The sequence below is a fragment of the Chlorocebus sabaeus genome, chromosome 20 (genome assembly GCF_047675955.1).
Source record: "Chlorocebus sabaeus isolate Y175 chromosome 20, mChlSab1.0.hap1, whole genome shotgun sequence".
Classification (NCBI taxonomy): domain Eukaryota; kingdom Metazoa; phylum Chordata; class Mammalia; order Primates; family Cercopithecidae; genus Chlorocebus; species Chlorocebus sabaeus.
The window spans coordinates 109,243,505-109,387,199 of NC_132923.1; the positions used below are offsets into that span (position 1 = coordinate 109,243,505).

General features: G+C 43.4%; 3 protein-coding genes, 1 non-coding gene and 3 pseudogenes across 6 annotated transcripts; all 7 read right to left on the reverse strand.

Annotated features, from left to right (window-relative positions):
- Positions 1-200: 200 nt before the first annotated feature.
- Positions 201-21,011, reverse strand: PPP1R8 (protein phosphatase 1 regulatory subunit 8). 2 transcript variants are annotated; one of them, XM_007979806.3, is made up of 7 exons: positions 20,890-21,011; positions 18,972-19,032; positions 13,138-13,291; positions 10,149-10,369; positions 8,024-8,168; positions 4,317-4,381; positions 201-1,633 (listed from the first exon to the last, which is right to left on the reverse strand). In XM_007979806.3, exons 1-7 carry the CDS (start codon positions 20,943-20,945, stop codon positions 1,280-1,282), a joined length of 1,056 nt encoding a protein of 351 aa, XP_007977997.1. In that variant the 5' UTR covers positions 20,946-21,011; the 3' UTR covers positions 201-1,279. The 2 variants fall into 2 exon arrangements, with proteins under 2 accessions (XP_007977997.1, XP_007977998.1); XM_007979807.3 differs by lacking the exon at positions 10,149-10,369 and having other exon boundaries at positions 20,890-20,940.
- On the reverse strand, positions 17,213-17,378 carry LOC119626478 (small Cajal body-specific RNA 1). Its single transcript, XR_005242636.1, has one exon.
- A 5,364-nt stretch (positions 21,012-26,375) lies between the features above and the next one.
- LOC119626302 (U6 spliceosomal RNA) lies at positions 26,376-26,476 on the reverse strand (annotated as a pseudogene).
- A 95-nt stretch (positions 26,477-26,571) lies between these two features.
- On the reverse strand, positions 26,572-77,243 carry STX12 (syntaxin 12). Its single transcript, XM_007979809.3, has 9 exons — positions 77,019-77,243; positions 60,660-60,729; positions 56,739-56,838; positions 48,467-48,604; positions 40,562-40,605; positions 38,549-38,654; positions 32,535-32,607; positions 30,725-30,807; positions 26,572-28,768 (listed from the first exon to the last, which is right to left on the reverse strand). Exons 1-9 carry the CDS (start codon positions 77,134-77,136, stop codon positions 28,670-28,672), a joined length of 831 nt encoding a protein of 276 aa, XP_007978000.1. The 5' UTR covers positions 77,137-77,243; the 3' UTR covers positions 26,572-28,669.
- A 10,901-nt stretch (positions 77,244-88,144) lies between these two features.
- On the reverse strand, positions 88,145-126,060 carry FAM76A (family with sequence similarity 76 member A). Of its 2 annotated transcripts, XM_007979810.3 has the most exons (9): positions 125,860-126,060; positions 124,475-124,539; positions 119,406-119,460; positions 117,881-118,033; positions 106,921-107,078; positions 103,179-103,265; positions 95,991-96,126; positions 91,615-91,716; positions 88,145-90,755 (listed from the first exon to the last, which is right to left on the reverse strand). In XM_007979810.3, exons 1-9 carry the CDS (start codon positions 125,938-125,940, stop codon positions 90,669-90,671), a joined length of 924 nt encoding a protein of 307 aa, XP_007978001.1. In that variant the 5' UTR covers positions 125,941-126,060; the 3' UTR covers positions 88,145-90,668. The 2 variants fall into 2 exon arrangements, with proteins under 2 accessions (XP_007978001.1, XP_007978002.1); XM_007979811.3 differs by lacking the exon at positions 103,179-103,265.
- Positions 110,818-111,702, reverse strand: LOC103225279 (ribulose-phosphate 3-epimerase-like; annotated as a pseudogene).
- LOC103225855 (thioredoxin domain-containing protein 17 pseudogene) lies at positions 112,085-113,094 on the reverse strand (annotated as a pseudogene).
- Positions 126,061-143,695: the final 17,635 nt, after the last annotated feature.

Below are 143,695 nucleotides of genomic sequence, written 5' to 3' on the forward strand. Positions count from 1 at the left end.
CGATGCTGCTTTGTGATGCTTCAGTCTGGGGACTAGATTCTCTCATTAGAATTTCCACACTCATTTAGGGGCATCTTTATTTGTAATAAAATGGGGATGGAGCATTGCCTCCCAAGCTCAGTGACCGTGCCTTTAGCAAACATTCCCCGACAGCAGTGGCAATCAGTGACTGAGAGACAAATTCACAGACTGCACCCAAATGACAAAAGTTACGTTTAATTTACAATGTAATAAAGGTTACAGGTAAAAAGCTACACATAAAGCATGAAAAGGCCTATTACACAAATGTACAAATCTCTGTACAAAGCTTGTATCAATGTTTCCTAACTTTGTCTCCTATGTTTGTTAGCCAGGTCTAGTCTCAGAGCTCTCAATAACAAGAGCTCTCAATTGGGGGGGAAAGAGCCTCCAAACTGACATCTAAAAATTCCTCTTAGAGACACCAGTTACTTGCAAAAAAACCTTTTCCTTTTTATTTTGAATTACCCCAACTGGTTATATCCTTTGAAAATTGCCTTCATAATACACTTAAAAGTAATGCCTTAGAGTAGAGGACAGTACTCTGGAATTAAATAAGAAACTTCAGCAAGTGGAGTGCTCAGGGTTGACAAGAAAAACAGGTAGAGTTCAAACAATACTGTAAGTTAAAACTATAAACCTGTGTCTATGGCACCAGTCACAGACGAAGGATAATTGAAATGTTTTCACTCCAAAAGAGGAAGGACAAAAGAGAAAAGCCTAACTATTGGACCTCAAAACCACGGACCCAAGGAAACATTTTTTAGTTTAAACCTCAACTTAACTGCAGACTTCTAAGTCTTCTTTTTGATCAATTTGAGACCCATGGCAACCCTTCTGCTACCTGGGACTTGCAAAGGTAGTGAATATAAATTAGGCTGCTGGCCCCCCAAGGCTGGTGATGCTACTGTAACCTCGACAGCTCTGGATTCAACCTGAGGGCCTGGGATATGTGACTTTACATAAAAATGATCCTGGAAAGTGGGAGAAAGGAGGTAGTGGAAGGCCTAGGAAAGAGCCAGGGCAGTCTATTGAAAAGGATATAAGGAGCCTTTCTTACACTGCGAGTGGTGTGAAGACAGGTCTTTATGGGCTATTTCAACCCCACCCCCAATTTTCATATTACATGGTTAGGATGCCAGGAGACATTCTGAAAGACGATACCGCACACATGGAAAGTTTTTCTCCCTAGTTCATTAGCTCCCCATCACCCTTCCACCCCATTCCCACCCAATCCCACCCCTCTCCATGACCAAAAATATCAAATCAGTAAGGAAGGTGTGGGCTTCTTGCCTGGCCAAGCCTCTTTTGCATACTTCTTCTTCTTGGGTTCATTTACAGCTTCAGGGTTATAGACTGCAGGGTTTGGTGCAGGGTTCATGTTCACTGCTGATGGCACAACAGGCGTCAAGTCCACATCAGGGGCAAGGTTTGGGTATGGCATCGGCAAGCCACCGATAAGTGCTGTCCCGTGGATGCCATGCGGCTGGGAGCCTGCTTCACTGTGTGTGGGGGGCAGGCCCCCGTAGAGTCCTCCACTGAAGGCAAAGTTCTGCATGCGCCTGCTCCCTGATTCCTCCAGGCCCAGGGAGCCTGGGCCCTCCACACGCTTCTTCTACAGTTCACGATGAGGAGAGGGGAGAGATTGGAGAGAGAAGACAAGCAGTGAGGTCCATGAGTGGTCAGCTTTTTCTATTCCAGCCTTAGAAAAATGGCTTTGGGAAAGGTTCCTAACTTCTAGCCTGGTCTCCTTTACAGACAACCTATTTCATGGTGTTAAAATCTCATGGTTTGAAGAGACCTTCCCAGTCATCTATGATGGTTCCCAACACTGCTACATAACAAAGTTTTCACCACCCTTTATCAGCCAAGAAGGATGGTGCTGTAAGTTTTACATAAAGTAAAACAACAATTTTAATGACTATTCTTTACCCTAAAGTCACATAGCTCACTTTCTTATTTTCATATTAAAATGCCCTTTTACGAGGAACACATGAGATCAGGAGTTCGAGACCAGCCTGGCCAACATGGAAAACCCTATCTCTACTAAAAATACAAAAATTAGCCAGGCGTGGTGGCAGGTTCCTGTAATCACAGCTACTCGGGAGGCTGAGGCACGAGAATCACTTGAGGCAGAGGTTGCAGTGAGCTGAGATGGTGCCACTGCACTCCAGCCTCGGTGACAGAGTGAGACTGTCTCAAAAATAAAAAACATTTTTAAAAAAATCCCTTTTAGGAAATGGAAACGATAAAAGATGGCAATAGATATTTTTCCTTTTTTTGAGGGGGAAAAATTTGGTATCTTCATGTTTGATGTCCAATGTTTTTTTTGGAGATGGAGTTTCAGTCTTGTTGCCGAGGCTGGAGTGTAATGGTGCCATCTCAGCTCACAGTAACCTCCACCTCCCGGGTTCAAGCCGTTCTCCTGCCTCAGCCTCTGGAGTAGCTGGGATTACAGGCATGCGCCAACATGCCTGGCTAATTTTGTATTTTTAGTAGAGACAGGGTTTCTCCATGTTGGTCAGGCTGGTCTCAAACTCCCTACCTCAGGTGATCTGCCCGCCTCGGCCTCCCAAAGTGCTGGGATTACAGGCATGAGCCACCATGCCTGGCCTGGTGTCCAATTTTTAAACATTAATCTGAGAGCAAAACCAATCTACAGTGAAGAAAATATTTACTGGCTGCCTGGGCCTAGGAGTGGACTGCTGCAAAGGGCCACGAGGCAACTTTTTGAGTGAGGAAAATCTCTATCTTGATTATGGTGGCAGTTACACATATATTTGCCAAAACTACACACTTAAATGTGTAGCCTTTATTATATGTAAATTATACTGCAATAAAATTGACATAAAACTATGTACCTGATGATTTTATACTTTAATGACAAGAAAATATTCCAAAGGAATAAAAACAACAACAAAAAGAGCTCAAGGGGCATTATGGAGTCCCACAGAAAAACATCTACTTTTCCACACTAGACTAAAGCTCATGAAACATCCTCCTCACTCCTATACTCCTTCTGGATTAAACAAAGTCTAAGCAGGAACTCTGACAGATCTTATTTAGTCTAATATATTCTACAGATTTTTTTTTTTTAATAAAAAGTAAACAATTTCTATATCATCTCTAACCAGCATCTTCTAATCACCTTAACAGGGATCTCACTACTCTAAGGGGAAGTGTGTTGCCGTTTGGACAGTTCTGGCTATCTGGTAGTTCTTCCACATGTAGAATGATCAGAGCATCTCCGTAACTTCTACCTCTTGGTTCTTCAACATACTTGATCTTTAAACTTAATCCACATCTGGGCTGACATTCCTATCTGTGCCATTGCCACTCATAAAATAAAGGCATGACAAACCGTGTGGTATTGCAATAATGCATCTCCTCTACCTAACAGCTTACTTTGAGGCCAAAGAGAAAGGACAAAAGAAGGTGGGCTTCTCTCTGCACCCCTCTGGAAAATGAATTTACAGATTCACATTGCATGTGATTTACATGAAACATCAAGCTGGCTAGTTACCTACAGCCTTTCTGTGGTACTCCAGGATTCCCTAAACATAGATTTCATTTTCACAGAATGAGAAATGGGAGAGGAGCATGGTATGTATTTTAAAATTAAGCACTCACTCAATAGCACATAAAGAGCAGGTTATTATTTTTTTTTGAGACACAGTCTCCCTTGGTTGCCAGGGTGGAGTGCAGTGGCGCGATCTCAGTTCACTGCAACTTCTGCCTCCCAGGTTCCAGCGATTCTCCCGCCTCAACCTCTCAAGTAGCTGAGACTACAGGAACGTGCCACCACACCCAGCTAATTTTTGTATTTTTAGTAGAGACAGGGTTTCACCACGTTGGCTAGGATGGCCTCGATCTCTTTTTTTTTTTGAGACGGAGTCTTGATCTGTTGCCTAGGCTGGAATGCAACGGTGTGATCTCGGCTCACTGCAACCTCACCTCTCAGGTTCAAGCAATTCTCCTGCCTTAGCCTTCCGAGTAGCTGGGATTACAGAGGCCCACCACCACGCCCGGCCAATTTTTGTATTTTTCGTAGAGACAAGGTTTCACTATGTTGGCCAGGCTGGTCTCGACCTCCTGACCTCAGGTGATCCACCTGCCTTGGCCTCCCAAAGTGCTGGGATTACAAGTGTGAGCCACTGTGTCCAGCCTCTATCTCTTGACTTCTTGATCTGCCTGCCTCGGCCTCCCAAACTGCTCGGATTACAGGCATGAGCCAACGCGCCTGGCCTAAAGAGCAGGTTTTCAAACACAGACTGTATGGCATTTCATGTGCTTCCTACCTTGACTGGGACCACTGCAGTTTGCACCATGTTCCTGAATCGACCAACTGAGGGATCCACATCCTCTGCAAAAAGAGAAGAGGGCAGGGTTGGGTTGGTACTTTACCGGGAGGAATAAGGGCACAGGGGTCACTGCAAACAAACCATCACAACAACTCATGTTAAAATTGTAAAACACGGAGAGTGCTTCCTGGGTGCTGGGCATTGTGCTAAATCCTCACAAAGACCCTGCGACGTAGGTACTACCACAATCAACATTCAGTAGATGAGAAAGCAAACTGAGGCTTGGAGGAGTAAAGTGACTGCCCCAGTCACTGTGGTGGAGAGGACAGGAGCCAGGACTTGAGTCCAAGTACTTCGAATCAGGCCTGTGATCTACACCACTGTGCTGTGCTGCCTTCCCCCAAGTTCTTTCCCATTCTTTATACTTCCCTCTTTTGAGGGGAAAGAAAAAAAGAGTAGACATTATCAGTTCCATATCAGTGACAAAACAATGACATATCAAGAGGTTACGTATCAAATGCCTTGCTAATACCTGCTTATTAGCAAAAAAAAAAAAAAAAAAGATTTTGGATTCAAAGCCAGGGCTTCAAACTGAACCTGGCCTTTTGACTGGCCTGAACTGTATATAAGCAAGACTTATACTAAAGGCTCTGATAGCCCTGTCTACACAGGAAATAAAGAGCAAGATGCTGTCCCATCCTTGATGAACTCACAGTTACAGAGCCAGAGGTGCTTCAAGAGAAGTACACAACAGTGTTTCTGGAGCAGAGGGGATGACTAGGCTGGATCGCCAAGGATGGTGGAGTTTTCTCACTGAAGGGTGAATGTGTGTTAACAGGCAGAGGCACCAACTTATGTACCACTACTAGAGAAAACTACTCCAAGCCCCAGTTAACTTAATATAGCGATAGAGAAGGAATCGCTTCCCTAATAGATATTGTAACCTTATTTTCAATGAGGTTGCTTGTTATTGAAAGAAACACTCCCAGCCGGGTGCGGTGGCTCACGCCTGTAATCCCAGCACTTTGGGAGGCTGAGGCAGGCGGATCATGAGGTCAGGAGATTGAAACCATCCTGGCTAACATGGTGAAACTCCGTCTCTACTAAAAAATACTAAAAATTAGCCAGGCATGGTGGCGGGCACCTGTAGTCCCAGCTACTTGGGAGGCTGATGCAGGAGAATGGCGTGAACCCAGGAGGTGGAGCTTGCAGTGAGCTGAGATTGCGCCACTGCACTCCAGCCTGGGCGACAGAGCGAGACTCCATCTCAAAAAAAAAGGAAAGAAAGAAAGAAACACTTTCAGAAATCCCCTTGGAAGACAAAAGAATCGTTATTTGAGTAATTATAATTAGCCCCTGGTTTATTTGCTTTAAGTCTGGATTTTCACGTATTAGGATCCATGATTTTAAAGAGGACACTCTGGTAGTATGTTCACTATCAATCTCTGCTCTATGAACAAATGGCTTCTACATAGAAGAGAAAGGAAAAAAATATCCAAGCTCATTAAGAAAGAGACAATGTCCGCGGTGGCTCATGCCTATAATCCCAGCACTTTGGGAGGCTGAGGCGGGCGGATCACAAAGTCAGGAGATCAAGACCATCCTGGCTAACACGGTGAAACCCCCGTCTCTACTAAAAATACAAAAAATTAGCTGGGCACGGTGGCGGGTGCCTGTAGTCCCAGCTACTCGGGAGGCTGAGGCAGGAGAATGGCATGAACCCAGGAGGCGGAGCTTGCAGTGAGCCGAGATCACGCCACCGCACTCCAGCCTGGGCGACAGAGCGAGACTCCGTCTCAAAAAAAAAAAAAAAAAAAAAAAAAAAAAGAAAGAGACAACGTCTCTAAAAAGGTATCCCAATCTTCTCTCATGGTCCCTCTGGTTTCAGAGCCTGTGCTCTTTTTTTTTTTTTTTTCTTTTTTTTTTTTTTTTGTTGAGACGGAGTCTCGCTCTGTCGCCCAGGCTGGAGTGCGGTGCCGCGATCTCGGCTCACTGCAAGCTCCGCCTCCCGGGTTCACGCCATTCTCCTGTCTCAGCCTCCGGAGCAGCTGGGACTACAGGCGCCCGCCACCGCGCCCGGCTAATTTTTTTTTGTATTTTTAGTAGAGACGGGGTTTCACCGTGTTAGCCAGGATGGTCTCGATCTCCTCACCTCGTGATCCACCCGCCTCAGCCTCCCAAAGTGCTGGGATTACAGGTGTGAGCCACCGCGCCCGGCCGAGCCTGTGCTCTTAACCACTATGCTATATTGACTGAACACACTTCCCTAAGAAAGCTTGAGGGCACTAATTTTCAATGAGAAAAACAGTAGATCAGATCCTCACTCCTGAAAGAGACTTAAGAAATTTGTCTAGTCCAGTGGTTCCCAAATTGCTGGCTGTTGTACAAACAGGCGCTCATTAAAAAGTATCAATTTTGGGCTGGGCACGGTGGCTCAGGCCTGTAATCCTAGCACTTTGGGAGGTCAAGGGCGGATCACTTGAGGTCAAGAGTTCAAAACCAGCCTGGCCAACATGGTGAAACCCTGTCTCTACTAAAAACACAAAAAAATTAGCCAGGCGTGGTGGCAGGCGCCTATAATCCCAGCTACTTGGGAGGCTGAGGCAGAAGAATCGCTTGAACCCAGGAGGCGGAGGTTGCAGTGAGCCGAGGTTGCGCCACTGCACTCCAGCCTAGGTGACAGAATGAGACTCCGTCTCGAAAAATAAATACATAAAAATAAAAAATAAAAATTTCAACCAGGCACGGGGGCTCATGCCTATAATACCAGTACTTTGGGAGACTGAAGCAGGAGTATCACTTAAGCTCAGGAGTTCAAGACCAGCCAGGGCAACATGATGAAACCCCATTTCTACAAAACATATCACAATTAGCTGAGCGTGGTGGCGTGCACCTGTTGTCCCAGATACTCAGGAGGTTGAGGTGGGAGGATCATCTGTGCCTGGGTGGTCAAGGCTGTAGTGAGCCGTGACTGTGCCACTGCACTCTAGCCTGGGCGACAAAATGAGATCTTGTCTCTTACACACACACCAAAGAAAAACTAAAAAATACATACATTTCTAGGTCCAACCCTGGAAACTCTTTTTTGGAGACAGCCTCACTCTGTCACCCAGGTGGAAGTGCAGTGGCACAATCTTGGCTCATTGCAACCTCCGCCTCCCAGGTTCAAGCAATTCTCCCACCTCAGCTTCCCGAGTAGCTTAGACTACAGGTACGTGCCATCATGCCTGGCTGATTTTTGTATTTTTGTAGAGACAGGGTTCTGCCACGTTGGCCACCCTGGTCTCGAAATCCTGGCCTCAAGCAATTCACCAACTTAGCCTCCTAAAGTGCTGGGATTATGGGCGTGAACCACTACGCCTGACCAACCACAGCTTTTTCTTTTTCTTTTTGTCACCTAGGCTGGAGTGCAATGGTGCAATCCCAGCTCACTGCAGCTTCTGTCTCCTGGGTTCAAGCAATTCTCTTGCCTTAACCTCCCAAGTAGCTGGGACTACAGGCGAGCACCACCAAGCCCAGCTAATTTTTGTATTTTTTTTAAGTAGAGATGGGGTTTCACCTTGTTGGCCAGGCTAGTCTTGAACTCCTGGCCTTAAGTGATCCACCCTCCTCGGCATCCCAAAGTGCTGGGATTACAGGCATGAGCTACCGCGCCCGGGCCAACCACAGCTTTTTCATCAGAATAAACTAGGAAGATACCTCACCTGGATTGATGATCTCATCATCCTCACTGAATGTCACCCGTGAGTTCTTCCTCTTCCTCTTTGGTCTTTGAATGTCCAGATTTCCCTCCTCAATGGTAAGGGTAGAAATCCGCTTGTTGTGGGCAGTGTTGAACTCTGTCAGGTTCTAAGCCAGGGTTCATACAGGAAAGAGAGCGGTCAGTACAAAGGGAATCTGATGGAGAAAATCATACTAAATAAAGGTCAGGAAGATGTGAGGGGCTAATCTTGGCCTCCAAAGGGAGTTGAGACTCTTCTGCATTTAGAGAAGATTATACTGTCCTGAGACTACTAATACTAACAAGTCTCAAGTCTCATTAGAAAGAATGTGGGACATCCTCATTGACTAGTGGGGCACTGACATTAAAAAGGAGGTAAAGGGCCTTGAGCTGAGAACAGGTCATCTGTGCAAATACCCTTGAGTTGTGTTTTGTTGTTGTTGTTGAAGAAAGGCTATCATGTCTTCATGCCCACAAGAAGCTGAGAATTAAAAGGAAATGTGGCTGGGAAGAACGCCAATAATTGTTTTTAAGTAACAAAATTGAGATGAAAAAGGACAATTGGCTGTTTCTTTTTTAGTAGCTTTCTCCTTTAAAATTAAGGACACTGCTAGTGCACTTAATTTTTGGCGTTAATATTTTGTCATTCCCCATCCTGTGTCTGGCCCCAGTTCTATAAATAACTATCTCAATAATTAACTTGACCTTAGCTCTGTTGCTTGCCTCTTCCCAATCCACTGAAATTATTCCTTTCTGGTACAAACCACCAGTTTGAGATATTCTAAATGTCTTAAGAATGAAGATCCAGGGAGTACCTAACATACTGAACTAAAAGCCATGGAAGCACAGCAGCAGCCTGGATAGAGGCGGCCTCAAGGGGAAACGGGCAACAGCGACTGCCAGCAAGGTCCCTGGCTATGAAGCCACTTCTTCAAAACAAAACGACTTCTTAATTGTACAATTTCTTTCTTTCTTTCTTTCTTTTTTTTTTTTTTTTTTTTTGGAGATGGAGTATCACTCTTGTTGCCCAGGCTGGAATGCAATGGCGCAATCTTGGCTCACCACAACCTCCACCTCCCAGGTTCAAGCGATTCTCCTCCTCAGCCTCCTGAGTAGCTGGGATTACAGGCATGCGCCACCACACCCAGTTACTTTTTTGTATTTTTAGTGGAGACAGGGTTTCTCCATGTCGGTCAGGCTGGTCTCGAACTCCTGACCTCAGGTGATCCACCCACCTCAGCCTCCCAAAGTGCTGGGATTATAGGCGTGAGCCACTGTGCCCGGCCTAAATTGTAGAATTTCTATTGTGCTTTTCTTCCTAAGAGCTAGGAAACTGCCTTGGTGTACAGGAATAGTAAATGCGGGTCGGTGGTTAAGGACATGATTGCATTTGGTCTATCTGAACAGACCAATCACACCAGTGCAGTGACAGACATGTAAAGGACTATAGCCACACCAAACTACTGGGGTCAGCCTCAAAAAAGGAAAACTTCCAGCACCTTAAAATTAAATCTTATAAAATTCATGGCCCTCAGCACAGCGAGGCCCATAAGAACAAAAGCAGTCTGGTTCTATTCAGAAGATTCCTGAGCTGTTCAGATAGCACCAAAAAAAGCTATATAAATGAATGAAAATGTCAGTCTCTCCAAGCCAGTGCTGTCTGACAGAACTTTTTGTGAGGATGAAAACATTCTCTCTTTACACTATGCAACACCGCAGCCACTAGCCTTATGTGACTACATAATACTTGAAATATTGTTAGTGGCTACCACCTTGGTCAGCATTAGCTCTAAGCAGTCAAGGGACAGAGAAATGTAGCTTCTAGTCTTAGCTTGTAACAGCCAGTGAAAGTGCACAAAACAGCTCAAGAGGTCTAGTGGCTGTGACCCAGCCTCCTTGTTAGGCCTGGTGATACACAACCAAATCCATACAATGTGGCTCTCTGAGAGGTGTCAAAGCTGGCCACATCAGACTGCCAAAGGCCCATTACTGGACTCAAAAGAACCCCCTGCTGCTAAGTCAATGGCATTTCCAGCTACACAGAACAGCTACATACTCCAAAAACCAGGGTCCCCAAAGACAAAACAATGACATAAACAGGGAATTACATCAAGCTCAGTTTCCTCCTCTGGAAGCCCCAGTAAGCCCTTGAGTTCATCATCCTCTCCACCCATCTTCTCATCTCCTTTCACAGCCGATGGCAATGTCTGAGGCTTCTCGCGCAGAGTGTATGCCCTTGTGGATGCGCCAAATGAGACCGTGGAATCGATGGGAATTTGCTGAGGCTTGTGAGGTTCCAACCGAATGTGACCCAAGAAAGTGCCGTGTGCTGGGAACAACCAAATCAGAAACGTAAGGGGGAAAACAAAAACAACCCAAGTTTTAGAAGGGAGAGTATGATCGCCAACTCTCTTATGAGGTCAGCTTCCCCCCAGCACATCAGTTTTGCTTTTTTGTCTGTTTTTAATTTATTTAAAAAATGCCATAGTCAGGATCGTGGTCAGAAAACTCCAGCTTTTTAAAAAACGAAAATGGCACCGGGTCCACGACATCCATCATGTGTTACAGTGAGAAGGAAACTCCTTCACTGAGCCTTGAATCTCCTCAGTGGGTTTCTTATATCCTCAGACCTGTTGTTCCCCCAAATAACAAATACTACTGCCCGTTCTCTGCTGCCACACAGGCTTGGCTCCATTCCAGGTCAAACAAGAATGGCTCCAACCCAGCAGAAGCCATGCCTCCCAAAGCAGGAGCTGGGCTTCACTGTAGTTTTCCCTCTCCAGCCCCAAGTCAAAGGAATAGAGAAACTGCTGGCCTGGTGGCAGTTATGCTTAGGTTTTCCCCAGGACAAGAAAGAGCTTGGCTGAAACAGATGCAATATCAATGCCAAAGCAAACCAAAATCCTACTATAGATTCTGAATATTTTCCCCTGTTGGCATTCTGCATGTTATAAAATGGGAGAGAAAAGATAAGTATTTGCGAGACAAAGCTCTCCAAGACCGTTACACAAGCAGATGAGGGTGATGTGTGAGTGTATGTTTGTGTGTGTCTGGTAGTAGGAGAGTGGTGGAATCCAACATGATATTCCCAGGAAGCAGGACCCTTTACATTTTACACTGTATTCACACATGGGCAAAATGAACAAATTTCAGGGCCCCATGCAGTTAAATCTCAATTGCATTTCTGTGGATTATCTTACGCGAAGTTTAAACTCTTATTAATTGGGGTATGCTTATGGATACTCCAATTAATTAATACTTATGGATTATTTTTATTTTTTGAGGCAGGGCTTGCTCTGTCACCCAGACTGGAGTACAGTCGTGCTACAATGGCTCACTGCAAACTCCACCTTCTGGGCTCAAACAATCCTCCCACTTAAGCCTCCCAAGCAGCTGGGACCATAAGCGCACTCCACAATACAGGGCTAATTTTTTGTATTTTTTGTAGAGACGGGGGTCTCGTTACATTGCTCATGCTGGTCTTGAACTCCTGGGCTTGAGAGATTCACTGACATCAGCCTCCCAAAGTGCTGGGATTACAGGTGTGAGTCACCATGCCTGGCCTTGCTTATGGAATTAAAACTGGTATTATTCATATTCAAAACAAAACAGAGATGGAATAAAGAACCAGAATAATGAAATTTTCCTCAAGATAAGCATTCTTAAAATGCCCTATATTGCTGCTCTATTACATTAATGGAGCTAATCATAGCTTCTGCTTAAATGGAATCACAATTTATTATGGTTCTATGAACACTCGAACATGCATGGTCGATAGTTCCTGGGTGCCTTTTTCCTTTTTTTTTTTTTTTTTTTTTTGAGATGGAGTCTTGCTCTGTCGCCCAGGCTGGAGTGCAGTGGCCGGATCTCAGCTCACTGCAAGCTCCGCCTCCCAGGTTTATGCCATTCTCCTGCCTCAGCCTCCCAAGTAGCTGGGACTACAGGCGCCCGCCACCTTGCCCGGCTAGTTTTTTGTACTTTTTAGTAGAGACGGGGTTTCACCGTGTTAGCCAGGATGGTCTTGATCTCCTGACCTCGTGATCCGCCCATCTCGGCCTCCCAAAGTGCTAGGATTACAGGCTTGAGCCACCGCGCCCGGCCGCCTTTTTCCTTTTCTTTTTTTTTTTTTTTTTTTTTTTTGAGACAGAATGCCCAGGCCAGAGTGTAGTGGTGCGATCTCGGCTCATTGAAACCTTCACCCCCTGGGTTCAAGCGATTCTCCTGCCTCAGCCTCCTGAGAAGCTGGAATTACAGGCACCCGCCGCCACTCCCAGCTAATTTTTGTATTTTTGGTAGAGGCGAGGTTTCACCATATTGGCCAGGCTGGTCTCAAACTCCTGGCCTTAGGTGATCCGCCCACCTCGGCCTCCCAAAGTGCTGGGATTATAGGAGTGAGCCACTGCACCCAGCTCTTTGTTTGTTTGTTTTTGGAGACAGAGTCTCGCTCTGTCACCTAGGCTGGAGTGCAGTGGCGCAATCTTGGCTCACTGCAAGCTCCGCCTCCTGGGTTCACGCCATTCTCCTGACTCAGCCTCCCAAGCAGCTGGGACTACAGGCGCCCGCCACCAAGTCCAGCTAATTTTTTTGTATTTTTAGTAGAGATGGGGTTTCACCGTGTTAGCCAGGATGGTTTCGATCTCCTGACCTCATGATACGCCCACCTCGGCCTCCCAAAGTGCTAGGATTACAGGCGTGAGCCACCGCGCCCAGCCTGTTTGTTTGTTTTCAAGAGATGGGGTCTTGTTCTGTCACCCGGACTGGAGTGCAGTGGTGTGATCACAGCTTACTGCAGTCTTGAACTCCTGGGTTCTAGTGATCCTCCCGCCTCAGCTTCCTGAGTAGCTACAGGTGTGCACCCCCACACCCAGCTCATATTTGCTTATTGATTCCCCCAGGACAACTCCTCAAACCCCTCTTCTCTCCACAGTCAGTTATCAATTATCTCAGGAAAACAGAAAAATCACAGAAATAGAGAAGGGTGGATTTAAAAACCAAACATTAACTTTTTCCATAAAACATAATTTCCAAACTAAAGAACCCAAAGAGCATTTTCATATTGCCCAAAGATAACATGTGAATTGGGAGGGAGTTACTTACTACTGTTGAGATCTATCAGGAAAACTCTCTTCAGATGCTTGTGGTAGACAAGTGCAGCATGGACCCGAGAGCAAGACTGGTGGTCAATGGTAAAGTCACACAAATCAGGGTTTCTCCCAAATAAGTAATACTTCTTCTCATCAATAATCAGTTTCTAAATAAATATTAAATTAAATATTACTTAAATCTTGTTTCAACAGCATTTACCAAAAACTCTTCCAATCAAATAGAGAATCTTGATAAAATTCCTTTCCATTAGATTGATTTGAGTAATAACTCCATCTCCTTGTATCAAAAAAAGAAAAATCCATTCCAAGGAGAAAAAAATATCTCCTGTTATTCTTCAACATAAAGCACTCAGTAAAATTTACTAAAATAACATTTTTTTGGAGAATGGATGATAATTCATCTCCTCAATATAGTGTTTAATTGTCTAGTGTTGGTATGAAAATAACTTCTCTTTCTCTTTTTTGTTTCTGAGATGGAGTCTCACTCTGTTGCCCAGGATGGAGTGCAGTCGCACGATCTCGGCTCACTGCAACCTCTGCTTCCTGGGTTCAAACAATTCTCCTGCCTTAGCCTCCCAAATAGCCGGGACTACAGGCGTGCACCACCAAGTTCAGCTAATTTTTTTTTTGAGACAGAGTCTCACCCTGTCACCCAGGCTGGAGTACAATGGTGTAATCTCGGCTCACTGCAACCTCCACCTTCTGGGTTCAAGCGATTCTCCTGCCTCAGCCTCCCAAGCAGCTGGGATTACAGGTGCATGACACCATGCTCGGCTAATTTTTTGTATTTTTAGTAGAGACGGGGTTTTACCATGTTGGCCAGGCTGGTCTCGAACTCCTAACCTTATGATCTGCCCATCTCGGCCTCCCAAAGGGCTGGGATTACAGGCGTGAGCCACCGAGCCCGGCCTAATTTTTGTATTTTTAGTACAGACGGGGTTTCATCATACTGGCCAGGTTGGTCTTGAACTCCTGACCTCGTGATCTGCCCACCTCAGCCTCCTAAAGTGCTGGGATTACAGGTGTAAGCCACCGTGGTGGGCCAACTTTATTTTTTTTGAGACAAAATCTCGCTCTGTCGCCCAGTCTGGAGTGCAATGGCGTGACCTTGGCTCACTGCAACCTCCGCCTCCCAGGTTTAGGCGATTCTCCTGCCTCAGCCTCCCAAGTAGCTGGGACTACAGGCACGTACCACCACGCCCAGCTAATTTTTTGTATTTTTAGTAAAGACAGGGTTTCATTGTGTTAGCCAGAATGGTATTGATCTCCTGACCTCATGATCCACCCGCCTCAGCCTCCCAAAGTGCTGGGATTACAGGGGTGAGCCACCGCACCCGGCCTGAGATCAACAATGGAATTGTGCCCAGCCTGAGATCGACAACTGAATTAAGAGTGGCTGGCTTCTGAAAAACGGTTCTGTTGGATCTTAATTTTAGATCAATTAGGAAACAAGAAGCAGAATGCATGTCTATAAAGTAACAAGATTGCTTTTAGCCTAGTGAAACTGAAAAAAATGTAATAAGATTGCTTCTGAGAAAATATTCAAATGTGTATTTGGGAAAGGAATGAAGCGTAAACACCTATTTCTTTTCTAATCATGCTGCTATAGCCCCAAAGTATTTTTGTTTGTTTTTGAGACAGTCTTGTTCTGTCATCCAAGCTGGAGTGCACTGGTGCAATCTCAGCTCACTACAGCCTCCACCTCCCAGGTTCAAGTGGTTCTCCTACCTCAGCCTCCTGAGTAGCTGAGATTAATGGCGCCCACCACCACACCCAACTAATTTTTGCATTTTTAGTAGAGATGGGGTTTTACCATGTTGGCCAGGCTGGTCTCGAACTCCTGACCTCAGGTGAACTGCCAGCCCCAACCTCCCAAAGTGTTGGGATTACAGGTGTTAGCCACTGTGCTACACCTGAGCTGAATTTAGCTTTATAAAAAACTTGCTGGCCGCGCGCGGTGGCTCACGTCTGCAATCCCAGCACTTTGGGAGGCCGAGGCGGGCGGATCACGAGCTCAGGAGATCAAAACAATCCTGGCTAACACAGTGAAACCCCATCTCTACTAAAAATACAAAGAAAAAAAAAAAATTAGGCATGGTAGTCCCAGCTACTTGGGAGGCTGAGGCAGGAGAATGGCATGACCCCGGGAGGCGGAGCTTGCAGAGAGTCAAGATCTGCACTCCAGCCTGGGCGACAGAGCGAGACCCTGTCTCACAAACAAAAACAAGCAAACAAAAAAATAAAAATAAAAAACTTGCTATACCTGTCCTTATATTTCTTTTAATCCTGGATCCGTAAAGCCTTTGTCACAGATCGGTTATAAACTGGACTGTTACAGATGAAGGACTCTAGATGAATTATTGCTAACGCTTCTTCCACTGCTAGTGGTTTGGTAATCTAGTATGAGCACTTGAGGAATAACTGTCATTTGGGTACGCTGTGTTTTTCCTTTAAATATGAGGTCTCATTAAACTCTAGTTCACATTTCACACTGTACTCCTAAAATTCCTGAGAAAATATAGCACAAAGCTAAGTAGAGTATAGTCAAGTTAGTACCAGGCTGGGAATCAAGAAGCTTGTATTTCATTCCTGGCTAAGTCCTTTAACTCACAATGGGCTACTATTCTCCCCTTATAAAACCAAAAGATACACCTCATGCAAGCACACTTTCAACACTGATTACAGTAACAACTGCTAGGCGCTTCTATGCCACATACTATGCTATGAGTTTTACGTTATATCATTTCATCCTCACAACCACCCTATGAGGTGGGTAACACTATTCTCTTCCTATTTTTATAAATGACAAAATTGAAGCATAAAGAAATTAACATACTCAAGTTCACACAGTTAGATACTTGTGGGCTGGGTTAGAAATTCAGATTTGTCTGGCTTCAGAGTCTAAGCTGTTTTAACCACTACATTATATATTTTCTTCATTCTGCTTACATCAAAAAATGCACCATATGGCAAGGAATATTTTAAGAAGAGAATAAGTACTGTGGGTCACACTCTTTTCCTTAAACAATCACTTAGCCAGTTTCTTTCAAGTTCAGCCTTAAGGTTCAATTAATTCAGGCTAGCTTGGATATGTGGGTCACCTCTGGGAAACCCTATCTGGCAGTGCCCATCTGCTGCTGGAAGAGCTTGTTCTGGGCCCATACTACTATGGGGAACCAAGATTCAACAACAGCCTGACAGGAGATCAGTCAGTCCCCTTCGTCTCTGCTTTGACCCAAGGTTTTTAAGACTTGAGTTAAAAATAGGACATTATTTCAGGATTAAGAGAGCGCCCAGAAATTTCAACAACTTGTTCTAATAGCTATTCGAGCTGAATCTCATTGCACTTCTCATTCATATTTATATGCACATGGATTATGCTGTCACAAACTTAAATTTGCTAACCACAGTGCTCACAGATTGGGCTGAAGGAACATGAAAGACCACCAGCTCTTGGGCTCTAAAATAACAATGACTAAATTTCTATGAATCTAGGGTGCCAATAGACATACTAGAGATTTAGGGATTTGAGAGGAAAAAAGAGAGGGCCTCCAAATTAAATGTACACATTCAGTATTAAAGGCATCCCAATTACAGAAATGTTAAAATGAATTTTTTTTTTTTTTTCCTGAGATGGAGTCTTGCTTTGTCACCCAGGCTCAAGGCAGTGGTGCAATCTCCATTCACTGCAACCTCTGCCTCCTGGGTTCAAGTGATTCTCCTGCCTCAGCCTCCCAAGTAGCTGGTATTATAGGTGCGTGCCACTGCACCAGGCTAATTTTTTTATTTTTAGTAGAGACGGGGTTTTGCCACGCTGGCCAGGCTGGTCTTGAACTCCTGACCTCAGGTGATCTGCCCGCCTCGGCCTCCCAAAGTGCTGGGAGGCGTGAGCGCCTGGCCAAAATGAACGGAACTTTAACAGAAAACAGTATGTCTCAGAACCAAGGAAATGTGTCAGACGTTGAACAATGTGCTGCTTCTGTCCAAGTGAGTGAAATAATGCACTGGCTTTCAACAGTCACTAAAGCCATAGCTTCTTGACTAGCTATGGCCAGTAACCGCTATCCAGTTGTGCCTCTGAGTTATAACTCAGAGTGTATCTTTACACACTGGGCTTAAAAGACTCATGGCTTTTGTTTTAATGTTGCACTTCTTAAACCCAGCTATCACAACACATCACAAGCCTTTGATACAAAGCTAGGATATAGACAGCTAGGTTAGTATCAAGTGCTGATTAAGTTTAAATCTAAAAATAAGCACACCTCAGGTCTACACCTCTCAAGAATACAGTGATGTCTGAGGATTGTAACTTGACAAGTTTGTGGCAACTCAGCACACTTAACAACACCGAAAGAGAACGTTATCAGCTAATAGAAACCAATGATCAGAGGACTGTCTAGCAAGTTAGAGTGTTTCGAAAATATAATACCAATTATTCCACAAAGGAATGTGATGTTATCATTAAGACTAGGCAACCCTATCTGTTTCTTCCTGTTGCAAACTAAAGATTTGCTAAATTCTGGTAATAAAACAAATCTCTATATGTCTTCAAGCTTTGTGCTATTTAGCAACAAATATTTTGTAACTGTGGAACAATTTATAGTCAAAAAAATTTGACAGATATTTTAGCTAAATTATTTCTTTGAATAATCTTGAAGTTTTAAATCTTTAAGATTGAAGAACCCATGACAAAGGGGCTCTCTGTGACTGGCTGAGTCCATGATGTATTCATAACAGGAGAAATCATTAAAACTCATGCATGCTTTAATACTTTGCAAAATACCTGGTCATCTCTACAACATCCCAAAAGTGACAACAATATATTTACAGAGTAACCTTCAAAAGATCTCAGATAGCTTTTCAATCTAGCAACCATGGAACTGCAACATTTTTATTAAATACCAAAAAACCACAAGGAAAAAATTGCATTCAATAATGGGGCCTTGAACCTAAATTCTAGCTGAGCAAGCAAATATAAAATTGGTCTAATACAGGGAGACTCACAGCTACATGGTCATGGTGGGCTTAATATCCATCTCTTGGTAAATAAATAATACCATAAGGATTATAAAAAAGTTACGCAAACTAATAGCTAATAAAAACCCATGTTCTCTTGAACTCCTATGTGGTGTTCTCTCTAGAGGCTTGTATAAAAGCTGGAATTCTGCTAAACTTTTATAGTACTTAATTCAAATATAACTATGTAATTTTTTGGTGTGATTCTGTCTCTTCCACTGGACGATGACGACTTGAGGAGAGAAATCATGTTGGTTTTGCTTACTGCTGCAACCTGTAAGCCAAGCACTGTAACTGGCACATAGTATAACACTCAATACATGTTTTCAAACAATCAATTAATGAATTTCACCACAATTCCATTATCTTTTTGAGTAAGTGTCTTCTTAGTTTACCATATTTCTTATAAGGAGTTGGGCCTGAATCTCTTAAAATTAACTTAAAAGTTAAACTCAACATGTATCATTCACTTTCTTCAGTTACTGCATACCTTGCACGGTTTACACAACTCCATGTACTCAGGGAGAGGGAATTAACCAAGCTAACAGGGCTTCCAGTTTGACTGGGGCCCACAGGACCCATGACCTATTAGTAAAACCATTCATTTGAGAGAAGTCACAAAAAAGTGTCTGTGGTAGATACAAGCTTTAAGTGTGTGATGTCACCATGTGCTTTTAACAGAAAAAAAAATCAGGATGAAAGAAAGTAGCATTGCTGGAAAACAAAGCACAGGAGAGGGGGTGGAAAAGTGAGTCACTGGCAAAAATCTTTAGTGTGGTGGGCAAAAAAGGAAGACATGTATTTCCATACCTCAATTAGTTTGTCTCCTTTGACTACATCCAGATGTAAACCGGGAGGGGGCTTACCTGCCCTGAAAAATAAAAATAGAAAAAAGCATTTTCAGGATGAGTTTATAAATGCAATTTACAATCATTGTCCCATTCAACATTGCAGCTCTCCTACCAGCCAGCCTATAATTAGTTCATGTTCAAGCAGAAATGTCATCCACTTCACTGTTATTACAGCTCCATTCTACGTTTGACACTTACATCCCTAGTGATTCAACTGCTCTGAAACAGATTTTAGTGGATCTGTATTTAGAGCAGCACCAAGAAACCTATATTTTAACACTGGATCTTCACCTCAGAGAAAGAGCTGCATAGAGAGTGCAAGTACGATAGCTGGAGTGGTCTGGTCACCTGGAGTTTGAATCTGAAATTTACCCCTACTCCAATATCATATAAAGATCGAATAAATTAGTTGCTGTTTGGGGCTGATCAAGATTAGTCTCATCACAGAGTAAGCAAAGAGTACTGTCCGGAGCTTTGAGACCAAATCAGAGGTGCATAATTAGGGAACTAGGGCAATTCAAAATCATGCCCCATGAAACCAGGTACCAAATGAATATGTTACCCTTGAACAGGTCTTTCTACAACAGCATGATTAAGGGAAGTTTCCTCTATACTCCTACAGCCATATCATTCAAGGGAGACTCACATATGTCAAAGCACCTAACAGTGCCTGGTACCTACCAGACCCTAAGGAAAGGGTAGGTGATCTCAAAACAGTGCTTTCTAACTATGTTTGCTGTATTGGTCCAAGTTTGAAATCAATACAGCGAGGGATCAAAACGGATATAGAATTTGTAGACTGAAGCAACCATTACAAAAGTGCAAAGCGATCCAGAAAATAGCCACACATTTGCTTGCTTTTTGGGTTTGCTAATTTGAAGTTAGAAAAAAGAACCACCTCACTAGAACCTCTAGATTTGCACACGAAAAAAACGTATCCTTGTCTAGCTAACTGAAGATGCAACACAGTCATCTCAAACAATCCTGCCCCAACCCCTCCTCTATGGAAAGGACAGTGCACCAGACAAAAGGCCATTTTGTCCAAGAAAAAGGAGGAATGCTACATCCAAAATATACTTTCTGTATGTGCCTGACTCAGGCCTTGGAGCTGGGAATACAAAGATGCAGTCTTTGCCCTTGAGGATGGCAATATAACGGGAGACAGAGACAAGTAACAAACAATACACTGCGATGAGCTACAGCAGAAAAAAACCTCTTAATTCAGAAGCGTTTCCTTGTAAGGTAATTCATATTTATTCAACTTGTACCCTACTCAAAGGCGAAATTATTTCATTATTCCCAAGAACTTTCGAAGGGATAAAAAGGGTTCATGCCAGCCATTACTAATGCCTACTCGTGCCACAGACTGGGAGCTCCCTGAGGGCAGGGAGGGCGCTAACCTACCCTCGTGTTCTCTGTGGCAGACAGAAAAGTGCCGCACGAGGGATGCAGCAACCAAAGAGGGATGCGGGGCTCGGAGGTAGGGTTGGGGCCGGGGCTGGCTCGAGAGCGCTCGGGACGTACAGGAAGGGGCCAGGTACGATGCTCCATGAGAGCACCAGGCACTCAGTCAGGAGTTGGGCGTAAGTTCGGGAAAAGGCCTCAAAGCGCTCCAGCGACTGGCTAATCGCTTAAAGGGGCTGCCTAAGTGAGCGCCTTTGAGCCCCCAACCCCGTTTCTTCAGTTCCTGGGCCTGGGCTCCAGGCTCTCGGTTCTTCAACACGTCGCCCGGCCCGGTGCAGCGAACAGTTTTTCCTCAACCATTCCAGGGTTTCTGAGCCGTTCGGCTCGCAGCAGAAAAGTAAAAAAAGAGCCGCCCTTCCAGCCCAGGCTAGCTCCGGCCAGGCCACTCTAGCCCTGGCCGCCCCGCCACTCACCAGGTTGGGCAGTCGAACAGCGGGAGGCTGGAGCCGGAGTTCGCGGCTGCCGCCATCTTGCGTCTCCCCCTCCCATTTGGCGGGCCCGAAGCACGCCGGGAAACTGGAAGACCGAAAAGGGAAAAGCGGCATCCCAGCAGCCTGTGCGTACGCACGCTCACGCACGCACGCGCGTACGGAGGGCGGTGCTTCTAGTGGGGACAGAGTAGGTTTTGGGATTTTTTTTTTTTCCACCGTTTGTGCGAGTTGGCCGTCTCTGGAAGTCTCCAGTGTATGGTTTTCCTTGGCCAGGAGGTATCAAAGGAAAAGCGACTTTGTAGGGAGGGGACTCAGTCTCTCCCTGCGTCCTCCTGCAAACGCTTCTGGGCTCTAAAATCTTGGGACTAAGCCGGGCGCGATGGCTCACGCCTGTAACCCCAGCACTTTCGGAGACTGAGGCGGGCAGATCACTTGAGGTCAGGGGTTCGAGACCAGCCTTGCCAACATGATGAAACCCCGTCTCTACTAAAAATACAAAAATTAGTCGGGGGTAGTGGCACATGCCTGTAATCCCAGCTACTTGGGAGACTGAGGCAGGAGAATCGCTTGCACCCAGGAGGCGGAGGTTGCAGTGAGCCGAGATCGCGCCATTGTACTCCAGCCAGGGCAACAGAGCGAAACTCCGTCTCAAAAAAAAAAAAAAAGAAAGAAAAAGAAAAAAAGAGAAGGAAAAAATCTGGGGACTGCATCCTCCTCCAACGTTTAGGTTAAGACCGTCAGCTTCTTGCCCTCAAAGCAGAGAAGCTAAAGGGCAAAACTTGGAGATTGGAGTGATTTTTGTTTCTCCTTATCCAGCCCTTCTCCAAAAAGTGGCACTTTACTCACTTTTTTTCTAATCCACATCTAGGCCTGTAGATTATCAGGGAATCTGCATTAGGGGTCACCTGGTCTGTTTATGAAAATTCTGGACAAGCTGGAGCCAGGAGCAGGTCCAGTCAGAAAGCAGGGGTCCAAATCATCACTGTGCTTGGCTCAAATGGTTAATTTTTTTAAAAAGGATTTTTTGCTTTTGGTTATAGTGCAAGGAAGCATTAGGATTGCTGGCTTGCCCTAGATCACCAGCTGACTGAAAGAGACCATTAGCAGGGCCTCTGGTTGTAATGGCATTGTCTGTTGAGCACTTACCTTGGCAAGTATGTATTTTATATGGATCATCTCATTTAATCCTGACAAGGCTCTTGAGTTAGGTATTATTAATTCCAGAGGAGAGGCTCAGAGAGATTGAGTTGCCCAGCCTCACCCTAGAACAAGTGGTGAGTGGGATAAAAAAACCCTAAACCTATATGATGCCAAAGGCCATGCTCATGAATCACTATTCTCTCTCACACTTTGATGTTGGTATAATTATATTTATTATTAGCATGCAACTGATGCCCCTCTTTTTCACTTTTGTAGATGCCTTGGGAGGATTATCTGACTGGTTTTTCCTTTTTTAAATAAATCAATTGCTAAGTTCCTGTCATCCAGAAAGAGGCACTGCTCAGCAAGTTAAGGAATCTATGATGAAAGTAGTTCTTTTCTTGCTTCCATGCCACTGGTTCTGTAGAAAATCAGCCTGTTCAAAAGATTTTTTGCCCTTGATGAAGTCTCCAGCCCTCAAAAGGTAACTGCAATATAACTTAGAAGGAGCAAGATGATCCAAAAAGTAACAGCAATATAACATTAACTTGGATTTGAAGATGATCACCTCTTAGGTAGATTGGAGAAACCCCTTTTCCTCTGGCCTTTAAAGCACGATAAACTTATCCAGCAAGGATGGCGACTAATCAGATCACTTATCAAATGGCCTGTTTATATCCTCCTTTTCAGCCTTGTGATTCCAAAGTAAGACTAGGCTGACTGGAAAAATTCAAATTCTAAACTTGGTTTCAAGAAAACAGAAATAATCCTATGTCCCCCTCTTTTGAATACAGGGCATGATTTTTGAGAAGGAACTAGTCCCAAAAGCTTTTGAGTCTAACAGAAAAGAACAAGATACTTTTATCTACAGAAATTGTGTGAGCCTTTTGAGGTTCTATGCTCCTTTTAGGCATAACATGGTATTGAAGCCATTCCTAGTTAGCAGTGACCTGATAGCATCTTATGGCAACTTTGTCTTTCAACTTCTCAGCTTGTGTGATCCTTCTATTGCTGACTATAGACCCAGGAAACCTAAAAGCTACATCTTACCCTTCTAGTTCTTTACTCCTTGGCCATGTTCTGTTTCTAGCACAGTAGATATTCACACATGGCACCTTATGCTTACCTAGGCCCTCATAAAGCAAAATGCTCTTTGTTTGGGCACCAGTGATGTCAGTATAGACCAGCAAACTAGAGGACAGCAATCTAGGTCCTTAACCTTTTAAAATAGACTGACACACTAGCTGCCTTTGGATTTTGGTATCTCAATAAAGAGATTAGTATCTTGGCCTTTGATAGATTTCCTTAGAATAAGATCTAAAGACATTAGGAGCATATTGAGGTCAGAAAACTTTTTAAAATTTTTTGATTATTATGTTTTGAGATGTCACCTAGGCTGGAGTGCAGTGGCAGGATTTCAGCTCACTGCAACCTCCTCCTCCCAGGTCCAAGTAATTCTCCTGTCTCACCTTCCCAAGTAGCTGGGATTATAGGCATGTGCCACCACACACCTGGGGTTGCACCATGTTGATGAGGCTGGTCTCGAACTCCCAACTTCAGGTGATCCACCTGCCTCAGCTTCCCAAAGTGCTGGGATTACAGGTGTGAGGTACCATGCCCTGCCAGAAAACTTTTTAAAAACTTTTTTTTTTTGAGATGGAGTCTTGCTTTCATCTCCCAGGCTGGAGTGCAATGGTGTGATCTCAGCTCAATGCAACCTCCATCCCCCAGGTTCAGGTGATTCTCCTGCCTCAGCCTCCTGAGTAGCTGGGATTACAGGGACACACCACCACACCTAATTTTTGTATTCTTATTTATTATTATTATTATTTTTTCTTTTTGAGATGGAGTTTTGCTTTTGTCGCCCAGGCTGGAGTGCAATGGCACAAACTTGGCTCACTGCAACCTCCACCTCTCAGGTTTAAGCGATTCTCCTGCCTCAGCCTCCTGAGAAGCTGGGATTACAGGTGCCTGCTACCATGCCCAGCTAATTTTTGTATTTTTAGTAGAGACGGGGTTTCACCATGTTGGCCAGGTTGGTCTCGGACTCCTGACCTCAGGTGATCCATCCACCTCAGCCTCCCAAAGTGCTGGCATTATGCTGGGATTATAGGCACGAACCACCAAACCCGGCCTAGTTTTTGTATTGTTAGTAGAGACAGGGTTTCACCACATTGGCCAGGCTGGTCTCGAACTCCTGACCTCAGGTGATCCACCCGCCTCAGTCTCCCCAAGTGCTGGGATTACAGGCATGAGTCACTGTGCCCGGCCCTAACTATGCTTTGAAAAGTAGGGAAGCAGCAGGTGATTCCCGGCCTTAGGGAACAGGATGGACTGAGATCTGAGTTGGGTTCTGGTCTGCAATCAGTGACCAAAAGCAAAAGCTGCATTCCCATGACTGAGGACAGTTTCTGAATAGAAAAAAAATATTGAATAGAGGCAGCTCAGAATGTTTTACTTTGCATAGACTGAACGGTAATTTCATTTTGATATTTTGCACTGCAGTGGGTGAACACTCCCATCCTTATCCCTTAGCAAAACGAATGCGCACACGCACGCGCACACACACACAAGAGCATGCACGCACATGTACACGCTCCCCTGGGAGTATCTATCTAGCATTTAGCAAGTTGTTATTCTGGACCGTTCCCAGATTAAGTAGCCACGGTCACATTTCTACTTTACCTTATACCTTATACAGTACCATAGTTTTTTTTCTTTTTTTTGTTTGAGACAGAGTCTTGCTGTTGCCCAGGCTGGAGTGCAGTGATGCGATCGTGGCTCAATGCAACCTCCACCTTCCAGGTTCAAGCAAAGCTCATGCCTCAGCTTCCCAAGTAGCTGAGATTACAGGCATGCGCCACCATGCCTGGCTAATTTTTGTAATTTTAGTAGAGGCAGAGTTTCACCATGTTGTCCAGGCTGGTCTTGAACTCCTGGCCTCAAGTGATCCACCCACCTCGACCTCCCAAAGTGCTGGGATTACAGCCGTGAGCCACTGTGCCCAGCCCATAGTTTTTTTTTTTGTTTTTTTTTTTGTTTTTTTTTTTGTTGAGACGGAGTCTTGCTCTGTTGCCCAGGCTGGAGTGCTGTGGCTGGATCTCAGCTCACTGCAAGCTCTGCCTCCCCGGTTCACACCATTCTCCTGCCTCAGCCTCCCAAGTAGCTGGGACTACAGGCGCCCGCCACCTCGCCCGGCTAGTTTTTTGTGTTTTCTTAGTAGAGGCAGGGTTTCACTGTGTTCGCCAGGTTGGTCTCGATCTCCTGACCTCGTGATCCCCCCGTCTCGGCCTCCCAAAGTGCTGGGATTACAAGCTTGAGCCACCGTGCCCGGCCCATAGTTTTATTAATAATTCATTGGAAGAGAGAATGCTAGATCTACTCAGTACTCCTGGGATATTCCATAAAAGAAGTAGAAAAGGGGGTGAGAAAATGAAAGGAAGATAGAGGCAAAAATACAATTTGTATGTTCACACTAAACTGCCTTGGGTCCTTATAATCAGATACTTTTGTAGCTGGAAAAGAGCTACCGAGAAAACTTGGGGCCTAAAGGTTAAGTTACTTTTTCTTTTTTCTTTCTTTTTTTTTCCCCCTGAGATGGAGTCTTGCTTTGTTGGCCAGAGCTGGAGTTCAATGGCACGATCTTGGCTCACTGCAAGCTCTGCCTCCTGGGTTCACGCCATTCTCCTGCCTCAGCCTCCCGAGTAGCTGGGACTACAGGTGCCTGCCACCACGCCCAGCTAATTTTTTTATATTTTTAGTAGAGATGGGGTTTCACCATGTTAGCCAGAGATGGTCTCGATCTCCTGACCTTGTGATCCACCCGCCTCGGCCTCCCAAGGTGCTGGGATTACAGGCGTGAGCCACCGCACCCGGCCGTGAATCTTTTTTTTTTAAATATAGAGCACTTTGGCCAGGCACCAGTGGCTCACACCTGTAACTACAGCACTTTGGGAGGCCGAGGTTGGCGGATCATTTGAGGTCAGGAGTTCCAGACCAGCCTGGCCAACATGGGGAAACCCCATCTCTACTAAAAAAAAAAAAAAAAAAAAAAGAGTCAGGCATCGTGGTGAGCACCTGTAATCCCAGATACTCGGGAGGCTGAGGCATGAAAATTGCTTAAACCCAGGAGGTGGAGGTTGCAGTGAGCTGAGATTGTGTCACTGCACTCCAGCCTGGGCGACAGAGTGAGACCTTGTCTCAAAAAAAAAAAAGTTAAAAAAAAAGTGTGTGTATATATATATATATATATACACACACACACACACACACATACACATACACACACAGAGAGAGAGAGAGAGAGAGAGAGAGAGAGAGAGAGAGAGAGAGACAGAGAGAGAGAATTTGCATGTCATCCTGGTGCAGGGGCCATACTAATCTTCTCTGTATTGTTCCCAGTTTATATATGTGCTGCCAAAGTGGGCACTATATATTTTTTAGTTTCTAATGTGAAGCCATGTTAAGAACTGCTGTCCTAGATCATGATGCTCCCAATGATAATCAAGGCACAGATAAGGAGAATTCTGTGAATAGGTTTATTAGGACCACGTAGGAGAACCTCTTTGGCAACTACCACAAATTCTAGGGCATTTAAAATCTAGGCCAAGTTCATATTTGCTCTCCATGATCACCATTACAACAACCACGGATCACATAGTATTACAGAACAGAAGCATGGTCACTTTATTTTACCCAAATGCAATAGTTTTTCACAACCAAGACTTTTTTCTTTCCTATAATGTTACAAATGATATGTCCAAGTCCGACTGTAATTTGGAGTTAAAAAGTGATCATAGAACCAAGGAATTATCTCTGAAGCTGCTCTTTGGGCCACTGTGCCACCCCAACAGCTCTATCCTGTACTTTTTTAAAATTAAAAAATCATTAAAAAAAAAATGGAGATGGGGTCTTGCTATATTGCCCAGGCTGGTCTTGAACTCTTGGGCTCAGACATACCGATATACTGACCCTCCCGCCTCAGCCTTCCAAAGTGTTGGGATTACAAGTGTGAGCCATTGCGCCCAGCCATCTCTACACTGTTTTTCAAGGAAAGGCAGCTACACCTATTCCATCCCCAAACCAACCCACACTTGGGTCTCCAGTTTTCTTGGAAGTCTCAATTTTTCTCATGACAGCACATTACTTAATACCTACCTCATTAGGATGTTAACTCATAAAAACATACTACAAAAGCTTTAAAAAATATTTATTTGTATTAAGTAAGTGCAAGAGTGCAAAGAAACTTATGCATTTGGGCCCTTGTTTCCCTACTGTTCACATTAGTTTAGTTTAGAAGATTAAGTATAATAACAGAAGGAGAATGGAAGAAATGAATATAAATATACTCAGGGTAGCCAAATCCTCTAATTCACTACAGGGTGAACCAAAGTTGTTGGCCAGATTCACATTTATGTGGGAGCCTAAACAAACTATGTTCCCTTTAACTGTTCTAGGCCTGTGGAAAAGGGAAGTGGACAACATTTATATTACAAGACAGTAATTTTATTGAAACACCTTTTTTTGTCTAAAACTATGCATGGAGATATTAATCTCGTTTATAAATTAGGTTAAGTCTAACATCACTATTTGAAACCAGTATTATTTACAAAAATGAACCTCTTATTTGCTTTATTGTTGGTTCACAGGAATAATTTTAAACCAACCTCAATCTATCTTTAAAAATCTTCCTGCCTTCAAATGCCCAGCAACCCTTATAAGGTAGGGGGCAGCCCTTTGACAGCAACATTCATCATTCACCAGGAATGTAGAACCACAAGTGAACAACAACAACAACAAGATTAAATCATTCCCAACCATTCCTATTTGCTTTTCCAAAGCATGCTATGTCTAATTCTGCCTTTCTATGCAGACAGATGGGAGAGGGAGCCCATAGAGTATATTAATGTTAATTAAATTAATTTCTTTTAAAAGCTAACAAGATGGCTTAGTGTGGATGAGGATGAACTGCTGTGGATGACACTAGCAGATAATGAAGTAAACTTTAAACCCAGATTAGTAACATGTACTCCAGTAACTGACCAGCTCAGATAGAGACTTCTCATTTACTCTGGATCACATGTACAATTTTTTTAACTTCCAATTAAATATAGTGCCAGAATCTTTCCAAATAGAGAATAGGCTTCTTAGAAATTCAAATTAAAACGTTAAATAATAAAAACTGGTGGCCTATTACACAGTTTCTGACAGACTCCAATATACTGGGTGCCGGAAAGTAACTCTATCTCAGTTGCTAGTAAAAAGGTAAATTTTGTATATACATAAAAGACAATATTACGAGACTGTAGTGTCATTTGTCAAAACAAGAATATCTAGAATGGAATTTTCAGTAAACACTTGGGATGAAGGGCAATCAGAATACAAGAGGAAGCAAAATCCACATAAGTTAATTCCTAATTTGAGAAATCAATAGAATCAATAAATTGATAAATACTGTCTCCATAGGTCACTAATTCCAAAGACTAGTTAGTAGTTAGTTTCTAACTAAATGATTACAGGACGTTCTGGTGTATGCTGTCTTCTTGTGATCAGTTTGTTCTGGCAAGACTTCATCAAGCACTTGCCCTTGAAAACAGCTCAGCGGGAGAACAATCGGAGGCAATCACTTCGTTCTATAAACTAGCCAGATAATAAGTCCCAAGATTACAATAACCACTGACAGGACAAGCACCAGGATACACATCTTCTTGCGAGATTTTTTCTGAGGAAAGAAATATGTAAACAAGACACTCGTGAAACAAAATTTTTATGTGTAAGACTCCAAGAATGCTTCATAAATCTGTCTCCTTGTAATTAAATATTAACTCTATCCATGCAAAATTATGCAGAGGCTTTCCCAGAAATCTTACGTCAGCAGCATTAGGTAGTAGTGCAAGTGTTTTTTGTTTGTTTGGTGTTTTTTTTTTTTTTTTTTTTTTGAGAGAGTCTCACTCCGTCACCCAGGCTGGAGTCACCCAGGCTGGAGTGCTGTGGTGTAATCTTGGCTAACTGAAACCTCCGCCTTCCAGGTTCAAGTGATTCTCATGTCTCAGCCTCCTGAGCAGCTGGAATTACAGCATGTGCCACTATGCCCAGCTAGTTTTTGTATTTTTAGTAGAGACAGGGTTTCGCCAGTGTTGGCCAGGCTGATCTCGAACTCCTGACCGCAAGTGATCCACCTGCCCTGGCTTCCCAAAGGGCTGGGATTACAGGTGTGAGCCACCGCACCCAGCTGAGTAGTGCAGGTTTTGAAGTTTTAATTCCAAGTCCCCACATACAATTTTGCAAAGGAGCTATACCTGTGCTGCCAGGCATTATTTGCAATAAAATAAGTTATTTGTACATGTGTATTTTAATAACATTTTATAATATGTATAAAACTGTCATGTTCATTGTAAAAAAAAAATACATCAAGCAGAGGGAGAAAAAAATCACCCACAGATAACACTGTCAACACTTTGATTGTATTTCTTTCTGATTTGTTATCTATGTATATTATTTGACCTAACTGGGATCACACTGTATGATGTTTGATGTTTTTCCCCACTTAATGTTTAGCATAAACATTTTTCTGTTATAAACTCTTCATAACATCTCTTAATTCTCATATGCAACGAGTGGATATATATAATTTACTTAATTATTCCTTTACTGTTGGACACTAAATTAATCACATAGTTTTTTGTTTTTTTTTTTTTTGAGACGGAGTCTCGCTCTGTCGCCCAGGCTAGAGTGCAGTGGCCTGATCTCGGCTCACTGCAAGCTCCGCCTCCCGGGTTCACGCCATTCTCCTGCCTCAGCCTCCTGAATAGCTGGGACTACAGGCGGCCGCCACCATGCCTGGCTAATTTTTTGTATTTTTAATAGAGACGGGGTTTCACCGTGTTTGTCAGGATGGTCTCGATCTCCTGACCTCGTGATCTGCCCGCCTCCGCCTCCCAAAGTGCTGGGATTACAGGCGTGAGCCACCGCGCCCGGCCCAATCACATAGTTTTTAAAGGAAACACTGTTATTAAATACAAATTTCTTTACGAGCACTCCCAGGTAAAACACAGCTATCCCAGGAACACGGACAATAACTGAAATGCTATTTATTTCTAAAAAGCCATGCGACACCAAATTGAAGGTGAGTAAGAAGGACTTCATTCACACTATTTGTACACTGAGATAAAGATCTGGATAAGTAAAAAAAAACAGAGTTTCGACTAACATATAGAAGGATTTCACTTTACAGGAATAGTTCCAGAATGATTACCCCTATTTATTCATATATAAATAGCAGTCGAAGTTGATTCTATGTCCATGCTCTATGGCAACAGTCAACATAAAGTATCTATGAAGTCTTCTACTTGAACTGCACTTCTTACTATCCTAATTGAAATACATTCAGCTGTTCGGGATATAAAATCGCCTCATAGCAGATTTAGGTATCATATTAGTTTATAGGGTTAGCTTTGCAGTTACTAGGCTTCTGGTAAGTTTATTCAAGCTGTGATTTTCTCTTGTAGATCTATCTGCAAAGGAAAATACTAAAAATAGAACTGGAACTGCAATTACGACTACTTTCCTTTAGCTTAAACCTAAGCAAAAGGCTATAGCTATTCTCAATATGTCAATGTACTCTGATGGCCTAAAAAGTCTGCAACACAGAGTGACTTTCTTTGGTACCCACTTTTACCTGATAGTAAGCAGCTCGCTGTAACTGTTCAGTGGCTCTTTCAACGTGCACCTCTGAGCTTTCCACATTGGCTTCTATGCTATCTGCAAAAGAACGGACAGAGGTTTTAACACAACCAGATGTTTCAAGACTGCAAATTGAACAGATTTCTGATGTTATGGATTCTGGTTTCACTACCACTATCCAAACTATCCAGCCATGAAATCGAGTTACTACCTTGATAAGAGACTAGCCCTATTCTTTGGGGAAAAAACAATAAATTTTGGGGGGTTATAAAGTATTTAACTTACCCATAAATGATTCATAAAAAATTATGTATATACACATAAAGAGAGAAACAATACATAATAAAGCAAATGGGGTAGAATGTTAACAAGAGGTAAATCTGGGTAAAGGGTATAAAGAAGGTCCTTGTGATATTTTTATTTTTGCTACTTTTTTTTTTTTTTAAAGACAAAATCTCACTCTGTCACGTAGGCTAGAGTGCAGTGGCACAGTAATAGCTCACTGTAGCCTCCAACTCCTGGGCTCAAGTGATCTTCCCACCTCAGCCTCCTGAGTAGCTACAACTACAGGTGCATGTTACTATTCCTGGCTAATTTTTTTTGCAAAGACAGGGTCTCACTATGTTGCCCAGGCTAGTCTTGAACTCCTGGCTTCAAGTGATCCTCCCACCTCAGACTCCCAAAGTGCTGGGATTACAGGTGTGAGCGACCATGCCCAGCCTATTTTTGCAACTTTTAATAAACTTGAAATTATTTCCATATAGAAAGCTTTAAAAAAAGAGTTGCTGGCCGGGCGTGGTGGCTCATGCCTGTAATCCCAGCACCTGGGAGGCCAAGGTGGGCAGATCACCTGAGGTCAAGAGTTCAAGACCAGCCTGACCAACATGGAAAAACCCCGTCTACTAAAAATACAAAATTAACCAGGTGTGGTGGCGCATGCGTGTAATCCCAGCTACTTGGGAGGCTGAGGCAGCAGAATCATTTGAACCCAAGAGGCAGAGGTTGTGGTGAGCCGAGATCGCACCATTGCATTCCAGCCTGGGCAACAACAGCAAAACTCTGTCTCAAAAAAAAAAAAAAAAAAAAAAGAGTTACTAACCCCATAATTTTGCAAGTTGATAGCGATAAGAGCTGGGAAGCTGAGAGTTATTTCTCTAAACAAAGACTTACAGAGAAGTCAGTGGGACTGAGTATTCATGAGGCCTCATTTAATTTCTATATTTGATAACATAAGAATATTGCTAAGAAAAATAAATTTGGTAATTTTTAAAATGGCATTCCTAAATGTACTTTAATTCTATAGCTGATATGACTAACGCCTTTTTTTTTTTTTATTGAGACAATGTCTCACTCTGTCACCCAGGCTGGAGTACAGTGGCGCAATCTCGGCTCACTGCAACCTCCGCCTCCCAGGTTCAAGCAATTCTCTTGCCTTAGCCTCCCGAGTAGCTGGGACTACAGGTGCGTGCCACCAGGCCCAGCTAATTTTTTATATTTTAAGTAGAGACGGGCTTCACCAAGTGTTAGTCAGGATGGTCTCAATCTCCTGACCTCGTGATCCGCCCGCCTTGGCCTCCCAAAGTGATGGGATTACAGGTGTGAGCCACCATGCCCAGCCTAACTCCTTTCTCTTTCTTTTCTTTTCTTTTTTTTTTTTAAAAGAGACAAATTCTCATTATGTTGCCCAGGTTGGCCTCAAACTCCTAGATGGTGCTTGAGCCTCAGCGTTCTGAGTAGCTGGGATTACAGATGCATGCCAAATACTATCCACTCACCTTGAGGTTAAAGGTATCAATAATACATACCAATCAGATCACCCTGGTCATGGATCATCATGGCCAAATCTTTAAATATCTGATTGACATCCAAAATGTCAGCCTAAGGAAGACAAAAAACAATTAACTAACATTAAGCAACATGTTAGAAGATGTGTTTCCCTTACGTACCTAGTTTTATCTATTAACATGTGTGTTTTTAAGGCTGTATAAAGCATGCTTTCTCCATAAACAAAAAGTAATCTATTGCTGCCTACCCAATATTGTAAAACAGAAGGCACATAAACTCACCCTTCAAGCAACATTAATTAGACATGCTACATGGGAACCAGTAAGAGTGCCCAAGTCGAAACAGTACAGCAGAAGGCTGGAGTGCTGATATGGACAAATTCTTGGTGTGACAGCCCTATGCGGAGACTGCTAGGCCTTGTGACAAAAGCCTGTGAGTGCCTCCTGATGACAACCACTGGGACTTTGGACTACAGAATTTAAATGTTTATACAAGATCATGCTATCTGAGGAATGCAAGGAGCCTCTTTTCCCCTGGGATTGTCTCTGGAACTGTGTGAGGAGCTGCTGGATTCTGTCATCACTGGACAATGCCCTATAGTAACTCCCAGCTGACTGACAAAAAGCTGATGGTTTGTGGATAGCATTTCCAAAGTGAATGGACTACATCCTATTTACTACTGTGATCAAAGAAGGGAAAAATAAATCAGCTCGGTGGGCTGAACTGCAGCTTATTTTCCTAACAGCAGTGAAAGAATTTAACATTGGCAAAATCCCCTATATTTGGGTCTTTCTCCCTCCCTCCTTCCTTCTTTCCCTCCCTCTCTCCCTCCCTTCCTTTTTTCTTCCTCTTCTTTTCTTCCTTCCTCCCTCCCTCTTTCCTTCCTTCTCTCCCTCTCCCTTCCCTTTCCTTCCCTCCCTCCTTCCCTTCCTTCCTTTTTTCCCTCCCTCCTTCCCTTCCTTCTTTCTCCTCTTTCCTTCCTTCCTCTCTTTCCTTCCTTCTTTCCTTTTCTTTCTCTCTTTTTTTTTTTTGAGGCGGAGTTTTACTCTGTCACCCAGGCTGCAGTGCAGTAGCGCAATCTCATCTCACTGCAATTCACCTGCCTCAGCCTCCTGAGTAGCTGGGATTATAGGCGCGTGCCACCACGCCCAGATAAGTTTTGTATTTTTAGTAGAGACAGGGTTTCACCATGTTGGCCAGGCTGGTCTCCTGACATTGTGATCCACCACCCTGGCCTCCCAAAGTGCTGTGATTACAGGCGTGATCCACCATGCCCAGCTTCCCTCCCTCCCTCCCTTCCTCCATTCCTTCCTTATCTCCCACCTCAGCCTCCCAAAGTGCTGGGATTATAGGCATGAGCCACTGCGTGAGGCCTCCTCCCTCCCCTCCCTTCTCTATCTCTCCCTTCCTCCTTTCCTTCCTCCCTCCCTCCCTCCCTCCCTTTCTTCCTTCCTCCCTCCCTCCCTCGTTCCCTCCCTCCCTCTTTCCTTCCTTCTTTTTCTTTTCTTAATTTATTTTTATTTTTTACTTGTTTTTTTGAGATAGAGTCTTACTCTGTCATCCAGGCTGGAATGCAGTGGCACAACCTCAGCTTCCTGCAACCTCCAACTCCTGGGTTTGAGTGATTCTCCTGCCTCAGCCTCCCCAGTAGCTGGGATTACAGGCGTGCACCACCACGCCCAGCTATTTTTTTTTGTTTTTGAGGTGGAGTTTCATTCTTGTTGCTAGGCTGGAGTACAATGGTGCAATCTCGGCTCACTGCAACTTCCGCCTCCTGGGTTCAAGCAATTCTCCTGCCTCAGCCTCCCAGGTACCTGGGATTACAGGATGCAGCACCATGCCTGGCTAAGTTTTTATATTTAATAGAGATGGGGTTTCACCATGTTGGTCAGGCTGGTCTCGAACTCCTGACCTCAAGTGATGCACCTGCTTTGGCCTCCCAAAGTGCTGGGATTACAGGCATAAGCCACTGTGCCCAGCCCTAATTTTTGTATTTTTAGTAGAGACGGGGTTTCACCATGTTGGCCAGGCTGGTCTCGAACTCCTGACCTCAACTGATCTGCCTGCCTTAGCCTCCCAAAGTGCTGGGATTACAGGTGTGAGCCACCACGTCCGGCCTATATTTGAGTTTTTCTGACTCATGATCAGGCAGAAGAAAGACAATGGAAACCTGTCTTATTAAAAGGATGGTCATATGGGGCATGACCCTATGGAAATTTGAGGGCAATTCCCTTCCAAGTTTGAAGGGTAATTGGAATCATAACTTGGCAAGCATTTCAATCACTTGCTAAGAGTCTACTATAGTGGACTATCTGCTAAAGCAAGTCTTGTCAGCATTTCAGTCACTTGCTAAGAGTCTACCATAGTTGAGGCAGTCTACTAGTTGCTGTGAATACAGCTAACTGGGGTGGAGGTGGGGAATAAGTGCACAATAAAATAAGAAGAAAGAGTACTGTATAGGAAATTACTGAATTAATGGCATAGAAAGGTGTGGAGTAAAGGAAGACTTTGCAGAAGAGGTAGGACATGAGTCGTGCCGTGAAGCAAAGGAGAGGTCATATAAACAGAAAGGCAACTCAGTTAAAGAGAAATAACCTAGCTTTGCCATAACGTAGAATTTGTATGTCAGAGTTTGGAAATTACTAGATATGAAAATTGAACCTAGGCTAAGAAATTTGGACTTTCCTCTGTTGAATATGAAGTGATCCGTTACACGCTGGCATCCATTACATTTCTTTCCTTAGCTCCATATGTCTCACTCCACTCTGCTATAACAGTACATTCGTCCGTTGGTATTCACAGGGGATTAGTTCCAGGACTCCCTCCCTCTAAGTCCCTGATACAAAATGGCATAATATTTGCATATAACTTATGCCCATTCTCCCCTATATTCTAAATCATCTCTATATTACTTACATGTTACATTACTATATTATACTACTATTTTACATAGCGCTTACATTGTATTAGTAATGTGCTGAACTAACACAATGTGTTATGTAAAATATTGTTACACTGTATTGCTTTTTATATTTGTATTATTTTTTGTTGTATTGTTATTATTATTTTTTTTTTTTGAAACGGAGTCTCGCTCTGTCGCCCTGGCTGGAGTGCAATAGCCCGATCTCAGCTCACTGCAAGCTCCGCCTCCCAGGTTTATGCCATTCTCCTGCCTCAGCCTCCCGAGTAGCTGGGACTACAGGCGCCCGCCATCTCGCCCAGCTAGTTTTTGTATTTTTTTAGTAGAGACGGGGTTTCACTGTGTTAGCCAGGATGGTCTCGATCTCCTGACCTCATGATCCGCCCGTCTCGGCCTCCCAAAGTGCTGGGATTACAGGCTTGAGCCATCGCGCCCGGCCTGTATTGTTATTTTTTAGTTTGCTTTTTTTAAAAAATATTTTCAATCCAAGGCTGCTTGAGTCTGAGGATGCAAAACCTGCATATATCGAGGGGCTGACTGTATTTTTTTTTTTTTTTTGAGATAGAGTCTCGCTCTGTTGCCAGGCTGGAGTGCAATTGCTCACTGCAACCTCTGCCTCCTGTGTTCAAGCGATTCTCCTGCCTCAGCCTCCCAAGTAGTTGGGATTACAGGCATGCACCATTACACCCGGCTAATTTTTTGTATTTTTAGTAGAGATAGGGTTTCACCATGTTGGTCAGGCTGGTCTTGAACTCCTGACCTCAGGTGATCCACCCACCTCAGCCTCCCAAAGTGCTGGGATTACAGGCATGAGCCACTGCGCCTGGCCAGTAATTTTTTTTTAAAGGAAGGATTATTATTATTATTATTTGAGACAGAGTCTTGCTCTGTTGCCCAGGCTGGATTGCAGTGGCATGATCATGGCTCACTGCAGCCTTGATCTCCTGGGCTCAAGTGATCCTTCTACCTCAGGCTCCTGAGTAGCTGGGACCACAGATACATGTTACAGCACCCAGTTAGTTTTTTATTTTATGTAGCGGTAAGGTCTTGCTACATTGCCCAGGCTGGTCTTGAATTCCTGGGCTCAAGCAATCATCCTGCCTCAGCCTCCAACTTGCTGGGATTACAGGCATGAGCCATTGCACTTAGCCATATTTCTAATGTTAGACAATTAATTCAATTAGTAGTAGCAGTAGGTGAAAAAGAGTAAAGATATGACATTTTTGAAGGCAATAAAATAATCATAACTTAAGGATAAACTATCCCATCTAAAAACAGACACGACCAACCCGGCCAAAATGGCAAAACCCCATCTCTACTAAAAATACAAAAATTAGCCAGGCGTGGTGGCGGGCACTTATAATCCCTGCTACTTGGGAGGCTGAGGCAGGAGAATTGCTTGAACCCAGGAGGCAGAGGTTGCAGTGAGCCAAGAATGCACCACTGTACTCTAGCCTGGGCGACAGAGTAAGACTCTGACTCAAAAAATAAATAATAAATAAATTAAAACAGACATTGATGGCCTCTAGGACAGTGGGTCTCAACCCTGGCTGCACATTATAATCACCTGGGGGAACTTTTTAAAAAAACACCCATGCCCAGGGCCTCATGCCCAGAAATTATGATTTATTAGTTTGAACCATATAAAATAATGGATATTTGCCCAGGTTTAACATATAATAAACAGGAATTTCACATTATTCCATCAAATAATTAGTGCTAGATGAGAGCTGGGCATTAAAAAAACATCTTCTCCAGGTGATCCTCACATGCAGTCACCGTTCAGAATCACTGCTCAAAATTTCCCTCTCTCCTTTTCTCCTCCCCCAATCCCAGCAATGGCAGCCTTCTACCTTCAGAGAAAACTAAACTGGAGAAAACTCAGGGTTAAGGATATTTTAGCCGGGCATAGTGGTTCATGCCAGTAATCCCAGCACTTTGGGAGGCTGAAGCAGGCAGATCACTTGAGGTCAGAAGTTCAAGACCAGCCTGGTCAACACGGCAAAACCCTGTCTCTACTAAAAATACAAAAACTAGCTGGGTGTGGTGGCGCGTACTTGTAGTCTCAGCTATTCAGAAGGCTGAGGCAGGAGAATCGCTTGAACCCAGGAGGGGGAGGCTGCAGTGAGCTGAGATAGCGCCACTGCACTCCTGCCTGGGCGACAGAGTGAGACTCAGTTTGAAAAAAAAAAAAGGATATTTTATTAGTCACTGTGCAAAATTAAAGTTGAAAGCTCAGTTAGGTAAGAAAGGCCTACAGACTTCTCCCTCAACCTCCACCTCAAAAACTGTTCCTATTTCTCTGAACCACTGAAGGGATAAGATTTACAACTTGGGATTAGACTTTAGGATACATAAAAATGGAGCAAGACTTTTGGCCTGCCTTTATTCTGGGCTCTTCAGACTAAGCAAAGGGGCTCTCCATGGAGTCCTGCCTGACCTACCCGGAGGTTGGCACTGAGATTTGAGGTCAAAGTTCTAATGAGCAATAAAATATCTGTCTGCCTTGTTCTGTTCTCCATGTACATCTCTCCAGGAGAAATAAGATGTGGTGATCCATATAAGACGTGGTGATTGAAGAAAGGATTTGAGTACTCCTGAGTACCAAAGCCAATACCGTTATAACAGTAGTTCATGCCGGGTGCAGTGGCTCACGCCTGTAATCCCAGCACTTTGGGAGGCCGATGTGGGTGGATCATCTGAGGTCGGGAGTTCGAGACCAGCCTGACCAACCTGGAGAAACCCCATCTCTACTAAAAATATAAAATTAGCTGGGCATGGTGGCGCATGCCTGTAATCCCAGCTTCTCAGGAGGCTGAGGCAGGAGAATCGCTTGAACCCAGGAGGCAGAGGTTGCAGTGAGCCAAGATTGCACCATTGCACTCCAGCCTGGGCGACGAGCGAAATTCCGTCCAAGAAAACAAAACAAAACAAAACAAAACAAAAAAACAGTAGTTGAAACCCACCATGATTACACAGAGACAGAAAAAATACAAATCACACAATGACACATTTTATGCTTTTTCATAATCACTAAGAGAATTAAAGTGAACTAACGAGTCCAGATACCTGCAGATACACTGAGTTAAACAAAAAACATGACCTGGCTCTCACCTCCAGCTGCCGAATTGCCGTCTCTCTTTCTTTAATAAGTTCCAAATCCTGCTCAGTGATGGCCACCTCATCCTCCTGGCTCTGCATCTGGTTCCACTCCTCATGGCTGCAGGGAGACAAGCACACTAGGTGATTTCTCCTCTCAAAGGCATAACAAGACATCTCTACTGCCAACATCTCTACTGCCAGCAGAACCTATGCAAAGACATTAACAGGGCTCCACTCCTCTGCTATCAATAAAGTACTAGAGGGCCACATTCTTCATATCCGGAAGCAAAAAGCTGATTATACCAGGAAAACAAAGACTCAGCTTCCATGGACAAAGCTGACATGTAGCAGAATTATGAGGGATGGGACTCCTGGCTGTTTCCATTTAGGCGTATACTCTGTAATCTCACTGGGGCTTGCCAGACAAGGAAAGTAGCCAGAGATTTGAACTCACTGAATTATGTTGCCCCATCATCTTCCAGAGCACTCTCAAAGTGCAAGCTGCATTGGTACCTTCAGTACCAAGTGGGTGGAGAAGAGCAAGCTAAGTGACCTATCAGTGCTTTGCCAGTTAGTTCAACAGAATCACATCTCCTGGTTTTCAGAAACTTCCTTGAGGTTATGCTTTGGGTTAAATATGTCTTAACAGGCCAGGCATGGAGGCTCATGCCTATAATCCTAGCACTTTGGAAGGCTGAGGCAGGAGGACTGCTTGAGGCCAGGAGTTCAAGACCAACCTGGCTAATATAGCACAAACCTCATCTCTATTAAAAAAAAAAAAAAAACATAAAAAACCCTCTTAACAGAAAGCTAGTGAAATGTTATAACTCTTTTTTTCTTTTTTTTTTTTTTTTAGAAACAGGGGTCTTGCTTTGTTGCCCAGGGTGGTCTCAAACTCCTGGCCTCAAGCTATCCTCCTCCCTCAACCTACCAAAATGCTGTGATTACAGGCTTGAGCTACCATGCCTGCCCTCTTTTTTTTTTTTTTTTTTTTGAGATGGAGTTTTGCTTTTTCGTCCAGGCCGGAGTGAAGTGGCGCTCACTTCACTTCGGCCCCCGGGGTTCAAGCGATTCTCCTGCCTCAGCCTCAAGAGCAGCTGGGATTATAGGCACCTGCCTCTATGCCCAGCTAATTTTTGTATTTTTAGTAGAGATGGGGTTTCGCCACGTTGGCTAGGCTGGTCTTGAACTCCTTGAACCTCAGGTGATCCACCCGCCTCAGCCTCCCAAAGCGCTGGGATTATAGGCTTGAGCCACCATGACCCACCGCCTCTTTATTTTCAAGCATTTAAAAGGAAAACATATTACTTATTATACTAGATATAAAAGACTTTGAAATTCCATTATTATGCATTTTCCCAACAGTATCATAAATCATACTTCAACTCTACAATGTTTAACTAACGTCCTCTACATGCTAGAGATACAAAACTAAGTAAGACAGAGTCCCCAGGCCTTTGAGGTGCTCATAGTGTTGTGGGGAGGAATGGATGTGTATCTATGCTAAAACATATCAAGTTCTGAACTAATACCACAAATACACCTCTATGGGATTACTCTGGAGAAGTTAAGAACATCATTCAGATGCAAATTGTCTGGTTTCCCTCTTAATCCTCCTAGAAGGATGAGTTGCTTCCATTTTATAAATGAGTAAACAAAGACCCAAGAACTCTGATAGGTTTAAATCTGAATTAGAGGTAAGATGACTCAGACCTCCTAATCTGTAGACATGTGGGTTCATACTTATTATTAGGGAGTCAAGCTCTCTGCTTAACACATAGACATCAATGGTTTCTTGGAATTTTTTATTCATCTTGAAATTATTCCTTCCATAACTCAAAAAACTTGGAAAAGCCCATGGTTTTGACTTTTTAATTTTATTCTGCAGATTATGTTATCTATCCCAGGTACCCCCTTATTTTTGTCCTCTATTTTTTTGTCATTGATTTTTACAATTAAAAGAAATATAACAAGATAAGAGTCCCATTTCAACTATGCAGCAGGTTGTATAAACAATTCTATTACCTGTCAAATGAGACCAGCTGCTCCTCTCTTTGCCTCTCTTCTGCCTAGAAAGTAGATGGCATTATTGCTGCTGTCATCCAGAAACACGTCACAGACACACAAAACAAGGGCTTCCTTAGCATAGTATAAAGAAGCAATATCCTTTGACACCCACAGAATCTGTAAGATTACATAGGACTCTGGCAATCTGTCTCAACTAAGAAGTGGGTGTAAAGTGGTTGAAGAAAATCTGCATTCCAGTTTGAGTCCTGAACAGAAACCATACTGAATAGGGTAGAGAATAATAAGGGTAGGAGAGAGGGCTAACAATAAAAATAACAACAAAATATTTTAAAATTTGGGGGGAGGTAGATTTAGAGAAGTTGAAAAGTTGCAAGAAAACAAAATTTCAGAACATGTAAAAATTTTTTAAATGGACATAGCATATTAGGCACTAAAGCAGACTCACTTCAAAAATCAGTCTAATGTAAATGGTGTTACCTTTTTTTCTCCTAAGGTTTTTTGATTTTTACTGATGTGTGGTCTAGAGTATATGAGATCTGGCCAGGCGCAGTGGCTCACGCCTGTAATCCTAGCACTCTGGGAGGCCGAGGCGGGCAGATCACAAGGTCAGGAGTTCAAGACCAGCCTGGCCAACATGGTGAAACCCCATCTCTACTAAAAATACCAAAAAAATTAGCCGGGCGTGGTGGCGGGCACCTGTAGTCCCAGCTACTCAGGAGGCTGAGGTAGGAAAATTGAATCCGGGAGGCAGAGGTTGCAGTGAGCTGAGACTGCGCCACTGCACTCCAGCCTGGACAACAGAGCAAGACTCCGTCTCAAAAAAAAAAAAAAGAAAAAAAAAAGAGTATATGAGATCTTTGAGAAAGTTGCTAATCAATCTGTCATCAATATATATTAAACTCTGAAGACATGGGATTTGGCATAAACACACATAAACTAGCCTTTCTTTTCTTTTCTTTTTTTGAGACGGAATCTTACTCTGTCACCCAGGCTGGAATGCAGTGGTGCGATCTTGGCTCACTGCAACCTCTGCCTCCCGGGTTCAAGTGATTCTTCTGCCTCAGCCTTCTGAGTAGCTGGGACTACAGGTGCATGCCCCCACGCCTGGCTAATTTTTGTATTTTTAGTAGAGACGGGGTTTCATCATATTGACCAGGCTGGTCTCAAACTCCTGACCTCATGATCCACCCACCTCGGCCTCCCAAAGTGTTGGGATTACAGGCATGAGCCACAGTGCCCAGCCCACTAACCTTTATTTTCAAGAAGGCTGCTTCAGATTGTGGCAGATTTTGACTTAACAGAATTTATTGAGAACTTATTATTCTGTACATTATTTTGTTTAATTCTTATAATAACTCTGATTTATCATAGTCTCCTCTTTGGCACATAAAAACATTTTTTGAAAAATAGTATTTCCAATGGTAATTTATCTAATACTATTGAATTAAGAAAGTTAGGCAAGCACATAGTGTTACTTTAAAAGGGAATTTACCAGGATTTTTGGCATTTGGTGAAAGACTAGCAATCGAGTCTTTCAGGTGTTACTGTTAGATGAGGAAAAAGTATGCTTTCTAATCAAGCTATAAGAATAAATATCATTATTATTTAAAACTCAGTCTAATGAATGTATTACTTTTATACTTTAAAAACAGGCCGGATGCAGTGGCTCACACCTGTAATCACAATCCCAGCATTTTGGGGGGCCAAGGTGGGCAGATCACTTTGAGGTCAGGAGTTTGTGACCAGCCCGGCCAACATGGTAAAACCCCATCTCTACTAAAATACAAAAATTAGCCAGGCATGGTGGCAGGTGCCTGTAATCCCAGCTACTCAGGAGGCTAAGGCAGGAGAACTGCTTGAACCTAGAAGGCAGACGTTGCAGTGAGCCAAGATCGTGCCACTGCACTCCAGCCTGAGCGACAGAGCGAGACTCCCTCTCAGAAAAAATAAATAAATAAAATAAAAATAAAACAAAGGAAAAATGGTAAAAAATCAACGTATTTTCATTTTTAAAAAGCTTACCCCTTTTATAATAGCAATACAGGACAAGCAAAATGAAGAGAATTTCAAATTTCTATCCACTCAGAGGCACACTGTGGGTTTTTGGGTTTTTTTTTTCTTTTTACTTTACCTTTTCCCCAGATCAAGAAATAACACTGCCAGAGTCCTAAAAGCCCACCCATGTGCCCTTCTCCAGTCACAACTCCATCCCTCCCTTTTAAAGTATCCATTATCTTGACTTTGTGAAAATCATCTTCTTGCATTTTAAGAATAGTGAGATATATCCTTATTCAATATCATTTTGCCTGTTTTTGAACTTTACATAAATGGAATTATACTGTTTATATTCTTTAGTGCTTTTTTTGAATCATTCCAGATTATACCAGATCCATCTCTGATACTGAATGTAACTGTGGTTCAATCATTTTCTTTGCTGTATGATATTATAGTGTATGAACATATCACAATTTATCCATTCAACTGTTGACAGACATCTGGATGTTTCCAATTTTTGACTACTACAAACAATGCTGCTATGCACATTCTTGTACATACATCCTGGTATAACACATACGGGTTTCTCTAGGGTAGAATTGCTGAATCACAAGGTCTGCATGTGTTCTGAAGATACAGCCAAAAACAGCCAAAATGTTTTCCAAAGTAGTTGTTCTAATTTATACCACTGGCCAGATAAAAAAGTTCCCGTTGCATCATATCCATAACGACAACTCCCAGTGTTCACAGAATTTTAAACTTGTGCTCTCCTTGTGGGCATGAAATAGTATTTCATTGTTATTTTAATCTGTAATTTCACCATTACTAAAGAAGCTGAGTACCTTTTCATTTGACCATTACTCAAAATAATACTAATGTGTTTATTTGCTCCATGAGTGTAAATATCAACAGGATGGAGCAAAAGCAATGCTGGGGGACTGGTGGCGGGGAAGTGAGGATGGTTAATGGGCACAAAAAATAGGAAGAATGAATAAGACCTAGTATTTGATAGCACAACAGGGTGACTATAGTCAGTAACAATTAATTATATATTCAAAAATAACTAAAAGAGTATAATTTGTCTGTAGCATAAAGGATAAATGCTGGACGGGATAGATACTCCATTTATCATGGTGTAATTATTATACATTACATGACTGTATGAAAGTATCTCATGTACCTCATAAATATATACACCTACCATGTGCCCACAAAAATTAAAAATTAAAAAAAGTAGTGATATGGTTTGGCTCTATGTCCCCACCCAAATCTTGTCTGGAATTGTAATCCATGCAGAGGGAGGGACCTGGTGGGAAGTGATTGGATCATGGGGGTGGTTCTCCCAGGCTGTTCACTTGATAGTGAGGGAGTTCTCGTGAGATCCGGTTGTTTGTTAAGTGTCTGGTATTTCCCCTGCACTCTCTTTCTCTCTCTGCTGCCACCATGTAAGACATGCCTTGCTTCCCCTTGGCTTTCTACCATGGTTGTAAGATTCCTGAGGCCTATCCAGCCATGCAGAACTGTGACTCAATTAAACCTCTTTTATTTACAAAGTATCCAGTCTCAGGTAGTATCTTTACAGCAGTGTGAAAATGGCCTACTACAGGTAGATAAAATGGCTCAAGGCAGTGGCACCGAATTGCCTAGTATTATTGTATTCTTCATCACCATACACAGTATTTTAAAAGTCAATGTGTCCTCGAAGCCATACAAATTATTAATTAAACCTTGACCCCTCAATACACATCTTTCTACTATTCTATATTGTGAAATGGGAAGTGCACATAAAGTACTTCTGCTGAGTAAAGAAATACAATGTTTGTCTCTAGGAAAAGCACTTGTGTAATGGAACTGCAGGCTGAACTAGCCACATTTTTAGGGAATACCATTTTTACTTATTCAATATAGTTTTATAAGAACTTACTAAAAACTTATTTAAACACTTTAAAACTTTTATAAATGTAAACATATAAACTTTTCAGATGGGTATTTGGCAGACAACTTGTTGAAAATAAGTATGAGCCTGTCACTTCAAGGAAAACAACAGAGGGTGTTTGTTGCCAATGATAAAAATGTAGCTTTCAAGTAAAAATAAAAATAGAATTTTGAAAGACTTGTATCTACCACTGTAAGAGTTTCCGAATATTTAAAGACTTTTCTGGAGAAACTGATGAAAATGTGTATTTTTTTTTAATATTGTAAAATGAAATGTATCGATATTTGGAAGAGCTGCCTAACTCAGGGAACCAATACTATCCAAATGATAAATGCATGATGCTATAAAAATCATGCCTAGATAAAAGATCCAATCAAAGTATAACATAGACCAACAGATGTTAATGTAACAGAGTATGAAGTCAGTATAATGGTTTTAGATTCTACAATGCAACTAACTTTTGTCAAGTTTTGATGTAGTATCAAAGAAGAGTATCAAAAATGATCTGAAAAGGTTATAAAAATATTCCTTTTTCAATTGTATATTTCTGCCAGCTTGTATTTTCTTCAGATACTTCAACCAGAACAACCTATCACAATAGACTGAATATAGAAGCAGATATAATCCTAGACGAAAAAAGCTGAGACAGTTTATCACCACTAGACCTGCCTCATAAGAAATGCTAAAGGGAGTTCTTCAAGCTGAATGAAAAGCGTAATAATTAGTAACATGAGAACACATGAAAGTATAACATTCACTGGTAAAAGTAAGTAAATAGTCAAATTCAGAATATTCTAATACTATAATGGTGGTATATAAATCACTTACATCTTTAGTATGGAAGTTAAAAAACAAAAGCAGCTATGAATATCTAACTGCCTTCTGGTAAGTCAGACATTAAAAAAAAAAATTTGCAAAAATGAAAACAATGCTACTATGCCCACTAATTTTTTTCTTGGAAAAACAATTTGTTTTTAATTAAATATCTAATTCCTTCTTTCCCCATGTGCATAAAAAAATCTAATTTATATTCATGTTAATACATAATAAGTATATTATTTGTAAATGAATAAACAAACATCTAAAATTTTTCTCAGTTTTAATTTCTAATACAGTATACATCAATAGATATGACTCATATAAACAAAACTTCTTTGGGGTCTGATATGGTTTGGCTCTGTGTCCCCACCCAAACCTCACCTTGAATTGTAATAATCCAAGGCGAGATGGTCAATGGTCAAGGGCGAGACCAGATGGAGAAAACTGAAGCATGGGGACAGTTTTCCCCATGTTGTTCTCATGATAGTGAGTGAGTTCTCACAACATCTGATGGTTTTATAAAGGGCTTCACCCTTCTCTCAGCACTCATTCTCTTTTTTTGAGATGGAGTCTCACTCTGTTGCCCAGGCTGGAGTGCAGCGGCGTGGTCTCAGCTCATGGCAATCTCCGCCTCCCGGGTTCAAACGATTCTCCTGCCTCAGCCTCCCAAGTAGCTGGGACTACAGGCACTGGCCACCACGTCCAGCTAATTTTGTATTTTTTAGTAGAGACAGGGTTTCACCACGTTGGCCAGGCTGGTCTCAAACCCCTGACCTCAGGTGATCCACCCGCCTCGGCCTCCCAAAGTGCCGGATTACAGGTGTGAGCCACTGCGCCCGGCCAGAGAATTTAATGATTTTTAAGAGTGTAATGGGTTCCTAAGATCAAAAGTTTGATAACTTTTGTTCTATTGAGTTGTATCTTTCTTTTTCATATTGATTCATGGGAATTCTGTTTTTTTTTTTTGAGATGCAGTCTTGTTCTGTCCCCCAGGCTGGAGCGCAGTGGCACAATCTCAGCTCACTGCAGCCTCTGTCTCCTGGGTTCAAGCGATTCTCCTGCCTCAGCCTCCAGAGTAGCTGGGATTACAGGCATGCACCTCCACGCCCAAATAATTTTGTATTTTTAGTAGAGACAGGGTTTCACCATGTTGGCCAGGCTGGTCTTGAACTCCTGACCTCGTGATCTGCCCACCTCGGCCTCCCAAAGTGCTGGGATTACAGGCGTGAGCCACCACGCCTGGCCAAATTCTTTATATATTCTAAATGCTAGTCCTTTGCTATTAAACATACAGCAATGTCTTCTTCCTGTCTGTGACTTGTCTTTTCACATATTTACCACTTTTTTTGTTCATTTCTTTCTGCTTTTCAGACTTTCCATCTGAGATCACTTTCCTTCCACCTGAAATACATTCTTTAGAATTTCCTTCAATAAGGTGCTGATAGAAAACTCTCTTTTGATTGAAAATGTCTTTAATTAGCCCTCATTCTTGACATATATTTTCACTGGATTTAGAATCCTAGGTAGGCAGTTATTGTCCTTCATCAACATTCAAGATAGCACTCTGCTGGCTTCCACTGTTGTTGAGAAGTCAACTGTCAATCTAACTATCATATCTCCGAAGGTATTCTAATGTTTCTCCAGCTATCTTTGTGACTTTTCTCTTTGTCTCTGGTTTGAAGTTTGTCTTTGATGTATCTACATTAGAGATTCTATTTATCCTGCTTGGGATTTGTTAGTCTTTTTGAAACTGTAGGCTAGTGTTTTTAATCAGTTCTGGAATATTATCAGTAATTATTTCTTCAGATATCACCTCTGTTCTATATTTGCCCTATTCTCATTCTATAACTCCAGTTAAAACTACACTAGATCTTTTCTCTCCATTCTCCTTTTCTCATAATCTTTCTTCCATATTTAACCTCTTAACCCCCTATGCTACATGCTGGATAATATCTTCTAACCAATTTTCTAGTTAAACCACCCATCCACTAAGTTTTTAAATTTCTGTATTATATCTTTCCATTTTAGAAATTCTTTTGACACTTTTTCAAAGCTTTGTGTAGTTTCCTGCAGAGGTTTTCAGCTTTTTATGTCTCTAAACACAGTAAGTATAGTTGTCTTATAATTCTAATATACAAAGTCTTTGTAGGTATATTTCACTTCACTGTTGTTTCTACTAATTCTTGTTCAGAGTAATTTGTTTCTTTGCACACACGGTTATTTTTAGTGACTGGTACTTACTGCCCTAGAAAAATTATTTGAGAATATTATTTCAGGGCTAGGATAAAGGCGTCTTTCTACAGAAGGAATTTGTGTTTGCTTCTACCCTGCACATAGGTGACTGTACCAGTCCAGGACCACTGAACCATTCAGGCAGGATGAATTTGAGCAGAAAATCTGCCTGAAGAAGGTTACTTTGTGGTAATCTTGTCTGGATTTCTCCTCCCTCATGCCCTCTTCCTCCATCTGCTCAGTTCAGTGCTAATGCAATCTTTTTGCAATCTGCTGAGGGATAGGAGAGCTTACTTTTGACTTAATATTCTAAGGATATAGTCTCTTATGGCCCAGTTCAATTTGAGTTGTACCTTCTTTTATATTCTCCATCTTGCGTGGACCTTTGGCTTTGACTTTTATCCTCCTCATGCCATGAGGATATCAAAACTGAAGTTCAAGTTTGCCTTCAGTAAAGACACTCAATGCAAAAGCAGTTTCAGTGTTCTGCTGACCTCTCAGGCTTTATCTTAATATTTTCATAAATCTTTGATACTTTTGAGAAGCTGGATTTTTAAAATCCAGTATTTGATCATCCTTTTCAAAAACAGAGGGCTAGTCCAAATAAACTAGCCCCTTATATTCTAGGACACAGATTCATTAATTTTATTTTCAAGTTTTTAACATTAAAACCAACATATCAAAATAAAAAAGAAAATTAGACATAATTCTTCCTCCTGTATCTCTTAACCCTCATTCAGATTCCTGTCTAGGCTTTGATCACATGCATACATATTTTTTACGTAGGTTACACCAACCTGCCATTTTCACAGCAGTTAACTTATATGTTTATTGGTCTAAGAGAAAAAGAAAAAAAAAACCACAAACTTGGGAAAGAACATTCTGATATTGCAAAGGTCTTCTTTTGGGAATCAACTTACAGAAAGACGAGATCCAGCTCTTGCTCTGGCAATACTCTCCTTTTCCTTTTCGGATACCCTTCTCTGCACAGCCTGGAAATTGTTTAAGGCTGCAGAGAAGTCATTCATGAGGCGTTCCTTCTGAAGTCTCTGCTGGCGCTAAGGAAATCAAACAAGAACTTGAGATTTCATATTAACCCAGAATCATTTGGTTTTAATTTACCTTAAAAGCAAAATTATACCCCTTAAAGATTTCCAACTAGGAATATTATTATGAAATAGTCTCTTCTTTAAATTAATAAATGTGCTCTTTGCTAGCTCAAGTCCCTCGTTAATACTTATAGACCAAGTCAGAATTTTTCTTCTTTCATTCTGACAAACCTGGGAACTGGGTTGCATTTAACTTCTTCTTTTTTTTTTCTTTTCTTTCCTTTTTATTGAGACAGAGTCTCGCTCTGTTGCCCAGGCTGGAGTGCAGTGGCATGATCTCAGCTCACTGCCAACCTCTGCTGCCCGTGTTCAAGCGATTCTTGTGCCTCAGCCTCCTGAGGAGTCAGGATTACAGGTGCCCGCCACCATGCCGGGCTAATTTTTTTATTGTATTTTTAGTACAGATGGGATTTTGCCATGTTGGCCAGGCTATTGTAGAACTCCTGACCTCAGGTGATCTGCCTGCCTTGACCTCTCAAAGTGCCGGGATTGCAGGTGTGAGTCACTGTGCCCAGCCCGTATTTAACTTCTAAAGTAATCTCCAAAGAACTGCAATTCAGAATTTTGGTGCCCTGGAGAATATAAAAGAGAATAAATACCTCTGGACTACAATTGAACCCAAATAGAGATGGGTTTTAGCTAAAATGTTAAAACCTTATCCATCTATAATGAATTCACAGCTTCCCTGTAAACTATAGAAGCATTTCACAGGCTTTTAGTGAGGTTTAAAATCTTTGAGACTTGATAAGTACTTTGTTTATCTACAGACTACCTCTACTAAATTTGTTACTTCTGTGTCTCAAAAAACATATGCTGAGATTGGGCACAGTGGCTTACACCTGTAGTCCTAGTATTTTGGGAGGCTGAGGCAGGAGGATCACTTGAGCCTAGGAGTTCAAGACCAGCCTGAGCAACAGGACAAAATCCTACCTCTACAAAAAATAAAAAAAAAAATAGCCGGGCGTAGTGGTACACATCAACTACTCAGGAGGCTGGGGCAGGAGGACCTTTTGAGCCTGGAAGGTTGAGGCTGTAGTGAGCTGAAATCATGCCAGGTACTCCAGCCTCAGCAACAGAGTGAAACCCTGTCTCAAAAAAAAAGACAAAAAACAAAAAACAAAAAACCACACACACACATACACCATATACTGACAGCATTGTCTTGTTCTAAGAACACAGAAGTGAAAACTCACCCCTGACGTCAAACAGCTTACCATCTATTTGTAAATAAAGGATATAGACAGACAAGTAACAAAGTCATTTATAAATAACTGCTATATCCAATTACTACTACAGGAGTTCAGAGGCAGGAATAATCAGTAAGAACTCAAGTGGTCAAGAAAGGCCTCAAGAGAAGGTGGACAGTGAAGTAAGAGGAAGGAATGAATAAGCAGAAAGAAGAGGTAAGGCAAATCCATGCAAGAGAATAGTGTGAGCAAAGGCATGGTGGCAGAACTTGAAGAGGATCTCTAGGCAGACCGTTTGGTTGGAACTACAGGTTTAGTACTGAGAGTAGCTAAAATACAAAATTGGAAAGGTAAGAAAGGGGCCAACCATAGCAGGTTTTAAATGCCAAGCTAGGCCAGGCACAGTAGCTCATGCCTGTAATCCCAGCACTCTGGGAGGCCAAGGTGGGTGGATCACTTGAGGGCAGGAGTTCAAGACCATCCTGGCCAACATGGTGAAACCCCTCTCTACTAAAAATAGAAAAAATTACCTGGACATGGTGGCAGGCACCTGTCATCCCAGCTACTTGGGAGGCTGAGGCAGGAGAATTGCTTGAACCAGGAGGTGGAGGTTGCAGTGAGCTGAGATCGCACCATTGCACTCCAGCCTGGGCAACACGTGCAAAACTCGGTCTCAAAAAACGAAACAAAACGCCAAGCTATTGGGAGGCTGAGGTAGGCAGATCATGAGGCCAGGAGATGGAGACCGTCTGTCTAACATGGTGAAACTGTGTCTCTACTGAAAATACAAAAAATTAGTCGGGCGTGGTGGTGCACACCTGTAGTCCCAGCCACGTGGGAGGTTGAGGCAGGAGAACTGCTTAAACCTGGAAGGTGGAGGTTGCAGTGAGCTGAGATCGCGTCACTGCACTCCAGACTGAGTGAAAGACCCAGGCTCCCTCTCGGGGGGGGAAAAAAAAAGGCCAAGCTAATGAGTTTGGGGTTCAACCTCTAAAGAACAAAGAACAATGAAGATTTTTGAGCAAGAAACATCATGGGTACAAAATAGTAACTTAAAAAAATTAGTCTGTGGCCGGGCACGGTGGCTCACGCCTGTAATCCCAGCACTTTGGGAGGCCGAGGTGGGCGGATCACGACGTCAGGAGATCGAGACCATCCTGACTAACACGGTGAAACCCCGTCTCTACTAAAAATACAAAAAACTAGCTGGGCGAGGTGGCGGGCACCTGTAGTCCCAGCTACTCGGGAGGCTGAGGCAGGAGAATGGCGTGAACCCAGGAGGCGGAGCTTGCAGTGAGCTGAGATCCGGCCACTGCACTCCAGCCTGGGCGACAGAGTGAGACTCCGTCTCAAAAAAAAAAAAAAGAAACAAGTCAAACAGATCACTAATTCAATAGTCTAGGTTGAAGGTTAGGAGGGCACAGTATCAGTAATAAAATCATAAAGAAATGAATTTAAGAAACATTTTGACTGGTGGTGGGGAAAGAGAGATAAAGTCAAGAACGACTGAAATTTCAAACATGGAAGAATGATGGTTAATACTAAAAGCAAATTTAGATGAGCAACCTTTTTCTTCTGAGATTTTTATTTTTGCATAAACAAAATTATAACAATAACAGGGAGGACATCATTCCCTAACCTCACCATGCAAAATATTATCATAACTTTTAAGTACACCATAAACATTTTCCATGTTACCATACACTTTACAATTATGTTTTGTTTGTTTGGTTTTGAGACAGGGTCTTGCTCTGTCACCCAAGCTGGGGTGCAGTGATGTGATCTCAGCTCACTGCAGTCTCGACCTCCCAGACTCAAATGATCCTCTCACCTCAGCCACCTGAGCAGCTGGAACTACAGATGTGTACCACGATGCCTGGCAAATTTTTGTTTTGTTTTGTTTTGTTTTTTTGAGATGGAGTCTCACTCTATCACCCAGGCTGGAGTGAAATGGCACAGTCTTAGCTCATTGCAAACTCCGCCTCCTGGGTTCCAGCGATTCTCCTGCCTCAGTCTCCTGGGTAGTTGAGATTATAGGTGCCCACTACCACACCCACCTAATTTTTGCATTTTTAGTAGAGATGGGGTTTTGCCATGTTGGTCAGGCTGGTCTCGAACTCCTGACCTCAGGTGATCCGCCCGCCTCGGCCTCCCAAAGTGCTGGGATTACAGGCATAAGCCACCATGCCCAGCTAATTTTTGTAGAGATGTTGCCCAGGCTGGGTCTCAAACTCCTGTACTCAAGCAATCCACCCACATTAGCCTCCCAAAGTGCTGGGATTACAGGTGTGAACCACTGTGCCCGGCCATGATCTTTAATCGCTTACATATATTCCATCAAGTTGACCTATATTTTATGTAAATATTCTTTCTAGATTTTTCACAGTTATTAAATATTATAAAGTTAAAGTGAGCTCCAATGTAATAGCTAATATTTATATAGTGCTTACATTGTACCAGTACTACTGTGCTTTACATAATAATTCATTTATCTATACAATGACCTATAAATTAGGCATTATTATAGTCCCAACTTTACACATCAGAAAACCAAAGCACCACAGAGGCTATGTAATTTGCCCAGGATCACACAGTAAGTGACAAAGATGGATTTAAATTCAGGAAATTTGGCTCCAGAGTATATAGACTGTGTGTGTATGTGTGTGTGTGTGTGTGTGTGTGTGTGTTTACCTTCAGAATTTTTTTTTTTTCCCTTAGGGCTAATTAGCATGAGTGAGAATATTAAGTCAAAAGGCACAAACTTTTCTGTGATGTTAAGTATTGTCAGTGAACTTAGTTAAGGGGTTTGGGTGAAACATGAGAAACTCAGTATAAGACAAGTTTTATATGAAGGTAGTTTATTTCAGGAGGAGATGTCAGAACATGAATTGAAGATATGGGCCAAGCACTCAGAGGTGAAAGGGTTAGATTGGAAAAAGATCTGGAGGTCATGATCACAAAGTTGAAAGGGAGGTCGTAAAAGCAGGTGACTCCTAAGGAGAAAGCATAGAGTGAAATAATTCGAGGACCAATGGCACAACCTTGGGGCATGCCCACTCTTAGGAGAATATGGAGTCCAGGAAGGAGGCTGACTCAACTTGGAGATCTCCAGAGTTGGGGGACAGAATGAAAGACAGTCATGGCAAGAGGAAAGTTTCAAGGCAGATGGGATCGGCAAGAGGATCAAAGGAAACAGAAAAAAAATGAATAGGCCAGGCACGGTAGCTCACGCCTGTAATCCCAGAACTTTGGAAGGCCGAGGCAGGCAGATCACTTGAGGTCAGCAGTTCAAGACCAACCTGGCCAACATGGTGAAACCCTGTCTCTACTAATAATACAAAAATTAGCGTGGTAGTGTGCACCTCTAGTCCCTGCTACTTGGGAGTCTAAGGCTGGAGAATCACTCTAACATGGGAGGCAGAGGTTTCAGTGAGCCAAGATCACGCCACTGCACTCCAGCCTGGATGACACAGTGAAACTGTGTCTCAAAAAAAAAAAAAAAAGTGAATAAAAACTCTTTATGGCCAGGTGCGGTGTCTCATGCCTGTAATCCCAGCACTTTGGGAGGCCAAGGCGGGCAGATCACCTGAGGTCGGAAGTTCGAGACCAGCCTGACCAACATGGAGAAACCCCATCTCTATTAAAAATACAAAATAGCTGGGTGTGGGGGCGCATGCTGTAATCCCAGCTACTTGGGAGGCTGAGGCAGGAGAATCGCTTGAACCTGGGAGGTGGAGGTTGTGGTGAGCTGAGCTGAGATTGCGCCATTTGCACTCCAGCCTGGGCAACAAGAGTGAAACTCCGTCTCCAAAAAAAAAAAAAAAAAAAAAACTCTACAAAGGGCCAGGCGTGGTAGTTCATGCCTATAATTCCAGCACTTCCGGAGGACAAGGAGGGAAGACTGCTTGAGCCCAGGAGTTTGAGACCAGCCTGGGCAATATAGCAAGGCCCTGTCTCTATAAAATATTTAAAAAGTAGCTGGGTGTGGTGGCACATGCCTGTGGTCCTAGCTACTCGGGAAGCTAAGGTGGGAGGATCACTTGAGCCTGGGAGGTTGAGGCTACAGTGATACAGTGAGCCATGACTGCGCCACTCCACTGCGCCTCAGCCCAGATAACTGAGTGAAACCCTGTCTCAAACAAACAAACAAAAAACCTAAACAGCCACTGGACTGGGTAACTCAATCACTGATGAAAGTATATAAGTATGGAAAAAAACTGAAAGTAGGAGTATGGTTTGATGTATAAAACAGTAGTGAAAAGATGGGTGATGGGACTAAGGTTAATTAGATGAGAAAAGAGAAGAAAAACAAAAGGATACTGAGCGTAACAAGATGGGAATCAAGGAATTATATTTCACCAGGAGAGTATGTCTGTAGATCTATTTCATGTTCTTAATGATCCAAGATAATGGAAAGGAACAACAGCATGCATAATCCAAAAATAACTTCTATTTGGTTTTGGAAGACATTTGATGAATTTTGTTTTGGTAGCAGATTTGATTTTCTATTTATATTTTGCTTAGGCTACTACTTAACTCTTAAATACTTCCACTACTCTGCATTAGACCCTTCGACTCCTTTTTTGTTACTATGAAAACTATCTACAAGTGTGTATTCCCTAAGTGCATGGTTAGGAGGAAGAAATGGGTAACCTGGCAGCAGTTTGGAGATATCGGATGGCAAGGGAGAAATGGCCCATAACTGAAACATCAGCATGAGTAACAATTAGAATAACATATATAGACAACCAAAGGGTAACTATTTTATAGCAGGATGACAAAGCATCTTGTCTTCCTCTCTTTTCTGCAAGTTGGGGCCAAAACTGCAGATATGCTACATGGAACAGTTTATTAGGTTAAACTAGTGATTTTCAATTTTTTTTTGACAGAGATTTACAATAAGAATTTGACATCATGGGCCAGGCATGGTGGCTCACGCCTGTAATCCCAGCATTTTGGGAGGCCTAGCTGGGCAGATCACCTGAGGTCAGGAGTTCGAAACTAGCCTGGCCAACATGGCAAAACCCTGTCTCTATTAAAAATACAAAAATTAGCCAGGCGTGGTGGTGGGTGCCTGCAATCCCAGCTACTTGGGAAGCTGAGGCAGGAGAATCACTTGAACCTGGGAGGCGGAGGTTGCAGTAAGCCAAGATTGTGCTACTGCACTCCAGCCTGGGTGACAGAGCAAGACTCTGTCTCAAAAGAAAAAAAAGAATTTGACATCATGATCCATACATACATACACGTATGTATATATGAAGCAAAAGTTTCATATAACAATATTTACCATTATTACATAGTATAGACTCTGATACTTCTACTCCATTTAAGTTTTTTTAAATGCTCATCTTAATACACTAAAATGACTTCATGTTCCACTACCCACAACCCATACTTTGAAAAACAACCCAGGACAGGGAAGTTGAAAGGCTTTGTCTTCAGAGCCATCAGATATAGGACATTATCATTTAAAACGTTCAGTAATAAAAAGCAATATAAAGGCCAAGCACAGTGGCTCATGTCTGTAATCCCAGTACTTTGGAAGGCCAAGGCAGGAGGATCACTTGAGCCCAGGAGTTTGAGACTAGCCTGGAAAACATAGCAAGACCCCATCTCTACAAAAAATTTAAAAATTTAGCTAGGTGTGGTGGTGCACACTTGTGGTTCCAGCTACTCAGGAGGCTGAGGTGGGAGGAACCCTTGAGCCCAGGAGTTCAAGGTTGCAGTGAGCTACGACTGCCACTGCACTCAGCCCGGGTGACACAGTAATACCCTATCTCAAAAATAAAATAAAACTAAAAAAGCAATAAAAGTTAAGTGCCACCACAAATGGTATAGAAGCTAAAAGCAAAACAGAATCATAATAGGAAGGTAGATGCAGAAAGTTTTTTTTTACTTGCGACCTGAGGTACATCATGAATGACAAGTCAAGCCATGATGAAGAAGGGACACATCTGATTTCAGGAATGTGGCATATTAAGGGAACAATGAATCTCAGTAAAAATTGTGTGTTTCTAAAGGATTTAAATGGCCACTGAAGAAAATGACTTGAAAAGAGAACCCTTTTTCCCTGAGCAGTTCCTTAACCTGAGTGAGACCTGTGAATAACTCATGACAGAACCTGAAGGTAACTGCAAAACATGAAAGAAAGATGTTTCATTAAAATTTATAGATAATAGATACAAAACAAACTAGGAAGGCTGGGCATGGTGGCTCACGCCTGTAATCCCAACACTTTGGGAGGCTGAGGCGGAAGGATTGCTTGAAACCACAAGTTACCCTGGGAAACAAAGATGCTGTCTGTACAAAAATATTGTTAAAATTAGCTGGGTGTGGTGGCACATTGCCACATGCCTGTAGTCACAGCTACTCAGGAGGCTGAGGGGAGGGGATTGCTTGAGCCCAGAAGTGGGAGGCTGCAGTGAGCTATGATTGCACCACTGCGCTCTAGCCTCGGTGACAGAGGGAGACCCTGTTTCTAAAACAACAACAACATAAAAATAATAATTTAAAAAAAAAAAAAAAAAAAAACTAGGAGAAAGGAGCAAGCCTACAAACATAGAACTGCTAGCCAAACCCCAAAGAGATGTAAACATTGAGATTCCTCTTCAATTAACTCCATTTTATTAATATATTAATAATATGTTATTAATAGCAGCAGCCACCACATATTGATTACCTACTAAACGCAGGCACGTTGCCACATATGGTGCATACATTCTTTCTATTGCCCCAACAGTCACATATCCCCCACTTTATGGATAAGAAACTAAGGTGCAGAGGACGTCTATCAATCTAGCACCAAAGACCAACTTATTTTTTTTGTTGTTCTACATACTGCCTTTCTACTAACACAAAGTCCTTTCCTATTAATAAACAAAACAGAAAATACCAACCTGTTCTGAAGTAGATAAGGGAAGGGGCAAGGACCCTAATTCTTTCAGCAATTCATTTGTTTCCTTGGCGAGCTGATTTGTAGAGTGTTGTAACTGTTGCCTAAGAGAGAAAAGATATGTTTCAGGATGTTGTCACTTCTTGAGAGGGTTATACTCAGAACCACTTTGTTCTCAAAGTGTCTCATAATGTAGGGAATGAAGGGCCATTTGAAGAAATGAGTCCCTAGATGCCCAGGTTCACAACAAAATTCCAGAAATATTAGCCAGGCAAACCCACTTCAAGGTACCTTCACTGAGCAGAAACAACCTGCTTTAATAACCTGCTGAAGAAAGCACAGATCAGGAATTTTAACTCTTTGGGAAGAGAAGAAAAGCTATCAGCAGTTCTCATAAAAATATAAAAAGAACAATTGCCGCCCACACCTAAATCAAGTAGTTTAAACATACTGAACTCTCTTATTACTGCCATAGTCCGCTGGCTAGAACCTAGGCACAGACAGTTAGATGAAATGTGTATTAAAAGCATAGCTTCCTACCTACCCTAGGGAACAACCTCCAAAGATCTAATCCCATGGTCTTGCTTTAAAAAGCTGGCTCTTTTCTAGCCTTATCTTTGGCTTCCTACCTGCTCTTTATATCTGACTTTCTGGCTCTTCCCTCCAAAACAAAGAAGCCCTACCTGTTAAAAATACAAAAGGAGTAGGGAGGAAGGGGAATTGAAGAGGAAAGAATATGTAATATATTAAGTGGAACTGAAAGTAGTAGAAATACAAAAAGTACTCCTTTCATTTGTGGTTTCCTCTACTATCCAGCCATTTCTACAAAGGCTTTCTGGGACAACAGTGAAACCACATGCTATGATCTGAATGTTAGTGTCCCTGCAAAATTCATATGTTGAAATCCTAATTCCCAAGGTGATAATATTAGGAGATGGGGTCCTTTGGAGGGTGATTAGATCATAAGAGTGGTGCCCCCATGAATAGAATTGGTGTCCTTATGAAAAAGGCCCTAAAGAGCTGCCTTGCCTCTTCCACCAAGTGAGGACACAAGAGGAAGGCACCACCTATGAAAAGGTGGGCCCTCACCCAACTGTATCTGCCAGCACCTTGACACTGGATTTCCCAGCCTCCAGAACCATGAGAAATAAAGTTGTTGTTTATAAACTACTCAGTTTATGGTGTTTTGTTATAGTAGCCCAAATGGGCTAACACACCACACTACTAATTATTAATGTTTTTTTTGTACTGCAAATGGGCCTCCAGGATTTAAAAGAAAGGAGTCAAAAGCAAGAGGGACTCAATCAGTGGCTTGAATATCCCAGGTAGTACTAAAATACCCAAAGATATTTCACATTTCCCTGGAAAAAGCTCACAAATAATAGTCATTCTCTCACCTCACATTGTCTAGGGTAGGAAACTAAAAATGATGCTCGATATATATATACACATATATATGTACATACATATAAAGATACATATATAGATACATACATATATAGATATATACATATATATTTTATATTTATACATTTATATATTATTTTGTATGTATATTTTATATATATATATATTTTTTGAGACGGAGTCTTGCTCTGTCGCCAGGCTGGAGGGCAGTGGCATGATCTTGGCTCACTCCAACCTCCGCCTCCCGGGTTCAAGCAATTCTCCTGCCTCAGCTCCTAAGCAGCTGTGACTACAGGTGCGTACTACCACGCCCAGCTAATTTTTGTATATATTTTTTTGAGACAGAGTCTTGCTCTGTCACCCAGGCTGGAGTGCAGTGACGTGATCTCAGCTCACTGCAACCTCCGCCTCCCAGGTTCAAGCGATTCCCCTGCCTTAGCCTCCCGAGTAGCTGGGACTACAGGCACGTGCCACCATGTCCAGCTAATTTTTTGTATTTTTAGTAGAGACGGGGTTTCACCATGTTAGCCAGGATGGTCTCGATCGCCTGACCTCGTGATCCACCCACCTCGGCCTCCCAAAGTGCTGGGATTACAGGTGTGAGTCACTGCTCCCAGCTTGCTCAGTACATTTTAAAGATGAAGAACAGCATTAAAAGCAGAAATGGTGCAGAAGAGGATGTGATAAAAAGAATCAGGAGTCCCTACTATCAGTCTACTATTCTCTCCCTCAGGCTCCCCTTGGGCCATTCTGATCACATTTTGCTAATAATGTATATGCAGTAGTCCCTCAGTATCCATGGGGGACTGGTTCCAGGGCCTCCTCCCGCCAAATCCTTCATATAAAATTGCATAACATTTGCATAGAACCTATGCATACCCTTCCATATACTTTATTTATTTATTTATTTATTTATTTTGAGACGGAATTTCGGTCTTGTCACCCAGGCTGGGAGTGCAATGGCGCAATATCAGCTCACTGCAACCTCCACCTCCCAGGTTCAAGTGATTCTCCCACCTCAGCCTCCAGAGTAGCTGGGATTACAGGCATGTGCCACCATGCCAAGCTAATTTTTGTATTTTTAGTAGAGATGGGGTTTCACCATGTTGGTCAGGCTGGTCTTAAACTCCCGACCTTGGTTGATCTGCCCACCTCGGCCTCCCAGAGTGCTAGGATTACAGGTATGAGCCACCACACCCGGCCTGTATACTTTATTTTTTATTTTTATTTTTTTGAGACAGAGTTTCACTCTTGTTGCCCAGGCTGGAGTGCAATGGTGCAATCTTGGCTCACTGCAACCTCCGCCTCCTGGGTTCAAGCTATTTTCCTGCCTCAGCCTCCTGAGTAGCTGGGATTACAGGTGCCTGCCACCACGAGCAGCTGATTTTTGTATTATTAGTAGAAACGGGGTTTCATCATGTTGGCCAGGCTGGTCTTGAACTCCTGACCTCAGGTGATCTGCCCGCCTCAGCCTCCCAAAGTGCTGGGATTACAGGCGTGAGCCACTGCACCCGGCACCCCCTTCCATACACTTTAAACCATCTCTAGATTACACTACCTAATACTGAGAGGTGAAGCCAGTTGGACTTCTGGATTGGGTGGGAACTCTGAGAAATTTTCTGTTTCACAAGAGGACTGTAAAATGCACCAATCAGCTCTCTGTGGCTAGCTAGAGGTTTGTAAAATGGACCAATCAGTGCTCTGCAAAATGGACCAATCAGCACTCTGTAAAATGGACCAATCAGCAGGACATGGGTGGGAACAAATAAGGGAATAAAAGCTGGCCACACCAGCCAGCAGCAGCAACCTGCTCAGATCCCCTTCTACCTTGTGGAAGCTGTGTTTTGCTTTTTACAATTAATTTTGCTGCTGCTCAGTCTTTGGGTCCGCACCACCTTTAAGAGCTGTAACACTCGCTGCGAAGGGCTGCGGCTTCATTGTTGAAGTCAGCAAGACCAAGCACCCACCAGAAGGAACCAGCTCTGGACACAATACAATGTAAATACTAGGTAAATAATTGTTATACTGTATTGTTTCAGTAATGACAAGGAAAAAAGTCTGTACATCTTCAGTAGAGACCTTTTTTCTGAATATTTTCTATCTGTGGTTGGTTGAACCCACAGGTGCAGAACCTACGGATATGGAAGGCTGACTGTAGTTGGAAATCCAGTTAGACTAGATCATGCGGAGTCCTACGCCAACGAGGAAGCTCATTTAGGCAGAGTTGTGAGCAGAATATAGTTTAATAGCGGTACAAATTCCCTTTTCTACTTCCTTAAATTGTTCTGCTAAACTGCCCAAGAGGAGAAAGAACCAGAGTTCAAGGACTTTGAAAGGCAGTGGAAATCACAATCCATTAATATACTTTGTTGCCCCTCTTTTAGATCCAACTATTATCTCATGACCCACCGCCTCTCATTCTGACTTCCCAGACGTGAAACCTAAGCTGCCGTGCAGCAAGGATGCTGTGTCCTCAAATGGCCCTCACAAAACCCAACCTTGTCAGGAAGTTACTCACAGATTTTCCTGTAGCTTGCTTGAGTCCTGCTTAGTTCCTAGCTGGCTCATCAAATTCTTTATCTGAGCGGCTGGGGAGATAGGAAGAAAAAGATTTATTTAAAAGAAAAATACATTCATCATGAGTACCCTACTTCTAAGATCCCTGGTCTCTTCACGTTCAGAATAAGTATTAATACATGCAACTAACAGAGACCACGCTATGATCAAAACCTTGACACACACATTCCTCCAAAAACTAATTATTAAGGTTCACCTTTCTCCTATAGAGTAACTATGTCACTAAGTAGAAGGTGGTGGTTTTGTTTATCATCCCCCCAAAATTTGCTAGTTTTCCTAGACCTCCTATTGCAATGGTTAAAAATTTCAACATCTTTAGCAGGGCCTCTAGGCCAGATATCAATTTGCAACAATAAAAAAAAAATCAAATCAAATACAATAATTTTTCTATAGCAAATATTTTTGGAAAGACAATGTATACTTATTACTAATAATGGGTTGCCACCAATTGAGCACCTCTAAGTGCCAGGCACTATATACTAACAGCTTTGTATACATTCTGGTTTTAATTTTCACAACAGCAATCTCAAGTAGATATACTTTCTTTTTTTTTTTTTCTGAGACAGAGTCTCGCTCTGTCACCCAGGCTGGAGTGCAGTAGCACGATCTCGGCTCACTGCAAGCTCCACCTCCTGGGTTCATGCTATTCTTCTGCCTCAGCCTCCTGAGTAGTTGGGACTACAGGCGCCCGCCACCACGCCCGGCTAATTTTTTTTTTATTTTTAGTAGAGACGGGGTTTCACCATGTTAGCCAGGATGGTCTCGATCCCCTGACCTTGTGATCCACCCGCCTCGGCCTCCCAAAGTCCTGGGATTATAGGCGTGAGCCACCCTTAATAGATATACTTTCATTTTGCAGGTAAGGAAGTGTATTTAGAGAGGTTGAGTACCTTATACAAGCATATACAATAAGTAGAAGAGCAAAAATTCAATGCCCAGTACATCAGATTCCAGTGGTTATGTTCTTTCAACTGTGCTGTCTATCCATCATACAGTCAAATATATGGTTTTGTTCAGCCTTCTCTACCTTTTCCTAGATATTTGCTAAGACTAGGAATGGTAATGTTTGAATCCTGGATGTTTAACTCCTATCCTAGACCAAGAAAGCAGAGGTCCAGAGGAACTAATCATCTATCAATAAGGAGGAATACTCTAATACCAGCCTACCTGGGACTCTGAACACTCCTGTCCCTTACTGATTTCTGCAACAACAATAGAGCCCTTCATTTCTTTTATGCCTTACTTTCTATTTGCTTTTTCTGGTTGCTGGTGAGGATGGGGGAGATTTATTCATTCACAGAGGTTGGAAGTTCGTTACATGATTTCTTGTTTGCTTCCTTGCTTTCCAAGAGCATTCACTGTCTTCTATTACAAGTAGCTGGAGTACAGAACATAGGAATAGAGTACTCATTGCCCAGAAGTAACACACTTACCATCAAGTTTCAATAGAACTTCAAGAAATAACATAACATAATGGCTCTTCCAGCCATTCTCTTTGTGAGAGCCCTTTCTATCCTCTCTGGATTAATGCCAATTTCACTTGTGAAACATCAGCCTGCTAAATGACTGGTTCAGTGGAAGAAAATGAGGAAACCGATGTATATTGTATAATTTGTGAATATTATAGAAACAGTATACATATAATGCTCCCATGTCCAACAAGAAAGAACCCTCACTTACTAGAATTTTGAAATTTAAAAATTAATTGTTCCAAATTCACTTTTTGGTAATGGTACTCTTTAAAATAACAATATTTGGGGGACACAGTCATAATCTCGTCCCCAATTTGGTCACCAAGATTAGTAAAAAAGCTAAAATTTATTAAGTACCAGTTACCTTACAATACTAATGACATGCTAATAGTCCCTAAATCTGATAAGAAGCAACGATTAGGCAAAAATCTTCTAACTGATTGATGGGTGCTTCTATTCCTAAACAGAAATGGAACAACTCAGTCCTTAGTAGTAAATACAAGCTATTTCTCCCTAGCCAAAATTACTGCATTGTTGGAGATACAAAGCAAACATTTCCAGAGTCAAGTATATATAGGGTGGTAGCACTTCAGATTATGATTTCATCTTATTTTGAGACCATGTTTTCCTAACAAAAATGTGATTCCTGTTTTATAACAGAAATATAGGATTCACTTAATTCAAAATTTGCCTTTTGACAAGACTTCTCTAAAAGATATCTATTTTACTAAGTGAGGGTTACCTATAGCTCAGTGGTTCCATGGTTCTAATTATAAGCACTATAATTACTGCATTCTGCTAAGATAGCATTATGTGTGACAACCACTTTTGTTCATCACTAACATGTGGTATGTCCTTCTTATCTAAATCAAATGGGAATCAGGATACCACTAAAGCTATTAAATGGACAGCCATAAAAATAATGTATGAAATAGGGCATGGATTTTCATTTACTGAGCATCTACTATGATGTACTAGACACTGGGTTTGACAAGCATTAACTTATTTGACTCCAACAATCCTTTAAGTAAGCATTATTATTCCATCGTTGCATATGAGCACAATGAGGCTCGTGAGAGTTAACAGAACTCATTCACTCAGTCAGTCATTCAGAGTAGAGGACCTACTCTACACTATTCCATGTCCTAGAAGACACTTGCCTTCGAGAGTCTTCTAAGGAAAAGAGATAGGTAATAAACATATCAGGTAGTGATAAGTTATATAAAGAGAAATAAATTCAGGTAAGGGCTGAAGTGACAGCGGTGGGCATACTAGTTATACAGAGTGGTCAGAGTATAAAGAGAAATAAGTTCAGGTAAGGGCTGAAGTGACAGTGGTGAGTAGAGGATACTAGTTATATACGGTGGTCAGAGAGACCTCTCTGATAAGGTGACACTGAGCAGAGATCCAAAGTGAAAGATCAAGCCACACAGCTATCTTGGGGAGAAGCATTCTACGAGAAGAGAGTAATCAGTACAAAGTCCCCAAAGCAAGGGTGCTTGATGTGATGGAGGCCAGGTGGCTAGAGTAGAGTAAGCAAGAGACAGTAAAGAGGTGGCCAAGAAGGTAGTAGGGACCCAGATTGTATAGGGCCTTGCAAACAATTATGAGGACTTTGAATTTTAATGAAATGGGAAATCACTGGTAAGTTTTGAGCAGAGTGTCATTACAAGCAGAATTCAAACCCAGGGCTAACTCCAGTGGAATGTGCCACATTACATTCTCTCAAAAGGCTGACTCTTACAGGAAAAAGAATGTAGTCACACAGGGCAGTCCTGGATTTCCCAGTGTTCCACTTAGCCCCACCCTACTTATCTGATACCTCCCTAACTTAATAGCTCTCTGCTCCAGATAGGCTGATGTCCTTCCTCTAACCTGCTCCCTTCTCCAGCTCCCTGGCACCTATGGGAATACTCCTCCATACTCACTAGAGTCCAGCAGAGTGCCCGGCACCCAGGTGATACATAATTAATTATTGATTAATTGAGTTAGCCTCCCTTTTACATTCTGGCAAGCTCTTTGAGGCAGAAGATATGAATGAAGAATATAAGCTAGGAATAATGAGGCCTGAAATCTAAGCCAGACTTGACGACTAACTAGATGCATGGCACTAAGCAAGTCATTTCTTTTGACTGAGTCTCTTTTTCGCCAATTATAGATGATATTCAGATTTCACTGACATTTACTGAATACTTAAACCATTTGTGTAAGGTTTTTATTTTCTCTCATTAAATCCTTACAACTATGTGAGAACTAAATGATCTCTAAGTACTCCCACCACTGCTCAATTCCAAAATTCAGTAACAGTGAAATAGCTCCAGTCGCAGAATTATGCTGTGTAACCCATGAGTACTTTTGCAACCCAGAAGTTTGGCTTAGAAAGGTTCCACCTGTGACTTTCTTAACTTCATAAATGCAAGGTACAAACAGGACTGGACTGACTATATGCCTCTCGAAGGCAAGGACCGCATTCTACTCATTTTTGTGTATGTATAACTCCTCCCAACACACACACACCCATCCAGAAAATAGTTGAATATATGACACATAAAGGTAGACCTGACAAAAAAGTCAAGGAAATAGGTCTCGTCTTACTGTCTTTAAAAAGTAGAGCATTCCTTGGAAACTTTAGAAGTATGCTAAAGTTATTAATCATCTATCAAAATTTATTAAATAAGCTACAGAGCTATGGGAATTTTATAGAATATGAAAAAAATCAATTAATAATCAGCTGTTCTCTGCATATTCTCAGTGGAGAACTCTTCTTCATCTAGACTTTTCTGATTTCCTTTGTTGGGATGACCTGAATTTGGGGGATAGAGATAGGGAGGGGTTGAGGAAGTGGGGGTGTTGGGGACATTATAGGGTCATTTGCTAGCTAAGCACCAGAAGGAATCTAAGCCTTAACACTTTCTAAATTCCTAAATATTAAGATATTTTCTTTAAATTTTTAAGCAAGACTCAGGTATCAGACACCCTAAAACTCAAATCATAAGGACAACAGTGTCATAGTTTACTGGAACCCAGAGAAGCAGAACTTTTTGTATATTGCCCTCTATAATCACTAACATCAGGGATTTGTTCAAAACTAGTAACTCGGTGACTCATGTATTGTACATCTAAGAGATGTATCCTTCAGTAAACCTAAAGCACACAAAGGAATAATATGTTTACACATACATTTATTTGCCCTTGAGCATACTTAAAATATCAAAAGAAAAGTGAGGCCAGTCAAAGTGGCTCACACCTACAATCCCAACACTTTGGGAGGCCAAGGTGGGCAGATCACTTGAGGCCAGGGTTTCAAGACCAACCTGGGCAACATAGTGAGAACTGCCTCTACAAAAAATTTAAAAATTAGCCAAGCATGGTGGCGCATGCCTGTAGTCCTGGTTACTCAAGAGGCTGAGAGAGGAGGATCACTTCAGCCCAGGAGTTTGAGGCTGCAGTGAGCTATGATCATGCCTCTGCACTCCAGCCTAAGCGACAGAGCAAGACTCTGTCTCAAAAAATAGACAAATGAATAAAAATTTAAAAAGTAAAGTGACACTTTTTTCTTTTGAGACAGAGTTTCGCTCTTGTTGCCCAGGCTGGAGTGCAATGGTGCGATCTCGGCTCACCACAACCTCTGCCTCCCAGGTTCAAGCGATTCTCCTGCCTCACCTTCCCGAGTAGCTGGGATTAGAGGTATGTGCCACGACACCTGGCTAACTTTTTGTATTTTTAGTAGAGATGGGGTTTCTCCATGTTGGTCAGCCTGGTCTCAAACTCCTGACCTCAGGTGATCCACCTGCCTCAGCCTCCCAAAGTGCTGGGATTACAGGCATGGGCCACTGTGTTTGGCCAAGTGATGCTTTTTGGAAATATTTTTACCAGGATGAGTTGAATCTTCTGGCTAACTTGGTTAATGAGAAAACTCCTTTTCCAAGCATCCTAGTAAATGAAGGTTTTATGTTAGATCGATGTGCTATAACTTTTTGGAGGAAAATAATTGGTTTTTTCCTATGAAATGTTACATAATCCTAGAAACCAGATGACTAGGCCAAAGACAAGTCCTTCAGTTCTGTGTAAGCAATTTTGTTCTTTTTAAAACTAGGACTCTGCTGGGCATGGTGGCTCACGCCTATAATTCCAGCACTTTGGGAGGTCAGTATTTTAAAAAACAAACAAATTCAACAACAAAAAAAAATTATTTACACCAAATGAGAAAATGATAGCCGCTGTGGTGGTTATAAAATGAAGTCATCTCGGTGTTTTACTCTGAAAATTATGTTTACATTCTGTTTTTTTTTTTTTTTTTTTTTTTTTGAGACGGAGTCTCGCTCTGTCACCCAGGCTGGAGTACAGTGGCCGGATCTCAGCTCACTGCAAACTCTGCCTCCCAGGTTTATACCATTCTCCTGCCTCAGCCTCCCGAGTAGCTGGGACTACAGGCGCCCGCCACCTCGTCCGGCTAGTTTTTTGTATTTTTTAGTAGAGACAGGGTTTCACCGTGTTAGCCAGAATGGTCTCAATCTCCTGACCTCGTGATCCGCCTATCTTGGCCTCCCAAAGTGCTGGGATTACAGGCTTGAGCCACCGCGCCCAGCCTACATTCTGCTTTTATATCACTGCAATGAAAATTACCTTTTTAAAAAAATGGTTTTTTTTTTGAGACAGAGTTTTGCTGTTGTTGCCCAGGCTGGAGTGCAATGGTGCAGTCTCAGCTCACTGCAACCTCCACCTCCTGGGTTCAAGCGATTCTCCTGTCTCAGCCTCCCAAGTAGCTGGGATTACAGATGCCCGCCACCATGCCCTGCTAATTTTTGTATTTTTAGTGGAGACAGGGTTTCACCATGTTGGTCAGGCTGGTCTCAATCTCCTGACCTCAGGTGATCCACCCACCTTGGCCTCCCAAAATGCTGGAATTACAGGTGTGAGTCACCGTGTCCCTCAACCTGACTTTAAAAAATAGCCACTGTACTATAACAGTAAAGTTCTAGACTAAAGTGAAAATGGATACTAAATATCAAAGGTATAATTTCCCTTTAACCATACCAGTTTCAGAATATTCAACGGTTAACAGCATAGCTCTGAATCAAGACTGCCTATATGGCCAGGCATGGTGGTTCATGCCTGTAATTCCAGCACTTTGGGAGGCCAAGGTGGGAGGATCACTTGAACCCAGGAGTTTGACACCAGCCTGGGCAACAAAGTGCGCCAGTCTCTACAAAAAATTTAAAAATTACTTGGATGTGGTGGTGCGTGCCTGTAGTCCTAGCTACTTGGAAGGTGGAGGTGGGGGTATCCCTTGAGTTCAAGGTTGCAGTGACCTCTGATGGCACCACTGTACTACTGGCACATCCTGGGTGACACAGCAAGACCCTGTCTCAAAAAAAAAACCAAAAAACCAACAAAAAAAAACACTGCTTATGCCTATGCTTATCCTGGTCCCGCTACTTCCTGGCAGAGTGATCTTGAGTAAAAGGCTCCATTCCTCTATGCCTTAGTTTCCTTGTAATAAGAGAATCTTCATATGGTTGTTGTGAGGATGAAATGAGATGATACAAAGCTAAATTTAGAACAATGTCTTGCACATAAAAGCACTCAATTAAAGATAGCTATTATTATCAAACGCAAGACCAAGAAAAATGTACTTAGCAGTGATAAAATCAATTAAGTACATATTGAATGCCAACTATATATCCAATGTTGTTCCAGGCACTGTGGCTAAAGATAAATGTATAATGCACGGTCTCCACAAAACTAACAGTGATCTCTCTGCTTGGGTTGACAATGTTAAAAAGCTTGAATTAATTAAAGAATATATAACATAAGTGCTAAACTACGAGGGAAAATTGCTTGTAATATAAATTCAAAGGAAAAACACCAAAATGAGAGCTAACATTTCTTAAGCACTTACTATGTAGCAGGTACTGTACATGAATTATCTCATTTAATCATCACAACCCTATGAAATAGGTATTATTAACTCCATTTTAACAATGAGGAAACTGAGAAATAGGTAAAGCAATGTGTTTACACAGCTAGTAAGAAGCAGATCTAGGATTCAAATCCTGGCAATATGACTCCTGAGTCTGCCTACCTAACTATTAAACTATAGTGGGGCAAGGAATTCAACAAGTATTAATAATGTCGCCACTGGGGCTGGGCATGGTAGCTCACACCTGTAACCCCAGCACTTTGGGAGGCTGCAGTGGGCAAATCGCCTGAGGTCAGGAGTTTGAGACCAGCTTGGTCAACATGGTGAAACCTTGTCTCTACTAAAAATACAAAAATTAGCTGGGTGTAGTGGCACGAGCCTGTAATCCCAGCTACTCAGGAGGCTGAGGCATGAGAATTGCTTAACCCAGAGAGGCGGAGGTTGCAGTGAGCTGAGATTGTGCCACTGCACTCCAGCCTGGGAAACAGCAGAATGAGACTCCATCTCAAAATAATAAAAATAATAATGTCACCATTTACTGAATGCCTACTATGTGCCAGGTAGTATACTAGACACTTTCAAACATCCCCCCCTTTTTTTTTCTGAGACAGGGTCTCACTCTGTCACCCAGGCTGGAGTGCAGTGGCACAATCTCAGCTCACTGCAACCTCTGCAGTGACGTGATCTCGGCTCACTGCTACCTCTGCTTCCCAGGCTCAAGCGATCTGCCCACCTCACCCTCCCAAGTATCTGTGACTACAGGTGTGCACCACCAGACCCAGCTAATTTTTTATTTTTGGTAGAGCCGGGGTTTCGCCAAGTTGCCCAGGCTGGTCTCAAACTTCTGAGCTCAAGAGATCCACTCGCCTCAGCCTCCCAAAGTGCAGGGATTACAGGTGTGAGCCACTGTGCCCAGCCTCAAACATCCCTTTTTAATAATTTCACTCATTTTATAAATGGGGTTACACATGGACACGGAAAGGGAAAATAACCTGCTCGAGGTTAATACACGGAAGAGGAGGGATTCAGTCACAGATGTGCTCACCCTGCAGAGTCCATGATCTTTCTGACTTCACTTTATCTTTCAAAAGCAAAGGAAGGCTGGGTGCCTGTAATCCCAGCACTCTGGGAGGCCAAGGCGGGTAGATCACCTGAGGTCAGGAGTTCAAGACCAGCCTGGCCAACATGGTGAAACCCTGTCTCTACTAAAAATACCAAAATTAGTCAGGCATGGTAGTGCAGGCCTATAATCCCAGCTACTGGGGAGGCTGAGGCAGGAGAATAACTTGAATCCAGGAGGTGGAAGTTGCAGTGAGCCAAGATCGTCCCGCTGCACTCCAGCCTGGGAAACAGAGCAAGACTCCGTCTCAAAAAAAAAAATGCAAAGAAAAACTTAGTTGCTATGAGCAGGACTTATGCACAACTGAGAGGATTTGTATAATTTAGATAGCCAATGAGGTAGGGAGAGAAAATATACTAAAAAAAGGAGGAACCAAAGGCCAGGCACAGTGGCTCACGCCTGTAATCCCAGCACTTTGGGTGGCTGAGGTGGGCGGATCACCTGAGGTCGGGAGTTTGAGACCAGCCTGACCAACATGGAGAAACCCGGTCTCTACTAAAAATATAAAATTAGCCGGGCGTCGTGGCACATTCCTATAATCCCAGCTACTAGGGAGGCTGAGGTAGGAGAATCGCTTGAACCTGGGAGGCGGAGGTTGCGGTGAGCCAAGATCGCACCACTGCACTTCAGCCTCGGCTGTTAACAACAGCTAAACTCCGTCTCAAAAAAAAAAAAAAGGAGGAACCAAATGAGCAAAATATAAACTGAAAGATAGAGTTGAGGAATGTAAAGACAATAGCCTTCCTAGCAAAGAGTAAGGAAGAGTAGAAAATATGGCTAATTTGGGTTAAGATCGCAGGGAGTGAAAGCAAGGTGGAATATTAAGATCTGATTTAGGCCGAGCGTGGTGGTTCATACCTGTAATCCCAGTACTTTGGGAGGCCGAGATGGGCAGATCACCTGAGGTCAGGAGTTCAAGACCAGCCTAGCCAACATGGTGACACCCTGTCTCTACTAAAAATACAAAAATTAGCTGGGTGTGGTGGCAGGCGCCTGTAATCCCAGTTACTCAGGAGGCTGAAGCAGGAGAAATGCTTGAACCCAGGAGGTGGAGGTTACAGTGAGCCAAGATCACACCATGGCACTCCAGCCTGGGTGACAAAGTGAGACTCTGGCTCAAAAAAAAAAAACCACAAAACAAAACATCTGATTCAGTAGACAACAGAGAGCCACCTCAGGCTCTTGAGGAAGTGAGCAGTATAATACAAACAGGACTTTAGACATAGTGCTGATAGCATTATCAGTATAAACTAGAATGGGGCGAGACCATAATCAGAGACACTATGAATATGCTGCTGAAATACAGATGTTGAGCTGATGAAGAGTTAAGAGGATGGCAAAGAAACATAAAAAGTAAGGGGCAAACATGAAAATAACTTTGAAAGTAGAACTCCAAGGATTTCATAATAATCAATTTAAAAGTTAAACTCTTCTTGCTTTGGGAGACTGAGGTAGGAGGATGGCTTGAGGTCAGGAATTCAAGACCAGCCTGGGCAACAGAGCGAGACCCCCGTCTCTAAAAAACTTTTACAACTTGTCAGGCGCAGTGCCACATGCCTGTAGTCCTAGCTACTTGGGAGACTCAAGTAGGAGGATCGCTGAAGCCCAAGAGTTTGAGGTTACAGTGGGCTACGACTGCACCACTGCATTCCAGCCTGGGTGACACGGTGAGACCTCCACTCTTCTTATTCTGTTAGTAAACAAGATCACATCAATAGCAACATAAACAACAGAAATGCTGCTGGGTTTTTTGTTGTTGTTGTTTTGTTTTGTTTTTTTCTGAGATGGAATCTCACTCTGTCGCCCAGGCTGGAGTGCAGTAGAGCAATCTTGGTCTTGGCTCACTGCAACCTCTGCCTCTCCGGTTCAAGCAATTCTCCTGCCTGGGCCTCCCGGGTAGCTGGGACTACAGGCGCCCACCATCACGCCCGGCTAACCTTTTGATTTTTAGTAGAGGCGGGGTTTTGCCATGTTGGCCAGGCCGGTCTCGAATGCCTGACCTCAGGTGATCTGACTGCCTCGGCCTCCCAAAGTGCTGGGATTACAGGCATGAGACACCGCGCCTGGCCAGAAATGCTGTTCTTCAATCCCTTCAGAGTTAACTTTGAGGTTAATAGGTTTTTAGCTATATCTGCCTCAGCAATACTTGCCCAGACACTTCGTTCCACAGTAAGTCAAATATTTTTCCTCTGTACCCAACGCATACTGATAACCACCACTTGTACCAGGCAGTCACCCTTAGCTGTACCTGTAACAACCCACGCAGTGAGCTGCCTTATCTCAGGCTGGATGTGCTCAGCAATTCCAACCCCATATCTGTGGCTCAACAGTTTAGAAAAAAGAATCACTGTTCTCTCAAACTTTTAATGGGTACAAGTCCTTGCAGGACTGTATGGGTGTGTGGGTATATGTATGTCTGTGAGCTCACATTCTAAGGGTATATTTGGGTGTGCTGGTCTCTTGGCAAGGTTTGGGGATAGGTACTAGCTTGATAACTGAGTAGATGCAATATCATCAATTTCAGACAATATCAATTTCAGACTTCCCATTTCTCCCCAAACAATTCCAAGGGAAGAATTCCTTTTTTTTTTTGAGACGGGAGTCTTGCTCTGTCATCCAGACCTGAGTGCAGTGGCACAATCTCGGCTCACTGCAACCTCCGCCTCCTGGTTTCAAGCAATTCTCCAGCTTCAGCCTCCCGAGTAGCTGGGATTACAAGCATGCATCACCACGCCTGGCTAAGTTTTTTGTATTTTTAATAGAAACAGGGTTTCACAATGTTGGCCAGGCTGGCCTCAAACTCTTTGTGATCCGCCCGCCTCAGTCTCCCAAAGTGCTGGGATTACAGGTGTAAGCCACCATGCCTGGCCTGAAAGAATTTCAGCTCACACTGCCTAGGGTCACACAATATGGTATGTACCACACAGTACAAGGGGATAGAGGCAGGAAGAGTTCCAAAATGGTAGAAATGCCTCATTCATTCAAATCAATTTGATACAATTTATTGTGCATCAAGATCCTATATAATATGATCTCTGGTTACCTCTCTGGCCTCTTTCCCTATTCTGCCTCCTTTTTCTAACTGTGCTCCAGCCACACTAGCCTCCTTGCTCTTCTTTGAACACATCAAAGTCTTTGCTCTTGCCCTATACCTAGAACGCCTTTCCCAACTACTCACACAGCTCTCTCGCTCACTTCATTCACACGTCTACTCAGTCAAATGTTACCTCCTCAGAGAGGTCTTCCTTGATCAACTAAAATAGTGCACCCACCCTCCCTCTTCCCTGACTCTCTATCTACTTACCCTGCTTTGTCTTCATAGCATTTATTATTACTTGACATTATTTATATGTGTGTGTACATATGTGTGTATACATACCCCTCCACACACAAATACACATACATATGCAATGAGGGGAGGGATTTTACCTCTTGTTCATTGCTTTACCCCAGCACATAGCAGGAGTTCCAGGAATATTTGTTGCATAGTGGATCAATGAATCTTCCATATGTTTGGGACTGAGATAAGTACTGGAAATATAAAGATGAATAAGTCATGCCCCTTGACTCAAAGGAGCTAACAAACTGATGGAGGAGATGAACACACCACAAGAGAAAGCACCACAGCTTCAGGTATTTCCCCCACAGAGTGTCCTCTGGAGAGTGAAAAAACAAGTTATTTGCATACTTGTAAACCTGAAGTGTTAACTGCTATAGCACTGTTATTGATTTATTTATTTTTAATTTTATTTGTTTATTTAGAGACAAAATATTACTCTGTCACCCAGGCTGGAGTACAGTGGCAGAATCACAGCTCACTGCAGCCTCCAAATCCTCGGCTCAAGAGAGTCTCCAGCCTCAGCCTCCTAAGTAGCTAGGACTACAGGTACATGCTACCACATCTGGCTAAATTTTTTTTTTTTTAAGAGATGGGGTCTCGCTATATTGTCCAAGCTAATCTCAAACTCCTGGCCTCAAGTAATCCTCCCTCCTCGGCCTCCTAAAGTGCTGGGATTACAGGTGTGAGCCACTGAGCACAGCCCAGAACTGTAATATTAATAAAAAGTTATAAAAAGACAAATTGCTGGTCATAAGAGACAGACCTAGTTTCAAATTCAGATATTGTCATTTGTTAGCAGGGCAATTACTTAACCTTTATAGTTTGTTTCCTAATACGTAACATGGAAATGATCCTGGTGCTTCAGCGTTGTTATAAGATAATGCATATAAAGCACTTTTCATACTGCCTGGAACACAGTATGTACTCAAACGTTAGCTATTAATATTACTAACAGTTGACTTAAATGATCCCCTTGGGCCCAATGCCCAATCAATAGCTAAATCTTACCAATTCTATCACCAAGGAAACCTCTCCTATCATTTCCTTTCTCTTCATGTTCACAGCCCTAACTGGTATCTCTGATTCCAGTCTCTCTCCCTTTGAATTCAACTCACACTTTCCTGAAGAATTAAATCCAAGCCCCTTAGCTTAGCATTTAACATCCTTCATGTTTGGGCCCCAATTTACCTTTCAATCCTTTTTTTCCCACTACTTTCTGGAATCCACCACTCTAGCCAAATTAAATTACTCTTCTAGATATACCCTATGCTTCCCCACTATGATGCCTGTTCATTTTATTCCCTCCTGGAATGCTCTTCTCTTTACCTTCAAAGGTCCAAATCTTTCCATCCTCTTTCCAGGCATAACTCAAATGCCATAATGCCTTCTCAATTAAAAACAATCTGTCTCTCCCCAGAATACCTTCATGTTATTTATATGTCTTTTATAGCACCAATCCCTTTTAACTTTATATTTTGCTTATGTACTCTGCAGGTTATCTGTTGAAAGATCCATGCCAGTTCTTACACTTACTACATACTCAAATAAATGTATGTTGAAGGCTAGGCATGGTGGCTCATATGTGTAATCCTGGCCTATTGGGAGGCCAAGGTGGGTGGATCACTTGAGAACAGGAGTTCAGGACCAGCCTGGACAACATGGTGAAACTCCATCTCTACAAAAAATATAAAAATTAGCCAGGCATGGGCCAGGCGCAGTGGCTCATGCCTGTATTCCCAGCACTTTGGGAGGCCAAGGCAGGCGAATCACGAGGTCAGGAGATCGAGACCATCCTGGCTAATACGGTGAAACCCCATCTCCACTAAAAATACAAAAAATTAGCCGGGCGTGGTAGTGGGCGCCTGTAGTCCCAGCTACTCAGGAGGCTAAGGCAGGAGAATGGTGTGAACCCAGGAGGCGGGGCTTGCAGTGAGCGGAGATTGTGCCACTGCACTCCAGCCTGGGCGACACAGCAAGACTCCATCTCAAAAAAAAAAAAAAAAAAAAATTAGCTGGGCATGGTGGTGCACACCTGTAGTCCCAGCTACTTGTAGGGCTGAGGCAGGAGGACTGCTTGAGCCAGGGAGGTTGAGGCTGCAGTGAGCTGAAATCATGCCACTGCACTCCAGCCTGGGCGACAGAGCGAGACTCTGCCTCAAAAAAAAAAAAAAAAAAAAAAATTTAAATGTAAATTTAAAAATGTATGTCGGATCTACCTTTGGGAGTATTCTGGTTATATATATATATACATATATATATATATCAGCATGTATATAATATTCATTCAACATGTATCCATCTATCCATCTTCATGTGTATATTATATATTAAATATAATATTATATATGATATATATAATATTGAATACATGTTGAATGAATATTTTGCAAATAGATATTAAAATCAGATTTAGCTTCAACAAGAAAATTTCAGCCTTGAACTAGAATTTTCTGATCTAACCTGTATTACAGCTCCTTCACAAAAGAAAACTGGAACAAAAAGTACTACACTTTCTTTTTTTTTTTTTTTTTTTTTTTTGAGACAGAGTCTCGCTGTGTCGCCCAGGCTGGAGTGCAGTGGCCGGATCTCAGCTCACTGCAAGCTCCGCCTCCCGGGTTCACGCCATTCTCCTGCCTCAGCCTACCGAGTAGCTGGGACCACAGACGCCTGCCACCTCGCCCGGCTAGTTTTTTGTATTTTTTAGTAGAGACGGGGTTTCACCGTGTTAGCCAGGATGGTCTCGATCTCCTGACCTCGTGATCCGCCCGTCTCAGCCTCCCAAAGTGCTGAGATTACAGGCGTGAGCCACCGCGCCCGGCCAAGTACTACACTTTCTAACCAGTGGTCATATTATTTTTTTTTTAGTTCTGGATTTTAAGAGGTCACATACCCTTCCTTTCACTTCCAGAGTCTCCATTGCTTTTGATCAGAAACTTCTCAAATTCTACAATATACATTTAGATTTAAAAGCAAAGTGAGCCTGGGCAACATAGTGAGACCCCATCCCTACAAAAAATTTAAAAATTAGCCTGGCATGGTAGATGCATCCTTGTAGTCCTCGCGACTCAGCAAGCTGATCAGGAATTCAAGGTTATAGCGAGCTAGGATCGCTCTACTTCACTCAGATCACTGCACTCTGCCTGGGTGACAGAGCTAGACTCTGTCTCTTAAAAACAAATTTAAAGTATTTAATTTTTTAAAATTAAAAAAATTAGGCTGGGCACAGTGGCTCACGCCTGTAATCCCAGCACTTTGGGAGGCTGAGGTGGGAGAAGTGCTTGTGCCCAGGGGTTTGAGACCAGCCTGGCCAACACAGCAAGACTTCATCTCTACAAAAAAGAAAAATTTTTTAAAGTTTAAAAACTAAAGCAAAGTGATATTATTTAAAATACAGAATTGTAATTCAGGACTAACTAGTTCTACCTATTAACAGAGTACGCCAAGCTCACAAAACACAATAATAAACAATAAGGATGATGACCACCATTCTTTCCAAGTAAAGCTGTTGCTGATCTCCTGTTTATAAGGTTCCAAGACGATTTTCAAGCCCAAGAAACACCCTGTATTTGACTCATTCAGCTACAGTTTCACTCAGACCCTAATGGGCAGGAGGGAGTTTTAAGACAAGCAATACCATTCTGAATTTCACCAACAACTCTACCATGCATTACTTGCTCTGTGGTTGTGGCTAAGTCTCTTAGCTTCCCTGTGTACCAGATTTGTTCAAGAGCAGCTAAGTAGGGAAGGAAAACAAAAGCCTCATCTGCCTGAAATCCAAAAATATACCCCAATGCTTTGTTACAAAAGACAAAATAATGTAAGTTGAAATGTTGCTGGTGAATTATCTTCATTAAAACAGAAGTCATCCCACCTCTCAAATACCAGTCATTGTGTCTGATTTCCGAATTCATTACAGGAAGAACTGTGTATTAAGTCATCCAAACACATGCACTCTCCACTTCCCTTAATTGAAAGTTGTTGATTTCCGAGGAGCCAGGGGCTGAGCAGACTGTAAACCTAAAGCCTAAATCAGTAAACAACCCCATCCAAACTGGCCTAAGAGGAAAGCGAGGTGGGTGGGGAGGAAGGTGGATGACAGGAGAAACTCGGCTGACCACTGCGCCAAGTCAACGCACTCACAGCTCTCGAGATGACACACACTCCCCTTCCCACCCTCGGGCTGTCAAGTCGGCTGTTTTGGTCCCAGCACCGTGGGGGCAGAACTCCAGAGAAGCAGCTCAAGCTTCAGCTGGGGCCGGGGACCCTCGGGCAGCCCGGGCCTGACAGACTGGGGGAGGCAAGCCCACCGCCCCCAGGGTGGACAGCCCGAGACAGCCCCAGGTGTGGCCTCGGCCGTAGCCCCAGCCGGGCTCCGCGACCCGGCAGTCTCACCCAGGCCTGTCCCGGGGACAGCTCCCGCCCCCCAGCTCGGTACCCCGGCTCACTGGCTTGGCTGATCCGCTGGATGTTGCCGCTGCACGTCTGGATGATGCTGCTGAAGTCCCGGAGCTGGGGCCCCGAGGGCCCCGGGTTCCGGTACATATCTAAGGGACCGTATGACATGACGAGGAGCTGAGACCTGCTCGCCCTACACCACTCTCCTACCGGAAGCAGCCGCCAGCCGGGACCCGCAGGCTGACGGAGAAACTGGGAAGAGCAAGGGCGGGGAAGAAGCTAAGGCTGCGTGCGCACTAGTCCCGCCCTCACGCAGCGCGCACGCGTCCTCCCCGCCCCGGTTCAAAGTGCGCAGGCGCCGCTGGGGCTGAGGCTGAGACTGTAGCTTAGAGACAGGACTGCCCGGGGCTGGGGGGTTGCGGGGCCGAGAGATGACGTCACCTAGTTGGGGCTGAGATTGGATGAGCTTGGGTGGAGGTGTTGTTTCTCGCCAGGGCACATTGACAAGAGGCAAGAATTTTCGATTTGCATGAAACTGTACCAGATGATCTCAGCCCTTACATCCTATTCTGTTTTGAGAATTCAGGCCCAAATATGGGAGTATTCAACGTTGAAACTCAGACCAGGAACCAAATCGTAACCCGAAATTCCTCTCTACTTCCATCCCCAGGGCTTTGGTAGTATTTGGGGTTTCCAAACTGCTTTCATTTCTCCCTCCACCCCTCTTCTAATCTAAACAATAAAATAATAATGTTTATTAAGCACATACTATGTGTGAATCCTCACCGCAATTCACTTGTTCATAAGATTTTTCACAGCAAGGGACGATGCTCTATCTACATTTTTATCATTAGAATAGATAACGGAGAGTCGGTTTTTTAAATATTGAAGTAAAGTAACTCATCAATGTTAGCATTATTATTTTCCCTATTACCGATGAGAAAATTAAGACCAGCGAGGTTAGTTCGCCTTGCTGAAGTTTGACTGCAAAACCCAAACGCTAAGCTGACTCTCTCCTCACCTCGCTACTTCTCTAAAATTCATTCTCATCGAAATCTCTCCCAAATAGCTCGTTCATCTATATCCCAAACCGGGATTTCTTGGAGAACTAGATTCCTAAAATTTAAAAATCATACCCTTAAATACTTTGGAATGCATGACCTCAATTTTCCTACAGAAGACTGCATTTCTGTAAGCGTATGTTAAAAGGAAAGACACAGGATTTTGGTTTGGGAGGAGATCAAGATGGTGAGAAGTGAAGGGGAACTGGCTGCGTTTCCTGTGTTCTACACCCCACCCCACCCCACCCCAGCCTGCTTTGCAGTCTTTGGAAAATGCAAAGACAGAAAGCTGCTTGCCTGGGTGAAAGGAGACCCCAAGTGAATGAGCCTGTATATGGCCTTAGGGTTTTTTCTTTATTTTATTTTATTTATTTTGAGACAGGGTTTCACTCTGTCTCAAAGGTTGGAGTGCAGTGGCACGATCTCCGCTCACTGCAACCTCCTTCTCCTGGGCTCAAGAGATCCTCCCACCTCAGCCTCCGAGTAGCTGGGATTACAGGCGTGCGCCACCACGCCCAGCTGATTTTTATATTTTTTGTATTGATGGGGTTTGGCCATGTTGTCCAGGCTGGTCTCGAACTCCTGGGCTCAAGCGATCCACCCACCAGCCTTAGGATTTTTTAAGGGTGGCTATCTCTATTTTTCGTTGGAGAATTTGAGAGCATTTTTTCCCTCTCTCTAGAAAGAGATGGATGACATCTGGGGGCTCTTGTTTTGGTTATTTTATTTTATTTTTGAAATAGAGTCTTGCTGTGTTGCCCAGGCTGGAGTCGAATGGCGCAGTCTTGGCTCACTGCAATTTCTGCCTCCTGGGTTCAAGCAATTCTCCTACCTCAGCCTCCCGAGTAGCTGGGATTACAGGCATGCACCACCACAGCCCGGCTAATTTTTGTATTTTCAGTAGAGATGGGGTTTCACCATGTTGGTCAGGCTGGTCTTGAATTCCTGACCTCAGGTGATCCACCCACCTCGGCCTCCCAAAGTGTTGGGATTACAGGCGTGAGCCACCACACCGGCCTGTTTTGGTTATTATTATACAACCTTACTGTTTCTTAGAATCTGTAGTTTTATGTCAAATCTTATAGCAAGTCATGTAAATTGCACTTTTTAACCTATATGATAGTCCTGATAATTTTTAAATTTACATTTCACACTATTTAAAGTGAAGTTCAGTAAAGGTATTTTTCTTATAGGAATTAAAAATATTGTTTTCTTTCTCCATGTACAATAAAAATCGTTTTAAGGCTGGGTGCGGTGGCTCACTACTGGAATCCCAGCACTCTGGGAGGCTGAGGCAGGCTGATTGTTGCTTGAGCTCGGGAGTTCGAGACCAGTCTGGGCAAAATGGCGAAAGTATGTCTCTACCAAAAATGCAAAAATTAGCTGGGCACAGTGGCCTGAGCCTATAGTCCCAGCTACTCCGGAGCCTGAGGCAGGAGTGTAGCTTAAGCCTGGGAGGCGGAGGTTGTAGCGATCATCTCTCATAGCAGTAAATCTGTGCCTTGCAAATACTGGATGTCAAACAAACATTTGTTGGATTAACACATGAATAATAAAAATAATAATTTTATCATTTCTTAAATGCCTCTGAGGTGCCAGGCAGTATGAACACATTTTGTGTACATTATCAGTAATCTCCAAGATAAAACCCATCTGATAAAGACCACCTGTAGTCAGAAAAAGTTAAGTTTATTAACTTGCTGCTGCAAGGGAAACTGCACGCCAAAGGAATCATGCAGCGTGTCACAAAACACAGGAAGGCAGTGAGTTATTCCAGGATTTGGGGGAAAGAAATGTAGATAAATTTTTAAAGAAGCAGTGTTTTGATAGCCCCTAAACACACCAGGCTATGTGTAAAGGGATTATCATCAGGCCCTAGCTAACAAGATCCTGTTTCCTTGGAAACCATGATGCCAAGATAAATGTGGAATGTTGTGTCTGGAAACCCCTTATCTGAAGCTCTGCACCTGCGTTAGAAATTGAGGCTGCTCTTCTGCATCAAAGTAACTGATCCTCCAGGTAAGAGTGGTATATTCCATTCTTCTTGATAATTTGAACAACAAATTTTCTAAAAATCTATGGCTTTAGAGAAAATGTCTCTTAGCACTACATACTTTTGTTAATTAACGAAGGTAGTCTTCATGGGTTTGCACCCACCAAGGTGATATTAGCTCCTTGGTGTAGATAAAGAAACTGGAGATTCTGAGTACTTGCCTAATGTCATACAGCTGTTAAGTGACAGAGCCAGGATTCCCATGCACCTTATGACCCAGCAATTCTACTCCTAACTATATACCCAACTATATGTGTTCCAAAAACCAGGTATAGTCCACAGGAGCATTTTTAGGACCAAGCAGCATTTTTTTTTTTTTTTTTTTTTTTTTTTTGAGACGGAGTCTTGCTCTGTCACCCGGGCTGGAGTGCAGAGGCCGGATCTCAGCTCACTGCAAGCTCCGCCTCCCGGGTTTACGCCATTCTCCTGCCTCAGCCTCCCGAGTAGCGGGGACTACAGGCGCCCGCCACCTCGCCCGGCTAGTTTTTTGTGTTTTTAGTAGAGTTTGTTTTGAGACAGGCTGGAGTGCAGTGGCATGATCTCAACTCACTGCAGACTCAATCTCTCTAGTTCAAGCCATCTTTCTACCTCAGGCCTCCAAGTAGCTGGGACTACAGGCACGCATCACCACACTTGGCTAATTTTTTTTTTTTTTTTTTTTTTTTTTTGGTAGAGATGTGGTCTTGCCATGTTGCCCAGGCTAGTCTCAAACTCCTGGGCTCAAGCGATTCATCCCCCTCGGCCTCGCAAAGTGCTGGGATTACAGGAGTGAGCTATGACACCCACCCCTTACATTTGATTGTTATTGAGTTATAATTGATATACAATCGAATGCACGGATATTAAGTGTTCAGTTCAATGGATTTTGACACACCCATGTTACTTCCACACCCAAACCAAGAGATAGAACATTTTCATCATCACCCCAGAAAGTTTCCTTGACTTATATGCTCCTTTCTAATCCATTTTCCTCATCATTGGAAGTTACTTACTGATTTTTTTTTTTTTTTTTTTTTTTTTTTGAGATGGAGTCTCACTCTGTCACCCAGGCTGGAGTGCAGTGGCACGATCTCGGCTCACTGCAACCTCTGCCTTCCAGGTTCAAGCGATTCTCCTGCCTCAGCCTCCCGAGTAGCTGAGGAATACAAGCATGCGCCACCATGCTTTTTGTAAAAATACAAAATTTTTTTGTATTTTTAGTAGAGACAGGGTTTCACCGTGGTCAGGCTGGTCTCAGATGATCCGCTGCCTTGGCCTCTCAAATGATCCGCCTGCCTCAGCCTCTCAGTGCTGGGATTACAGGCGTGAGCCACTGCACCCGGCCTTTACTTCCTGATTTTTATCACTACAGATTAGCTTTGTCTTATCTTGGACTTCGTATTTTTTATATTCTTTAGTTTTGGCTTTTTTCAATTAAGACAATGTTTTTGAGATTTATCCATGATGTTGCATATATCAGTAGTTTGGTCTTTTTTTATTACTGGTTAGTATTTCCTCATATGAATATACTTACAGTTTACTTATCCATTCTCTTATTGATGGATGTTTGCATTGTTTCCAATTTGATGTTATTATGAAGTTCATAGCAGTATTTATTTTTACTAGTTCCAAACTGGAAACAACTTGAATATCCATCAACAGAGGTTTGTATAAACAGATATTATAGAGCACAAAAATAAATGGCCTACTGCTGTGTGAACAACATAGGTGACCTCTTCCCAACAATGCATAGCTAAAGGAGCCAGATGCAAATTAGCCAGGCATGGTGGTGCACACCTGTAGTCCTAGCTACCTGAGAGATCAAGGTGGGAGGATCCTTGAGGCCAGAAAGTCAAGGCTGCAGTGAGCTATGATCGCACCACTGCACTCCAGCCTGGGCAACAGAGCGAGACCCTATCTCTTAAAAAAAAAAAAAAAAAAAAGGAGAAGCAGCAGCCAGACATAAAATGAGTACAATCTGTATCATTTCATCTTTATTAAGTTCAAAACTGGCCAAATTAAATCTGTGTTATTAAAAGTCAGAATAGGGGCCGGGCGCGGTGGCTCAAGCCTGTAATCCCAGCACTTTGGGAGGCCGAGACGGGCGGATCACGAGGTCAGGAGATCGAGACCATCCTGGCTAACACGGTGAAACCCCGTCTCTACTAAAAAATACAAAAAACTAGCCGGGCGTGGTGGCGGCGCCTGTAGTCCCAGCTACTCGGGAGGCTGAGGCAGGAGAATGGCGTAAACCCGGGAGGCAGAGCTTGCAGTGAGCTGAGATCCGGCCACTGCACTCCAGCCTGGGCGACAGAGCCAGACTCCATCTCAAAAAAAAAAAAAAAAAAAAAAAAGTCAGAATAGGACTAGGTGCAGTGGCTCATGTCTGTAATCCCAGCACTTTGGGAGGCCAAAAGGATGGATCACTTGAGCTCAGGAGATTGAGACTATCCCAGACAATATGGTGAAACCCTGTCTCTACAAAAAATACAAAAATTAGCTGGGCATGGTGGCACATGCCTGTAGTCCTAGCTACTCGGGAGGCTGAGGTGGGAGGATGCCTTGCACCTGGGAGGTAGAGGTGGCAGTAATCCAAGATCGTAAAGTATCACTATCACTATCAGTATGGTGAGCTTCCTGGGGACCGTTAGGGAGGAGTTAATGGGGAAATTCACTTAGATTGCAAATAATACTGTATTAAAATTAGCGCTCATATATTGCTGGTGGGGATGCAAAATGGTACGGTCACTTTGGAAAATAGTTTTACAGTCTCTTATACAGTTAAGAATAAATTTACCTTACAGCCCAGCAATTCAGCAGCTCCACTGCTATATATTTACCCAAGAATAATAAAAACACATTTCTATTAAAAGACCTGTATGCAAATGTTCAAGGCAGCTTTATTCACAATAACCAAAAACTAGAAGCAGCTCAAGTGTCCATCAACTGCTGAAGAGATAAACTGTGGTACATCCATACAGTGGAAAACTATTCAGCTATAAAAAGAAACTACTGAGACATGGAATAAATTACTGAGACATGCAAAAACACGGATGAATCTCGAACACATATGTTAAGTGAAAAAAGTCAGACACAAAAGGCCATATCCTATGTGATTCCATTTATATGATATTCTCTTTTTTTTTTTTGAGATGGAGTTTCACTCTTGTCACCCAGGCTGGAGTGCAATGGCACGATCTCGGCTCACTGCAACCTCTGCCACCCAGGCTCAAGCGATTCTCCTGCCTCAGCCTCCCGAGTAGCTGAGCTTACAGGCATGCGCCACCATGCCTAGCTCATTTTGTATTTTTGGTAGAGATGGGGTTTCACCATGTTGGCCAGGCTGGTCTTGAACTCCTGGCCTCAGGTGATCTGCCCACTTGGCCTCCCAAAGTGCTGGGATTACAGGCGTGAACCACCGCACCTGGCTATATGACATTCTCTAAAAGGCAAAGGTATAGGAATATAAATCAGATTAGTAGTTGCATAAAGGCTGGTGTGGAAGGAAGGGCACCAAAGGACACAAGGGAACTTTTGGGGTTGATGAATATGTTCCATATCTTGATTATGGTGGTGATTACACAACTTCATACACTTGTCAAAACTCATTGTGCACTAAGGAGGGTTATTTTAGTGTATGCCAATTTTATACACACACACACAGACACACACATACTTAAATGGCACTCTAGAAATCAATGCAATAAAGTGGCATATATGAGGTAGGTAATGTGGAGTTGAAAAAGAGGTTATAAAAGTTGTGGGTTGCAATAATGGTCTGATGGCCTAGAGGTGACCTAGGAATAAAGTGACTTTGGAAGCAAAAAAACAAGTAAACATACATGTTCATTCTAATTTATCCCTCTATCACCTTCCTCCTTAGAAAACATAAAATGTTGATTCTGTAGAAGTCATAGGTGATAATAGCTTACAAAATCGAGTGCATACTACGTGCCAAGCACTGTTCGCCCAGGCTGGAGTGCCTGGCAGCTACATGACTTCTACATGTAGCTGGGCATAGTGGCTTGTGCCTGTAGTCCCAGCTTCTCGAGAGGCTGAGGTAGGAAGATTGCTTGAGTCTAAGAGTTCGAGGCTGCAGTAAACTATGATCATGCCACTGCACTCTAGCTTGAGCAACAGAGCGAGATCTGACTCTTTTTGTTTTTTTTTTTTTTTTTAGACTGAGTCTCCCTCTGTCACCAGGCTGGAGTGCAGTGGCGCAATCTGGGCTCACTGCAACTTCTGACTCTCTGGTTCAAGTGATTCTCCTGCCTCAGGTTCCTGAGTAGCTGGGATCACAGGAACGTGCCACCACGCCCAGTTTTTTTTTTTTTTTTTTTTTTTTTTTTTTGAGATGGAGTCTCGCTCTGCCGCCCAGGCTGGAGGTGCAGTGGCTCGATCTCAGCTCACTGCAAGCTCCGCCTCCTGGGTTCACACCATTCTCCTGCCTCAGCCTCCTGAGTAGCTGGGGCTACAGGCGCCCGCCACCACACTCAGCTAATTTTTTGTATTTTTTAAAATAGAGACGGGGTTTCACCGTATTAGCCAGGATGGTCTCGATCTCCTGAGCTTGTGATCTGCCCGCCTCGACCTCCCAAAGTGCTGGGATTACAGGCGTGAGCCACCGCGCCCAGCCGACGCCCAGCTAATTTTTGTATATTTAGTAGAGAGGGAGTTTCACCACGTTGACCAGAATGGTCTCAATCTCCTGACCTCATGATCCACCTGCCTCAGCCTCCTGAAGTGCTGGGATTTCAGGTGTGAAATGCCGCGCCTGGCTGAGATCTGACTCTGAAAACAAACAAACGAACAAACGAACAACAACAACAAAAAAACACTTCTATATGTATTATTTAATCCTCACAGCAACTCTAAGGTAAGTAGAGACAGGAAGTTTCCACTTCAGGCAGCCTGACATCATAGCACTACATGGTCTCACTTTTCAAATAGGGTTGATAATTTGCTGGAGGGACAGCCTGGCAAGCTCTGGTAGTCGGAGAAGTCATGGATTCCAGTAATAGCTAAGAAGTATGAACTACTTTCCCCCAAAAGGTAATTTTTATTGCTATCTTCAAAATCCAGAGGTTCACACAATCGTTACTCAATCCTGCTGGCCAAAAGTCAATGTGGTAGCTAGCCTCCAAGGTGGACCCTTGATATCATCTTCTGGTATTAATGCACCTGGACAGTCTCTTCCCACATCAAAGTGTCAGTAACTTGACCACTGTAACCAATAGGCTATTGCAGAAATTATGGAGTGTGATGTCTGAAGGTAGGACATGAAGGACATTATAGCTTGCTCTCTCTGATCTGGCTTAGTTCCAAAACCCATTCCCTGAGTGGCAGATTGTATTTTATAAGATGGTCAGCACAATAGCCTCCACCTCACATGCTCTTCTACTTTGTTGTCCTCTGTCCTGTGAAACAGCCGTATATGCAAAGTGACCTCCAAATGCCAAGAAGCCAAGAAGTCAGAGGAGGCAGACAAATCCAATTTGTCAGTATTGGTTGATTTACTGAGGGAACTTACAGACAAACGCATAGTCTTGGGCAGCCACAAGACAGGTAGATTTCTGTGCTGTTACTCCCCAGACCCAAAGCTTATATGCCATAGTGAATAGGTATACATGTTCTAGGAAGCCAGTTAATTAAAGGCAATCCTCCAGGACAGGCAGAAGTGCCATATGCATCATAATTTGTGCAATTAACATCAAGGCTGACATGTTCTTACACCAGGGACAGTAAATAAAGTAGAAACCAGCTAATTTTTGTATTTTTAGTAGAGATGGGGTTTCGCCATGTTGGCCAGGCTGGTCTACAAACACTTGACCTCGTGATCTGCCCATGTTGGCCTCCCAAAGTGCTGGGATTACAGGCGCGAACCACTACTCCTGGCCTGTTTATACTATTTTCTTACCCTAAGTGGTTTTAAAGGCTGAGTAAATGAGTCAATTAAGATAATTCACACAATAAAGGTAGTCATAAAAATAGCCTACAAAATAGGCAGGGTGTGGTGGCTCACACCTGTAATCCCAGCACTTTGGGAGGCCGAGGTAGGCAGATCACTTGAGGTCAGGAGTTCGAGACCAGCCTGGCCAACATGATAAACCCTGTCTCTACTAAAAATACAAAAATTAGCCAGGCTTGGTGGCGGGCACCTGTAATCCTAGCTACTTGAGAGGCTGAGGCTAGAGAATTGCTTGAACCAGGGAGGCAGAGGTTGCAGTGAGTCGAGATTGCACCACTGCACTCCAGCCTGGGTGACAGAGCGAGACTCCATCTCAGAAAAACCAAAAACCAAAAAACAAAAACAGGCCAGGCACAGTGGCTCATGCCTGAAATCCTAGCACTTTGGGAGGCCAAGGCAGGTGGATCACCTGAGGTTAGGAGTTCAAGACCAGCCTGGCCAACATGGCATAACCCTGTCTCCACTAAAAATACAAAAATTAGCTGGGCATGGTGGCGCATGCCTATAATCCCTGCTACTTGGGAGGGTGAGGCACGATAATCACTTGAACCCAGGAGGCAGAGGTTGCAGTGAGCCGAGATCGCACCACTGCACTCCAGCCTGGGTGACAGAGCAAGAGTCTGTCTCAAACTAAAATAAAAACAAAAACAAAAACATAGCCTACAAAATAAAACTATCTTCAACTTATTCTGAGAAAATTAGCTTTGAGTTTATAGAATGACCAGGATGTAACAGTGACAGTGTCTGAAAGGCACTTCTCATTTTAAAACCTACTGGCTCTAGGGTTTCAAAGGGATGCATTCCTCTCCTTGTGAGATGACACTTCAAAAAGCTTTCACTCATACTTCATGAAGATTCATTCTGTATTATGTTTTGAATAATAAGAATAAAAATCAAGGAACATGGCTGGGCATGGTGGCTCATACCTGGGTAATCCCAGCTCTTTGGGAGGCCAAGGTGGGAGGATCACCTGAGTCCAGGAGTTCAAGACCAGTCTGGGCAACATACTGAGACCTCATCTCTACAAAAAATAAACAAAATTAGCTAGGAATGGTGGTACACACCTGTAGTCCAAGCTACTTGGGAGGCTGAGGTGGAAGGATCAATTGAGCCTGGGAGGTCAAAGCGGCAGTGAGCCGAGATCACATCACTGAACTCTGGCATAAGTGAGAGAGAAAGGCTGTCTCAAAAAATTTTTTTTGGCCAGGTGCAGTGGCTCACACCTGTAATCCCAGCACTTTGGGAGGCCAAGGGCAGATGGATTACCTGAGGTCAGGAGTTCGACACCAGTCTGGCCAACATGGTGAAATCCTGTCTCAACTAAAAATACAAAAAAATTAGCCAAATGTGGTGGTGCGCACCTGTAATCCCAGCTACTTGGGAGGTTGAAGCTGGAGAATCGCTTGATCCCGGGAGGTGGAGGTTGCAGTGAGCCAAGATCATGCCACTGCACTCCAGCCTGGGCAACAGTGCATGACTCCGTCTCAAAAAAAATTTTTTTTTTTTTTTTAAATCAAGGAACAATGGTGGTGTGGTGGTGTCCAATATTCCACTAAACGGAAGCCCCATAAAGACAGTAACTTGTTTTTGTCACTGCTGTAACTGCACTGCCTAGCACAGTGCCTATCACATGAGCACTTAAACTGGGTAAATAGAATCACCAAGAGGCTCAGTGTGGTAGCTCATGCCTGTAATCCCAGCACTTTGGGAGGCTGAGGTGGGCGGATGGCTTGAGCCCAGGAGTTGGAGACCAGCCTGGATGGCAAAACCCTATCTTTACAAAAAATACAAAAATTAGCTGGGTATGGTGGTATGCATCTGTAGTCCCAGCTACTTGTGAGGCTGAGGTGGGAGAATCCCCAGGAAGTCAGGGCTCAGTGATCCACTTGCCACTGCACTCGAGCCTGGATGACTGAGGGAGACTCTTGTCTCAAAACAAAGTCATAGAAGAGAGAAAGAGAATGAGTTTATTCTCTAATGGACAGGAAATTCCCAATTAGCAGTTAGGCTTTTAATTTTTTAAGTCTACAAGCAAGACAAACTTTTCTAGGCTGAAGGGGATAATGGGATATGTCTATTGGTAAATCAGCAAGAAATAAAAACAAAACCCAACAATTACACTTGAGTCAATATGAATTTTTATTAACACACATTTGTCAAAGTCTGTACAAACCAAAACATTCCTGTTTTAAAATGTCCATTATTACAAACATACAAAGAAACAAAAGGTGTTACCAAAAGTTAGCTACTCAATTTCATGGTAAAACAGTGTCATGATCTTTAAAAATCAAAATTTCAAGACTGAGGTTTCTTCTTTCCCTTTTTGGAACTTATGGAAAGTTAGAAAATGTGTGAATTTACTTTATATTAAATGCCAAGACCTTAAAAAAAGATTTAGTATAAAACTAAATATGTTTTTATATTGTCGTACATCATGTAACAGAATTTCAGTCCTCAAAATAAAATTTAAAAAAAAAAAACACCATGACTGTCATTTCCCCCAAATTTTTCTCCCATAGTCAGTGCAAATGCATCTGAAAAATATTATGACAGTTTATCTTTACCTAAAAGTTTCTCATTCAAAAACTTTACAAAACTATTTAGCACTGCCATTTCCCTTGCTTAGAAGGGAAAATTATATCCCCTAGTAGGGTGATATATAAGCGACATGGTCCACTGTATCCCTTATCAGAAGGAAACCACCATTTCCACATCTCTGTCCAATTATGTGTAGGACTCCATTTATGAGAATGCTATCACAAATTATAGAGCATCTGCTTCCAGGAAACGCCTAGAAGTTAAATTTAGTGCTACAATTTTTTGGTAGACTGAGGTACAAATGTTATCTGCCCTTATTATTATTTCTAACTTTAGTACCCCCTGCATAAATGATTCTAGGATAGTTGGTTTTGTTGTTTCATGGCACACATGCACACCCTAATTCCTTTCACAAACATCACAAAGAGGACCTGAGAGTATGCCTAGAAATGTAAATCTATCCCCTTTCCTAGAAAAGTAAATCCATGTGCCTACAGGGTTAAGAAGGGAAGACAGGCAGGGCACACATAACTCTGGTTGAGGCAAAGTGCTTCTGAGAAGCACTTGTTTTCAATACATATCCATGAAAAGCAGGGAGTGTATGGGCTCGGGTGGGTGAGGAGTGGGGAGAAGGTACAGTGATACCACTTTTCCCAATCAGACTCAGAGTCCTTACTAGAGCAGCTCATGCTGACCCCCAAAATTCTCTGTAGTTCAAATAATATTCCTTTTTTTTTTTTTTTTGAGACACAGTCTCACTCCATTGCCCAGGCTGCAGTGCAGTGTTGCGATTTCAGCTCATTGCAACCTCCACCTCCTGGGTTCGAGCAATTCTTCTGCCTCAGTCTCCTGGGTAGCTGGGATTACAGGTGCGCACCACCAGACCCGGCTAATTTTTGTATTTTTTTTTAGTAGAGATGGAGTTTCACCATGTTGGCCAGGATGGTTTCAAACACCTAACCTCAAATGATCCACCCGCCTCGGCCTCCCAAATTGCTGGGATCACAGGCATGAGCCACTGTGCCTGGCCATATTATTCCATTTTTAATCTGTTCATGTAAAGAAAAAAGTTCTCTGACAGCAGCCCAGTATGACAACTGATATAAGCAAATAAAGGATTTTATTTTTTAAAGAAGTGGCAGTGTTCAAATTTAAAATCAATCACATAAAACAATCAGGAAAAGGGTGGGGAGAGAAGTGTCCAGTACAACCTGGACAACCTTGCTTTCTGCCCTTACTTAAAAAGACAGACGGTTCAAATCTTTGCTACCTCCCTTAAGTATCTCCATAAATGCTCTTCCAAGAAATCCTCCAAAAGGCACTTAGCTCCATACTTATGCATTGAATTGTTTCACCTTAGCAATGTTTTTAAGACTCCAAGGTAACAAAAAAGAAAAGATCTGATTATTTTACTAAAAGCTAGTGAATAGGACTGTTTTTTTTCAAGAGGCATCACTTTTACAAGAACTAGCTAGGCTACCATTATTCCTTTATCAAGAAAAAGTTTCTTTTTTAAAAAATAAATAAAACTCTGGCTATACATAGTACAAAGTTCATACATAATACATCTGGAAAAAAACCCAAGAGTATACCCTGAAGCAAAAGGTTTATTGGAGAGATAAAGCCTCTTCCATTATACCAAGTCTGAAGGTGGCAGTTTTCAAAGTTCAGAGGGTGGCAGTGATATATAATTAATGCCAAACTGTTTGCTCATGGGTATGGCAGGATGCAATGATGGACAAAAACAACAACAACAAAAATAACAAAAAACCATTCTGCACATTATACTGAGCAGTGACCACCACAAAAAAAAAAAAAAAAAATAGAACCAAAAGAGAGAGAGAAGAGGAAGAAGAAAAAGAAAAGTCCTAATAGTGAGAGAAACAGAGTGAGCTTGAAATCCCAAACACTCAAGCATGCAGTCTAACACAGCACAAACCAGGTGTTTCCATTCAGCCCACTGCAATCGCACAAAGAAGGATAACTGTAATAAAATAGAGATTTCTTAAGAAAGCTTGCAATTCCCACAGAACAGCCAGGTCTCCAACCCTAACCCTGGACAACTCCATTTGCTGTTGCTATGGAGCCTCCTTGAGGTGTGTCATGGAGAGGTTATAGCTCCTGACTTCTCTGACTTCTTGCTCTTGGACAAGGCAGCTGCCTGCTTCAGGAGCTCTCGGTTTTTGGCCTAAAGAAAAAAAAAATCAGTGTAAGAAGGATGTTTTAAACAGGATATGTTTTTTCATGCAGAATAAGTGCACATGCTAAGGCAGATGATGTGGAGGGTCAGAAAGAGACAAACAATTCTAGAGCTGGAAAACAACAGGAAGCTCTAGGGCTTGACACTTGGTTCAGGAAAAAAAAGTATTTGCCAGAGGTTAATCAGTGTACCTCAATCTCTTGGGACCCACTGTTACAAAGGGATGCTTTATGCAATACAAACTGTGGAGTGACTTCATGAGCTGGATAAACAGAATCTATAATTCAGACATCTGGAATCACATCTGGTTTATTCAAAAATCAAAGAACACACTTAATATTTCTACTGTTTTTGAGGGGAAAAGATCAGAACACATCCAAGAATGAAACAATACAAAATATCTACAGGCTGGGCATGGTGGCTCACGCCTGTAATCCTAGCACTTTGTGAGGTTGAGGTGGGAGGATCGCTTGAAGCCAGGAGTTCAAGACTAGCTGAGGCAATATAGCGAGAGCCCGTCTCTGCAAAAAAATTAAAAAATAAATTAGTGGGATAGGGTGGTATATGGCTGTGGTCTTCGCTACTTGGAAGGTTGAGGTGGGAGGATCACTAGAGCCTGGGAGGTTGAGGCTGCAGTGAGCCATGATCGTGCCACTGCTCTCCAGCCTGGGTGACAGAGAGAGAACCTGTCTCAAAAAAAAAAAAAAAAAAAAAATCTAAAAAGGGGATTAACATGATTTGTCAATACTTTGAGAAAAAAAGAAATCTATGAGATGATCACTTAAAATAGAATCAGCTAGGTATACCAGGTAGGTACACAATTTTAGCTTGTAAAATAAGCAGTCACCTGCAATTGTTCTGTGACTTCTTTGTGGGTTTTCTCCATCTGGTTCATTTTGGCTCTCATCTGCGATTCCTGGTACTGAAAATCAGCCTTCAACTCTGTAATCTGAGGGAAACAAGGCAGAGTAACCAGAATAAATTTCTGTGCAATGAAAAAAATTTGCTTTCAGAGAGCTAACTGGTCACCCAAATTAATGAAACCCAAGGCTCTCCTGCAGATCCATATCTAAATCAAAGCCAGGGAGTTCCACACTCTCTTTTTTTCTAAAGCTTTCCTGAAAATTACACAAAGTCCTGAACTAACATTTCTGAATATTTGAGAATAATAGCTGCTACCAATTACTGACCTTTTACTATGTTGTAGAAAAACTGATTACTTCAGAAGATCTTTATGATAACATTGTAAGGGTAGTAGTCCCATTTTATAGAGGAGAAAACTGATCTTTAGAAAGAGTTAAGTAATGTGGCCAAGATCATATACAGAGTTAGCAAGGGGCAGAGCTAGATTTCAAATCCCAGACCCTCTTCTGAATAGTTGAGTACTATTCAAGGAAATTCTAAATCAGAGAGGTGATGTGTGAGCTGAGCTTTGAGATGTAGTAACAATAGGCACATAAGGTGAGCAGGAGGGCATCTAAGCAGAGAACAGTATAGGCACAGACAGATGAATGTGAGATAACAGAGATTATCTGGATGGCTGATGAGGTTGGAGAGATGGGCAAGTATTATGCTAAAGAGCCTGTATTCCAAGCTGAGGAGTGTGACCTTGATCCTGAAAGCTTTGGGAAACAATCTATTTGTTTTTGCTCCTTTAAAAACCCTAACTCTGGGCCAGACGTGGTGGCTCATGCCTGTAATCCCAGCACTTTGGAAGGCCAAAAGGGTGGAACAGTTAAGCTCAGGAGTTTGAGACCAACATGGACAACATGGTGAAATGCCATGTCTACAAAAAAAAAAAAAAAAAAAGACAAAAATTAAAATAGCTGGGCGTGGTGCTGTGCGCCTGCAGTCCCAGCTACTTAGAGGACTGAGGTGGGAGGATCACTTGAGCCAGAGAAGTTGAGTTTACAGTGAGCTGAGATTGCACCACTGCCCAACAGCCTGGGCAACAGAGCAAGCCCCTGTCTCAAAAAAATAAAAATAATAAATAAATAAAAACTCTATCTCTGCAAAGCAGTAGAAACAAGTGTTCATTTTGTCCCTGTTTTACCGAAATCCTTTTATGTGCCATTCTGATCTAGTCCATGGAGAGAATATACTTGGGCCATTTTCACTTGACAGTCATGTAGTTATATGAAAGAACACAGATCTCTTCCCATGAATTTCCACCTTCCTAGCAGGAGAAAGCATAGCACAGTAGAAAGAACAGTAGAGTCAGAAAGACTTCCAGTCTCTTGTTCCGCCATTTACTAGCTGTATGGTTTGGACATATTAACCTCTTTGGGTCTGTTTCCTCATCTGTAAAATGAGGTAGAAATTACATGAATGCAAGAAAGGAATTTACATCAATGTCTTAGCTATTCAGAATGAATCACAGCATTCTGAACTTGGCACAAGACAACATAAAGAGCCAGGGGAGGGAATTAGAAACCCCTAAGAAGAAAAATACTGGAGGCATTCTTCATCTATGAAATGATTATAACATTTCCTACCTCAAAGACTTTTTTTTTTTTTTGAGACTGAGTCTTGCTGTGTCGCCCAGGCTAGAGTGCAGTGGCACGATCTTGGTTCACTGCAAGCTCCACCTCCCGGGTTCACGCCATTCTCCTGCCTCAGCCTCCTGAGTAGCTGGGACTACAGGCGCCTGCCACCACTCCCGGCTAATTTTTTGTATTTTTAGTAGAGATGGGGTTTCACCATGTTAGCCAGGATGGTCTCGATCTCCTGACCTCATGATCCACCCACCTCGGCCTCCCAAAGTTCTGGGATTACAGGCATGAGCAACCAAGCCCGGCCTCAAAGGCTTATTATAAGAATAAACAGGCTGGGTGTGGTAGCTCATGCCTGTAATCCTAGCACTTTGGGAGGCCGAGGCGGGCGGGTCACTTGAGGTCAGGAGTTCAAGACCAGCCTGGCCAACATGGTGAGACCCCCATCTCTATGAAAAATACAAAGATTAGCTGGCCATGGTGCCACGTGCCTGTAATCCAAGCCACTCAGGAGGCTGAGGCAGGAGAATCACTTGAACCCAGGGAGGTAGAGGTTGCAGTGAGCAGAGATTGCGCCACTGCACTCCAGCTTGGGTGACAGAGAGACCCTGTCTCAAACAAAAACAAAAACAAAAACAAAAACCAGCCGGGCATGGTGGCGGGCGCCTGTAGTCCCAGCTACTCAGGAGGCTGAGGAATGAGAATTGCTTAAACCCAGGAGTCAGAGGTTGCAGTGAGCTGAGATCTCACCACTGCACTCCAGCCTGGGTTACAGAGCAAGACTCTGTCTTTAAAGGAAAAAAAAAAAAAAAAAAAAAAGGAATAAATGAGTTAATACATATAAAGCACTTAAAACAGAGTCAGGCATGAAGTTACATCCAATAAAAGTTAGCTATTATTATTATAATATTAAGGCAAAATGAGATATTATTTTTTGTTTGTTTTTGGAGACAGGGTCTGGCTCTGTCTCCCACAGGCTGGAGTGCAGTGGTATGATCACGGCTCACCACAGCCTTGACCTCCCGGGCTAAGGTGATCCTCCCGGGCTGAGGTGATCCTCCCACCTTAACCTCCCAAGTAGCTGGAACCATAGGTGCACACCATCAAGCCCTGCTAATTTTTGTATATTTTTGCAAAGATGAGGTTTCACCAATGGCCCAGGCTGGTCTTGAATTCCTGGGCTCAAGCAATCTGCCTGCCTCAGCTTCCCAAAGTGTTGGGATTACAGGTGTGAGCCATTGCACCCAGCCTAAAAATGAGATATTATTTAGAAAACCTGAAAACAAGATAAGAGACATGAATCAGAGTAAGAATGTAAAAAAGGAAGATAACTATCAGACCATAATAAGACTGGTCTTATTCTGAAGATATTAATGTGAAGATATTAGAAATACAAGGTAGAAGATATTCTGATGTGAAAATAAAATATTAACACTGAGGCCAGGCGCAGTGGCTCACGCCTGTAATCCCAACACTTTGGGAGGATGAGGCAGGCAGATCAGTTGAGATCAAGAGTTTGAGACCAGCCTGGCCAGCACGGTGAAACCCCGTCTCTACTGAAAATAGAAAAATTAGTCAGGCATGGTGGCGGGCACCCGTAATCCTAGCTACTTGGGAGGCTGAGGTAGAAGAATTGCTTGAACTCGAGAGGTAGAAGTTGCAGTGAACCTGGGCAACAGAGACTCTGTCTCAAAAAACAAAAAATGAAAAAAAGAATATTAATACTGAAGATAAATTAAGATTAAAATATTAACATATTAAAGATGGGTCACTTAGTAACAGACTTGTTAGCAGTGGAATCACAGTGACGTAAGAGTCATGGCAGAAGGCCCATGCGAACAATGTTCAGGGAAGAGGAAGAACTGGCCCGTGAACTTTGAGTATTATTGTCCCACAGACATGGCCATCCCCATAATAAGAGAAGGAGACATTAGGTTCTTTTAGCTGGACAGCATTGAACATTCCAGTTACATAACTACCTCCTCTTGTCCCAACTCTATGCTTATTCAGCACCTTCTGATTACAGCCTCTCCAGGTAGCTCATGCCAAGAACAGTGTGCTGTTACATGCTCCGCTGTGAACTGAGATGTGAACACTGTTTTTTTAAATACATTGTCTCTATAAGCTTAGTTAACAAATGTCCTCTCTGAGGCCAGGGGCAGTGGCTCACGTTTGTAATCCTAGCACTTTGGGAGGCCGAGGTGGAAGGATCACGTAAGACCAGGAGTTCAAGACCAGTCTGGGCAACATAATAAGTCCATGTCTCTACAAAAAAATTTTTTAAATTGACCGGGTACAGTGGCACATGCCTGTAGTCCCAGCTACTCAGGGGGCTGAGATGGGAGGACTGCCTGAGCCTGGAAGGTAGAGACTGCAGTAGCCATGATCGTGCCACTGCACTCCAGCCACTCCAGCCAGGGTGACACAGCTGAGACCCTGTCTCAAGAACAAAACAAAACAAAATAAAATGTCCTTTCTGAGAAATGGAAGCTGCAAGTACTGAGAAAAATCTGTTTTTTGAGCCCAATTAACTGGAGTAATGCCATCCCAAGAGTCATCTTGGCAGACAACCAGCCTCTCCCCAGGATACCCCAACCTTGACATAGGCTCTCAAAGTGTCAATGTTAAGTACCCAACAAACATCAGTTTTAAAAAGAGTTATTATCATGTCCCATACCACATTTCTCACCCTCACATCATTCTGGTCGGAGAGGAATAAAATAAACCATACCTTCTTCTCTTTCTCTAAAATCATTTGATCCTTTTGATGCAACATCTTCTTCAGGGTAGCCACTTCTTCCTTCAGTTGCGCAATGATGACAAAGTGGTCAGTGCCTGGTGAGTCCAGAGCCAGGTCTGGGGAGAAGCTAGATTTGAAAATCAGGGGAAAATATTGTAACTTGGATGGATAAACTTTTCCCTACCTGAGGATGCATCCTAGACCACTTGACTGCAAGCTCCTCAAGAGCAGGAATCCTAACATCAAGCACATTGCACCACACAGGCTGGGCTCAACGGCACTTGCTGAACTGAACTGCAGAGGTAAGGTGGCCATCAGATAACTCTACAAACCAAAGCCACAACCCGGCAGCATCCCTGCAGCATCTTCTCTCACATTTAGGACTAAAATAAATGCCACATCCCAAGAGCTAAGGATACTGTTTCAGGCTCCTTGAAGATCCCCAATGATGTACTAGAAAAACAGTCCAAATTTTTGTGATTAAATTCCCTAGAATTCCAGATAAATTATAAACTGTGAGCTCACGCATTTTTCTTTAATGCTCCACTCAGAGCTCGTCTTTCAGGGCCTTGTCTTCTGTCTCAAAGTACCACAATGCAGTCAGTGTATCTGCCAAGAAGCTGCTGGATTCCCACCCAGGAGCAGTCAGTTCTTTTTCAAAAAAGATGAAACAGGAATGAAGCCAGCTTCCCCTACACTACAAATGGCCTGCAGATTGTCATTTCCAATATCAGGAATTTGGTAACATTGCATTAGGAAAGGAACCAAGAGGTGGCAAATTCCAGAGTCACACCACAACTTGGGCTTTCAACAGATTCCTCCCAATAACAGCATTGGAGCACTCCATTTTGTCCAAGTGCCAGGTGGACTCTATGTCCTTTTAGCAGACCCTCTTAAGAAGGGACAGTTTGGGGCCGGGCACGGTGGCTCAAGCCTGTAATCCCAGCACTTTGGGAGGCCGAGACGGGCGGATCACGAGGTCAGGAGATCGAGACCATCCTGGCTAACATGGTGAAACCCCGTCTCCACTAAAAAATACAAAAAAACTAGCCGGGCGAGGTGGCGGGCGCCTGTAGTCCCAGCTACTCAGGAGGCTGAGGCAGGAGAATGGGAGAATGGCGTAAACCTGGGAGGCGGAGCTTGCAGTGAGCAGAGATCCGGCCACTGCACTCCAGCCTGGGCGAGAGAGCGAGACTCCGTCTCAAAAAAAAAAAAAAAAAAAAAAAAAGGGACAGTTTGGCCGGGCACGGCGGCTCCCGCCTGTAATCCCAGCACTTTGGGAGGCCGAGGTGGGTGGATCACAAGGTCAGGAGATCGAGACCACGGTGAAACCCCATCTCTACTAAAAATACAAAAAATTATCCAGGCAGGGTGGCGGGCGCCTGTAGTCCCAGCAACCCAGGAGGCTGAGGCAGGAGAATGGCGTGGACCATGAATCTGGGAGGCAGAGCTTGCAGTGAGCCAAGATCGCGCCACTGCACTCCAGCCTGGGGGACAGAGCGAGACTCCGTCTCAAAAAAAAAAAAAAAAAAAAAAGAAGGGACAGTTTTTAGGCTGGGCTTGGTGGCTCATGCCTATAATCCCAGCACTTTGGGAGGCCAAGGCAGGCGGATCACCTGAGGTCGGGAGTTAGAGACCAGCCTGACCAACATGGAGAAACCTCGTTTCTACTAAAAATACAAAATTAGCTGGGTGTGGTGGTGCATGCCTGTAATCCCAGCTGCTCGGGAGACTGAGGCAGGAGAATCTCTTGAACCCGGGAGGTGGAGGTTGCAGTGAGCCAAGATTACGCCTTTGCACTCCAGACTGCGCAACAAGAGCAAACTCCGTCTCAAAAGAAAAAAAGAAAGAAAAAGAAGGGATAGTTTCACGAAATCTGCAAAACCCCAAAATTATATGTACAATCTCGTCTACACATATAATGGGTGGTTTTTAGAGTGAGGATCCATAGCTTTCAATGGCCAGTCACAAATGCCTCAGACTCAAAACAAGTTAAGGAATCACTGCCAAGAGGGTCAAATCCTGTTCTCTAGAGAGTTCCCAAAGAACGCTCTTTACTTTTCCCAGGACAATCTTTGAAGTAAAACACAAACCTGTTTTTCCTAAGCAGACACTGGAATACTCATTCTCAACTCCCTAGATATAGCAACAACTCACAGTTCTTATATCCTAAACCACGTCTAAGAGCCAACATTTCTCTACATAGGAAGAAACTCCAAATAGCAAGCCTAACCAGTGGACAAACTACCTCACAGTTACCAAGTCAAACATTTCTATGGCTAGAATAGGAAGATATAGATATTCGACAAGAATATTCCTACCCTCCTCTCAGTCTACATGAAGCATATGAGAAGACTGTCAGAGGAAGAATGAATCAATGTTCTCATAACTAATGAATGGATGGAATTACTGCGTAACAAAAATAAATGCGAAATCATAAAACAAGGCACGCAGGAGAAAGTACTGAAAGGAACTATTATCGTCTCTACTAGTTTCAGATCTGGAAGCACCCTTATAGCTGCAGTCTCACATCTGTTTCAATACCTGCTAAGGACCTGTCTTTCTTCAACTGAATAGAGTCTATTTAAACCCATAACTAGAGTAATAAGCTAACGTAAGTAACTTTTTGCTGTCCCCAAACTCCTAATGCCCTATCCTTCCTGCTTCTTGTGAGAGGATTCCCCCCATACCAATAAATAGTTGACAAAACCCATCCTTTCTATCCTGTGTTAGGAACTGGCCTCACTCTCTCTTTTTTTCTTTTCTCTTTTTCTTTTTTTTGAGACAGAGTTTTGCTCTTGTTGCCTAGGCTGGAGTGCAATGGTGTGATCTCGGCTCACCACAACCTCCGGCTCACCACAACTTCTGCCTCCCAGGTTCAAGTGATTCTCCTGCCTCAGCCTCTCAAGTACCTGGGATTACAGGCATGCGCCATCACACCTGGCTAATTTTTGTATTTTTATTAGAGACAGCATTTCTCCATGTTGGTCAGGCTGGTCTCAAACTCCCGACCTCAGGTGATCCACCTGCCTCGGCCTCCCAAAGTGCTGGGATTACAGGCGTGAGCCACTACGCCCAGCCCTCACTCTAATTCCTGGTTCAGTAAGAACTGCTAGAAATGAAAAAAGATGGCTAGGGTAACAAGGCAAAAAAACCAGTCTCTTTCCTAATGGCTCCAATGACAGGGAACTACTACTTCTCCAGAAAAATTGTCTTTTACAAAAGCTCATAATGTAAGAACAATTTTCTTGGGTTGAGCCAAAACCTGCCTCTCTATAACCCTACATATTGGTCCTGAGACTGTCCTCCAAGGCTATACAGATTAAGTCTAATCTTCCAGGCACATTTCAGGGGAGGATAAAATGAAACTATGAGTTAAAAAAAAGAATGTCCTTTAGAAACAGTAAACCACAAGCTGTGCCTGAGTGCCACCAGCTGTTGCGGCTGCTTTTTTGATTGCCTATGGAACAACAAACAAGCATGATTAAAAAGTAGCCAGTGTATTTTCTAGAGGGAAGAAAACTAGAAATTAACTTAGATTTTCCTAAAATTGAAAAGTTTTTGTCACAATTTCAACAAACAAATTAGGACACATTGAGACAGAGACTGTGGATTTTGTAGGATACTTAGAAAAAAAAGACTAAAGCATCTTATTATAAAGCCATTTTTGAAAGCTAAAATGTGTTCTGTCTGAACAAAATGGAAGGCTAATGGATAAAGAAAAAGAGGAGGAAAAATAATCAAACATACCTCAGTATTAAATAAGTAAGAGAAGATAATGTGGTAGTATAGAAAGGTCAATGAAAAACCATTAGGCAGCAATTTGCAGAAAACATGGGGAATAAAAATAAAAGAATAAGAGCATAAATTTAAAAGTATATGAATATTTTAGGGGCTGAGTGTGGTGGCTCATGCCTATAATCCCAGCATGTTGGGAGGCCAAACCAGGAGGATCACTTGAGGCCAGGAGTTTAAGACTCTGTCTACAAAAAAAAAATTAGCTGAGTGTGGTGGCATGTGCCTGTAGTCCCAGCTATTTGGGAGGCTGGGGTGGGAGGATCATTTGAGTCCAGAAGGTCAAGGCTGCAGTGAGCAATGATCGTGCCACAGCACTCCAGCCTGGGTGACAAAGTGAGACCTTGTCTCAAAAGAAAAAAAAAAAAAAAAGCCAGGCATAGTGGCTCATTCTTGTAATCCCAGCACTTTGGGAGGCCAATGTAGGAGGATCGCTTGAGCCCAGGAGTTCAGGACTGGCCTGAGTAACATGGTGAAACCCTGTTTCTACAAAAAATACAAAAAGTAGGCGGCATGGTGGTGCACGTCTGTAGTCCCAGCTACTTGGGAGGCTTAGATGGAAGGATCACTTGAGCCCAGGAGGTCGAGGCTGCAGTGAGCCAAGATCATGCCACTGCATTCCAGCCTGGGCAACAGGGTGAGACCCTGTATCAAAAAAAAAAAACAAAAACAAAAAAAAAACAAAGAAAAGAAATAGGTAGCCAGTGAAATTTTGGTTTGGATGACATTAAAAAAGGACTGTCAAAAAAAAAAAAAGTCAGAATGCTTTTTTCAAGGCAAAGTAAATGCAGGGAAAAAACCCCACAAAAAGTAAAGAGGACAGCAAAGTGGAATTTATCTTGTGTTATGAACATTTAAAAACAAGAAAAGCAAACAAGTAGAATAGAATGTTAAAAATGCTAATGCAGAACATTTCAAATGGAATTTATATGGGAATGAAAATAGTTTTTGTGACAGCAGAAAACATTTCCAAATTTTCAAATTATAAATTACTTAGAAAAATAAATTAGCATGTCATTTTAAGGAAAAACTTCTCTCTCCTACCTTTTTTTTTTTTTTTGAGACAGAGTCTCACTGCCTCGGCTCAAGTGCAGTAGCGCAATCATGGCTCACTGCAGCCTCAACTTCCCCAGGCTCAGGTGGTCCTCCCACCGCAGTCTCCTGAGTAGCTGGAAGGCACACACCACCATGCCCAGCGAATCTTTGTATGTTTTGTAGAGATGGGGTTTCATCATGTTGCCCAGGCTGGTCTCAAACTCCCGGGTGATTCACTAGCCTTGGCCTCCCAAAGTGCTGGGACTGCATGTGTGAACAACTGTGCCTGGTCAAAATGATCATTTAATATCTTTTCTGGAGGACATCACGAAAGACCATGTACCTATGTCAAGGATCAGCTTCCAACTTGAGGAAAACAGCATTGCTGATGACTGGATGCAATAAAACTCTGAACAGAAAACTTGAGTTTTTAGCTTGGTGTATCCATAGCAATGGACAGCAAGAATAGTGGCAGTATCTCAGAAACAAAATAAGCTAATAGAAAGTGAACCTGGCCGGGCGTGGTGGCTCACGCCTGTAATCCCAGCACTTTGGGAGGCCGAGGCAGGCGGATCACGAGGTCAGGAGATCGAGACCATCCTGGCTAACACGGTGAAACCCCGTCCCTACTAAAAATACAAAAAAAAGTTAGCCGGGCGTGGTGGCGGGCACCTGTACTCCCAGCTACTCAGGAGGCTGAGGCAGGAGAATGGCGTGAACCTGGGAGGTGGAGCCTGCAGTGAGCCAAGATTGCGCCACTATACTCTGGGCGACAAAGCAAGACGCCGCCTCAAAAAAAAAAAAAAAAAAAGAAAGTGAACTTTAAGGACTGGTCGGTTAAACTGGAGGATACGAACGAGCTTTTTCCAGGTCATTCAAACACAGCCTGGATCATAAATGAGCACAAAACAGAAATGAATCTAAAGGCATAGGTCTTGGCTTAGGCCTTTATAAAGCAGGGCATTCAAAAAGTTCATTCCTTGAAGTAGTTTTTGCAGGGTCACATGCGCTGGCAGAGGTGATGGACAACCTGTGCCACATCGCTTTCTTCACAAGGGCCAGACTAGCTTCTGAGAGAACAGTAAAGCTGGCCAGAAAGATGATCTTTATGGTTCCTCCCCCCATGTAATCTGACTACCTAAATTAAGCATTCCAGAAGGTTCAATTCAAGAAGTTTAAAATCAATGAAACTAGTTCTAAAAACCTTGTAGAATCTGAAAGCAAGTTAACAAAAAAGGCAATGGGAAAGAATTTTTTGTTTCCCTCTAAATAAAATCAGTCCTGGTAAGCCTATATGCTGGTCTGCTCCTATATCCACTACTGGCTGGGAAAGAGAACTGTGAATGGGTGGAGTTTTCAGAATGGAGATGATTTCAAGGATCTTAGGAAGTGTGTCAGGTGGTTTCACTTCGGGATGCCCAGGCCTGAGGAACAGGAAAATGGTTGGTCCCAAGACTTTTGTTGAGAAGCAGCCCACTGTACCAACACAGATGGCACACTCTGGATATTAGGACCCAAGCAGCTCACAAGAGGAAGTATCACTGAGGAGGGGAGAGGGAAGTGAGGACTAAAAGTATGCATTTAGACTGGCTTGAAATTAAATACAAATATGCAAATGAATCTCATTCTCTCCTGATCCAGAATCTGCACAGGGCTGGCTTTCTGAATGTTAAGGAAGTATGGATCCTCACAAATTTGGCAACATTGCCTTATTCCCAACCTGTTTTTACCTCTCAAGATCAACTCCTCTTCTGCCTGCAGGAGGACATGGGCACAGATCACAAAGAAAAGCATCCAGCTCTGGACTTCTTAGAATTACTGTAGGGAAGGCCAGGCAAGGTGGCTCCTGCCTGTAATCCCAGCACTTTGGGAGGCCGAGGTGGGTGGATCACTTGAGGCCAGGAGTTTGAGTCAACATGGTGAAACTAAATGTACAAAAATTAGCTGGGCATGGTGGCACCCCTGTAATTCCAACTACTCGGGAGACTGAGGCATGAGAATTGCTTGAACCCAGGAGAGAGGTTGCAGTGAGCTAAAATCACACCACTGCACTCCAGCCTGAACGACAGAGTGAGACTCTGTCTCTAAAAAAAAAAAACAAAAAGAATTAGGAATTAGTGTAGGGGAATAATTTAGTGGACTGCAGAATTCAACTGCTATTAAATCAAGTTACAAGTTCTTATCTTTTAATGACAAGATTAGATTTATAAACAAATATCAGTACTGCTTACTTATAAGATGCACTGACAGCCATAGACTAATTCCAAGGCAGACCCTAAAACGTATTCCTGTTTCAGGAACTGTGTATGCATGTCAAATGTGTGCGCACACATACTCCAACTGGCTCACCTGTCTCCATTAGTTGTGATTGACTCAAACTTGGACTTTTTCTTTGGGATTTCATTTTGAATTGAAGATGTAGAAAGTGTTTTCTGGCTTTTAATGGCAAAAATAGAGAGACACACATTAGAAATCAAAGATTAACAAAACATCACAATGAAAGTCTGTCAAATAGACCAATGTAAGACAGCAGCTCTACTATGCAAGAGCTAATAATTCTCGATTAATAATCTACCAAGGTGATGATTTTTGTAGGCCTGGATGGATGGGTAGCTAGTTTCCACAGGATCAAAAAAAAAAAAATTATTGGCCTTAATTAATTAAATATTACCTGCTTTATTAATAACCATGAGAACAAAAATCAATAAAACTTCAATAAGAAGTATAATCTGTCTTCTAGTTTAAAAAGTTCTTTTACATTCACTGTCTCACATGCATCTTGTAATTCTGTGAGGTAGAGGTAAGTTATTATTTCTACTGTGCAGAAATAGCTCAAGATCAACTTATCTACCAAAGGACATATAGCTAGTAGTAGTAAAGTAAAGAAACCAGGTCAATATATTTGAACTCCTAGTCTACTTTTTTTTTTTTTTTGAGATGGAGTCTCACTCTGTCACCCAAGCTGGAGTGCAGTGGCACGATCCTGGTTCACTGCAACCTCTGCCTCCTGGCTTCAAGTGATCCTTCCACCTCAGCCTCCCGCATAGCTGGGACTAAAGGTGCGTGCCACCACACCCAGCTAATTTCATATTTTTTGATAGAGACAGGGTTTCACCATGTGGGCCAGGTTAGTCTCAAACTCCTGACCTCAAGTGATCTACCTGCCTTGGCCTCCCAAAGTGCTGGGATTACAGGCGTGAGCCACCACATCCGGCCAGTCTAGTTCTTCTTCACTATATTTGTGTTAACCTACTGGTATTTTAGTCACACTACAAGACTAAAAATCAGTTTTAGCCCCAATAAGTTCACTCAAAACTGGTCTTGAAACAAAAGCTGGAGGTCTGTCTCTGCTATGCAATCCTTTGACTTTGATTGGTGTTCAACTGCGAAGTCCAAAGGATTCCTCAGACTTTTTCTTACTTGACCTCTTTTCAGCATTTGATACCACTGATACTGCATCCTTCTTCAAATGTTCTCCTGGTTTGGTCAGCCCACTTTTGTGACAGCTGCTTTTTAGTTCCTAATCCTTAAATACTGAATGCTTTTAGAGTTCTGTTCTCAGCCCGGAATCTGAATTATATCATTTAAGAGCATGATTTTAACAACTACCTATCATAGTGGTTGGAAATGGTGTTAACTATATCACCTGCATTAGAATCATCTGAGATGTTTATAAAATAATGTAGATTCCTGGACTCCATCCTAGTTCCTACTGAATTAAATTATGGGGTGGGACTGCTGCAGGAATCTGCTTTTTAATATTTTTTAATTTTAGAGACAGTGTCTTGTTCTGGTGCCCAGGCTGGAGTGCAATGGCATAATCATGGCTCATGGCAAGCCTCAAACTCCAAGGCTCAAAACAATCCTCCTAACTCAGCCACCCAAGTAGCTGGGACTACAGGCGTGTACCACCATACCTGGCTAATACTGTTTTTTGTAGAGATGGGGTCTCACTATGTTGCTCCTGCTGGTCTCAAACTCCTGGCCTCAAGCAACGCTCCCGCCTCGGCCTCTCAGAGTGTTGGGTTTACGGGTGTAAGCCAGCCAATGTATCTGGCCAGAATCTGCATTTTCAAATAATCCCTACCCCCAGTGATTCTTTTTACTGTTGTTGTTTCTTTTTGACACAGAGTCTCACTCTGTCACTCAGCCTGGAGTGTGGGGACGTGATCTCAACTTACTTCAACCTCCGCCTCCTGGGTTCAAGCGATTCTCCTGCCTCAGCCTCCTGAGTAGCTGGGATTACAGGCACGCACCACTATACCTGGCTAATTTTTGTATTTTTTGTTTTAGTAGAAACAGGGTTTCAACATGTTCGTCAGGCTGGTCTCAAACTCCTGACCTCGTGATCCACCCGCTTCGGCCTCCCAAAGTGCTGGGATTACAGGCGTGAGCCACCGCGCCCAGCCAGATTCTTATGTGCTACCTATGGCCCATGTCCAAACCTCTCTTCTAAGTTCTAGGCTAAGCTCCTAAAAGTAATTCTTCATGCTTCAAACTCAACCTTTCGAAACTAAACATATTCTCTCCCCTTCCTACATTGTCTCTCAGTTAAGGATCTATCTATTCACCCAAATAAAAAACCCGGGAATTATCCTTTACTTACTCAGTTCTTGCCCATGTGTCTGTTCATCAGATTATCTAAGTTTCTCATAATTCTCCATCCAAAACATCTTCCTGAATCAGCCTTTTCAATCTTCCACTGCCACTGCCTCAGGTGAGGTTCTTGTTTTAACATCTCTTACCCAGACTCTTAGAAAAAAGGCTTTTATATTTTATATAATTTTATAATTTATATAATTTATATTTATATATAAATTAACCCCCAGTCCCTTTTTCCTCCAATGCATTCTCCACACTAGTCAGGGTTAATTTTTTAAATGAAGATTTGGTCTCTCCTCTGCATAGACCCTTCAATAGCTTCCCACTAACACCCTGACCTCAGGATTAAGTTTACATTCCTTACCAGGATGCAGGACCCCTTTTTCCTTCCATTCCCCAGCTCCCAGCCAAAAGCTCCAGTAATATAAAAGGACTTACAATTTTCCAGGGTTCCATGTGGTCTCATGCCCTCCATGCCTTTGCAAATGCTATTCTCTTAGCCTAGAATGCCTCTGCCCATTCCATCCCTGAGGATTCCAACTCATCCTAAGATCTAGCTCTAATGCCAGCTCTTCTCCAAGCCTGCTTGCCCGACTTCTCAAGGCAGTTCATTACTACCCTCATGTCTGCATTCTTGACATGTTTCCACTGTGGTACCCATTACATTATACTAAGATCATCTGTTTATAAGTCTGTCTTTCCTACCAGACTGCATACTCTTGGAGAGCAGCATGACTTGTACTTAGCTCTTCATTCCCACCAGCATCTCTGACCCATGAGAGTACTTAATGCTTGCTGATTAAACAAAGTCATAATGGTAATAACAAAACAAACAAACAAACAAAAAAAACCTGAAATGTATTGAATATTTCCTATATGCCAGTTATAAAAACAATCACTGTGCATGTACTAATTTATCTTCACAACAACCCCATGAGGTAATACTATTACTTCCCTCATTTTACTGATGAGAAAACTTGCCCAAGATCCCCACAGAGAACCTGGCACAGCCAGGATTCCATCCAGAGCCAGAACTGTTAACAATACTAGATACTCTGAAAGTAAGTTTAAAACAACAATGAAAATACATCTTTTTGACTAGGTGCCACCAGGACAAACCTAGAACATCTATTAGCCTCCTGGCTAAATATGCATGGAAAAGCTGTATCTCTCAGAAAGTGAAATGTCCGATCTTCTGGAAAGAGAATCCACTCTAAGGGTGAGAACACTACAAACCAAAGTAGGGTAAGTTCCACAAACATTTCAGACACAATACAAAGTCAGGAAATCCTGACACTTTATGGAAATCTCTCTGGTTCTTGGAAGATATATGAATTATAAAATATGACAAATGAGTTTCCTCCTACAGACTAGTACCTACAGAGAAGATAGAAAATGCATATAAGATGGTATGTACCATGATGGCTGTGTGAGCATTACATCTGACCTACCAGCACTTCTAGTCCTATCTCATGCATCTTGAGGTTACCTGTTATAATGGCCACCACCACTCAGGCGACTATACTGCTCCTTCTCCTGGTGGCCAGCACGAGAAGAACTACTCAGGTGTTTCCTCTGCTCTTTGGTCTTCTGAAGGACCCGTTTGTATGAAAGTGTGCACAGCCAGCACAGCAATTTCCCATCTACCTGAAAGAGGAGGAGACAAAGATAAAGAAGCGGGAATCTAGTGCAGTGGCTGCAAACGTGGTATTAGGAGCTAGAACCCTTGGGTTCAGTCCCAGTTCTGAAACTTATGAGCTGTGACTTTGGGCATGTCACAGGGGGCTGCTACAAGGATCTAGTGACATAATGTAGGTAAAGCACTTAACACGGTGACAGGCACATAAAAGTTGCTTAATAAATTTCAGCTGCGGGGCCGGGCACGGTGGCTTATGCCTGTAATCCCAGCACTTTGGGAGGCCAAGGTGGGTGGATCACGAGGTCAGGAGATTGAGACCATTCTGGACAACATGGTGAAACCCCATCTCCACTAAAAATACAAAAATTAGCCAGGCATGGTGTCGTGCACTTGTAGTCCCAGCTACTCAGGAGGCTGAGGCAGAAGAATCGCTTGAACCTAGGAGGTAGAGGTTGCAGTGAGCTAGACCATGGCACTCTAGCCTGGTGACAGAGTGAGACTCCATCTCAAAATAAATAAATTAATTAATTTAATTAAATAAATTTCAGCTGCTAATTTTATATCTTTTTGTTTTGTTTCTCTTCAACTTAGCAAACACAGACAAGAGTAAAATTCTCACAAGACCATGGTTCTCATTAAGGAAAACTCAGCAGGGAGAAGAGAAGACAGAAGATGAATTATAAAATTCATCCTTACAGTTTTTTGGATTTTTTTTTTAGTGATGGGATCTCACTCACCCAGGCTGGAATGCAGTGGTGTCACTGTAGTATACTACAGCCTTAAACTTCTGGGCTCAAGCAATCCTCCTGCCTCAGCCTCCTGAGCAGCCAGGACTACAGGCACATGCCACCAAGCTCACCTAATCAGTTGTTGGGTTTTTTTTTTCTTTTTTTTCCCCCAAACAGGGTCTTGCTCTGTTGCCCAGGCTGGAGTGTAGTGTTATGATCTCGGCTCACTTGCAACCTCCACCTCCTGGGCTCAAGCAATCCTTCCACCTCAGCCTCCCGAGTAGCTGGAACTACAGGTGTGCACCACCATGCCTGGCTAATTTTTGTATTTTTTTTTTGTAGAGACAGGGTTTCACCATGTTGCCCAGGCTGGTCTCGAACTCCTGAGCTCAAGTCATCTGCCTGTCTTGGCCTCCCAAAGGGCTGGACGTACACGCGTGAGCCACTGCATCTGGCCATTTTTTTTTAAATGACAAAATTTGTATATATTTATTGTGTAAAACATGTTGTTTTGAAATATGTACACTTTGGGAGGCTGAGGCAGGTGGACCGCATGAGCCCAAGAGTTCGAAACTACCCTGGGCAACATGGCAAAACCCATTTACAAAAAGAAACACAACAAAAATTAGCCAGTTGTGGTGGTGCATGCCTGCAGTCCCAGCTACTAGGGAGGCTGAGGTGGGAGAATCACTTAAGCCTGGGAGGTCGAGGCTGCAGTGAGCTGTAGGCGTGCCACTGTACTACAGCCTTGGTGACAGAGTGAGACCCTTTCTCAAAAACGAATAAATATTTTTAAAAATATGTATACATTGTGGAATGGCTAAATCAAGATAATTAACATGGATTACCTCATATAATTTTTGTTTGGGTCTGAGACAGAGTCTCGCTGTGTTGCCCAGGCTGGAGTGCAGTGGTGCGGTCTCAGCTCACTGCAACTTCCATCTCCTGGGTTCAAGCAATTTTCCTGCCTCAGCCTCCCGAGTAGCTGGGATTACAAGCGTCTGCCGCCATGCCCAGATAATTTTTTTTTGTATTTTTAGTAGAGATGGAGTTTCACCACGATGGCCAGGCTGGTCTTGAACTCCTGACCTCCTGATCTGCCTGCCCTGGCCTCCCAAAGCACTGGGATTACAGGCATGAGCCACTGCACCTGGCCTAGTTTTTCTTTTTTTTTTCCCCTGTGGTGAGAACACTTAAAATCTACTCTTTTAACAACTTTCAAGAGTACATTTTATTAACTATAGTTACCATGTTTTACAATGGATCTCTTCAACTTACTCCTCCTATGTAACTGAAATCCTTTGGCCAACATCTCCCCAAACCCACCCTCCAATACCTCAGTTTTAATACTTTATAAAAGGTTCGCGTAAACCCAGGAGGTGGAGCTTGCAGTGAGCTGAGATCCGGCCACTGCGCTCCAGCCTGGGCCAGAGAGCGAGACTCTGTCTCAAAAAAGAAAAAAAGAAAAAAAAGTTCACAAAGTGGTATGCTGGATACCATCTCTCAGATGGAAAGAGGGTCCCCAGAGAAAGAACAATGAGTAAGCAGCTTCCAGGGCCTAGTCCCTGGCGGTGGCCTGCCATGGCGCTGTTTGAATTAGAAAAAGTTGACTCCTTTGAGCAGAAGTAACTGCACCACGGAGCAGGGCCCAAAGCTAGGAAGCATAATGTAGCTTTTGCCACCCTCTGAAGCTGTGGTGTCTCTGTGCAGCATTCAGACTGAAAAACCACTGGAGGCACAGTAGGACAGATGACAGGGCAGCGGGGCTGGTTGGAATTTCTCAGGTTAGGCAAGGAATATGCTGATACATAACGGAATTTTACAGTTTTCATTTCTTATTTCTGAAATTAGATCTTGTGCTTCATCTTGAACATGGGTAGGCCACATCATCATTTACCTGAAGTGTTTTATCTCATCGGCAAAAGCCTCTTTGCTCCCCATCCCCCAACCCATCAGCAAGTCCATCAGTCTGAATCTACTTACTTCTTTCTAACTCCAGTGCTTCCGTTGGCATTCTCATCTGTCACTGCTGTAAGAGCTGCCCAAGTGATCACCCTACCTCCAATAAGCCATTTCCCCATAGCCGCCAAAGGGTTTCTTAAATGTAAATGATTACATCCTCTCTTTTTTTCTTTTCTGAGATGGAGTCTCACTTTGTCGCCTAGGCTGGAGTGCGGTGGCACTCTGTTGGCTCACTACAATCTTCGTCTCCTGGGTTCAAGCAATTCTCCTGCCTCAGCCTCCCAAGTAGCTGGGATTACAGGTGCCCACCACCACGCCTGGCTAATTTTTTTATATTTTTAGTAGAGATGGGGTTTCACCATGTCGGCCAGGCTGGTCTCAAACTCCTGACCTCAAGTGATCCGCCCACCTTGGCCTCTCAAAGTGCTGGGATTACAGGCGTAAGCCACTGTGCCCAGCCTGTTTTTCTTTTTCTCTCTACTGTAAAATGGAAAAAAAAAATTTTTTTTTATAGTGTAGCTAATATGCCGTCCTTAGGTATTAAGACACATTTCTGTTTGTAACCTTAATGCAGCCATATTTTTACTCTTTATAAAAAATCAATTGAGCACAGTGGCTCACACCTGTAATCCCAGCACTTTGGAAGGCTGAGGTAGGCAGATTGCTTGAGACCAGGAGTTTGAGGCTAGCCTGAGCAACATGGAACATGGTGAAACCTTGTCTCAACAAAAAGTACAAAGATTAGCTGGGTGTGGTGGCACATGCCTGTAGTTCTAGCTACTTGGAAGGATCGCCTGAGCCCAGGAGGCTGAGGCTGTAGTGAGTCTAGATTATACCACTTGTACTCCAGCCTGGGCGACAGAATGAGACCCTGCCTCAAAAAAAAAAAAAAAAAAAAAAAAAAAAAAAATCAAATCTCCCAATAAAAACTGAGTATTTCACCACATGAATCGTTAAATTGCTTCACTAAAAATGTAGTTAGACATGCCAATTTCTAACCTCTTAGAATATTCTGCACAATCAATTTTAACCATTAGAATGAATAATTGCTCAGAAAAGCAGTACTGCCTCAGCTGCAATATGATTTGGTAGTCAATATTCCTGTTTTCTGGTAAAAGGGAGATCTCATGAGCAGCAACATTGGGCACCTTATGGTCTCACTGATCAAGAGAATGTTTCTGAGTGGCTTCTGAACATGTATTTCTTAACAAGTTGATCACAGATCTGGGGTCCTCACTCCTCCTCATAGCAACACTTCCAGACATAATCATGTTAGCTCCTGCCTCTGCACACTTGTGGACAGTGTCAGGACCTACTCCACCATCGACCTCTTATCCAAAGATGGGAACTGTGTCCTCAACCAGTGAATGTTTGGCACCATATCATTCATGAATTTCTGCCTTCCAAACTCAGGTTCCACTGTGATAACCAAGGCCATATCTACTTGATTAGTCCATGGTGCCAAATATTCAACTGTAGCTCCTGATTTGATGGCAAGGCCAACCTTCATCCCATTCTCCCAAATGTCTTCAATCAAAGCCTCTGAGTTCTTAGTAGCCTCAAGGTGAAAGGTATACAGACTGGCTTCTGCTATAGCTATTGGTTTTACCCACTGTTCCAGCTTGGACACCATCACATGCATGTCAAAGAAAGGGTCCTGGACGAGCTGCTCTTGAAAGCTTTCTACGACAGGATAACCAAAGGTGACGTTGGGAACAAAGTGCCCATCCATGACATCCAGGTGGCCCCAGAGTCTAGCATACGGAGGCACTTGACCCCTAAACTGGCCAGGTTGCTGTTGAGGATGGGCGAGCCAATCTTGCAGGGTAAAGCCATAGCACTGGCACCCAAGAGTAAGTTACCCTATGAGTCCATCTTCTCTCCTTAAAACCCAATGATTTCTCATCATACCATAAAATTCAAACTCTGTACCATAGCCCATTTTTTTATTTGAGACGGAGTCTCGCTCTGTTGCCCAGGCTGGAGTGCAGTGGCGCGATCTCGGCTCACTGCAAGCTCCACCTCCGAGGTTCACGCCATTCTCCTGCCTCAGCCTCCCAAGTAGCTAGGACTACAGGCGCCTGCCACTATGCCTGGCTAATTTTTTGTATTTTTAGTAGGGTTTCACCGTGTTAGCCAGGATGGTCTCAATCTCCTGACCTCATGATCCGCCTGCCTCAGCCTCCCAAAGTGCTGGGATTACAGGCATGAGCCACCACACCCGGTCTATAGCCCTTTTTTTTTTTTTTTTTTTTACATTATCATTTATTTATTTATTGCTAACATGAATTCAAAGCAACTATGCATTTTTGTTTTGTGACAGGGTCTCACAATCTCGCCCAGGCTGGAGTGCAGTGGTGCAATATTGGCTCACTGCAGCCTCAACTTCCCAGGCTTAGGTGAGCCTCCTACCTCAGCCTCCCAAGTAGCCGGGACTACAGGTGTGCACCACCACACCCCACTAATTTTTTGTATTTTTGTGTAGAGACAGGCTTTTGCCATGTTGTCCAGGCTGGTCTCCAACTCCTGGGCTCAAGTGATCCACCTGCCTCGGCCTCCCAAAGTGCTAGGATTATAGTCATGAGCGACCACACCCCGCCATATGCAGTTTTTTTTTTACATTAGAACAAACCAGAAAATCAAGACATAATTACCATCATCAAATCTTAATCCTTAGAGAAAAACACTTCCACGAGGCTGGGCTGAAGACACTAAGATTCTACCAGTTTTTGAGGTGTTCCAGGGTTGCTTCCAAGTTTTTTCTGAAGTCATTATTTAGATCTTTCCAATAAGGCTTTTCTTCTACTTGGCAGCAGACGAACACACACCCTTCACTAACGTGCTTCAGCCCCTTTCGTACGACTGGTTCAGCATGCATACAAGAGGGGCACCAGCTTTTCCTCCAGCATCCTTGAAACCAATAAAGTAGGCGAAAACGCCATTGTGGCATTCCACAGCCCAGTTGAACTCCTCAAAGCTTCACCCATTCACCTTTTTTTTTTTTTTTGGGACGGAGTCTCGCTCTGTCTCCCAGGCTGGAGTGCAGTGGCCAGATCTCAGCTCACTGCAAGCTCCGCCTCCCGGGTTTACGCCATTCTCCTGCCTCAGCCTCCCGAGTAGCTGGGACTACAGGCGCCCGCCACCTCGCCCGGCTAATTTTTTGTATTTTTAGTAGAGACGGGGTTTCACTGTGTTCGCCAGGATGGTCTCGATCTCCTGACCTCGTGATCCGCCCATCTCAGCCTCCCAAAGTGCTGGGATTACAGGCTTGAGCCACCGCGCCCGGCCCATTCACCTTCTTGTAGTGTAGTGGGCTATCTGCAGTGTGCCTCATGGCCTATGTTGACTTAAATATAGCCCCTTACCTGCCTCTATAACCTTGTTTCCTTCCTCTTCCCCATGTTCACTCCACCTTCTTTCTGTTCTAATCATGTGCCAAGCTCATTCCTGCCTTACGGATTTTCCACAGCTGGTCCTTCTTCCTGGAATTTTTGTCCTCCAGAGCTTCCCATGGCTACCACCTTTTCATCGTCCTAGTTTCCACTCAGATGTTATTTCCTCAGAGGTTCTCCTGATTGCCCAATATAGGCTGACTTCCCAGTCACTCCCTATCATGTACTTTATTTCTTTATAGCACTAATATCTAAAATTTATGTTATTTTTCTCCTCACCCATTTCTCTTTTGCACACATAAATGTAAGCTCTGTGAGAGTAAGGTCTTGTCTGTTCAGTTCATTAGTGTATTTCTAATACCTGGAACAGTGTCTGGTACATGATAAGCATTTAATTTTTTGTTAAGAAACATAACAATGAACTTTGAAACCAAACTTCAATCTGGTTCATTTCATGGTTACGGGATACGGCCTGAAAGTCTGTTTATTATTATTATTATTATTATTATTATTTTATTTTTTTTTTTTTTGAGACAGAGTCTTGATCTGCCACCCAGGCTGGAGTGCAAGGGCACGATCTTGGCTCACTACAGGATTCAAGCAATTCTCCTGCCTCAGTCTCCCGAGTAGCTGGGATTACAGGCATGTGCCACCACGCCCGGCTTATTTTTGTATTTTTAGTAGAGATGGGATTTTACCATGTTGGCCAGGCTGATCTCGAACTCCTGACCTCGTGATCTGCCCTCCTCAGCCTTCTAAAGTGCTGGGATTACAGGCGTGAGCCACCGCGCCTGGTCTGTTATTAATTTTTAAAGACAAAGTCTCACTATGTTACCCAGGCTGGACTCGAACTCCTGGGCTCAAGTGATCCTCCCACCTCAGCCTCTAGGGTAGCTGGAACTACCAGAGCATGCCATCAGGCCTGGCTTGAAGGCCTATTTTTATTTATTTTATAGATAGGGTCTCATTCTCTCACCCACACTGCAGCACAGTGGTATAATTACAGCTTACTGGAGCCTTGTACTCCTAGGCTCAAATGATCTTCCCACCTCAGCCTCCCAAGTAGCTGGAACCACACATGCACCACCAACCCTGACTAGGTTTTTTTTTTTTTTTTTTTTTTTTTTTTTTTGAGATGGAGTCTCACTCTGTCAACCAGCCTGGAGTGCAAGGTCACGATCTCAGCTCACTGCAACCTCTGCCTCCCAGGTTCAAGCAATTCTCCCACCTCAGCCTCCTGAGTAGCTGGGATTACAGGCACATGCCACCATGCCCGGCTAATTTTTGTATTTTTAGTAGAAACAAAGTTTCACCATGTTGGCCAGGCTGGTCTCAATCTCCTGACCTCAACTGCCTGCCTCAGCCTTCCAAAGTGCTGGGATTACAGCCGTGAACCAACATGCCTGGCTGAGTTTTTTATATTTTTAATAGTGACAGGGTTTTTGCCATGTTGCTCAGGCTGGTCTTCAACTCCTGGCCTCAAGGGATCCACCCACCTCAGCCTCCCAAAGTACTGGGATTACAGGCATGAGCTACTGCACCTGGCCTTGAAGGCATAATTTTAAAACACCCTGTAAGACCTTCCCCAGGTAAGAGCTTTCATTAAAGAGTTTCAAAACAATACAACTCCACTGAAAGAGAGCAAACAATGAACATCAAAATTGCACATAGATTCACAAGACATGTTTTTCAGATCTCTCTCTTAAAAATAAACTTTAGAAATAAAAGAGCAGGCCAGGCACGGTGGCTCACACTTGTAATCCCAGCACTCTGGGAGGCCAAGGCGGGTAGCTCACCTGAGGTCAGGAGTTTCAGACCAGCCTGACTAACATGAAGAAACCTCGCCTCTACTAAAAATACAAAATTAGCCAGGCACAATGGCACATGCCTGTAATCCAGCTACTCGGGAGACTGAGGCAGGAGAACTGCTTGAACCCAGGAGGCAGAGGTTGTGGTGAGCCACAATCACGCCATTGCACTGTAGCCTAGGCAACAAGAGCAAAACTCTGTCTCAACAACAAAAGAAATAAAAGAGCACTGGCCGGGCGTGGTGGCTCATGTCTGTAATCCCAGCATTTTGGGAGGCCAAGGTGGGCTGATCACTTGAGGTCAGTAGTTTGTGGTTAGGAGTTCAAGACCAGCCTGGTCAACATGGTAAAACCCCATCTCTACTAAAAATACAAAAATTAGCCAGGCATGGTGGTGCGCACCTGTAATCCCAGCTGCTCTGGAGGCTGAGGTAGGAGAATCACTTGAACCTGGGAGGCAGAGGTTGCAGTGAGCTGAGGTTATGCCTCTGCACTCCAGCCTGGGTGACAGAGTGAGATTTCATCTCAAAAAAAAAAAAATAAAATAGCATCCTCTGAGAATTAAACCATCAAAAACAAATCATCATAGATAACACTGAGTATTTATCATGTACCAGATTCCATTCTAAGAGTTTTACTAATATCTTGACCTTTGTAACAACACTGAGATCTGATCATCCCCATTCACAGATGTGGAGACTGAGGCATTGACAGATTAACATGCCCAAAGTCACACAGTTAATAACTGACAGAACCAAGATTTCAATCCACACATTCTGAGTCCAGATACCCCACTTTTTTTTTTTTGAGATGGAGTCTTACTTTGTTGCCCAGGCTGGAGTGCAGTGGTGTGATCTTGGCTCACCGCAACCTCTGCCTCCCGGATTCAAGCAATTCTCCTGCCTCAGGCTCCCTAGTAGCTGGGATTACAGGTGTGAGACACCACAACCTGTTAATTTTAATATTGTTGGTAGAGACGGGGTTTCATCATGTTGGCCAGGCTGGTCTCGAACTCCTGACCTTGTGATCCATCTGCCTCGGCCTCCCAAAGTGCTGGGATTACAGGTGTGAGCCACCGGTCTTGGCCCAAATTCCCTACTCTTAATCCCTAAATTTAGCTTTCTCCTAAAGTTTATGAACATGTAGATGTCTAAAAATATCTATAAACACTTAAGACAGGATCGTAATTTATAAAGCAGAAAGGTAATAAATTCTAGTATAACCAGATTAATAAAAATGAACTATTCCAATCAGTAATAATACAGGAGCCATGCACTGTGTTATATTATGTGCCAGGTTCAACATTGTTTTATATACCTATCTGAATTACATTTCCCCATGTCTTTGTGAAGTAACTATTGTTATTCCCACAGAGAAAGATGAAGAAAGTGATGCATAATGAGGGTAAGTAGGCAGGGTCATTCAGCTAGTCCCAGGAGTTGGGGGGACTGCTGCTTGTGCGACCTCCTGATTACTAATTCAGATTCTTCAGTATCTTGATACAGGGAAGAGGTGTCCTGGTTGGCAGGCAGGAGTATCCTAGTCAATGGAAAGTTATATCCTTCCATTGTAAGTTAATGAATTTGGTAAGCAAGAATCAACCCTTGAGCCTAGGCACCTCCTAAAAGCACCTCTGGCCACTGAAAAAGAGTTTCTCAACTGCAATCTTTTATTCAACAAATACTTATTGAGCAGCTACTATGTGCCAGGCCACTGGAAATAAAGCAGAGAATGAGATGGACAAAGAGCTCACATTCTAGTGGGGGTGGACAAACATGTAACCAAATAAGCAAGACTAGTTTTCAATATGTGAGATGCTATGAAGACAATAAAATAGTATGGTAAATAATGACTGAGGGAGTCAGTAAAAGGTCACTATGAGCAGGTGGTATCTGAGCTGAGAGCTGACATAAGGAGCTGGTTATGAGACCCTAGAGAAAGGTACATTAGGCACAAGGAGAGACAGTGCAAAGGTCGGAGTGAGATCTGCATGTCAGACAGACTACAGGGTGGCCAGTATGGCTGGAGCAAGGTGAGAGGCAGAAAGTATGATGCAAGATGAGGCTGAGAGCTGGGTATGGGGTTGCAGGCCATAGAAGGGATATGAGTTTTATTACAAGCACAACTGGAAACCCCTGGAGGATTTTAAGCAAGAGAGTAATATGACCAAGCTCTAAATCATTTTGATTCTATCAAGGTACACCCTTCCACATAGAGCTTCCCCCTAATGTAACCTTGTAATCTTGAATTTCAACAGACAGAAACATTTAAAGAGCCAGATAGTAAAACTGGTAACGCCACTCCATCTTGCTTAAGTTATAATCTCTCCTTTACAGAATTCTATAGAATTCTGCCAATCACCATTTCACTTATGTGATCACTGTAATTCATATTCTTGTGAAATGTTAGAATATAATGGTCTACATTTTATGAACAAAATATGAATATCTTCTTTAAGGTCAATAATAGAACCAGGAAAGAAACTGAGAAATCTTTCTTTGTTAAATGTGTTTTTTTGTTGTTGTTTTTTCTTTGTTGTTGTTGTTGTTTTTGAGATGGAGTCTTGCTCTGTCACCCAGGCTGGAGTGCAGTGGCATGATCTCGGCTCACTGCAACCTCTGCCTCCTGGGTTCAAGTGATTCTTCTGCCCCAGCCTCCAGAGTGGCTGGGACTACAGGCATGTGCCACCACGCCTGGCTAATTTTTTGTACTTTTAGTAGAGACGCGGTTTCACCGTGTTAGCCAGGATAGTCTCGATTTCCTGACCTCATAATCCAGTCGCCTCCTCGGCCTCTCAAAGTGCTGGGTTTACAGGCATGAGCTACCGCGCCTGGCCTATTAAACGTGTTTTTAACACAGTCAGCCCAACTTAATTTCTCTGAAAGGAAGAAAAGAAATCAAGAAAAACACAGAAATTTACCTTCTTTCTATCATCTTTCCTGTCAAATGCACACTGCTGCTTGCACTGTTCACAAGAGTAGGGTGGTCCATACTTCTTTTCTGAATTGGTGCAGCGCTGGCATTTATTCCCAATAAATGCCGCAATTATGTTGCAATACTGACAAGGTTTGGGCTTAAAGGGGGAAAAAAAGAGTCAAGTGTTATTTTCATAAAATACCACTGCATTTAAAAAAGCAGTAATTCCTACTTTGTAGTTCATTAATCATGGTACAAATGTATTGCCAACTTCATAAATATGCTTTTATATTGACCAAATAAAGCCCAATTCTTTTTTGTTGTTGCTGTTTTTGTTTTTTGAGACGGAGTCTCGCTCTTTTGCCCAAGCTGGAGTGCAGAGGTGCCATCTCAGCTCAATGCAACCTCTGCCTCCCTGGTTAAAGCAATTCTCCCTGCCTCAGCCTCCGTCCGGAGCAGCTGGGATTACAGGCACCCGCCACGATGCCTGGCTAATTTCTATATTATTTCCTAGAGATGGGGTTTCACCATGTTGGCCAGTCTGGTCTAGAACTCCTGACCTCAGGTGATCCGCCTGTGTCAGCCTCCCAATGTGCTGGGATTATAGGCATAAGCCACCATGCCCAGCCATGAAGCCCAATTCTTAACACTATGTGAAGTGTTTTTCTGCACAGGACTATTGATTTTTAAATAAATAAATAAACAAATAACAAAAACCCATTAGTATGTATGCAGAGACTTCTATGAAGTCTTCTGTTGAATGTCTATTCAACAGAACCAGCTCTTTGGAGAAACTAGCAAGGGCTTCCAAATTTCTGAAAAGGCCTCTTTGCTATTATCAGCATATAAACATGTTGGGAGAATGCCTACAAGCACATAACATCCTGAACTATAACACTAAGAGAAAAAGAGAATCATTCATCAAAATAACTAGTCAACTATTACCAAACAAAGGGGTCAAAGTTATAAAAATTCATCTTGCTGGGTGCAGTTTGCCTCCCAGCACTTTGGGAGGCTGAGGTGGGTGGATCACTTGAGGTCAGGAGTTCGAGACCAGCCTGACCAACATGGTGAAACCCCATCCCTACTAAAATACAAAAATTAGCCAGGTGTGGTGGCATGTGCCTGTAGTCCCAGCTACTCGGGAGGCTGAGGCAGGAGAATCACTTGAAGCGAGAAGGTGGAGGTTGCAGTGAACTGGATCACCACTGCACTTCAGCCTGGGTGACAGAGCAAGACTCGGTCACAAAAAAAAAAAAAAAAAAATTCATCTTTCTCTTTCTCTTTCCATACTGGTCACTAAAGCCTCTCGAGGAAAATTATAATCATAATCCTGGCAGTGTGACTATAAGCACGGAATTCCTTAACAATAAGCATTAGCTAAATGTGAAAGCTGAAATCAGTACCAGATATATTACACATAACTATTTCTTCTAATAAAAATACTGTAAAGACATTAGTAGGCCACAGAAGGTAAGGTTCCACAAGACCCTAGTACTCACTGTTAGGTTTGAAAATATCCTACTTACCGTTCCATACAACTGCACGTTCTGAGCACATTTCTTGCATATTGTATTGGTTTTACTGTTAAGGAAAAAACAGACACAGGCTTTTCTTAGAATATCTGAAAACTGATACCTCCTTAAGTCCAAGGAATTTGCTCATTGCTAAAGGCCAAGGTGAAATATGGTCTGGATGCTTGGTTAACAGAAGTTTGAGTATCTTTCTAATAACTTTTTTATTTTTATTTAATATCTTTGAGACAGAGTCTCATTCTGTACCCCAGGCTGGAGTGCAGTGGTACAATCTGCTCACTATAACCTCTGCTTCCCGGGTTCAAGCGATTCTCATGCCTCAACCTCCCAAGTAGCTGGAATTATAGGTGCGTGCCGCCACACCCAACAAATTTTTGTATTTTTAGTAGAGACACCACACCTAGCCTCTAATAACTCTTTTAATTATTATGTGGCTGGGCATGGTGGCTCACGCTTGTAATCCCAGCACTTTGGGAGGCTGAGGGGGGTTAGATCACCTGAGGTCAGGAGTTCGAGACCAGCCTGGCCAACATGGTGAAACCCCATCTCTATTAAAAATACAAAAATTAGCCAGGTGTGGTGGTACACGCCTGTAATCTCAGCTACTCAGGAGGCTGAGACAGGAGAATTGCTTGAACCCAGGAGGTAGAGTTTGCAGTGAGCTGAGACTGCACCACTGTACTCCAGCCTGGGCAACAAAAGCAAAACTCCACCTCAAAAAAACAAAAAGATTATTATGTGGTTATGGATTTTTTAATCTCAAATAAAGTGAGGCTTTGGCTAAAATGCAGAGTGAGTTATTTCTAATTATGACATCCCCAAGTATCACTAAGTAAAATTATCAGATACGGAGAACACCCTCAAAATATTATACTAAAATGGACTAGCAGGAAAAAAAAAAATTCTCCTTAATTCGGATGAATAGTTGGGAAATTTGAAGTGACAAACAAAGTATGTGTGTTTGGAATATAAACTCAGAGATTCTATCTTTGCTAACCTTACTCTGTGTTCTCCTTCATAAGTAAAGGCATATGAAAACACCAGAGGTGGGGAAAAAGACACTATGATCAAATACTTTGTCAATATTTAGGCTGGGCACAGTAGCTCATGTCTGTAATCCCAGCACTTTGGAAGGCCGAAGCAGGTAGATCACCTGAGGTCAGGAGTTCGAGACCAGCCTGGCCAACACGGGGAAACCATGTTATTTTTAGTCTTTACTAAAAATTCAAAAAAATTAGCCAAGTGTGGTGGCGTGTGCCTGTAATCCCAGCTACTCAGGGGACTGAGGCAGAAGAATCGCTTGAACCTGGGAGATGGAAGGTGCAGTGAGCCAAGATTGAGCCACTGCACTCTAGCCTGGGCAACAGAGCAAAACTGTGTCTAGAAAAAAAAAAAAACAAATTCTGATTTCTCTAAGAGTTAAGCACTGACAAAAATAAAAACATCCTTTGCCTTGTGAAGATCCAGAGGTCATATTACCTAAATGTGTGAATTAATAAAGCTGCCCTGGGGGAAAAATCATCTTCAAATAAAAGTCTAACTCTTCATATAAGGAGGTAAAAATGAATGTCTTATGTGTAAGAACAATTTAAACAGTACTCTGGGGCTAAAAACTAATAAATCACATAAAAATCTAAGACCAGGCACAGTGGCTTATGCCTGTAATCCCAGCACTTTAGGAGGCTCAGCCTGGAAGTCCAAGGTTTCAGTGGGCTACAATTTCGCCACTGCACTCCAACCTGAGTGACAGAGTGAGACCCTGTCTTGCAAAAAAAAAAAAATCTAGTCTATTCTCTGCTTTGTGATCATTTTCCCATACAATTCCTATGAAAGTGACTATAAAGTTAAAATAGACAAAAGAAAAACCTTAGAGTAGAAAATATTTAAATTAAAAATTATTTTCCAGGGCAATTTTCTGTTACTTTTAAAAGACAGTAGAAGAAGTGAAGGACATTCAAAGAAATCTCTAGAAAGAGGATTAGCATCAGTGATTCTGTGATGTTGAATAGCATTTTGATTTACACCTAGATTTACTACTGAAGGAATGGGGTAGATGCCAATATATATATATGCTCCTAACATGTTAAAAAACATGCAAAGAAAAACTAACTCTAGGCTGGGCGTGGTGACTCATGCCTGTAATCCCAGCACTTTGGGAGGTTGAGGCAGGCAGATCACCTGAGCTCGGGAGTTTGAGACCAGCCTGCTCAACAAGGAGAAACCCCATCTCTACTAAAAATACATAATTAGTTGGGTGTGGTGGCGCATGCCTGTAATCCCAGCTACTTGGGAGGCTGAGGCAGGATAATCACTTGAACCTGGGAGGTGGAGGTTGCAGTGAGCCGAGATCGCGCCATTGCACTCCAGCCTGGGCAACAAGAACGAAACTCTGTCTCAATAATAACAACTAAAAAAAAAAAAAAAAAGAAAGAAAGAAAAAGAAAAAATAACTCTATGATCCATCTTGAATTAATTTGTATGTATAGTTTAAATAAAGGGTCAAAGTTCCTATCTCACCCCACACGTGAATTAACTCAAGATGGACCACAGACCTAAATTTAAGAACTAAAATATAAAGTTTCTAGAGTATATTCTGTATGATTCCACTAACATGAAGTCCTAGAATAGGCAAAACTAATTTATAGTGGGAATGAAAAGTGGAGCAGCGGTTACTTGGAGGAAGCAAGGGTGTGGGGATTGTCTAGGATGGGGCATGAGAGAACTCTATAGAGTGATAGTAACATTCTGTATTTTGATAGGGTTTGGGGCTACACAGATGTCTACGTTTGTAAAACTTGATATATTTAAGATTTAAGTATGTTAGTATAAGCCAATTTTGCCAAAAAAAAAAAAAAGAAACTGCAAACAAATATTTAACTCTAAATAATGCTGTGCATGCTGAAGTGTTTAAGGATCATGTATACTGATGTCTGCAACTTTAAATACATCGGAAACAAAATGAATTGATATAGTGATGGACAGAGAGAGGCACCAGATGGATAGGTGAATATATAGTAAAGTGTATATTACAGAATTTAAGTAGAGGGTATATGGGTGTTCACTAATTCTTTTAACCTTTTTTTTGTTTGAAAACATCCATGATAGGCTGGGTGTGATAGCTCACGCCTGTAATCCCAGCACTTTGGGAGGCTGAGGCAGGCAGACTGGTTGAGCTCAAGAGTTCTAGTCCAGCCTGGGCAACATGGCAAGACCTGTCTCTACTAAAGATACAAAAAAAAATAGCCGAGTGTGGTGGTATGCACCCCTGATCCCAGCTATATGGGAGGCTGAGGTGGGAGGATCATTTGAGCCTGGAGAGGGGAGGTTGCAGTGAGCTGAGATCATCTCACTGCACTCCAGCCTAGGTGACAGAGAGAGACCCTGTCTCAAAAAAGAAAAAAAAAATCCATGATAAAATCCTGGAGAAGATATTCTAAGAATTGAAATGACTAATTAAAAATAGGCTTCTAGGTCTAATGGATGAATTAACAAATAGACTCCACCCTCCTCAAGGCAGGATCACCTACACTTAAAAAAGTTCCGCAAAAGTCAAATTTGCTATACCAAAAAATAACTTTGTTGCTATGGAAATGCCCCCTAAAGATGTCTGACCATTCATACCTGCATTTCACACTTTTTTTTGAGACACAGTCTTGCTCTGTCACCCAGGCTGGAGTGCAGTGGCACAATCTCAGCTCACTGCAACCTCCACCTCCTGGATTCAAGCAATTCTCCTGCCTCAGCCTCCCGAGTAGCTGGGACTACAGGTGGTTGCCACCACGCCCAGCTTATTTTTTTGTATTTTTAGTAGAGACTGGGTTTCATCATGTTAGCCAGGATGGTCTCGATCTCCTGACCTCCTGATCCGCCCGCCTCAGTCTCCCAAAGTGTTGGGATTACAGGCATGAGCCACCGCACCCGGCCCATTTCGCACTTTTAAAAATGAGATTTGTCCAGGCATGGTGGCTCACGCCTGTAATTCCAACATCTTGAGAGGCTAAGGAGGAAGGAATCACTTGGGCCCAGGAGTAAGAGACCAGCCTGGGTAACATGGCAAAATCCTATCTCTACAAAAATTTAAAAATTAGCTGGGCATGGTGGCACACACCTGTGTTCCCAGTTGCTTTGTAGGCTGAGGTGAGAGGATCACTTGGGCCTGGGAGGTCCAGGCTGCAGTGAGCCATGATGACTCCACTGCACTCCAAACTGGCTGGCAGAGAGAGACTCTGTTTCAAACAAAAAAAGAGATTTGCCCAAGGAAAAGTGTAATGGCAAGTGAGTTTCAAATGTGACTAGAGCTAACAAACTCTTATCAGGATTGTCACATTTCCAAAAGTATCTTCTTTGGGCTTATACACTCTTCAATCTCTGTATATATACATATTGAAACATGAAGCTCATGTTTTACTGTTGTGGGATTGGTTTCTTCTTGTCAGAAAGATTATAACCACAATATAAAATGATCAAGGGTCTTAAAAAGAACTTTAAGAATTTAAGCAGGCCGGGCGTGGTGGCTCACGCCTGTAATCCCAGCACTTTGGGAGGTTGAGGCAGGTGGATCATGAGGTCAGGAGTTCAAGACCAACCTGGCCAAGATAGTGAAACCCCGTCTCTACTAAAAATACAAAAAAACTAGGCGGGCGTGGTAGAAGGCACCTGTAATCTCAGCTACTCAGGAGACTGGGGCATGAGAATTGCTTGAACCTGGGAGGCAGGGGTTGCAGTGAGCCGAGATCACGCCACTGCATTCCAGCCTGGGTGACAGAGCGAGATTCCGTCTCAAAAAAAAAAAAAAGTTTTAAGCAATCAATGGATAATAACTAGGAAACAATGTATGTATTATATACCCTTCATTGTATATCTCACCTCACACACAAACTAATTCAAGATGGATCACAGACATAAATATTTAGCAATTATAGTCTGTATATAATGTGATTGATTACAGATTTGTATGTTACAATGCAACTGATTACAGATCTGTACATGAAATGCAATCAATTATAGATTTTAAAAGGAAAAAAGCCTATTAATAATATCTTTCATGGTCAACAAAACTCTACCTCTCCTGCTGGTACTCAGTCCTGCAGTAGGTGCACTTCACAACAGGGTGTGCAATCCGACATTCCTGAAATGAAATGAGGATATAATTTTAAAAGGCAGTCACAAATGGAAACAGCCTTCAGTAGGAAACCGACCTGGGTACTATTTCTAGCATAGCTACTATGCTTGAGTGAGTCACTTAAACTTTCTGGGCCTTATTTTTCTCCTCTGTAATACTGGCATCACCTCCCTAATGTTGATGTGGGAGTTAAGTAAGAACTTACATGGATTATATGGAACTGGCCATAAATTGTAAAACAAACATATATATGAATAAGCCCCCAGACTGGGAATCAGAAGCCCTGAATTCCAGGCCTGGTTCTTCTGCCACTGTGTGATTTTGAGGTTTACTTGTGAAATGAAAGTGCTGGATTAAAATTATTATTATTTATATATACATAACTTCCTTAAAATCATATATACATATTTTGAGGCCAAAAAGGGCACTCAAGCACTTGCATTCCCTCAGACCTGGTATATAAAGACTGGCAAATGGAAAGTCATGACCATCTGAGGCAAAAGTGACAATTATGAGTTATCCAAATCAGAGACACAAACTCGGGATTATTGGGAATACCCCAACATTGTTCTTCAGACAGTTTAGTGACTTTTTAACTGTTGCCTCACAGCACCTCTAGTCACTTAAAAAGTCAAAGTGGGATGAAGCAACTTAAAAGAAAAAGAAGTTGGACCTTCAGGAGTAAAAACTGAGCAGCAGCTAGTTAGGGAAGACCGAAGACCACCAATTGGATGCTGAGAAGTGATCCCTCGGATCTGTGAGCCAGAATGTGGGTTTTTTAAAAAAATAAAGCCTTGCTGCCTCCGACTCTGAGACTGGCCGAAAAGTGCGGGGCTTAAAGAAAAAAAAAACAAGCCTTGCTACCTCCGATTCTGTAACTGGTCGAGAAGTGCCCGTGAGGAGCCCGAGTTCGACACACTCCTCCCAGGCAGCACCCAACTTTGGAGTTCAGTCCCAGGAGGGGCAGGAGGTTCCCTCGTCTGTGACCAGGGAGACCGCGGCGGCGGGGGAGGCAGCGCAAAGGCATCCCGAGGGCGACCAGTCAGGGCAAGCAGAGGACCCGCTGTCCCTCCCCCGACCTCACGGGGTCCGAGAACAATCCCCGCGGTTGCTAAGCACCCGGACACGCCGGCCGCGGGAGCGTGGACCCGGCCCAGGCTCCCGCACGTGCCCCTCCGGCCCCCAGCGGGGTGGGTGCGGGTCCTCAGCCTGGCGGGCCTGCCACACCCTGCTCCGGGGACCCCGCCGGGCGTCCCCACAGAATCAGGAGCTCCGGGCCGCGCCTCCTGCGTCCCCAGTTCCCGGCCGCCGCCCCAGCCCGCGCACCTTGCACAGCTGCTGCCCCTGAGACAGCGCCTCGAAGGGGAAGCGCTGGTGGCACTTGGTGCAGGCGTAGAGAGCCGCCATGTCCGGCCCGGGCCGCGTTCACCGACCCGCCGGCCCGGCCCGCCGATTTATCTGACAGTCTGAGGCACAACCCGGCGGCGGCGGCAGGCTGCTGGCTGCGGCAGGCGGGCGGGCGCAGGCGGGTCGGGGCGGACCTGGGCGGGCTGGGGCGGGCTCGGCGACTCTAGACGCCCGTTCACTGGTGGGCTTTGACGTCGATCAAGTGGGAAGGGGCGGAACACGGAGCTTTCGCCCACTCTGATTCGGTCTGGCCTGGAGTACGCCACTGTGACGCTAGAGGCCGCGATTATGTAAAGCGCAGTCACGCGGGGGCGCTGCCTGGAGGGGACAGGCTCCCGGCCTGCCAGACCTCGGAAGAGCTCAGGCTCCGCCCCGCTTGCTCGGCGTTCCCGCCCTCGCTCCGCCTCTCCACGGCCTCAGGCGCATCTGCGCTTCTCGCGATACCTTCGGGGATTTGTGATGTTTTGGTTTCCATGGAGCTGCCTTCTGGGCGCACTAGGGGTACAATTGGAACGAAGGCGGCGCACAGTTAACTGGAACTCTGCAGCCGCCCAAGCCCAAAGAAGGTGGGGAGCTTGGGAAAGAAGTTCCCCATAATCGGAGCTTGAGGAGCCCGCCCAGCCTCGCTCAAAGGAGGAGAGGAAACTCTGAGGGACAATTTAGAAGTGTGCCCTCAATTTAAGACCCCTAAATAGGGAACTGTGGGGCTGTGGGCCTTAGGAGAGAAAAGGAGAGCGCCAGAGAGAGCACCCCTATGCTGCGAAAGAGGGACTAAAGAGATAGCAATCCTTCTAGGAGGGATTGGACAGATACTCAGGCGTCAGGTGGCCTGCAGGCCCTGATCAGAGTGGGCCGCAATTGGTCCAGGCCTGCTTCCTACTTGGTTTTCTCCGGTTTCACCCCGAGCTTCTCTCGCAAGCAACCACCTGGTGATTCCTGGCAAGGCCTGGCTTCCGGAAGGCAAGCCACGCCCTCCGGGCTCCTCTGCCTCTCTTTCGCTCCAGCTTGGCAAGTATAGGAGCTGCCCAAGGAATGACAGACTTCTTGTTCTTGAGGCGTTGGCAAAGCTTCCTGCACAGCTGACCTATCCAAGTCCTGCCTTGTAGCTGCTCTTGGGCTTAGGCTGCTATTGGCTCTGCCAACCACCTGTACAATACTAATTGCAGTTTTACCTCAACGTGCACTTTTTACAATTAAAAGCTGACTTATGGCTATTTTCCTGCCTCAACAAAATTTACTGTCTCTGAACCCGCATCTGGCTGCTGCTTTGTAGGTTCCCCCAAAGATGTGCATTAATCATTAGGATCAGAAAGCAAAGGTTCAAAATCACTGTTCCATTACTAACTACATGACCTTAGATCTATCACTGAACTTCTCATGGCCTCATTTTTCTCAATTGTACAATTAGGTCATTGTGAGAATCAAAACCAGTACACGAGTCGGGACAGGATGGCTCACAACTGTAATCCCAGCACTTTGGGAGGCCGAGGCAGGTGGATCACCCGAGGATCACCTGAGGTCAGGAGTTCCAGACCAGCCTTACCAACAAGGTCAAGCTATCTCGACTAAAATACAAAAATTAGCCGGGCATGGTGGCAGGCGCCTGTAGTCCCAGCTACTTGGGAGGCTGAGACAGGAGAATTGCTTGAACCTGGGAGGCAGAGGTTGCAGTGAGCCAAGATCACGTCACTGAACTCCAGCCTGGGTGACGGGGCAAGACTCCGTCTCAAAAAACAAAAATAAAAAAGACCAGCCTGTACAACACAGTGGGACCCCATTTCTACAAAAAAAAAAAAAACAACAACAACTTTTTTTGAAATTAGCCGGGTGTGATGGTACATGCCTGTGGTTCCAGCTACTCAGTGGCTGAGGCGGGAGGATCCCTTGAGCCTGGGCAGTCGAGGCTGCCCTGAGCCGTGATTGTGCCAGTGCACTCCAGCCTGGGTGAGAGAGTGAGACCCTGTCTCAAAATATATATGCAAATACAAATAAAAACATTACATGGAGAAATATGTGGGGAAATTGTTTAATGGGTAAGGGGCTTTTAGAGTGATGAAAATGTTTTGGAACTAGATAGAGGTAATGGTTGTTCAACATGGTGAATATACTTTTTTTCTTTTATTTATTTATTTATTTTTGAGATGGAGTCTGGCTCTGTCGCCCAGGCTGGAGTGCAGTGGCACAATCTTGGCTCACTGCAACCTCCACCTCCCAGGGGTTCAGGCAATTCTCCTGCCTCAGCCTCCTGAGTAAATGGGATTACAGGCACATGCCACCATGCCTGGATAATTTTTGTATTTTTAGTAGAGACGGATTTCACCATGTTGACCAGACTGGTCTTGAACTCCTGACCTCAGGAGTTCCTGGATCAGGTGATCCACCTGCCTCAGCCTCCCAAAGTGCTGGGACTATAGGCATGAGCCACTGTGCCCAGCTTTTGTTGTTGTTGTTGTTGTTGTTTTCTGTGGCAGAGTCTTACTCTGTCACCCAGGCTGGAGTGCAGTAGTGCGATCTCGGCTCACTGCAACCTCCACCTCCTGGGTTCAAGCGATTCTCCTGCCTCAACCTCCTGAGTAACTGGAATTACAGGCATGCACCACCATGGCCGGCTAATTTTTGTATTCACAGTAGAGACGGTTTTTGCCATGTTGGCCAGGCTGGTCTCGAACTCCTGACCTCAAGTAGTCTGCCCGCCTTGGCCTCCCAAAATCTGGGATTACAGGCATGAGCCACCACGCCCAGCCTCAGCATGGTGAATATACTAACTACCACTGAATTGTTCACTTTAAAATGCTCAATTTTATGTTATGTGAATTTCATTTCAAATTATTATTATCATTACTTTTTGAGAGAGGGTCTCACTCTTGCCCAGGATGGAGTGCAAAGGCTCAATCTCAACTCACTGCAGCCTCAACATCCCAGGGCTCAGGTGATCCTCCAGCCTCAGCTTTCCAAGAAGCTGGGACTACAGGCGCACACCACAAAGTTCTTCATGGCAAGCTAATTTTTTTTTTTTTTTTTTTTTTTTGAGACAGAGTCTCACTCTGTTGCCCAGACTGGAGTGCAGTGGCGCAATCTCGGCTCACTACAACCTCTGCCTCCCAGTTCAAGTGATTCTCCTGCCTCAGCCTCCTGAGTAGCTGGAATTACAGGCGTGCACCACCACGCCCAGCTAATTTTTGTATTTTGAGTAGAGATGGGGTTTCACCATATTGACCAGTGTGGTCTTGAACTCCTGACCTCATGATCTGCCTGCCTCGGCCTCCCAAAGTGCTGGGATTACAGGCGTGAGCTGCCGCGCCCGGCTAATTTTTGTATTTTTTATGGAGGCGGGGTTTCACTGTGTTGTTCAGGCTGCTCTCCAACTCCTGGGCTCAAGTGATCCTTCCACCTCAGCCTCCCAAAGTCCTAGGATTACAGCTGTGATCCACTGCGTCTGGCCTCAAATTACTTTTTTTAAAAACAGAATGGCCGGTCGCAGTGGCTCACGCCTGTAATCCCAGCACTTTAGGAGGCCGAGGCAGGTGGATTATGAGGTCAGGAGATCGAGACCATCCTGGCTAACACAGTGAAACCCCATCTCTACTAAAGAATACAAAAAATTATCCAGGCGTAGTGGCGAGCGCCTATAGTCCCAGCCACTCGGGAGGCTGAGGCAGGAGAATGGCGTTAACCTAGGAGGCGGAGGTTGCAGTGAGCTGAGATTGCGCCACTGCACTCCAGCCTGGGGGACAGAGCAAGACTCTATCTCAAAAAAAAAAAAAAAAAAAAAAAAAAAAACAGAATGTAAGCCACTCAGTGTGGTGGCTCACTCCTGTAATCCCAGCACTTTGAGAGGCCAAGGGGGACAGATCACTTGAGGTCAGGAGTTCGAGACCAGCCTGGCCAACATGGTGAAACCCTGTCTCTACTAAAAATACAGAAAATAGCTGGGCATCGTGGTGAGTGCCTGTTATCCCAGCTACTTGGGAGACTGGGGCAGGAGAATCGCTTGAACCCGGGAGGTGGAAATTGCAGTGAGCTGATACTGTGCCACACTGTATTCCAGCCTGGGCAACAGGGTGAGACTCTGCCACAAAAAAAAAAAAAAAAAAAAAGAAAAGAAAGAAAGAAAAGAAAAGAAGTAAAGAAAAAAAGAAAAATGCAAGCTCAGAGCCAGATTGCCTGACTTTGAATCCCAGCTCTACTACTTAGAAGTTGTATGACTGAGCACATTGAAAACGAAACAAACAAGAAACAGTACATGGAACTTGGCACACTAGTATATGTTAGTACTAGAAGAAAAAAACTGCATTTCTTCTAGAGAGATGTTGGTGAACTGAATCGTGTAAACACAGCCTCCCTTTTCACACACAAGCCCTACAGTGGGGTAAGAGCCTCTCTTTGTTCCCGCTGTCTTCAGTTCTGATCTCCACTCTATTACCAGTTTTACAATTACCTATTGGTCTTCATCAGACTATGGGCCATCATATCAGGGTCATCTCTATAACCCCTTCACTCAGTGCAAGGCTAATTGATCCGTTCATTAAACAAATATTTATTTTTTATTTAATTAATTAATTTATTCTTTTTTTGAGAGGGAGTTTTGCTCTTGTTGCGCGATCTTGGCTCACTGCAACCTCTGCCTCCCGGGTTCAAGCGATTCTCCTGCCTCAGCCTCCCAAGTAGCTGGGATTACAGACCTGTGCTACCACGCCTGGCTAATTTTCATACTTTTAGTAGAAAAATGGTTTGGATTTTTGTAGAGACTGGGGTTTCACCATGTTGGCCAGGCTAGTCTTGAACTCCTGACCTCAGGTGAGCCGCCCACTTCAGCCTCCCAAAGTGCTGGGATTACAGGCATGAGCCACTGTGCCCAGCCTATTTATTTTTTTGAGACAGAATCTCCCTCTGTTCCCCAGGCTGGAGCTCAGTGACGCGAACTCTGGCTCACTGCAACCTCCATCTCTCGGGTTCAAGCGATTCTCATGCCTCAGTCTCCCAAGTAACTGGGATTACAGACCTGTGCCACCACACCTGGCTAATTTTTGTATTTTTAGTAGAAACATGGCTTGGCCATGTTGGCCAGGCTGGTCTCGAACTCCTGAGCTCAAGTGATCTGCCCCCGTCAGCCTCCCAAAGTGCTGGGATTATAGGCCTCAAGCATCCTCCAGCCTTGGCCTCCCAAAGCACTGGGATTACAGGGGAGCCTGGCCATATCATGCCTCCTTTTTTTTTTTTTTTTTTTTTTTTTTTTAAAGACAGGGTCTGGCTCTGTCGTTCAGGCTGGAGTGTGCCCATTCAATCAACAGTCCATTCAATCAACAAATCTTTATAGAGCATTTGTGCTAGGCTCTGGCTTAAGCATTGGGGATACACTGGTATATAAAAAAGACGTGAGGGCTGGGCACAGTGGCTCAAGCCTGTAACACCGACACTTTGGGAGGCTGAGGCAGAAGGATCGCTTGAGCCCAGGAGTTTGAGAGCAGCCTGGGCAACGTGGCAAAACCCTGTCTCTACAAAGAAAAAAAAATTAGGTGGTTGTGGTGGCGTGGGACTGTAGTCCCAGCTACTCAGAAAACTGAGGTGAGAGAATGGCTTGAACCAGGGGGGTGGTTACAGTGAGCTGAGATCATGCCACTGTATTCTAGCTTGAACTACAGAGACAGACCTAGTCTAAAAAAAAAAAAAAAAGGCATGATATGGCCAGGCATGGTGGCTCACCTGCAATCCAGTGCTTTGGGAGGCCGAAGTTGGAGGATTGCTGAGGCCAGGAGTTTGAAACCTGCCTGGGCAACATAGCGAGACCTTGTCTCTAACACTTGGTGCACACCTATAGTCTTAGCTACTCCAAAGGCTGAGGCGGGAGAATCACTTGAGCCCAGGAGTTAGAGGCTGCAGTGGCACCACTGCACTCCAGCCTCAGCAACAGAATGAGACCCTGCCTCATTAAAAGAAAGAAAGAGAGAGAGAGAGAGAGGAAGAAGGAGAAGGAGAAGGAGAAGAAGAAGAGGAGGAGGAGGAGGAAGGGAGAAGAGAAGAGAAGGAAAAGAAAAGAAAAGAAAAAAGAAAAGAAAAGAAAAGAAAAGAAAAAGGCATGATCCCAGCCCTTGTGAAGCCAACAATGTAATGGCAAAGACAGCCAAGAAGCGAGGACTGTGAATTAAAAGATACACCACAGGGACAGACAATGCTATAAGGCAGGGGGACTCATTTAGATAGAGCCAGTCAGGGAGAAAGCTCTCAGAGAAGATGCCAAGACCTGAAGGGCAAGAAGGACTTAGCCATGTGACTTAGCCAAGAATGTTCTGGGCAGAGGAGAAGGGGAAGACTTTGAGATGGAATAGAACATGGCATGTTCAAGAAATGGAGAAGAGGCCAGTATAACTGAGGGTGGGTGAAAACATCACCAGGGACAGCAGGGCCAAATGTGCAGAGCTGGTAAACCCTGCCATGGATATGGAGTTTGGTCAAAGTACAATGGGAAAGAAGCCAGTGACAGTTTTTAAGCAGGCAAGTAACATAATTGGGTTTTTTGTTTGTTTGTTTTAAGCTTTTTTTTCTTTCAGAGATGGGGTTTCTCCCTGCTGCTCTTGAACTTCTGGGCTCAAGTGATCCTCCCACCTCAGCCTCCCAAAGTGCTGAGATGTACAGGTGTGAGCTACCATGCCCAGTCTGGATTTATATGTTTAAGATTTCTTTGACTGCTAAGAGGAGAAAAGACAGCAGGGGGCCAGAGTAAAGACAGCGAGATCATTTAGGAGGTTATTGCAGGCATCTGAATGAGAGGTGATGGTTAAAAGTTTGCAGTGGAAAGAAGTGAACAGATTCAACCTATATTTTGGAGGTAGAATCAACAGGACTTAAGGGTGGATTGAACTTGGGAAGTGGTAAGGGAAAGGAAGAAATTATGGTCAACGTGTTCAGCTATGTGTATGGTGGTAGTATTTCCAGCGAAAGAGAAGACTAGAAGGATGGGTTTCAGAGACAAAACCAAGAGTTTTGTTCTGACATGTTAAATTCTAGATGCCTGTGGGGTATCTGGGGGAGACATCACGTAAGCAGCAGGCTCTATTCTGTATATCTCTTAGAGGTGAGTTCTGGGATGAAGATACAGTTTTGTGGGGAATGTCAGCAGGTATGTGGTATTTAAATCCCTGGGACTGGGTAATAGTATCTTGGAAGCCCAGAGAGAGAAGAGACAATGCCTCTTCTTCTTCTTCTTCTTTTTTCTTTTTTTTTTTTTAAGACGGAGTCTCACTCTATTGCCCAGGCTGGAATGCAATGGCATGATCTCGGTTCACTGCAACCTCCGCTTCCCAGGTTCAAGCAATTCTCCTGCCTCAGCCTCTCGAATAACTGGGACTACAGGCGTGCGCCACCACGCCCAGCCAATTTTGTTGTATTTTTAGTAGAGACAGGGTTTCATCATATTGGTCAGGCTGGTCTCAAAATCCTGACTTCATGATCCTCCCCCCTCGACCTCCCAAAGTATCGGGATTACAGGCGTGAGCCACCATGCCTGGCTGAAATAAAACTTTTTAAAAAACTAAATTTAATTTCTAATTTATTTATTCAATAAACATGCACTGAATATCCACTAAGTATCAGGCACAGTGCTGGGTCCTGGAAGCACAATGATGAAATGACCAAGACCTTGTCCTCCTAAAGCTTCCATTCCTGGATAAGGAGACAGATTATATATGAGCAAATACATATATTTATTTATGTAAATATAAATATTTACATATAAATAAGTGTATTTATTTGAAATTGAATAATACAATTTCAGGTGATGCTAAGTTCTGAAAAATAAAGCAGGGAAAAGGAACATAAGATTATGGGAGTGGCTCTGTTTTATTTATTTATTTTTTTACATTCAGGGGATAAATGTACAATTTGTTACAAGGGTACATTACATGATGCTGAGGTATGGGCTTCTATTGTCCTGTCACCCATATAGTGAACACAGTACACAATAGGAAGATTTTTAGCCCTCATTCCCTGTAATCCTAGCACTTTGGGAGGCCAAGGCAGGCAACTTGCTTGAGCTCAGGAGTTCAAGACCAGCCTGGGCAACATGACGAAACTCCATCTCTACCAATAATACAATAATGTGCCTGTAGTCCCAGCTACTCAGAAGGCTGAGGCAGAAGGATGGCTTGAGCACAGGAGGTCAAAACTGCAGTGAACCAAGATCACACCACTGCATTGCGGGTGACAGAGCAAGACCAGCCTGTGGGTGATAGAGCAAGACCCTGTCTCAAAAAAACCCAAAAAACTCTGTACCCATTTAGCAATAACTCTCCTTTCCCCTCTACATCCAGCCTCCAGCCCCTGGTAAGCTCTGTTTTACTTTCTCTGTGAATTTGCCTTCCTAGGTGACTGAAATCATGATGTTTGTCTCTTTATGTCTGGGGTACTTCACTTGGCATGTTTTCAAGATTCATCCATGTCGAAGCATATATCAGAACTTCATTCTTTTTATGGCTGAATAATATTCCATTGTATGTATAAACAGTTTGTTTATCTTTTAATCTGTTGATGGACATTTGGATTGGTCCCACTTGTCTTAGTCTGTTTTGCGTTGCTCTAACAAAATACTGAGACTGGTTAAATACTTGAGACTGGCTAATTTATAAAGAATAGACATTTATTTCTCAAAGTTCTGGAGGCTGAGAAGTCCAAGATCATGGTGCCAGCAGGTTGGGTAGTCTGGTGAGGGCTGCAAAGCAGGGAAAGGGCTAGAAAATATTAGCAATCAGGGGTCAGGGCAACTTTAATTTTTTTTTTTTTTTTTTTTTTTTTTTGAGACTGGGTCTCGTTCTGTCACCTGGGCTGGAGTGCAGTGGCACAATCATAGCTCACTGAAGCCTCAAACTCTTGGGCTCAAACAATCTATCTTCCTGCCTCAGCCTCCTGAGTAGCTAGGACTACAAGTGTGTGCCTGGTTGATTTTTGAATTAAATTGTTTGTTTTTTGTTGTTGAGTTATAGGAGTTCTTTATATATTCTGAATATTAATCCTTTGTCAGATAAATTATTTGCAAATATTTTCCCCCATTTCATGAGTTGTCTTTTCATGCTCTTGATAGTATCCTTTGATGCATAAACATTTTTTATTTTAATTTAGTCTAATTTAATTGTGTTTTTTCCTTGTACTTTTGGTGTTATAATTAAGAAACCATGTCTGGGTGCAGTGGCTCATGCCTGTAATTCCAGTACTTTGGGAGGCCAAGGCGGGCAGATCACCTGAGGTCAGGAGTTCGAGACCAGCCTGGCCAACATGGCGAAATCCCGTCTTTACTAAAATTACAAAAATTAGCTGATCGTAGTGACAGGAGCCTGTAATCCCAGGTACTCAGGAGGCTGAGACAGGAGAATCGCTTGAACCCAGGAGGTGGAGGTTGCAGTGAGCAGAAATCATGCCACTGCACTCCAGCCTGGGTGACAGAGTGAGACTCCATTAAAAAAGAAAAAAAAAAGAAAAAACAAAACAAAACAAAAAACCCATTGCCAAATCCAAGATTATGAAGATGGGATACATTTTAAGACTAGAACTTACATGGCTGGTGAGGGATTGGATCTGGTACGAGCAGTGAAGAGGAATCAGGGATGCATCCTAGGTTGTTGGCATAAGCAACTGGGTAAACAGTGATAGAATTTACTGAGATGGGAAGAGCAGTAGAGGGACACATTTGGAAGGGAAAAGCAAGGCTTCTGTTTTGGCCATGAAACTTTTGAAATGACTGTGAGATGAGTAGACAGAGATACACGCCTGGGGTGCAGAGCAGCAGTCAGGACTGGAGGTGTAATTTGGAAGTCATGAACATTTTAGATGGTTTTACAAGCCATGAGATCACCTGGAGAGTGAGTGAAGAGAGAGAAGAGTTTTTCTTAGTCTGTTTTCTGCTGCTATTACAGAATAACACAGATTGAGTAATTTATGAACAATAGAGGCTTATTTGACTCATGGTTATGGAGGCTGGGAAGTCCAAGAGCATGACACCAGCCTCATGAGGGTCATCCATGGCAGAAGATGTCATATAGTGAGAGAGGACAAGAAAGAGAGAAAAAGGGGGCCAAACTGCTGTGACAATGGCGATAAGCCATTGATGAGGGTGAAATCATGGTGACCTAATCACCTCTTAAATGACCCACCCCTTAATATCATCACAATTGCTATTAAATTTCAAGCTGAGTTTTGGAGGGGACATTCAAACCAGAATAAGTTTGAGTAAGCTCCTAAACTTGAAACTCCAAACTTTAGGAGATTGGGAACCAAGAATGGGGTGGCAGAAGGAGGACTGGTAATTTGACAAATGAGATAGAAGGTATAATCAGTGAGATAGGAAGAAAACTAGGAGAGCTTTGAGTCTGAGAAGCCAGGTGAAGAAAGTAAATAATTGGCTGTGTTAAAGGTTGCTTAGAGCTTTGGTAGAATAGATGTGTTTGCTGACCTTAATAAGAGTGGTTTCACTGACCTGGCAGAAAGAAAAGCGGGATTGGAATGGGTTTTAATAGATAGAATGGGTGTTGTGGGGAGGAGAAAGAGAGAATGAGAAGTGTGGAAGTGGAGCCATTAAGTATAGAGGAAGTTTTACAGGAATTTTGCTACAAAGGAAAACAGAAAAATGGGGCAGTAGTTGAGCGGGGCTGTGAGGGTCAGGGGAAGGTTGGTTGGTTTGTTTTGAGACAGTCTCACTCTGTCGCCCAGGTTGGAGTGCAGTGGCATGATCTCGGCTCACTGCAACCTCTGCACCCTGGATTCAATCAATTCTCCTGCCTCAGCTTCACGAGTAGCTGCGATTACAGGTGTGAGCTAGCATGCCTGACTGATTTTTTTTGTGTGTGTTTTTGTTGTTGTTGTTGTTTGTTTTGTTTTTGAGACAGAGTTTCATTCTTGTTGCCCAGGCTGGAGTACAATGGTGCAATCTTGGCTCACCGCAACCTCCACCTCCCTGGTTCAAGCAATTCTTCTGCCTCAGCCTCCCGAGTTAGCTGGGATTACAGGCATGTGCTACCACACCCAGCTAATTTTGTATTTTTAGTAGAGATGGGGTTTCTTTGTGTTGGTCAGGCTGGTCTCCAACTTCCGACTTCAGGTGATCCGCCCGCCTCGGCCTCCCAAAGTGCTGGGGTTACAGGCGTGAGCCACTGCGCCAGGCCTTTTTTTGTGTTTTTAGTAGAGATAGGGTTTCACCATGTTGGCCAGGCTAGTCTCGAATTCCTGACCTCAAGTGATCTGCCTGCCTTAGCTTTCTGAAGTGCTGAGATTAAAGGCTTGAGCCACCACACCTGGCCTGTTTTTTTGTTTTTGTTAAGTGGGGGCTATTACAGTAAAGGGGGAAATTGTGCAAGAGAAAGAGGAAAAACTTGTGGGAGCAAAATCTTTGATAGGTGAATGGGGATAGGATCTAGTATATAAGTGAAAATTTGGTCTTAAATAGGGATAATTTAGGTTGTCCCACAGTCCCAGGGAATGTGTGTAGGAGGTGAAATGGAGTGGGTTGGGAGTATGTAAGTCCTTTTTACTTTTTTTTTTTTTTTTTTTTTGAGACTGAGTCTTGTTCTGTCATCCAGGCTGGAGTGCAGTGGCACAATCACGGCTCACTGCAGCCTCAACTTCCTGGGCTCCAGTGATCCTCCCACCTCAGCCTCCTGAGTAGCTGGGACCATAAGTACACACCACTATGTCCAGCTAATTTCTGTATTTTTGGTAGAGATGGGGTTTTGCCATGTTGCCTAGGCTGGTCTCAAACACCTGAGCTCAAGAGATCTGTCCACTTCAGATCTCCAAAGTGTGGGGATTACAGGTGTAAGCCACTGTGCCCAGCTTATTTTATTTTGAGACAGGGTCTTGCTCTGTTGCCCAGGTTGGAGTGCAATGGTGCAATCATGGCTCACAGTAGCCTCCAATTCCTGGACTCAGGCGATTGTCCCACCTCAGCTTCCTGAGTAGCTGGGACTACAGGCACATGCTACCATGCAAGGCTAATTAAAAAAAAATTTTTTTTGTAGTAATAGGGTCTTACTAGATTGTCCAGGATGGTCTTGAACTACTTGCCTCAAGCGATCGATCCTCCCATCTCGGCGTACCAAAGTGCTGGAACTACAGCATGAGCCACTATGCCTCGCCCAGGAGTATCTAGTTTTTATCACATGACCACACTGACATCCTCCTTCCCATCTTGTGTAAGGTCATCTGTCCATGTGGTTTGCTGTTGTGTCTGTCTCATCTGGACCTCAAGGCCTCTTCATATCTGTCAGCAATATATGCCACACCTGCTCTGCTCAAGGCCATTGGGGAAAATGTTTTGCTGCTCCCTTTGCCACCCTTAAGCAGAAGGAGTCATACTCTTCAACTGTTCCTTCTCTTTTTCTCCTGAACTATCTTAGGTGTGGGAACCTCCATAAGGTTTGTCACCCAAGGTAAGGTTGGGCTGCTGTAACAAAGAAAATGAACAATCATTCAGTGGTTGGAACAAGTTAGAAGTTGACTTTCGCCTTCTATCATTGTCTAAGGGCTAATGTTCCACGTCTGCTGGTGGCTGTGGTCCATGTTGTCATCCAGGTACCTGTAAGAATTAAAGAAAGAGGAAAGAAACCAGGTGCGGTGGCTCACTCCTGTAATCCCAGCACTTTGGGAAGCTGAGGCGAGAGGATCACCTGAGGTCGGCAGTTTGAGACTAGCCTGACCAACATGGAGAAACCCTGTCTGTGTTAAAAATACAAAATTAGCCAGACTTGGTGGTGCATACATGTAATCCCAGCTGGTTGGGAGGCTGAGGCAGGACAATTGCTTGAACCCGGGAGGCAGAGATGGCGGTAAGCTGAGATCGCGCCATTGCACTCCAGCCTGGAAAACAAGAGAAAAACTCCATCTCGAAAAAGAAAAAAAGAAAGAGGAAAGAAACACGAAAAGGTGGCTCTCCAGTCAAGACAGATTTATTTTAGAGAAAACGAACCTGAGAGGCGCCTTCTGGCCGAGTTAAGTCAGTGACACACTCTTTTACAGACTACGAGTTTTTAAGGATTCAGGGTGGGAGAGTGTATCGGAGGCTTGAACTGCTTCTGTATCTCTTTGTTCTTATCTGGGAGGGAGAGTTGTGTGTCTGTTCCCATACATCTTTCTGCAGCTGCAGGCATATCCCCTGAGTCTGCTTTTAGCTTCCCTTAGTGCGCCTGAAGGGAAAGGAATGTGCTTATTAAGGCCCACTGTTTTACTGGGGCCCATTGTATGAGGGTGAAGTTTGGCTCTTACCCAAGAGATTTTCCCCCACCTGCCTCTGTGCTTTATCTGAGTTGTGCTTTATCTGAGTTGTGCTTTATCTGAGTTGTTTTATCTGTTGTTTACTGTCTGCTCTTTCTGCTGCTTGTAGTTAGAAGAGAAGTGATTTCCTTGAAATGCATGAGGCTAGAAAGGGAGTTGGAACTTAAAGCGGCGGCATTTGTCCAAGATGACAGTGCTCCTGCTCTGTCAATACCCACATTCCTTCCACTCTCGGCGTGGTTGAGGCTAGGTCATGTGGGGTTCAGCTAGGAGTAACAGTAAAAGTCCTTGGACCTCTTCTGTCTTTCGACTCATCCTAGGTGATCTCATCTAGTTCTTGGCTTTTCTATCACTGATGATTTTGAAATTTGTCTTTGGTCTCTCCTCTGAACTTGGCATGCCCATTTGGAGGTCGATAGCCATCTCAAACTTGATATGTCTAAAAATGGCCAGTTCCTTCTGTTGTCCTCCCTCTTTCAATGAATGACAGTTCCATTTTTCCAGTTGTTCAGGCAGGAAAGCTTGGTGTTATTTTTGATTCCTCTTTTTCTCTCATATCCCAGATCTGGTCTGTCAGTAAAAGCTTTTGGCTCCATTATCAAAATACTGATACCTTTCTCTAGTTGAACTCCTGTTATCCAAACTCAGAAACCAAAGAGATGCAGACAAAATATTTCAAATATCCCTCAGTATCCGAGCCCTTACTACTGCTATTATCCTTAGACCTAGGCCCTGTGTTTTAGAGGACTCTGCATATCACAAACACACAAAAAATAAGGATCACATGAGTGCCTCTATCACCAGCATCTGAAGCTCAGGGCTGATTTAGCACAACCCGTTATCATAAGCATCTGCTCCAGGACTTGCACCATTCAGTCCCCAGGGAATACTTCTAAAATGTCTTGCCCTACGTTCTAGAAACAAAAATGGACTGTGTTGATTGCTCTAAAGGTTTACAGATTGTTATCACTGCCAACATCAGAGACAGACACCGCTTTGGAGTCTGGGAAGGGCAGAGAGGTAGAAACGTTTAGGTTAAGAGAAAAGACGAATTAATTGAATCACCAAATCCTTTCCAATAGCATGAATGCAATTAATTATGGCATAACGGAGTATCATTTCCCAGATGTCCCCAGTGTCAATTTTCTTGCTTCTCTTTCAGTTTCAATTACTTTTCCAAATGGGAGGTGTTTGCAGATTACCTTGGTATTCACAGCAACAGTTAGACATGGCAGCATGGAATGTTTTCCAATGGAACAAATCTTTTCTCATCTGTGTATGGATAGATCTACATGTAATATGGGCGGACCATGGTACAAATTCTTCCTATTGACATTTAGATGGATCTTGAACACTAAAATGGCAAGATTTTTTTAAATTAATAAGATTTGATTAAATTTTCAAAAATAATAACAACTTTAAATAATATTAGTTTAAAACTTTTTAATGCCCATAATTTCTATTTGTATTTTATTTTATTTTTGAGACAGAGTCTCGCTCCGTCTCCAGGCTGGAGTGCAGCGGCACGATCACAGCTCACTGCAGCCTCGACCTCCTGGACTCAATTGATCCTCCCACCTCAGCTTCTTAAGAGGATGGGACTACAGGCGTGTACTACTAAGTCCGGCTAATTTTTGAATTTTTTGGTAAATACTGGGTTTTGCCATGTTGTCCAGGCTGGTCTCAAATCCCTAGACTCAAACAATTCACCCGCCTCAGCTTCCCAAAGTGCTGAATTACAGGCGTGAGTCACTGCACCTGGCCTATTTATGTTTTTTTAATTTATTTTTTTATTATTATTTTTTTGAGACAGAGTCTCACTCTGTCGCCCAGACTGGAGGGCCCTGGCGCAATCTCGGCTCACTGCAAGCTCCACCTCCCAGATTCATGCCATTCTCCTGCCTCAGCTTCCCGAGTAGCTGGGACTACAGGCGCCCACCACCACGCCCGGCTAATTTTTTGTATTTTTAGTAGAGACAGGGTTTTGCCGTGTTAGCCAGGATGGTCTTGATCTCCTGACCTCGTGATCCACCTGCCTCGGCCTCCCAAAGTGCTGGATTACAGGTGTGAGCCACTGTGCCTGGCCTATTTATGTATTTATTTTAGAGCCAGTGTCTCATTCTGTCACCCAGACTGGAGTACAGTGGCACAATTATAGCTCACTGCAGCCTGGAACTCCTGGGCTGAAATGATCCTCTTGCTTCACCCTCCAGAGTAACTGGAACCGCAGGCGCAAGACACCACATCTATCTGCTTTTTAATTTTGAATAAATTATTTAAGATATTTTTGAGTTATTTTAAAAATATAGGCCAGGCAAAGTGGCTCTCTCCTGTAATCCCAGCACTTTCAGAGGCTGAGGTGGGATGATTGCTTGAGGCCAGGAGTTGGAAACCAGCCTGGGCAACATAGCAAGACCCTGTTTCTATAAAAAATTAAAAAAATTTTAAAATATATGAAACATTTTAAGTGTTAATTTTCACATTTATTTTTATTTTTTTGATCAAAATATATTCAAATTTTATATACTTTAAAACAGTTACATTTTAGCTTAAATTTTTTTTTCTTTTTTGAGACAGAGTTTCACCCTTTTGCCCAGGCTGGAGTACAGTGGCACGATCTCAGCTCACTGCAACCTCTGCCTCCCAGGTTCAAGAGATTCTCCTGCCTCTGCCTCCCAAGTAGCTAGGATTACAGGCACACACCACCATGCCTGGCTAATTTTTGTATTTTTAGTAGAGACAGGGTTTCCCCATGTTGGCCAGGCTGGTCTCAAACTCCTGACTTCAGATGATCCACCTGCCTCGGCCTCCCAAAGTGCTGGAATTACAGGTGTGAGCCACTGTGCCCAGGCTTTAGTTTAAATTCGTTAGATCAGGGGCTAGTAAACTTTTCTGTAAAGGGCCAGATAGCAAATATTTTAGACTTTGAGGGCCATTATGGTCTTTGTCACAACTACTCAGCCATTGTAAGACAAAGGTAACCATGGACAATACATAAATGAATAAATGTGGCTGTGTTCAAATAAAACTTTATTTACAAAAACAGGCAGCGAAGCCTGATTTGACCCACAGGCTCTAGTTTGTTAATGACTAGATTGTTACTGTCAAGGCTGGGCATGGTGGCTCACGCCTGTAATCCCAGCACTTTGGGAGGCGAGGCAGGTGGATCACCTGAGGTCAGGAGTTTGAGAGCAGCCTGGCCAAAATGGCAAAACTCCATCTCCATTAAAAGTACAAAAATTAGCCAGGCGTGGTGGCATGCGCCTGTAGTCCCAGCTACTCGGGAGGCTGAGACCAGAGAATTGCTTGAACCCGGGAGGCAGAGGTTGCCGAGATCGCACCACTGCACTCCAGCCTGAGTGACACAGCAAGACTCCATTTCAAAAATAAATAGATAGGTTGGGCATGGTAGCTCACTTCTGTAATCCCAGCACTTTGGGAGGCTGAGGTGGGTGGATCGTGAAGTCAAGAGATCAAGACTATGCTGGCTAACATGGTGAAACCCCATCTCTACTAAAAATACAAAAAGTTAACTGGGTGTGGTGGCACATGCCTGTAGTCCCAGCTACTTGGGAGGCTGAGGCAGGAGAACCACTTGAACCCAGGAGGCAGGAGTTGTGGTGAGCCGAGATCACGCCACTGCACTCCAGCCTGAGCAACAGAGCAAGACTCCATCTCAAAAAAAAAAAAAAGAAAGAAAGAAAAAGATACTTGCACACATGTTTATAGCACCACAATTCATAATCGCAAAAATATGGAACCAGCCTAAATGCCCAGAAACCAGGTAGTGGATAAAGAAAATGTGGTATGGGCCAGCCGTGGTGGCTCACCCCTATAATCCTAGCAGTTTGGGAGGCTGAGGCAAGTGGATCACGAGGTCAGGAGTTCAAGACCAGCCATGCCAAGATGGTGAAACCCCGTCTCTACTAAAAATACAAAAATTAGCTAGGGATGGTGGCAGGTGCCTGTCATCCTAGCTACTCGGGAGGCTGAGGCAGAGAATTGCTTGAACCCCAGAGGTGGAGGTTGCAGTGAACCAAGATTGCACCTTTGCACTCCAGCCTGGGCAACAGAGCGAGTCTCTTTCTAAAAAAAAAAAAAAAAAAGAAAGAAAGAAAAAAAGAAAGAAAATGTGGAATGTATACACCATGGAATACTACTCAGCCTTAAAAAGGAATAAAATAATGGCATTTACAGCAACCTGGATGGAGTTGGAGACCATTATTCTAAGTGAAGTAACTCAGGAATGGAAAATCAAATATTGAACATCTGATTTATAAGTGGGAACTAAACTATGAGGACACAAAGGCATAAGAAGAGATATAATGGACTTTAGGGACTTAGGGGGAAGAGTAGGAAAGAGGCGAGGATAAAAGACTATACATTGGGTACAGTGTACACTACTCAGGTGATAGGTGTATCAAAATCTCAGAAATCACCACAAAAGAACTTATCCATGTAACCAAAAACCACCTATTTCCCAAAAATGATTGAAATAAAAAAA

What these genes read in the sequence shown, in the direction of transcription:
- PPP1R8 (XM_007979806.3), bottom strand. Translation starts at nt 20,945, where the DNA reads ATGGCGGCAGCCGCGAACTCCGGCTCCAGCCTCCCGCTGTTCGACTGC. An exon ending in AGGAGGAAACTGAGCTTGAT is followed by an intron (nt 8,169 to 10,148) that starts GTAATTCCCTGT and finishes ACCCTGGCTTAG; the next exon opens with AACCTGACAGAGTTCAACAC. An exon ending in CTGCAGTGGTCCCAGTCAAG is followed by an intron (nt 1,634 to 4,316) that starts GTAGGAAGCACA and finishes CGTGAACTGTAG; the next exon opens with AAGAAGCGTGTGGAGGGCCC.
- STX12 (XM_007979809.3), bottom strand. Translation starts at nt 77,136, where the DNA reads ATGTCATACGGTCCCTTAGATATGTACCGGAACCCGGGGCCCTCGGGG. An exon ending in CCAGCGGATCAGCCAAGCCA is followed by an intron (nt 60,730 to 77,018) that starts GTGAGCCGGGGT and finishes CTATCTCCCCAG; the next exon opens with CCGCTCAGATAAAGAATTTG. An exon ending in TGACCAGGGTGATCTGATTG is followed by an intron (nt 30,808 to 32,534) that starts GTATGTATTATT and finishes GTTCTTTTGCAG; the next exon opens with ATAGCATAGAAGCCAATGTG.
- FAM76A (XM_007979810.3), bottom strand. Translation starts at nt 125,940, where the DNA reads ATGGCGGCTCTCTACGCCTGCACCAAGTGCCACCAGCGCTTCCCCTTC. An exon ending in GGTGGTGGCCATTATAACAG is followed by an intron (nt 103,266 to 106,920) that starts GTAACCTCAAGA and finishes TGCCATTAAAAG; the next exon opens with CCAGAAAACACTTTCTACAT. An exon ending in AAGTCACAGAACAATTGCAG is followed by an intron (nt 90,756 to 91,614) that starts GTGACTGCTTAT and finishes TTTTTTCTTTAG; the next exon opens with GCCAAAAACCGAGAGCTCCT.